The sequence below is a fragment of the Temnothorax curvispinosus genome, unplaced genomic scaffold (assembly GCF_003070985.1).
Source record: "Temnothorax curvispinosus isolate PA1 unplaced genomic scaffold, ASM307098v1 QBEX01006086.1, whole genome shotgun sequence".
NCBI classification, from domain to species: Eukaryota; Metazoa; Arthropoda; class Insecta; order Hymenoptera; family Formicidae; genus Temnothorax; species Temnothorax curvispinosus.
Window position 1 is genome coordinate 42,151 of NW_020215866.1, and position 117,247 is coordinate 159,397.

At 37.7% G+C, this 117,247-nt stretch overlaps 2 protein-coding genes across 3 annotated transcripts; both read right to left on the reverse strand.

Moving 5' to 3' along the window:
* Positions 1-11,886: 11,886 nt before the first annotated feature.
* On the reverse strand, positions 11,887-15,205 carry LOC112455433. The gene is made up of 3 exons (XM_025017335.1): positions 15,052-15,205; positions 12,927-13,046; positions 11,887-12,235 (listed from the first exon to the last, which is right to left on the reverse strand). Exons 1-3 carry the CDS (start codon positions 15,188-15,190, stop codon positions 12,111-12,113), a joined length of 384 nt encoding a protein of 127 aa, XP_024873103.1. The 5' UTR covers positions 15,191-15,205; the 3' UTR covers positions 11,887-12,110.
* Positions 15,206-17,274: 2,069 nt separating this feature from the next.
* Positions 17,275-96,198, reverse strand: LOC112455435 (discoidin domain-containing receptor tyrosine kinase B-like). Of its 2 annotated transcripts, none has more exons than XM_025017338.1 (17): positions 95,727-96,198; positions 57,333-57,467; positions 40,309-40,411; positions 37,898-38,129; positions 35,281-35,428; positions 30,272-30,436; positions 29,773-29,906; positions 28,528-28,735; positions 27,636-27,731; positions 23,678-23,847; positions 23,413-23,587; positions 23,019-23,281; positions 22,634-22,771; positions 21,626-21,933; positions 21,274-21,508; positions 20,673-20,822; positions 17,275-18,706 (listed from the first exon to the last, which is right to left on the reverse strand). In XM_025017338.1, exons 2-17 carry the CDS (start codon positions 57,421-57,423, stop codon positions 18,557-18,559), a joined length of 2,766 nt encoding a protein of 921 aa, XP_024873106.1. In that variant the 5' UTR covers positions 57,424-57,467; positions 95,727-96,198; the 3' UTR covers positions 17,275-18,556. The 2 variants fall into 2 exon arrangements, with proteins under 2 accessions (XP_024873106.1, XP_024873105.1); XM_025017337.1 differs by having other exon boundaries at positions 23,678-23,853; positions 95,727-96,192.
* Positions 96,199-117,247: the final 21,049 nt, after the last annotated feature.

Sequence of the window (117,247 nt, forward strand, 5' to 3'; positions counted from 1 at the left end):
GCCGCGCCGCGCCGCGCCGCGCCGGTTTCAACCCCCTCCGATCGTGCATTTTGACCGTTTGTGTAAGATATAGCGATTGTTATCCGATACGTTTATCATTTCTATATGTGTCTTCTGCAAATAGAAGTTTTTGTCGTTTTATATCGACTTTTAAATCCATTTTTAAATCATCTACGATTTGTTATTAATCTTGCAACAAAATTCTATGTATAACGTTAAGCTAGTAATTATTTTACATTGCTAAACTTTACCGAATAATCTATATTTATTTATATATTTATAGATAATAATATTCATTAATATATTTATAGATAATAAATATATTATTAGGTTGGAGAAAAAGTAATCCATTATTTTTTCGCTAGATGCATATGGTTCTAGTGATATATATCATGTGATGTATTAATCGCATAGGTTAGGTTATTCTATAACTGTTTTGTGATTGGTCGATTCAGTTGTGAGTTATAGCGCGTAAAAGATGGACGTCAACAAAGAGATAATTCGGTATATTTTACAATTTTGCTTCGATAAAGGCGAAAATGCAAGCCAGGCGGCTGAAATTGTGAATGGTGTTTATGGTCCCGATACTGTCACAGCCAATTGCGCGCAATTTTGGTTTCGTCGATTCCGTTCCGGTAATTTCGATGTTAAAGATACACCTCGCACAGGTAGGGACCAGGGCTTCTATGAGAGAGGCATCATGAAATTACCTTTGAAATGGCAACAAATTGTAGAACAAAACGGTGCATATTGACCCAAATCAAACAATCCTAAACTATGTTAAATAAAACCTTGAAATAAACGAAAAAATAATGGATTACTTTTTCCACAACCTATATTATTTGTTATATTCATAGATAATAAATATATATATATATATATATATATATATATATATATAAAATGTAATAATATTAATGTATTTATAAGATTGAAATTTTGATAAATGTTACGTTAGCGTTCATTAAAAATTGGTGAATTTGGTTAAGCGTCAATTAGAATCTAGCTATTATCAAGCTGCTAGATATTTATACTTACGATTACGTAAATACCAAAACAAGAATAGGCAGATTCGATAAATCTCTTGACCACATACTGACCTTTGCAAACGACATCCACTCACATCAGCCGTTAAAGTAATATTGCCAATAATTTTTCTTTAGGTGATCAGAATTATGCTTGCCCTAAGGGCGATGGTATAGTTCGATTTATTGAATACACAATATAAAGATGATATCATGTAACTTTAGGAATAGAAAAAATCGCGCTTGATAGATATCTCTTTACTAAAATAAAAGTTACGAAATTTAGTACGAGAAATGCTGAAATTTAGAACAGCGGTGCTGTTTACGCGAAAACCGTTCCCAACGGTTATTTGTATAAGAGTCGTTTTGGGGAACAATTCGGCGCACCTGTGCGTCGACATTGTCGTCGAATAACCGAAACATTTTCAACGTCGATCGGGGAATTTCGTCTTCGTAAAACTACAATCGATACCTTGTCCATACGATTGGCCATCGGCCATCGAGAATAATGGAGCAGTTGGCGAGAGCCGATATAAGGGGAACCAAGCGCGGCTCGGGAACCTCGGTCTCTGTCGTATTCGAGGTGCCCCGGGGCCAAAACGGCCACGGCCGACAACATCGTTCCAGAATGCCTCGGGCACTTCCAAACCCACCGGACGATGTTGCTCGCATACGTAAACGCCAACTTCGTCAGGGACAAAGTGACGCTCGTATATATGTATGTTGATCCGGCCAACGGGGCGCGACGGGAGAAGAGCGACTTTGCCCATTTCGAGACTCATTTTAACGTTCGTTGCCTGGGTCGCGTTCGCGGCTGGTCCCCGCCGTTGGCCTTAGGCGATATGCCCGCCGGCCGATTACGGGACGTTCCAAATCTTCTTGGACGACGGTTCCTCGCTTTTGGAAAACGCGCAGCGCGAACGCGTGTCTAAATATTTTGTTTTTCCCTTGTGTAGTATAATTTCATATAATTGTGTGCATATGTTATATAGTTATCTATACATCATATTATATAAAAAGCAGAAGATTTATTAAATTGAATTAAATTTTAATAACAATTTTGTTGATGAATTTAGATTTAGAATTTTCTCTGAAAATGTCGAAGCAGAAATGTCAAAGCAAAAATGTCAAGTTTTCTTTAAGTGATAATGTCAGGTAAAAATTTATTTATGTGTATTTCAGTAAACAATAATGAAATATTAAGCAGTGTTAGTATTTTTGATTTACTGACTTTGCTGAATATTCGAATGGAAAAGGAACAACACAAGTGACACCCCAACAAGATCTTTATACTATGATTGATAACATTACGTTTCATCACGCCTGAATGTGAGAAGACAGATGTAGACGCTCAATTCACAAAGTAAGCACTGCCTAAACATGACGGATAGATAGATCGATCGATCTTCTAAAGTAACATATTCCGAAATGGATTTCAGCATGACAGGCAAAAGTAATCATTCATATAATGTAGCGTTTAACAATCATTCTTTGTCTCAGCTTGTGTAACCCATAGTTGGTTCATATCATTAGCTCATTTTTAATTAATTCTTACAGTTTAATTAATTCTTACACATATCTTTCGCCGACACTATCTTTCGTGTAGAGCAAAGTTTTATTGTCATATAACGCGATAAGGCCTTTCACGCTACGGCAAATTATAATTCCTGAAAAAGAAATCGGGATCCGGAAACACGCGCGGCAGGGATCCGTTTCATGGCGAGCATTGCGTCGCAATTAATTAGCCGGTCACCGGTAAGCAGCGCTTTCGTCTCGACTCGTTTAGCGGATACGTAATTTGAGGCAGAAGAGATATCCTAACGGCGAGATGGGAAGTGAACAAGACGAAGGAAGGAAGGAAGGAGGTTGCGGAGGAGGACGAGAGAAGGAGGCAGCGAGGGGGAGGTCGGGACAAGAGAAGGAGGACGGGCATAATGGTGGTCACATGCCCGCGGGCGCCTCGCGGAGCAGAAGAGTAAGAAAGAGGTGGGAGGAGAGGCTTGCGCGCTCCGGTCCAGAGAGAGAGGAAAATAATGCGATGTTTTTGTATCATACGATATACAGACTCTCTGCCGGCATGGCGGACCGGTATACGCCCGGAGCATCCAGCGGGATGTAACGAGAAGAGTCCGAGTATTGCCCGTGGGTTCACATATTTTAGGGTGAAGCCTTCTCCCTCCCTTTCTCTTTCGCTCTCTCCCATCGCCCTGCTCTTCTTCGCCCTCTGGTTTGAACCTACGTGTCTCTGAAACGGGTCGTGCCGTGCCGAAGGCGAGAGCTTCGCGCTCCTCCACCTATCCGTCCAGCTCTTATTCACTTCCCTCCCTCGCTTTCTCCCCCTCTCTTTCCTCCCTCCGACCTGGCTTGCTTTTCGTTGTCTCCCACATCTTTTATTCTCCCGTATAGACGACGGTTTTTTACAAATCGCTAAGCAGATTCTGCGTATAAAGCACGCATTTTAGAATCAGAAGGTTCTCCTTATCACGGATTCTATGGTAAACTGTATCGAATCTGCCTTAGTACAAAAAAAGAGAAGAATCCGTTTCTTTACTAATGTTTTTAAGTTTTAATATTTAATTATCTTGATACATAATGAGTTTTTGAATTCTGTATAATTGAGATAAAGTTAATTGAGAAGTAAGATTTTTGGTCTATTTCTTTAAGATTTAACTCAAGGGAAATATAATTTTTGAAGATGAGAAAAACCTCGCAATTGATACTGGTTACAAGCGAGGGGACTTTTGGGATCGATAATTTAAAAACGTCGATAACTCCGGTTCTCACTCGAATCAATTTCCGTAAACCTCTTACGCGTGACCTGCCAATCAGTCCGGGATCCAAGTGGATTTCTCTCTCTTTCCCTTTTGTCCTCGCAGGCCATGCATCGTTCTGCATGCGCAAAGTACACGTACACGACCGGCCGAAGTGGGGGAGGTAGCTTGAGCGGTCTTTCTCTCCGATGGTTACGTGACCTCTGGTGGGTGTATGTTTAACCTTTTCGATGGCAGTCGGCAGAGAGGAGAGTTTAGCCGGCGGCCCCTCTCCCCCCTCCCTATCCTTCCCCGCGACCCTCCCCGAGTCGACGATCACCCACGCAAGCGAATGTAAATTACCGGAGGCTGTGAATCATTTTTAGAAGATCCCAGACGACCCCTGCGGTCTTTCTCTCCTTCGACATAGCTCACCTTTCATCTCCCCTTCTACCTCCGGCCGCCGCTCTCTTTCTCTTACCCTTTCCTTTCTTCCGCTATCCACCTTCTCCGCTCGTTCATCCGCTCTTCCCGTCTTCCCCCCTCCCGGTCTCGTTCTACTTTCCTCTCTTTCCTCCTTCACTTCGGATCTTCCATCCCGCTGTCGCGCCGCTCGTCCTCGTTTATCCTGCGCAAACTTACGTAAGGTAGAGAACGCTCCCTGAGAAAGGCGCAGGCAACTCGCCTAGATGGCCGTGGGATGTGCTCCGGGCCTCGACTCCCACCTAGGCGCGATCGGACTCCTCCAACAATGCCTATTAAGCATCTCCAGCGGGCCTTTCTGCCTCTACGAGAACCGTGGAACACGCGGGGCCTGCGCGGGGAAAGGCTGAAATGTTCTCGGTCGAACGCGACCTTGCCATCGAATGCGCTTATCATTTGTGTTAATAGCGCGTATTTGTGAGACTTAATGCAGATCTGAAATATTGTCTCAATGTTGTTTTATTTGCGTATGTAACTTCATGAAAGTTGCTCTTGATTTACACGAGAATATACATATTACTTATCTGATTACATAATTTATCTGACCGAATTATTTTATGGGTACCCAATTTCACTGTTATCAGTAAATTTTATAGCGGAAACTAAAGCATTGAATGTTCAACGAGGCATAATTGGCCGCTCTCCTCAGGGAATTATTTTATAGAATTAACTAACAGCACATTATAGTACGTTTTTAGCAAATCACTGAATTTCCATTGATCTTGTAATGAGAATGTTATTTCAATGTTATTTCCTGTGTGCAGGTTGTACCTATTATAAAATTAAAAATAATGTCTGGCAAATGCGTAATTGTTTTATTACTGAACGCTTTTAATTACTAATTTTAGCTACAATTGATGAAATTAAATTTTTGTTGAATAGATTTAAATTAGCAATTTAAGGACGAGAATTTATGAAAGAAACAGAATAGATATCACGGAGAGAATTTTTAGTTATATTTTACCTTTAAATTCACTACAAACTTAGGATAACTTGGCAACCAAGGAATTTTTGAAATATATACAAAAGACATTTTAGGTACAAACAACGTGATAAAAATTACCAAGCAGATTGGTAATTTTTGAAAAATTATTGAAATTTCTTGGATATATTTTAGTAAAATTAATCAAACACACTTTATATTTTAATGTAATAGATATTAATATTTTACATTATGGTAGATATTAATCAGAATAGCTCGCATAAAATTCTTTGTAATACATGTTGTCTCTACAACTGCCATGATTTCAGGGTAAATTTTAAGAGAAAATTCTCTCCGTGTGTATTGACATTTGAAGACGTGTGAAAAGTTCATCACAACAGCAGTATTTTAATTTTCATTTGCGTGCTCTTTTTTCATCATTCTTGGATGTTTAATTCTTATACTAGCGTAAAGATTTCAATACAGCACCGATGAAATTTTTCGTAAAAATATTTGACGTTATTTGAAAGACCGTGTAGGGGGGGGAAACGATGTTTATACGCGCGCGCGACTACAATTTAATAAAGAAATATTCTTTACGAGTGTGGAAATTATAGTGTATTAATACAACGTTGCTTTATCGTCACCGTGGGCTATATTTCAATTCATTCAGACGGCTTTAACGAGGAGGCTTAACCGCAATTAATCTCAGGCTCTCGTCTAATAATTCTCCTATAACCACTCCATTAAGTGCCACCATGCTGACCCACCGCTGACTCCCTCACCGTGGCGGTTTTATGCCCGCTAACACTTTTGCGCACCTTTCGCAAATAAGATTTACATGCGAGCGTCAAAGTTCTGCTTTTCCCTGGGTGCGTAGCATTCCGCGCAGTAAAAGTCAGCGCGCGCTCTTCGCGTACGGTAATCAAGCGAGTTCAAGCCTGAAAAGTGTTCGGTAATCTAAGCAACTCGCGCTGCCCGCGAGCGTCGCGGTGAGCAAAGCCTTTCGACGCTGGTTTATTTTTTTCCTAATTTATCCCGAGCCGGTGATGTCGATGGTTCGTACTATTATCGCGTTCGTATATATTGCCGAAAATATGCTATTATAAGCAATGAAAGGTAATCACGGCAGGTTCATAAAGGCAAAAAGATTGCGGGCGTTGAGTGACGCATATTACCTACCGCTTTCGATTAAGTAACGTACGAATTAATCTTACTTATAGTGTTCAAATTGTGCATGGAGAAAGATCAAATTTTCTCCGGTAATGGAAATTGTGGAAAGAAATGAAATACATTCTACCTTATAAAGCCGATGATTTTCTTCAGCGAGAGATAAAGAACGAGGGCGCGCGCTTATAGATTTAAATTAGAATTAAATTAATATTACATCTTAATTTTGTTCTTACGACCGTATCAGTTGCGGCGTATCTCGATATTATTTATATCGACGTAAAGTATCGAGAAGTGCACCCATGCGCCGTTCGTATATATCGTCGGACCGTTTTGCTTTCCTCTTTCGTCCGTTCGGTGTTCGCTCGTAGGCAACGAGTCCCGCGGCGACTCGTGAGGATCGTGAAGATCGAGCGAGACGGCGATACACGAAGAAGGTGCTGGTCCATGTTGGCTCGCGGGGGCGTTCGACCGCTTCGAAGCACACGTCCGCGCGCACGGTCGCACACGACGGAGGAGAGACACACCGCCGAGTATCGGGCGAAGGAGAAAGAAAAAGAGAAAGAGAGAGAGAGGGGGGTCGAGGGAGAGAGGAGGGGAAACGGGAGAAGAGATGGAACGAAGGTGAGTACATACATGGTACACCGCGGAGATATACGAAGCAACGGAACGTCGAAGGTGAGAAAGAGTGAGAAGGAGAGCGCTGGAAGTATTGCTGAAAAAGATGAATAGATCACTTTTCCTCCACTCCTCACCCGTTTCTATCATAGTTTCTCTTTGTAACTTTCTCTACCTTTCTCTCTCTCTCCCCTCTCTTCTTTATCTCTCTCTTTATTTCTCTTCCCCTTGTTTTATTCTCGTTTCTCTTTCCCTCCGTTCGTTTGCCTCTCACTGCAATTAGGGAGTTGCCCCGGGTATTTTCGTATTCATCGCAATGCAACCAACGCTGACATGCACCGCCGGGGCGGCGGCGGCGGCGGCGGCGGCAAAGGTGCGCAATGGGTTATTTTCCATACATTGTTTCGCGAAAATGTGGCGCTCGAATTCCGCTGAAGGGCTGAACGCAGGCAGTGCGTTATTACCGGCCAGTTATAATCGGGATGTGATCGTTTTACCCTCGCAAGAGACGGGGCTTGAAGAGACTGTCGTAACTAGGCGCATTCATAACATTCTCGTTATGTGAGTCCATAAATGCATAAATAAGTTTGATAATGATATAAGAAGTTTTAATCGATAGATTAGTAGAAGATGCAAAGATTAGTGATATCTATGCCTAATTTTTCTTTAAATCCTCGAGGTTGAATTTGGTCCATTTCCAAAAAATATAAAATTTTTATAATAACCCAATTGTAATAAAGTGTATTTTTCTTTATTACTGTCTCTCGTTACGTTCCTTCCTTTCCTCAACATAATTTAAATTAAAACATAACACAACATTTCGATCATCTTTCATTTTTGGAAGTTTTTTAAATAATTTTAATGGCAAAAATGTGACAATGAAAAAATGTTAAATGTACAAAAAAAAAGAAATTAATAATAATATAAAAATCCTATACCCTGTTTACCCGTTCTTTTACAGAGATAAGATTCTAGAAAATTAAAGCAATCAAGATTTCCTCGATAAGCTGTGGTATTGTTAAATCGAAAAAAAATATTGCAATCTAGATGTTACGAGGATGACGTAGCGTTTCTACTGTTCCTCTTCTATTCTCTAGCGATGATTCTTTTACTTCCGATGAGGCGGCCGACTTTTTCTTCGGCACCCGGGGCGTTGGTGGTGAGACGCCCGCGAAAAATGGACGTGCGCTCAGGTACTTCATTAATATTTCATTTCGTTGCTTATCGTTACCACGGTGCCGCGCCGCGGAGGCCCGCTCCGGGGCATCGTTACTCCCTCCAAGCGAGCGTGCACTAGGAGAGAGCGTCGCAGAGGGAGATGAAGGAGGAGGAGGCTATGTTAGGGAGGCAAGAGCGGGGCGGGCCGGCGGCAAAGAAGGACGCTTTATTGCAATTGGGGTGACATTCTAGAAATTTTACGTCGTGGAAACATGACGGAGACAGCCGCGGAGATTCAGAGAGAAGTAATGACGTGCCGGGAATGCCGAGAGAAACAAAGTGAGGACCGAATAAGGCCACCGAAAACGACGCGTAATAATCCAGCCGTATTTAGATGATGAAATGAAACGGCCATGTCGTTAATAGGCAGGCATCTTGAAAGATTTTATAGGGTAAATAGTGCTTGTATTCGTGTCTTCACGATCTTGCATGCAAATTAAAATAAATATCTGGTAGATTTATAAATCAATTGTTCTAATTATATGTCAAACGTTAACCGACATTTGTTTTCTCTATTCCTAACATAATCGTTTTAAAAGAGAATTTAATTTTCTAGGAATTACATGCATCTCTGTGTATACATGCAGGGTCTGATAATAGGTGTAATACCTATCATGAGTAGGTAGAGCTGATTAAGCTAAATAGAAAAGTTTTATACCTTCTTGAAAATATGACAATAAATAAGAAACAATAATGAGAAATTAATTAATAAAGATCGCGAATTAGCGTGCGTTCGCGCTATTCGACGGGAAGAGACAGTCATAACGTTTACAGTTGCTACGCGCGCGAAGATTTTTAGCGTTACACGTCATTCGTACATAGCCGTTGTTGTTTACAGAGCACTCCTCTTAATACCTCGCCGCATGGTTAGCAACCGTAAACGCTAGGATGTCTCTTCCGAATCGCGCAGACGCACGCTGATTCGCAGATCGTTATTAATTAATTTCTCATTATTTATTGCGAAAATCACGAAACAATATAGGACTTCTCTATTCAGATTAATCCTCTCTATTTACTCACGGCGGGTGTTACACCTATATAGACATCCAGTATATTTTATAGAATAATTTCAATATCAGTAAAAGTTCATGTAACTAGTGAACGGAAAGGGCCTCGGAGCGGGCGAGAAAGAGAGAGAAGCTGCCCGAGAGAAGAAAACGAGAAAGAGAAGAAGGAGAGGGAAAGAACGAGCGAGACGGAAGGGCGAAGAATCGCCAGAGGCCAGGACGGAAAGAGGGAGCAGAAAACGAGGGAGAACTACGGTCTGCCTCGGAGTCGCCCGAGGCATCATGGAGCGCATTGTCTCGCTGGATATCTTCGGGGCAACATAGATCCCTCTCTTTCTCTCTTTCCCCTCCCTTCCCCGCCCCTGACTCGCCCTTCGACCACCTCTCTCACTGGGACACGAAGGTGGAGAGGACGAAGCTCGCCGCTATCTCCTCTCGTTTCCGCGCCCGCAGCGGAACGACCGTACCACTACCGTACCACTTCACTGTAGTGGGGTGTAGAGTACCGCGCGTCTACCCCCGGGGGCATCTCCTCGCGCACAACGATAGGGATGAACGCGAAAAGAAGAAAGGGGAAGACGGGCGTCTTTCTTCTTCTCCCACGTCGCGCGATCCCGCGCCTTCACACGCGCCTTCACCCGCGGGCCAACCGAAACGACTCGCGTATACGTATATACATATTTTAATATGTACATGTAGGGGGGCATGCATGCACGTGCATGCATGCAGGCAAGACAAGGCAAGGCAGGAGGTACGTGGGTACCATCACATCGCCGGCATTTGCCTGCATCGCTCGCGGCGGGGCTGCGCCACCACCTTCTCCTCCTCCTCCTCCTCCTCCCCCTTCTTCTTGAACTTCGCATTCTACTTGCTTGATGGCATCATTTATCGCAAGAAAAATAATGAGATTAGGATAATCTACCACCGCGGGCGTTACCGTGCGCTTTGCGAAATTTACTTTCAAAGTTCTTCACCGGTACTTTCCGTTTCGCTCCTTAAAGTACTCGTATGTGTAAGTATGTATGTGTGTATATGTGTATGTGTGCGCGCACACGCGCGGCAGAGATAATATGTTATCGCCGTTTCGTTATCGCAGTCTCGTTGAAGTTGCTGGTGCTTCTCGTATCTTCGGCTCCGAGTAACCCTGAGGGTGTCCTTCGCCGCTGATGCTGCGGGCGGGCGAGTCGTGGAAGGGATGAGCTTCTTCTTGTTCCGCTGCGTAATATTATGCGCTTTTACCCCCGGGCCAGCCGAAACGGCTCTCTTGCGCTTGTACGTGCGTGTACCGCGTCATATTGGCATCTGCCCGTAACGCCCGCGGCGACACAACTCTTGTGCTTTTTCTTTTTCTCCCTTCGCATATTTTTCAATTGCGCTCGTTATAACAGAAATAGAAGGAGAAATTTAAACAAAATTGAGTATGGCGATATTGCGGTTCGATGGAAATGTCAACGACTCTCTCGCGACCTTTTAACGTATTTCATTTTCCAACTTGTCTCCCTCATCGTCGTAATTATCGTGTTATCTACTTCAGTTTTATACCTGCTTTCTCATTTGCCACATACTCTCTAGTACGTTATAGAATGAGCTTTATCGAAAGGACGGAATGCGCAAAGTTATTTTTATTTTCATCTTTGCGCTGAAAGTTTGTACGGTTACATTTTTAGAGATTTGGTCAATTAATATATATATATATATATTTTTATATATCCGTACGATTACGTATAATTCGTCAAATTAAAAATTCTCGTCTCTTACTTTTACAACTCATCTTCGTTCCTTCTGATTTATTATTTTTAAAAATAATTACTGCGAAAGAGAAAATTTAAAAAATATAAAAATGTCAATTATATATTCGCAAATAAAATGAGGCGAACATATTACTTTTGTATACCTATTTTATGTTGCCTCTTCTCTTTTTCTTTCCTACATGATTCTTGATCGTCGAGGGCTAACCAATACCGTTTTGTGTGTGCAGATATATATATATATATATATATATATATATATATATATATATCTATACGTATTATCCTACGTTCTGGCTGGATAGCCCATGGCGAAGCATACCCTTCCCCTCGTACACCTTCTTCTTTCTTCTTTTTTTTTCTCTTACTCCCCTTACTCACTTGTTTCTGTCCTTCTTTTGGCCGCCTCTCTTGTACATGTTGTTCCTTGACCGACCTTTTGTCAACCGTCTCAGCTCGTCTCCGCTCCGGGCAACTTTTCTTTCCGGATAAAACTTCGCGGTATATCCCGCTTACCTTCTCTCCTTTTCTTTGTTTTCTTGCCCTTTTCCCTTCCTGACTTACCTTTCAAATTATGATTGTTCGAGGAATGCAAGAGGAATATTCTACCGAAAATGGCTTTTATATAGTTTTTCTACTAATAACACTATCGATGAAAAGCTTAATTTGAGATTTGGCAATTTATTAAAAAATAATTGTATAAGAGAAGATGACGAAAAATGCAGATATTATTTCATGAATACTGTCTCCCGACATAGCTTGTTTTAATCTATAATTTAACATTATGTACAGTTTTTGGATGAGTTTTCATGCGATAGAGTTTAATTCCTGATTGATTATATGCTGCTGTTGATATATTGATAATCATGATATTATCGAGGGAAATACAGATCTAGCTGGATCAAAATAATTGTGACAATTTATTACTTATAAGAAATTTTTATTTAAACTACATTTAATATATTGTAGTGTTGTATTGGGACATATAAGACAGATATTATTTTGAAATCGATATTAGACGTATTAGAAAATTAAAAATGCTAAACGCTAAACTATTCTTTTGACATTTTGTTGTGTTATAATTAAATTAGGACTTAATAGTTGCAACTAGGGTGAGATTATACATTGGGTAATTATTAATGTTTTAGTTATTTATCTATTAGTTATATCTAAACCAAAACGCAACAGACTTGACCGTCTGTACAGTCATCCGTTTCGTGCTGTAGGGTCGGAGAACACGAGTTCGTGCAGATTCCACCATGGTGACGGCAATGAGTTCTGAATTCCGATTTAACTGTAATGGTAAAGAATTTTTAATTTAAAAAAATTTATTGATTAATGATAAAGAAGAAACGCTCTTTCCGTAACAAGTCAAAGGAATGACTTTTTCATAGGCTTTATTGCTACATAACAGGAAGAAACTTTAATGTTCTTTAATTTAGTCGTTTGTTCTAAAAATCAAGATATTGCTAGAAATTAATGAATGTCACAAGAGTTCTTAAAAAATAATTTTTCGAGATATGAATCTGTGTTTATATGATAAAAGATATCATTTGATAGAAATCAAGTAGAAATGAGAAATCGCGCATACGGTGTTATACATTTCGACGCGTGAAAGTGTTATATAAATTAATTTGTCAGACGTTTTCGAAATTTATAAAGTGAATTCCATGAAAGTATGCTGATCTGCTGACCTATATATCATATGTCGCGAAAATATTTATTAATTAACTAATATATTTATTGCGTTTATTTATGCGAGAGGATTGACAATAATTGTACGTTAATTAATATAATATAAAATATAAATATAAAAGATATTGGTTTTTATATATATAAATATAAAAAATACACGATACTTTGATTTATCAATTTGATCGATGTGCAGAAGTCTCTATGATATGACCTCTGTTTCTTTTTATAATCATATTTTAATTTTGTAAATATAGCGATGTGGTGTAATATTCTATAAAATGCGAACTTACCTACGCTGCAGCACAATGTACCCTGTTGCTGGCATGAAGTATCACTTTTTACCAATTCCTCGCACTTGTCAGGTACAACACAGTTCTCTTGGGGACATATTTCTTGTGCATTGGCATATTCTGAAAACAAATTCGTGATTTTGTTGAAATGCGCCTAAGATTCGAACATTTTCCTTTGCACCGATGATCAAAAATTATGTCAGGTATAAAAGGTGTAACAGGATATTTTGAAAGCAAACATGTATTTTATGTATTATTGCATTATGTGTTAATGCAGTTAAATAGTGTAGTTTTCTTTTATCAAAGGTATTGTAAAAGTAAACATGTATTTTCTGCATTAGTGCAGTCAAATAGTATTTCTGTCATACAAGGTTAAATATTAACTATTTGGATTAGATAACATTTTTGCTGTAGGTATAGAAAAACACACGCGATAGATAAGGATTCAAGGCCTAAAAAAATAAATTTACATAGCACACACACACATCTACACACACCCACCCACCCACCCACACACATACGCACACACACACACACACACACACACACACACAAATTTTAATTTTAATTTATCTCAATACCTATACAAGCATCTAAAAATGCTACGTAATGTATTTATTTCAGAAAAAATAGGTTAACTATCTCTTTTATACGATTAAAAAAACATAATGTTCTAAGAATGAAAGAAATATAACAGCAAAAAGAAATTTATAAAAATAAAGGACAGTAACGAGACATTCGAGTAATTTATATCCGGCAAGATTCCAATAACTCTGGCGCCTTAATTTGACGATGGTTTCTGGTAGTACTTTTAATGCTGAACAAAAAATTATATACGTCTTATAGGGCTAACTGCTCTGGTTTTCCAGATATACAGTGTTAAAGTTAAAAATAAATAATATGAATTTTTAAATAATATTTCAATTGTGTGTATATAAACAGTACACACGTAAGCGAGGGAGGGGCTACCGCACTTCCCCCGAAAGCAGGGGAAAGTGGGGGTGAATCTCGGTTCGCGTAAAAAGTGTATGCGTGAACTTTTCATGCGTGGAAAGTTTATATAAATTTTTAAATAATACTTCAATTGTGTGTGTGTATAAACAGTACACACGTAAGCGAGGGAGGGGCTACCGCACTTCCCCCGAAAGCAGGAGGGAGGTGGGGGTGAACCTCGGTTCGCGTGAAAAGTTGAAAACACGAACCGTGACAATGATAAACCTTGTTTCGCCCTATATTCAAGTCAGAGGAGAGAGGGTAGACCTCAAAATATCTTACGTCGTTTACGTTTTTGTCTCGAGTGGAAAAGGTATGCGTGTTCTTGTGTACATTATTTACCTGTAACATACAGTTTAACACTGTATATCTCGAAAACCAGAATAGTTAGCCCTATAAGACCTATATTATAATTTTTTGTTCAGCATTAAAAGTACTGCCAGAAACCATCGTCAAATTAAGGCGCCAGAGTTATCGGAATCTAACCATTTTATGCATTGATGCAGTCAAATAGTGTAGTTTTCTTTTATAAAAGGTATTGTAAAAGTAAACATGTTTTCTGCATTAGTGCAGTCAAATAGTATTTCTGTCATATACAAAGTTAAATATTAACTATTTAGATTAGATAAAATTTTTGTTGTAGGTATAGAAAAACACACGCGATAGATTTATCTTAATACCTGTACAAGCATTAAAAAATTAATTCTACGTAATGTATTTATCAGAAAAAATAGGTTAATTATCTATTTTATACGATTAAAAAAACATAATGTTCTAAGAATGAAAGAAATATAACAGCAAAAAGAAATTATAAAAATAAAGGACAGTAACGAGACATTTGGGTAATTTAAATATCCATCTAAAGTAATAAAACTTTACATTTTAATTTTGTTACAGTTTAATTTTAATATTAAACAACAGGTTTTGAATTATAATGAAAAAAAAAACTTTATTAGCATTACAATTAAATAATAGTTTTGGAATCAGATAATATAATTTAGAGCGTATGAAATCAATCTTCCTTTTTTTAAATCTCATGTGTATAAAATCTATGACACATTTATATTAGTGTTTCGAAAATATATATTAGTGTGTTATAATTTTTTATTTTATATAAAAGATGATCACTTACCAATGCAGAGCAGGACGGTCGCGAGAGCGACAAATATAAGCGTGCAGGATCTCATTTTTTCGGCGAGTAGAGGTGTCGGAGTAGCGTACGATTCTGACAGCCGGCGATTCAATGGTCTCACGTTCCCGGCTGCCACCATTATATGAACGCAGGCGATAGGTGTTACGAACACACATACATACACGTTTGGGTAAATGGCACGCACACACGGCCGGAAAGACCCGTTGTAACGCGAGCTCACTTCATTTAGTTTTGTTATCTGTCTTTATCATTACGTGATGTCAGATAACGCTGATTCAAGCCTCTACAATTCGTCATTCAATAGATAATCACATATTCTTAGGATAGGTGGAGCTGTAACGAGGCTTTGAGAGACTGACTCGTATCGCCATTTATTAATTTGTTGACATTTTCACGAGTCTAATGACATATTTGGCTTTGAGAGATTTGAATTCATTTCTCGTGCGCTTATTGCATTTACTCCATTCGAAATATGTGGTACCAGCATCGCAATCCTTTAACACGTTTTTGCAATATATTGATAAGTCGACTGGAGATAACAAACGAAAGTTTGTTAAGTCAATTGTGTCATAGGGGAAAGAGTTCGTTGTAGTGCACAAAACGGTATTTGCTATATAATTATGCAATATTGAACTTTAAACTAAAGCTTACATTTTCTCTTTCTTTAATCTTACTGCCGAATTTTTAATTTAACGACGTAGTATTATTCAACTTAATTAAATACATTTTAAGAAAAAAATGCAGCCATTTAGATATAAATTCATATTTGTGTCTCATATTTAACGCTAAAAATGCCCATTACATATATCTAATAAATATAAATAATTTTTTTTCTTATATTAATTGTAAATGCAAGGAAGCTACTTTTTTATAGATGTTGTTTGCTTGATATACCAAGATTAAAATCACGATGGTTGATTATATCTTTAACACGTTAAACAAATATTTTTTGTAATATTAATCCGCGGATTTGCGGAACATCACATAACAGATTTATCAATCTCATTTATCAATCTTCTACGGGTCTCATTATCTAGTATCATCAAATGACACCAGAGATTATATATCAGAATTTTACTCGTGGAAATTTTTGCACGTATTATGTGCAAAATTATAAAATTTAATTTATAGTAAGTACTATATATAGCGTAATATTTAGTATGTGCATATAATGTACATATCCTGTGCTGCTGCTCTAAATAATAATTTTAAATAATAATTAATTAATTACATCGGCAAATTTACCGTATCTTTATATCGCAAATAAAAATATAAATTAGTTATTTAATAAACAGGTAAAGAGAAGCATCTGTAAAAACAGAGATCAATTTTTGTGTGCAAAATAGGAATATACCAGCTGTATATTACGTTACTGATTACAGAAGATTTTTTAATACACGGACATAATTTCAGAGCAAAAGTATAAAAAAATAATAGTAAATAATCTTTATATAAACGTTTGTCTTATCTATTTTAGAGTTTAGTATATTTTACATTTGTTTTAATTACAAAAAGTACTTAAAATGATCATCTTGAGATTAAATATAAGTCTACAAATAAATTATTATTAACTTTTTTAAAGAAGGTTTTTTATTAGAAAATGTTTATCGTTATTTTCAACAACTTTTTTTCAAGATAGTGGTAGAATATGCTAATAACTATTAATATACATAATTAAGATGTTTCTACAAGTAAGAGAGCCGAAAAGATTTAAACTTCACAATTAAAAAATTAAAACTTAATTAAATCAGGTAATCAAATAAAATAGATTTTTTCATTAGATCTTTCATAAGATGGATCAATTCAGATCAATTTATTATTGAAAAGATTGATTCATTATCAAGCACTCTACAAACGATTTTATCATTCGATTTTATCATCGAGATTGATATCAACCTTGCTCTTTTTAACATAATCGACAAACAATCATAGCGATAAAGATTACCTGGAAACTTATTTAGTCCTTTTAAGTTTGTAAAGTAAGAGATAGGACGTTTGAACGTTTCTATTTTTTTTGTGAAACTAATTTTTATATTCATATTATTATTCGACTTATTAACATATTTAAAAACAGCAACTATATAAAAATATTATTTATATGAATCGAAAATATAGTAAAGATGATTATAGCAGATATTATTTAATTGTAGAAATAAATAAGATTATTTTGTAGTAATAAAATAAATATACATATATATTATTATTTCATTATTCTTTATCTCTTTATTAACATTTTTATTTTGTATTGCTATCGATGCGCTCAAGCGTCCGTAATTTAAAATTCCAACAAACATATGGCGTTTTTTGTTTAACTTTTTATTAATTCCTTCCAAAGCACGATACTCATTGCTGCAGATGTTTTTAGCATCATTTTCTGTTTCTTAAATAAAAACGGTCGAAGATATGTTCACATTACGTCCTTGGAAAGAACATACTTGAGATCTACACCTCTTAACATAGTACAGCTTTAACTTAAACGAACGATGGAATAATAAGTACTTACTACTGATGGGCTTCGAATGTATATACAAGTTGACTAAGCCGAAATTTTTAGGGCGTAGTAAGACGGTAAGCTAATAAAATTATGTCACGCTAATATTTAATCGACTGAATTCCTAACTTCTTTTTAAATTGCGCGATTCTGTTTTTACGAATATTTTTTTTACATTTGAGCCAACTTCATTAATTTTATTTAAGACTCAAAATAAAAATAAATTTATTAGCGCCATTTCCGTATATCGTTTGGCTTGCAGAAGAGTTAAACATAATAATTTAAAGTATGGAGATGAAAGGAAAGAAAAACCAGCCGTCGTGACACTTACTGCCGTAAAAATTTCCCATTTACCTAGCGTTAAAACCTAAATTTGTATGTACAAATGGATAGACTTTATCAGTACTGAGCATAGTAGCGTACATTACACGTTATTAATATTAGAATACTGTACACGATAGCACTTTCGTGAGAATTAAAGATTCGTATTGACTAGAAAATGAAATCTTAATTAAACGTCCAGACAAAAGTGACGCGATTATACACTCGAGTTGAAGAGCGAAATTATCGATCTTGATTATCTGAAGAAAACAAACCTAACACTTATACGTCAATTATACATTTCTCTCCTCGTGCTCGTTTGGCATTCGCTCCGAGACGTCCGTTATCGCCATTGCTCTCGTCTGAAAAACAGATTACTTACGCGCGATATAGAGTCCGCGGGGGATATCATTTCCGATCGCTACTGAGCTTTGCGCTCAGCGTGCAATTTTTCATTTGTCGAGTTTTTCTGCGCAAGGTATAAGGAGACACGAGATCTATGCGCCTCCGATACACGTATGTCTAAAACTAACGATTGTACATTTTCTGGAGAATCTGATTTCGCGCGAGGCGTCATGCCGTCGGCTTCGTTCCTACTCGGAATATTTCCGACAACGTCGTTCACATCCCAGGGGATTCGCGCCATTTCGTATCACAGTTAATCAAGATTATTTATGCACCAGGTCGATAGTCCGCTATTATATTCTTCAGGAACATGTAGATATCCTTGAAGGTTGGTCGCGATGTTTCATCTCTTCTCCAACATGAACACATCATCCGATAGACCTCCTCCGGACACATCATTGGTTTCGGTAGAAATACCTAAAATACAGGTATTTGAAGTTAAACAGCAAATAATAACCAAAAAGTTTCGTCGAATTTTTATTCACGGCTTTTGTGAAGTGCAAATATTTCAATTATATAATTACTTCGTGGAGTTATTTTTAATTAGTATACGACTACATGCAATATGTACGAAGTTGGATTGCGTAAGATTTGACTAACCCGAGAAAAAATGATTAGATATAATTACATATGATTATATAAAATCGACATTAGATATAATTAGATAAAAAAAATGGCCCGATATAATTATATATAATTGTATATAATTATATATAACCACATATAATTATACAACCATATATGGTTATATATAATTGTATGTGGTTATATGTAATTATATACAAATTATATCGGGCCATTTTTTATATCTAATTATATCTAATGTCGATTTTATATATAATCATATGTGATTATATATCTAACATAATAAATATTTTATATATATTAAAAAAGAATTCTGTTAACTTTTCGATTAAGGAATAAATTAAGTGTATATTTTTTTCAAAAGCCAGAATCAAAAGTGAAATGATTTACATATAACTTGGCGCTGCTTGGCGTGAGATACTGCCGTGTCTCTTGATACCATTCTTATACCACTGTTTGTCAAATTTTAAATACGAGAAATAAATCCTATCGGATGCCATCTATCGGATAATCCGAATTTAAGTTTATATATGGTTATATATAATCATATATAATCTACATGGATAAATGCTTAATTCTTATATATATATGTATATATACTTTATATATAAATTATATGAACTTATATATAATCATGTCAAAATGTATGTGAAACTTTATATATATATATAGGATTCGTTTCTCGTATTTAAAATTTGACGGATAGTGGTATAAAAAGAGACACGGCACTGTCTCATGTCAAGCAGTGCCAAGTTGTAATATATGCATGGAATAAATCATTTCACTTTTGATTCTATAGATTTTGAAAAAAATATACATCTTAATTTATCAATGCTTTATTATCGAAGTTAACAGTTCTTTTCCAATATATATGGTTTATTCATATGATCTATTCACTATATACGGTCATATATGATTATATATGATTACATATAATCATATATGATCATATAGAGACAAAATTCATATATAATTGCATTATATATAATCATATATATTTATATATAATTATATATAATTTTTTTTCCCGAGTACGCACACATGACCTGCAGTATTATTTTATAATACTGAATTATATAATATTATGTAACGAATTTTTGAATTTAATATCTATAATATATATAAAAACGATTCAAATAAATTTTTAAATTTAGGATTAAATATCTGCAGCATATATGACGACTTGCGAATCTATATCTATACAGATATAGTGCTATATCTGGTTGTACATAGGACAAGATTAGGCATATTAATATGTCTGGCTATATATGACTTCATATATAGTTGTATATAATGTTATATCTAGTTATATGTAGGGTGCACTACTCATATATCATTATATCTGGCTTCACATACATTTACATACGATTAGATATAGTGCTATATCTGGTTGTATATAGCGCCAGATTAGTCACATTAATATATCTGGCTATATATGACTGCATAGTTGTATATAATACTATATCTAGTTATATGTAGAGTGCACTACTCACATATCATTATATCTGGCTTCACATAAAATTTTATACATTTATATACAAGTAGATATGGTGCTATATCTGGTTGTATGTGGGACCACTGATTGCACATGTGGCCATGTATAATCAGATATGACCCCATATAAAAACATATATAATTATATATATACCAGATATAATTATATATGATTATATCTAATCATTTTTTCCCGGGTAATTTGTAATATATTAACATTCTATCATCAAGCAAAATTTAATGATAAATCGATGGACTCGGAAATGATTAATTGATGAATAAAGTGATCAAATAAGATGCTTACTTGTAGCTCCGCTCCGTAATACATATGCTCGGCATTCTGAATAACTTGATCATTTGACAGATGCTGAAAGGGCTTTTCCCTAGCCAGACTCATTACCTCCCAGAGTGTCACGGCAAAAGACCATATGCTACTCGAACATGTGTACCTATCCTAAAATTAAAATATTGTTGCTGTTTACTCTCGACACGCTATTAAGATTTATCACGTATATAAATATATACATTTATTTCACAAAGTACGATTTTAATTTTATAGCAACAGATTCTTTAAAATTGAATCCGAAATCAACTTTTTTTTTAATGAAAATGATGAGCCTCGAATAATATTTGTTTCATAAATAATAATAGAAGAAATAGATTTCACGGTTTTATATGTGAAAATTTGCTTTATTTGATTTTTAGTTTAAACTTTGTATGTGCGTTACAAAAATATTGGAAACCGGGATTAAATGGTAATTTTTTTCAATTTTCGTAAATTGATCAAAAAATCTATAATTAAAATTAAGGATCTAAATTATGCTATAGAATATTGCGGCATGATTTTGATAAAAAAAACTATAGAGACACTTGAAAAAAAAACATAAAATTTTAAATATATTTACCAATAAAATGCTTTCCCACGGTAACCATCTAATCGGCGCGGGTGGTCTACCTCCTATATCGCTGTAATCTTTCTTGTAAAGATCGCTGCACATGGCTATATCGGTCACTTTCACGGTGTAAGAACGACCTACCAGACAATTCCTAGCCGCCAAGTCCTTGTGCACCAAATTCTTCGATTCAAGGAATCTCATTCCCGATGCTATCTGTGTCCCCATATACAGTAGACAACTTTGACTAAAAACAGTCAAACAGATTATTTTATATACGAGAAATTTTTGTAAAGCAAGCAATGCAGATGATATCTAAGCTTAGTTAATTGTCAGATAAAGATCATTTCAAAGAAGATTTTACCTAAGAGCTTTTAGATTGCAGTTTGGCCTGAGCGTTCCCGTGAGCGGTACACTATATTGAAGATAATGAGCGAGATCACCGAGTTCCGTGTACTCGATGATCGTCCACGGCACTGGCTCGACAGTGCAGACCCCTAAGACACGTGCCACATTCGGGTCGGATAGACACGATAGAAATTGCACTTCCCTCATCTGGTCTACTGCGTTGTTAGTTCGAATGTCGCTGGTACACAGGGGTACGCGAGCAACAACTAATCTGGGAGCGCCAGATATGATCTCGTCTAGACCAACAGCTTCGCATATTATAGCCTGCAAATCATACAATACTTTTAGTATACATATGTCTAACGTGTGATAGGTATCGCGAAATCATTTAGTGATTTTTTTATCTTTTCCATTGGAATAATTCTTTATCTCAATGCCTATGTTTTTCAAGTCGATATTTTGTTCAAGTCAAGTTTAAAGTTTGGCGATAGTAAATAATTGTCCTTATCAGTTCAAAAACATTCAAGAGATACGGATAAAAATATGTCGACAATGTTATTTATACATGTTCGAGAAATTGCGCAGTATTGCTAGAAAGAAAAGCAAATATATATATCAGGATACATACATGTCGTTTAGATAAATATGTATATTACATTTCGTCACCGCCCGCAGCTACCATTAAGTGCAAGCGAAACGGTCACAACGCGCATCCGTCACAAGCTGCGGGCATATTTATACATGTCGTATCTCAAGTGCATAATTAATTAAGACCATACTTTTCCATGGGTTTTCTCTCAGTTTTTCTTTAATATTTAAATTCCTTTTTATTACGATATACGATACGTGTGAAGAAGATGCATATTTTGTGCCTTTTGTGGCAATGGATGTCCACATACATAAGAAAGTAGGAACGTTTATTGAATAGCTTCTATTGTTTTTTGAATTGTTTCTTTTTGCATAACTTCAGTTGAATTTTTACACATTACTTATATAACAAACGTTTTCGTAAGAGATATCGTACCTCTCCTATAGTTCTGGAGCCAAGTTTCTCTGTCGTTCGTAGGCACTGACGTGGTATATTGGTTGGCTCTATTTCCTTGCACTTGTACGGCTTGTTCATGCTGGGTGCGATGTTCCAACTGACGACAGGTGCTGGTATCTGTAATTGAGTAATTTTTTTTAAAACTTTTCGTGATTCTTTCCTATCTTCCTCTCGCTCTCAAAACAAGTTCTTTGCAACAAGATAGAGGAGTCGACGTAAATTGCGCTTTCATATCGAAAAATTAAAGTTTGAAATAGCGGCAAGTTTGATTTCCCGTCCCGTGATGTACTTTTCCTTTGCCCTCGCGCGCGGCGCAATCAGTCAAATGCACCGTTAAATTGTACGATATACAACTAATATGTACCTTGTGCTTCTCCTTTGGCGCTGTATGCCAGCGTTTCGAGTGAACCTGATCGACGTCCCTTTGGTGATTGGGCGTAACCGCGATATTGAGTTTCCTAGTTGGACTGCTATAACTTTGAAGGGTTCTGTAATGTTGGGAGTGACGAGCCGGCGAGTTAGTCGGCGACGAGGAACAGCTGGATGGACCGACCGCGGATTCCGGTCTTGCGTCTAGCCGTACATTCTCTTCCGAAACTTCTATGTTCTTGAAATCTTTCGGGGTCTCTGAAAAACAGCACCGTTGTTGTTCATTCTCCATTTTTCCCGATAACAACGGCCATTTTTAGCATGGCAGCGCGTTATTATTAATTGCGATTAGTATGCAGACAATTAGCATGACGCTAATGCTTACTCACCGGAATTGGCTACAATCGCATACGTGGATTTGTATTGGGGACTGACGAGCGGCGAATTAAATTGCTCCATCGTAAGTGACTCGTGCATACTGACGTCTTCCGGCATGTCAGGTGAAACGTGATTGGCAGTTTCCGCTGTCAGCATCCCACCGGGTGTTAGATTTAACAGAAGACCCTATAATAAATCGTAAAACTTCAGTTTATTTCAATTCATCTCAAGTTATAGTTATTTCTAAATCTCGAATAAAACGTGATTTTTCTCTACCTTCATATTTATGGCAAAACCAAATGGATTTTTTAACACCGTCGGGGAACTCTGTAGTTTTTGTCGTCGATTTAAAAATAGGATGATGAAGAAGACCAGCAGGAGCAGCAGTATAATGGCAGTGAGGACACCTATCAGTACCTCCAGATATTCTTGGCCATCTCCTGGTGCTGTAACTATACAAATTTATAGGGATACACGGAATACGTGACATCATTACTACATCGAACAACGTGACAAGATATATATTTTTTAATACACATTTTATCTATTTTCAAAGTCTAAGGACTATATTTTTCTCTCTAAACTAATGACTAGAATTTAAAAACTTTTTACGGAAAATATTTTATTTTTCATAAAAGAAGCTAAATTCCCTTTCTTTACAACCGTTATTATTAATTTACATCGCAAAAGCGGTGCTTATCCTTTGTCGTACACTGTCCGTGCCAAGTGTCTCGAAGCCACGGCAGGACGACTGCGCGGATTTTTTTGCAATGGAAAAAAATAAGTTTGTCGAAAGTAGTGATCAAAATTGTTCGACGATTTTTCTACGATCAAGTGCAGAATAGGCCAATAAAGATAAAAAAAAACCGTAACGATCGAATGACTGTTAAAATGCCAATTTTGCACTTAATTTAAGAAAGAATCGCTGTACGAGTGCCAATGTGAATGAGGAAATCTGGATTTCAAATGACGTTTCCTCGGTCGTACAACGTATAGAAAAAGAAAATTGCCCCAAAAGAAGTGCAGAAACGCTTTTAATTCCCACTTTTATGCTCACGCGTACCTCCTTCGCTCGTGCTCCCATTTTCCTCGTTTCTTACTCCTTTCGCGGTTTTATCCTTTGTTTTTGAGAGAACAACGGATAACGGTATTAAGAGAGAAAACTGTGTGCCATGAAAACTGTGAATCCAGCATTATGCACATGTATAGCGTTTAAGTCTGTTAGTATCGTCTACTTTTTTTCTTACAATTTTTGGTTTTGCTTTTTCAACGTGACGCATTGTTTGCCTACATATCTACGGCCTATTATATTTTTTCGATCGAGTAATGACAGACAGCAACTATTGTTGCTTACCGTTACTTTATTTGCAACCGCACATCGAACCGGATTTCATATTTAGCGGATTTCATATCGCCCGTATTGGATGATAGGATTTTCGAGCGCTATTTTGGTGCGATGCTATTGCATCCGAATCGATTATTTTCGTCCGGCTCTGATATTTTTTTTATTTATCTTGTTTAATTTCGTATTCCTTCATTTATTGTGTTTAAGCCATTCACACGGAGATGGGTAGGTTGAAATTTTAAAGAAGCTACTTTTAACAAAACTATTTCAAAAATGTTTTTAGTCTGTCACTAAAATGAAGCGGAAGAATATCTGCTCTTTGATATATGTCTCTTGTGTATTTCTTTTATCATAAAAATTTTCAGAGTAGTACATTTAAAATTATCCCCTTTTTGATCTCACGAGCGAAACATTATCATAATATTCGTTTTAATATTCATGCACTGTTAATACTTGCGAGGTACAAATGTAAACGGATGATATTTTAAGTGCGACAATAAACAAGAAGGTTTTTACATAGTTTTTAAACAATTTTATATAATATATGCGTCTATCTATGTATATCTTCTTTTATTTCCTCAAATGAATAATTACATTTGCCTCTTTATTTGCAGCTGACTATAGAGAAAATATCTGAAAATTGCGAGAGAAAGATAAAGAATAAAGTTCGGCATTTGCACAGTCTATCAGAGATATGTAATTACGGAGTCGACTGCTTTCTCTGTCCGGGCTTCTCTCTCTTGGCTGCCTTATTTCGCTCGTGCCTTTTATTATGACTCTAATCCTCTCGCTTCCGCTCTGTCGAATCAAATATTGACTAATCCGCATAATCGATCGCGCGAATATCGACACTTGAATTATGAAAGCGCTGTGCTTTCTTTAGTTTTCCCCACTCGTAAACTAAAAAATTGCGTGCAAGAACTATATAATATTAGGTACCAGTACGACCGACGGCCGCCGTTCTTTTGAATTCAGACCACCGTAAAGCGGACGCTCGGTTTACATGTTGTTTTTAGTTACTCTGTTTTTTACCCTTTGTCGCCCTTCCCTCGCGTCGTGGCCGTCTTTTTTAGCGCGCGCGTGCTGCATTTGCGCGGTCGGGCGATTTCGCGGCTGCTTTATTTGAGGACCCATTCGCGTTTCCTTTATTTATAATGGAGAACCGGGAAAGTGCTCAGTCTATTTTTTTCGACTGGGGTAGGAGGATAGGATTCGCGGGCGGCGGGGTATATCAGAGAGCCGTAATTATGCCGTAGTAGTCGAGTATTCTTCCCAACATCCTCCCGCGTCCTCATTTATCTGCTGCACTTCCTGTTATCTGTATCTTCCTTGCTCTCCCCCCCTCCCCCGGTCTCTCTGTGTTATAAGTTTTTATCACTTTTTATTCTCATTTCTCGTCCTCCTTTCGTAACGTAATTTACCTCTCCGTATTCACGCTCCTCTATCTATTCCGGCGACAAATTATGTTCTATTTATTTCTTGTTCCAACGGTGACGCCGCGTGCGCTTTTATCATACGTTTTGGGGCATATCGCGTGAAGGGAAAAAAGACCTAAAGTATTTATGTTCGTGGTTAGTATCGGAAAACTGTGGTTTAGATTAAAACTGCTATGTATAGAAACACGGGTGTTTCCACAAAAAATACTTCAATATACAACGTAGAGTTTGCCGTCTACACATAATATGGTTGTCGATATTCCTTACTCTTCCATTTACTCTTCTTTGCGCCGCGGCTTTTAATTTTTCATCCGGATAGGCAATTTCTTTTGATTATACTCAATGATTCAAGTGGAAAATGCATATTTTTAATTTGTTTTGCGGCCTGGAAAATGCAGCGTAGGATTTGTTGTTGGCACAAACTATGAGATATACGTAATTATGTTAGAGTCGACCTTACTTTTCTCCTCCTGTTTTCTTTTCTTCTTACCTCAAATGCGCTGCCTCTTAACCCGACTAATTGTTTACGTTACGAGAAAGTTGCTACGTGAATTATAAAGTGCAACCGCATCTCTTTCTCTGCTATGCCGGACAATGACTTTTCCTAATCGCATCTTCTTCTTGGCAAAGAATAACGGTCCCATTTCGCCAACAAAGTTAGTTGAATAAATGTCGCGCATTTTCAAAGTGGACTGAATACGTACGTTACGGAAAATTTAAAGATTACGCTATTTTAAATATTATATCTACATCAAAATATAGTGTATCAATAAGTAAAGATTCAAACCAACATCAGACAGATTAAAACATATTATCGAGAATATAAGAAAATACTTATTTAAAATAATAATGTTATTACAAAATCAAACATATTTTCTTATAAAATGAAATTCTTTACGGTATAAAATGTTCAATTAAGCTGTTATTGAATAATTAAATTTATTTAATGAGCAAAAACTTATCTCCATTATTGACTTTTTAATCGTTAATTAAGATTTAAATTTTCAAATGTAATTATAAGTTGAATGTAATTATGAGTTGATAAAAAAGAAACGTATAATATAATATTGCTAATAAATGTTAAAATGGAAGCAACGGGGCGAATAGAAGAAACGATCATTGCTTTTACTTGTAATTATTCATACAATAATGTGTCCAATAATTAGAGATGGAATCAACTTTATCAACTGGCTGGTTTAAAGTTGGAATTAAGTGATGTCTAAAATAAGCGCTTGTGTCCGAGTAAAGTATTATTACGTAACTAGGTGAGAGATGCTCAGAACTGCTGAGCAAATAAAACGTAAAATATTAAATGTAATATGAAGTACTCTTATGAATCTGGAGATGTCCTACTTACAGACATGGTACAGAGAAATGAAAATTTTCTAGTAGCCGATGCTTAATTAGAACGAGATTGATACGAATTAAATGCCACTCTCGGCAAGTTACTTACTCGTTTGTAAGTTGAGATCCACTTCGGGGTTGACTGGAATCTCCCGGTTGCTGAACTCGGACACCGCTTCTTCCGTAGTGTTTTCGTAGGGATTTGCTGAAAGCGGAAAATAGCTGTAGCTAACTCGAATCCACATGGACAATTTCCAAGATTTATGAGTGAGATGTTTTTATACGCGAATTATTAAAAGGACAAAAGCTATTATAATATTTACTGTTTATATTTTGAAATCAGTTGTAGATATTAAAATCATATTTCATGAAATAGAAAAAGAGAACATTGTTATATATATGCACGCAAATATAAGCGTTTTCACATAATTTCTGCGACAGCAATTAAAAGTGAGGAATAGTAAAAAATTTTATGCCGGTTATTACCGCATGTTTCTGCAGCTGAAGAATATTACATACTTCGTGCGCACATTTGCATAAAGATTTAAATGAAATTATCGTATGCGTTCGATATCGTTAACTCAAACGGCCATTAGTGCGATAAAATTAAAGAAATGTGGTCGTAGATATTTGAGACAAAGACGTGATGGTTATTAAGAGATAATTAAAGCCGGCGGACGCATGCGGAGCAGAGGGAGATAATTCATTGGATAATTATATAACTTCGTTCATTACAATATTTCTTGAAGCATTACGATCCGCGAATTACAGTGAAGTATGCGCTCATCTATATTTGCGCAAAAGTTTTCCTTGTCGTTTAGGTCAGTATTTAGGTCAGGGCAATATGCAAGATGTCCAAAGAAACCCGCGGGAAATCTAAAAGAAACGCGACAACATGTTTTTTCGTGGAATAACATCGAAAAGGGTATAAATGTAAGAAACCAAATGCGAAAAGAAAAGATCCATCTCCGCTGGTGGAAAATGAGATACGGGAAGCTCACTTGCGTCGAATGTCACTTCGCCAATTATGATCCATCGTGCGGCGAAGTACAAATGCAATTTGAGAAGTCTTCCGTGCCGTCCGTGTAGACCGATCGAAACGTTCCGGGCGTTTTCCAGCACGACATCCGGTATATAGGAATAAGGCAAGAACTCGTCTTCATAGGTCTCGCCATCGATGCTGAACCATATCTCCGCCTTTGAAAATACCTATTGTGCAAATCAAACTCGCATTGAAATATATGTTCCGGTCGAAGCTTAAAGTGAGCAAGAAAGATCCAATTTATTGTTTGTTAAATGTTCAAGTTATTTAGAAACAAAAATTAACGCGAGATATATTTTAAAGGGACTAAATTTTAAATAAAATACAACGCTATGAAAGAACAATAACAACTGTCGTATAATAAATATTAACATTATTCTGCTTCTAAATCTAAAATGCACAATAAGAGAAATAGAATAAATTTTATGTGCTATTTCCGTATAAAGGAGGACAATGTCTGTCATATTACAAAAAAATGGAGACTCGCGATGTGCTTAAGTTTATTTTTATTGTGCAGTTACATTCGTTTTTATTGTGTGGTCAATGCACTTTGATACATAGGCAAAAACTCTTTTGTGTTATAAACTGTATGAGGGCATTGACATCAAAGAAATGTACATACATGATGATAACTATCGCCATATAATCAGCAAATCGTTAATCATGTCACTTATGATACATTTTGCGGACTGATATCTACAAATGACATCTGTAATATAGAAGAGACAATATTTCTTGTCATGGATATTCCGTTTCATCTTCGTTTTATCTTCTATGTGATTGGCAGTTCATAATAATATGCAGCGCAATTATTTCGTTTTGACATACAGTTTGACCAAAAACAGTAATTATTTTTTAAATCTTGTTAACGGTATTGCTTTCAGTACAATTGATAGAATGTGTCTTGATAAATGTTACAAATTTTGATCATGTCTCGAAAATGTTTCATCTGTTCGTACCATGCGTCACGCTCGCGATGCATAGTTCACGATTAGAAATTAAACAAAAAGATACGCAGGCAGCTCTCGAATCAAAATATGTTTAGATATTTCTCATGTCAATCAACAAAAATGTGCATTGTTATGAAATAAATGTTATTGATAATCGTGATTAAATGTTTAATTTCTTCTGCTTTGCACAAAGGAAGGATTTATGAAAGTACGTGAGTGGAAAATACGGTGCGCAAAGTTGAGTTGAAGATTACCTGAACGTCCCGTGAGAAATAATTGTTGGTATAGATGTGTACCGCTTCGAAGACCATTATAGCTTCAAACTCGAAGATGAGCTCCACGAAGTTCTCTTGGAAAGTGTCACGAAGCCAGGCAACCCAACCCGTGCCTGCAGCCAACGGAGAAGGAACTTTCATACAAAACGCAATGAATTGCACTACTTTGCCGCGGTTCTCTATCGCAGCGCAAACAAATATATTATAATTGTTACGAAAGTTTATACGTAATTTCAGAGGTTTATTTTTTGTCGAAGGTAGAATGTGGAAGGATAAAGTTTCCGAAGAAATTTATAATCGCGAAAGACACTCTTTTTATTTCAATATCTCGCGATATTATTGTTACGAAACACGATCATATATAACGAAGTGAGAACGATATTGTTACGAAACACGATTGCCTGACAATATTTTACTAGCAAAAATTACTAAAAGATCTTAAATGTTTCGCTCCCGCACGTGTTCACCCACCGATTACCTTTTCCATTTCCCATGTCCAGTCTGTAATTATCCGCGCCGACCTCGCCATCGATTAGACAACCTAAACCATCGGTCAGCAAGTTGTCCTGCTTTTTACCGTCGTACGAGATGTCACTAAACTCCGGTAGAGAAGCATCTGGTATAGTGTAGCTCATGACACCGCCTGAAACAGACGAAAGTTTTCGCGTGACGAAACTACTACTACTACTACTACTAGTATTGTGTAACAGTAGTTTTCTTTTAAAACACACTCGTCTCACAAACTTCTACGTTACACCTGACTTTGTAGTACTATTAGCTCTGTTTTGTCTCTAGTTGACACTTCTTTTCTTTTCTCTTATTTTTAAATAATTGCGTTGCTCTCAGATTTTCAAGTAAAAGTGTATAAAGTATAAAGGTAGTTTGTTGTAACAAACGAAAGGTTTTACTGAAATAGGAAATATCTCGGTGAAAAATAATTTCCGAAAATTTTTACGATGTCGCGTACTGCATCTTCAATCATGTATTTTTTTTCTCATACAGACGTATCATTATTCATTATTATTATAACGGTTGAGAGTAAAAATTATTTCGTGAGTTTTCATATTATCTCGCCGAAATTTACCGTGTATTTCGCAAACTGCAGCACTTTGCTCCAGTTCCTCGGATACACTTCGAAAATGAAGTGGCGTTGCTTAATAACATGCCGTGAAGGGCGGTGGCGGAGAAGGCGCTTAGTTAAAATTAATCAATTAAAATTAATTAAAACGACTTGGTCGGTGGCGGGCGGACGGCGCGGCGTCCGCAAGGGACGGACGGCTGGATTTTCGTATAGCGAGGAAATTAATAACGGACCGCAAAAATGGCGCGGTGCGCCCACTTTGCCATGTCGTGTTCAAAATCGCTTAACTACTCTTAATATTTCACGGTATATACGGTCCGCGCGGCCGGCCGTCGTTGTCACGCGATGTGGTCAAGCCAGTTTTGGTCAATGTACCTTTGCCTGATTCCGTGTCACGTGGATGACGCCGAGGTAATAATTTTACTTAGAACAACGTAACGCCTCGTCGCCACGCGGTTGTTCTCTGCAACTGGCATCTACCACACACCGCACACAGGAATTGTACGATCGTACATAGTATCAAAATAAGGGAGGCCGACCCCATTCTCGAATAAATGGTCGTCCCTTTAATCAAGATATTTGAGCGCGTTCCCAAGAAAAATAGAGAAAAATACGTAAGTTAGGCGTGATAAGATTTTAGCGCACACGGCTCGCTATAAAGTATATTGCGTTCGTTAAAGAAAACATGCAATTGGGATATGTAGATACGTTCGGAATTGTACGTGATGGTGCCGTGCAAAACAACGTTCGCAATAAGGGAATAAATGGCGAGTCAAATTAATCCGCAATTGAAGCAACCAAGTCACCTCGACTGGCGTGCCACTCTTTACGTGTTCGAGAATCGTTCGTGTAAACTGGTGAACATTTCAGCGATGTGTCGCTGATATTCCTGCCATTTTTTGAAGGTACGCATTAAAGGACGTCGTATTTCAGCACGCGTCAGAAACATTGCTCTTACAGGGACTCTACTCTGTAATCTGGCAATCCGCTAATCTAATCTACACTGGCAATCTCCTTCCCGTCTGCGGCTTGAAATTATTGCGAATTTTCATTGGAATTGTTAGAGCAATTTCCCAGCAGAGAGAGAGAGTGCAATTCTTAACAAGTCTCGCGTTAATATAACTTTTCGCAGGCACGTATGAAGAAATATTAACGATTAGATATATATAGACTCTATTATTATAGCAGAGTGACTTTTATCTGTTGTACAGGTCAAAATATATAATTAATTTCTTATATTATATTTAGTATACACGATGTCTTATAACTTCTGACCTTAATTTTAATGATAAATCTTTTTATAAATAGCGACAATATCAAGGAAAATCGTTTTTATTTAAGTGTTTACTTTACATTTCCATTTTTAACATTATTTATCTTTATAACAAGATCTCAAATAAATTAAAGAATAAAAATTCGATCAATTCGCGTCTCCTTTGAAATTAGTGAAAACTCTCTTTTTCTCAATCTGCAATTTAAGTTACGATCGCAAGCGTGTGATATGTTGTACAACGCTAAATTCGCCGGTATAATTCTTCATGGGATACAGATCGCTCGAACAACCATGGGTAACGTCGCGGTTTAATAAATGATACGTTGGTTCCACCGCGCTCTATCAACTGAGGCTTAGCACACTTGTATTCTGTCAGACCGCGAATGTCAATACCACGAGGACAATGTCGTGGATTCTGTATCGCGTTGACCGAGTAGGCCGTGTTGCCCGCGATCCGGGGGTAATCGTTCGTGTTCACCGGCTCGGGGCAGGGCATCAACGTTGTTTTAACCCGCTGCCGTGCACGACCGCCATAAATCCGGCATACCCGCCCAGTCGGGCTCGATCTCACACGCTCCGAATACTTCTTATAACGCGAAAGCTCTCATGTCGCCGTTTTACCGACTCCGCGCCGCAACGCTAGCCGTACATACGTCATCGCCCGAACATGTGCGGCCTCGTTGTTGTCGGACATTAGCGACCCAGAAAAATAATTCATGCAAATATTTCTTTCCTAGTCACAAAAGTTGATATTAAAGATGCAGACTTTGTCAGGATTATAGAAGTCTTCGGCTCCTGTAGTAGCTGTTTAATTGTCATCAATTGTTAATTATATATATATGCTATTTTAAGCGATATAATTTACTCCGATAAACTTCTAAAGTTTAATATTAATCAATCAAAACGTTAATACATATGAGTTTTCGTGCTTAACGCTGAGCGTTTTCTTAATCATGATTAACTTGCTTTTCACATTTCGTACAGCAAAAATAACAATTTATACTTTACTTTAATAATGAAGGAGAAAACTGCTTTTTCTTTTAAAGTTTTTATGTGCTTTCCGTTTTACTTTGCTTTGTGTAATGTTACTGCTTGAGTTGATTGCACGGTTTCTTTTTCACGAAAAACACATGTCCTGACGATGCTTAGCTGTATTTCTGTTGTCAGCATTTAGCGAGAAATTCTTCATCGGACCTCTCTCTGGGTTTTATTATTATTTCAAGATAATATAGAAAAACATAATAAAAAGATACATATTCATATGTAGATAATCGATTAAACAAATATTAAGAATACATTGAACATATCTAAATATCGAGATTAAAAACTGTTTACTTAAATAGAGAATAAATTTTTTTTTTTTTTGCTAAATATATTATAATCCGGTTAGTGAACGAATGCTTATTAGTACATATTGTTATCGTTTAATCTTTACAATCCTGCTCCTAACGCTTTGTTAGAATTTATATAAAATTATGTCTTGAGTTTAGGGGCCCGGTAAAGTAACCTAGACGAGAAAAGAAACTGTATGCAAATTTATGTAAATAGCATTGTGATGTAGCGCACAGCATGTTTGTTATACATAACGCACGCACCTGTATATAAATTATGAGAATGGTTTCGTATGCGTCACGAATACTTAACATTCGTTACTTTGTTAGATCAAAACTGGCGACGCGGAAAGAAAATAAATTGAAATGTTAGCATACTTAAGATTGTTATCACATTTCAAGTGAAAACTGAAGATATCAGAGAAACTTGGGATAATATATACAAAGATATTAGAAAAAATCAAGAGAATTACGAGATTATTCTTGTATCTTTTTTTGATATGGTATTTATCATTTCAATCTTGAAACTACATAATAAAAATAATTATTTTATAGATAATTAATATCATTAATTATAATTAAGTATCAATGAAAATAGTAATAAAGATAATATATAGTTCTTTTTATTCATAATCGTTCTCTTTTTTGTTTATTCTCAACTTTCTTGAGGAGGTGTTTATGCATTGATAATAACACTCGAGAAAATCGAGAGAAGTCGGGGAAAATTTCAAATTTTCTCGACGAGACTGTTATTGCCTCAGCGTATATATACTGCACGAGCGCTAACAGTGTGCATTGATTATATAAGGGACATTAAGTACTGGAACTAGGTTGAAAACAAATGTACGAAGCCGACCTATGGAATGAGATCGTCCGTATAACGCTGTTACGAACGTTAATGGGATCTAGCACTGTAGTTAGAGTCAACGGCACCCTGCTTTCGCGTAGCCGTCTCAACAGCGTCTCGGCAAATTGAATGAAATTGCAATTTGGAAATTAATCGTCAGGTGTCCACTCGAGCAACATTGTCGTGTCATCCTCGCGTAGCCATGTGCAACGCCATTGCATATATGGTCTCGATCTCGAATACATATTCGCGATTTTGAATGTTTCCTAATTAAATTGATGCGCCATATAAGCATGATGTTGAAACAAGAAATGTATTTATGGATTATTTAATGTCATTTTCGTTTTGTTCGTCGTGCTTATTGATTTGTTAGCGACGCATATACTCATATTTTAGTACTCACGAGTTAGTAATAATATTCGATGCGAATAATGTCAGTTATGTCATTTTCAATGATAATTTGATTACATAATATCCAAATGAGTTTGTGTGAATAGCAATCGGTATACGCAAAAATTTACCTGACGGGAGATGATGGCTAATGAAAACGTTTGCTTATCCGCGTAAGAGAATTTTCGATGAACATATTATTGACAACTGTCATCATCGCGCCAATTGTCTCTAAAATTACTCAGTTTATTTTATGGAAGATATATTATAAAACATGTTTATTTAAATAATATAAGTAAAATTGTAGGTATATATATGTATATAACTATTTATTTTATCTATATATACTTTCAAAATCTAAGATTCAATTAAAATTATGATATTAAAAACTAAAGAAACAAGTGATTTTTTGTGCAACGATAAATTGTAGAAAAGTAAATTAAATTTTTTTCACGCGAAGTTTTATTTCTGAGAAAATCAAATTTAAAAATTGGAATATTAATAATAAGTTGTTTAATTTTAAAAGTGTAAAATAGTTTGAATTGTAGACCTTCCTCATACTTACTCGTGTCTCGGCATCCTTTGAGTTCGATGCGAAGGCAAACCGTACGTCTGTGCTCCGAGTGTGGTAAAATCCGGATTTGACTGGCGAAGATAGGTGGAATCAAATTGTGCGATACAACGGTGGAGGTGTCGCTATTCCCGGCTAAAACCTACGGATTAGTGTCGTGCATATTAATAAAATAGAAGACTGAAGAAATGAAAGAGCGACTTTTCACGTGTCAATTAACGTGAGGCTCGATATTTGACTAACGACATTGACTTAAAACAAGGAAGTTTTTTTTTATTTAATATTGAATGACGAGAAAGATGGATTTTTTTTTCAAGTAACTGTAAGTTCAATAATATGACTATTATTGCGAGAACCATACAGCATTAATGCGATTTAATGGTAATGGGCATTCCGCCCGGAAATTTCCCAGTACTTATTATAGACATCTCAATTTTGAAATCAGTTAATATAATACTGGCGAATGTATGCGTGCTTAAATGTGCGGCGCCATTAATTTTCCCTTGATGGAAATATCTGAATATCCGTCTGGTATCGATGACAGTCACGTTATCTCGGCGATAATACATCGCGTTAAATACGAACTTTTCAACAAAATTCCGTTTCGGTATAAAATTTCCGGTTGAATTGACATTAACGTATAACGAGACGTTCGTGTATTTCCGCGGAAGTCAATTATATGCAAAACTTATTTGCGGTACTATACGCTTCAGCTCATTTCATCTTAATTTAGTCTCATTTATCGTGCCATATGAGCATGCGATTAAACGATAAGAGATTATTCGACGTAAATATAACACAACGACTATATCATTACATTAGCCGCCGCTTTATTTTACATATTATGATCAGTCGCATTGATACTACCGCGGTGAATTATTAATAAGGGAGGATTTACCGTTTTATATAATGAAGTAAATGTTGCGCGATGTAGAGTGTACAAGCGTTAAAATATGAGAGAATACAAAAGTTATTTACGTTTGTCATGTAGTTACACATATAATTATTATCATTTATCTCATCATTTGTTTCACAATCAATATCAACTAGATTGTGAAAATAATCTAGTTAAAATTGCTGCGTATGAGGGGGATAATCAAAAATATAATACATTTACGCAGACGTTATGTCGATCGTGATATAAACAGAGATTATGTGATAGAAATAATTTTACGGTAGAGGTGCGTAATGTCGAAGGCAGCGATGCGTGGTTCAATACGCGACATTCGCGAGAAAAGGACGGGTCCGATAGAGATGGGAAAAGGGAGAAATTGAAAACGTCTAGCTCTCGAAAAGGGGAAGTTGCACTTTTAGCGACGCTTAACCATACGTTACGGTACGAAGACATAACGTGCAATTCCAGCACGAGAGTAGATCGCTTATCGATTGCCGCTTTCTCACTTCCCTGTTTCACGACTGGATCCCGCGAACGGTAGGAGGAGGGTTGCGCCAAATCGAACTCAAAGTTGAGAATATTTTCCGATCAACCGTGAAACAGAAGGATTTTGATATTACAGTAAAAAGATATGTTTCATTTAAACTGTATACTTTATTGTTTGAGAGATAGTTGCTGAATGATTATTGGTTTCCTGGTAATAAAGTATGTAAAAGAATATCCAGTTATTTTCTACTGCGTTACACAAACAAAAGTTAAATTACATATTAATTAAATTATTAATTAAATTACAGCTTTATGAGTATTTATAATAGAATTTTGAGATAAATTGTAAAAATTGAATATTTACTTTCTCATTTTTTTTAAATTTATACATATATTTTAATATATTTATACATATACTTATGCACAATTGCTGGCTTAACAATCATATAGCGCGTCATAGTGAGGGACTTATTATCTTTTGTTTTCTCTCATTATTTGAATTTTCTAAATTGTTCGTTACTCTTTATGCCCATTTTACGAGAAACTTTAACTCGTGATAAAATTTTCCTACGGATAATTGACACGGGAAAAGTTCCATCAATTAGGCATCGTTAAGCGAGTGCCAAGTTCTAACTGTAACTATACTAACAAGCGACTTCGAGCCCTGCGTTTCAATGGAAATAAAATTTCAATTTGACACCATGGCGCGTGATTCCGATCGGTTTTGTAGTTTTGTTCTACGTATCGTTTACGTACATTTGTTTGAGTTTGTTCCAATTGAGACACGGTGTAAACTCTCGATAGCTTGCGTACAACACTTCTACAATCGAACGTTTGTTGTAATCAAACTCCGCAATTGCTCTCTTCTATGCAATACACTATTCAAAGCATAGTTTTCGCATGTACTAATTGATATAAAAATAGACATTATGACCGTATTTTATAGAAATTATTTCATTGTAGAATGAGTAAGAATGCTTTTTCAATAATTAAAAAATTATTTATTGAAAAAGTTATTAATGAAAATATGTTACTTCTATCCATTTTTTTTAATATAAAGACTTTTCTTTTATATTAATTAATATTTACATTGATTAATGGAAAATATCGAACCTGTCCAATACAAATTAATCGAAGAGGCAATGAAAGGGAGCGTTGAACTTGGCAAATTGCGCTGACCCCTTTCCTGCTACAGATATCATCGACATGACCGTGCCTGTCCTGTCTTACCTCTTTGTTGTCCCAACGCTTATATCGGCGCCATCGAGTGAAGCCGGGACGTCGATACTCTACAGTGTAATCCTCGACATATTCCTGACCGCGGCCGTGATCGTAACGGCCCTGTGTCTGCACACCAGTAACAACGTGAGCGCTCTGTAGGTCAACTTGAAGCCACTCGCGAACCCCTTTCTCTATTTGGCTTTTTGGACACCAAGCACCGCCGGCGGTCTCCTTGCGAAGTCTATTTAAAATATATCATTAATGTGCTTAAAAAAGTAATCTCTTTCAGCTGAAAGTTATAATATAATTTCATAAGAATGTGGTTTTTCTAAAGACTTTATATCTTTTAAAATTTATATTTTTCAACATACAAGGGTTATTCTTTTTTCATTGTAATAAATTGAATCTTGTACTGTGCAATTAATACGATTTATTGACTGTTACGGTAACAGATTAAGTAGAATAATTTATGTTTCGAAATTTAACATAGTCCGGATGAAGAAAGATAAATTATTCGCAAGAGAGAGATATTTGTGAGACGACAATTTCGTAAAATTGTGGCGCATAATTTACGACCGCTAAAAGTGCGCGAAATTACTGAATCGTACGCGGTACTTTGCAAACGAAGAATGCATAAGAGAGTCGTTAGACTTTTCATTTCGAAAATGCCGCGGAATTATCGTTTTACCGAGTCTTCCCGAGCATAAAAAAGTCTGCCAATTATATTGTACAATTCAGTTACTATCCTTTCAACTAAGAAGAACAATTCACGAGACCATTTCTAGGTTTTAAGAACTTCCACCTTTTTAAAAGTGTACTTAAACAGTGAATCCGTGATTTACTCGCGCTTCTACTTCTCCGAGCCGTTCTGGTTCCGCGCTCACGTTTTCTCTTCCTCCGTCGATTATTTACGTTTGTGTTAAATGGCGTTAATGAAAGTCTTACTACCTCAATCGCTTCTGGTCGAGTGGCATCTCGTACTTAATAACAAAGTTAACTTCACGTCCGTAGATCGACAAGAGATTCTCGCTTTTTCCGGCCACCTGACGATTGATTTCCGGGACGGCGTTCGTGCCGCGTTAATCCGTTTACCATTTTACAGTTTTTACATAACTTCAATACAAATCCCATTGTTTCCATTGTTAAAGGAAAAAGTTTCGTGTAGCCGCGGCTGATAGAAATTTCATATTATTAAGTAAATTGCGCTCTTATGGAAACTTTGTATGCGTGAGAAGTGTCAACTAAGTACGAACAAAGCTCTCTATTAATATTGTGGAGCCGCAAACGTGTAGAATGTGGCGCTTTCTCGTGCTATTATGTGTAACATTGAACTATTTTTCGTCTCGTTAAAGATTATATTCAAAGATTTGGTGTTGCGAAACTTTAGCCAGACGATGAATATACATTGAATCTATGGATAATTGAATTTATAGTATAATCTTATTATACGCGATCTCTCCATCTATTCATGAACAATATACAGAGATTATACAATAACTGCTTTTGTGTATATGTTGTTGTATATACAAGCTATTCTTAGACCGACGAATTGACGTATTTAAACCTTCAGGCGGATAGTCATTTATCAGGCGCGTCTGACGGCTGATCAATGATCACCTTTACCACTGTTTTAATTATCCGCTGCTGAAATGTAATCTGGTGAAAGGATCCATTTCTCAATTTACATATTGTGCATATTTTGTTTAATTATGATAACAATACAGCTCAACTTGCGCAATAAATATTGCAATACATTTTTATTTTACTTTAATGGAAAAAAATCAATCTGCGAAATGGGGCCAAATATTTATTATGTATAGCAAATAAAAAATTTAATTTCCACTTTTTTTAATTTACCCGTTTTCATCGATTGAATGAGCCGATTAAATAAATAAAATTGACATACAATGCATTTTATTGTATGTTATACGCGGACATCAAGTAAGTTTATTTAGAAAGTATCGCTTTCAAACAGCGATTGCTTCGCAGAGATGTATCTTCTATAAAACTTGATTGCTATTTCTCGTAATCGGATTGCGCATTTGATAGTCACAAGCGTATTAGGCGTGTAACTTCAAGGAAATTAGATTTGAATAAGTTAAAATCCGGGTGCGCGTTAAATCAATATCGTCACTGCTCGGAAAAAGCAAACTTTTGCGATAGATAGATAGATAGATTGAATAGGATCGTTGAGTTATAAACAGAACGCGCGCGACAGCTACGTAAAATATAGGAGGGGATTAGACGCGAGGGGGGACGAAAAATGACGCATGGCATATCCATAGCGGATGATGTCAGTGTGTTAAACTCGCGGCCTGATAAACGATTGGACCTACCCTTCTCCAAGTACATTAAAAAATCGTGGAATATCCTTTAACGTTGCGGAAAGCGGTGTGGGGTCGTAAAAGTAATGTGCTCACCGGCCATTTCGCGGCCCGACGTTCGTCACATACGACGAGGACGCAGTGATAGCTGAATCCGGTATGTCACCCGATTCCATCCCCAAGGACTGGTTGCATGATTCTGGAACATGACCGACACTTTAATAGATGAGCTAATAATTTCGTGATATAATCTTCATTATTAAATTAATTCTGCAGTGATACTCGATTACTTTTATTCACGTTTTTGGAAATTAATTAATTAATTAGTTTGGAATTTATCTTGAATTTTCAAAACCGAGTAGATTGGCAATTATTGTTCGCGCTAACATTAAATATTCATTATAACAATTTTATAACTATAAAGCTATTTGAAACGCGATAACGTTTGTTTATGGATACATAGATCTGTCGAGGCTTTTCTGAGGCGCTCCATAAAGACAACGACGCATTGCACGATATGCAATGCCTTTTAAAGACAGTGGAGTAAAAGAAACAATAGCGCGTGATATCGCGCACTATTGCGCCGGTAGGGAGAACTCTTTAAAGTTGGAGTGTATCCGCAGGAATCACGAACGTAAACAGCAATTACGACGTCGTCGTCGCAATCGTTGTTCGCGAAGTTGGGGGATAAGTGGCAAATGGCTCGAAGCCTCGAGGCGCATCGCCGCCGGGGTATTATCCAATCACTATACTTATTAGTCTTTCAGCGATCTCATTCACGTTTCAATTCGCGTTACGTTTACTGTCATTCGGTTGTAATCTTTCCATTAAAGTTTTCGTTAGGCAACAAAAAGCTGCGGCGCGCGCGAACGAAGCTCCGTCCGACGTTGGAAAACTTCATACTGCCGCGCGAGGATCAATTGCCCTGAATAAATTTGTTCTACGAGATCGAGCGGCGATCCATCTATCTCGCGATTTTATTTGCAATTAAGAAAAGATCAATCCTGTATATACATATATACAGTAGCGACGTTTATGTTTTACCGTACAGATTAAATCCATCCAGTTTTTCAGATCTTTTTCCCCCGAAATCGAAAGAAAAGATTACATCACTTCTATTTATATTATGTATCAGTTACAATTAGGATTACACTTGTTACGTCCTTATACGTTTCCGATACAACGAGTGCCAGGAAACATTACAGCCGTGCGATTTATTTTCGGACCATATACAGTGGCACATATACAGTGGCATTTATGCGGAATAACGAATAGTTCGAGGGGAGGCGAGGAAAACGCGCGGAAACGTATCTTCTGGTTCTCAAATCAGCGAACAGGAAGAATCGTTCGCGTACGAGCCTGTTCTTATTGATCTCAAGCAGCGTACAATCGAACGTGAGCGCGCGTATGGTCGATTAAATCTTTTCGCATGCCTGTCAGCTTCGCGGTTTATGTTGGCTCGGCGAACCCTCTTAGAGAAACTCCCCAAGAAGTAAACGATCGGGCTAAGCCGGCCGGGAGAGCGGAAAGAAATTTCTTCTCACGAAGGTAAAATCAGGAACTCGGGCAATAAACATTGCGATTGTCGCGTTATTGTCGTGGCTCGCTCGAAAGCAGGTTCTGGGTGGCTTCAGAGAGTCGTGCCTCTATCAAAATCTACTGTACGTCGTTACAGCGAAATCCACTAAAAACTTCATAGATCTTTCAACAGCGTGGGGTCGAAAATTCGTGGGTAAGAGAGCTTTGCGGTGTTAGGAAAGCGAGGACATCAGCCGGGAGTGACAAAGGATCGCTATGAGATACGTTTTCACGAGGATTTAACCGACTAGTTTGCGAAGTCAGACGACGCTATTTACAGCGGAAGTATTTTAATAACGTCAGCCGTCATGTGGTTGACTTCATTCTTACCTGTCGCAATTGCTTTTTTAAGCAATGAAAAGTACATAGTCAATGTAATCAATGAGACGGATAAAGCGCATCGTGCAGAGTCCTTTTTATGTACGAGGTGTAAAAATGATTATCGATTTACTCGGTCAGCATAACTCCAAGAGAAATGACATACACAGATTAAATTGAAAAATTAAATTAAATTCAAGAAGTTTAAAAAGTGTGCATGATAATTTCGTACCTGATATAGCTTTACACTTTTAAGTTTTTATGGTGCTCGGATTATTGCGTTACGGTAGCAACAAGGGGCATTTTGTAACCGCTCCGCGGATACTGATGGACACTCGGCGTACCTGCGAGACGCATAGAAATCGCATGGACATTTTAACTTGGAAACGTATTCATAGAATTCTCACGCTCCATCTTTCCCTTCAGTTTGCGCAAATATTCTTCCGCTTCGCGCTTTGTTCCAATCCACAAATAGAGCAGATAAGAGAAAAGAAACACATGTCAAACGTTCGATAGAAAACAGTGGGAGCCGACGCACCAGTCATAAACGACGTGGAATAACGCAAATCCCGAGAGAAGCGTTGCCGCCATTTGTCGTTTATATCGTTTTCGCGCTAGCTACGAAATAGAATAAAGCAACGAAAGGATAATTTTGCAAATATAAAGAAATCGCGATGAAAATGACACGATGAGTTACAACAAAAGTGTATAAAAAGATTAGTTAAATTATGCTCAACGTTAATATGTGTAACTCGATTTTTTGTGCCTGAAATATTTAGAGTGTCGAGTGATCCTATAAAACTGATCGATAGTCGAGGAAACACGATTTCCAGCAATTAATTCGTTCGTTAAACCGCCTACACCTTTCAAATATAATCTCCCGGAATATCATTCTCTGTTTTCTATAATTCAACCTCATACTTGTCTGAATGCTCATGCGCTTCTCTCGGACCAGTAAGTAACAACCTTCGCGCCCATTGTCCCGGGTGGAGGAGAATCCTCTGACGCGAGGTCGGTGGTATACGAGGCGTTTCGTGGATTCATTGCGACGCATTCCACGTCGAACTATTCGTCTTGCCAGGTGGCGTGCAATTTGGCGAACCCGGGGACACGACAGCCGGAAATCCGGACACCTCGGCCACAGTCAGTGCCACGAAGACACCTTCAGGACTGGCGGGTGCGAGTCTCGGCGCCTCCATAGTCTCGCAACGTTAGATCCGCATACGATGTATTGAGGCAGTTTAAACTATCGTAATATATACAATTGCGTTCAAATACGCATTATTCATTTTACGAAGAATTTTTTATTTTATCGCAAACTCTCGCAACATTTTCGACAAATTTTATTTTATCGCAAACTCTCGCAACTATATTTCTCGTTAACACGTTTTTCCTTTGTTCCTATTGTTTCCACGTGGGGCGCAACAACGATGCTTTTTCGTAATTCGTAGAAAAATGGATTATTTTGTCTTATTTTTTAATTTTATCGTCAGTTTGTACAGCGATTACGCGAAACAGCAGATTTTCGAAAATCACGTCTCGTGCAAGTCGATTGTTTTACCAGGTGAACGCACTCGTCGAGCTAATTCCATACGCGTGCGCACGTTAACGTTTCACACGAATATTGTAAAGCTCCCTGCGAGGTGTTCACCGCGTCACCTGGTCCACTTTGTCCCCCTGTTACTATCGAATGAAAATCCGGCTTGGAAACTTTTCTGTCGCGATGCTCTCTGCACAATCGGCTTTCTCCATTCTTCGGGTACCTATATACGTTTGTCCGCACGGATGAACGGCGTACGGTGACCGACGAGTCTCGTTTTTGCACTGCGATTCCTCCTGTTTGTCCTCGTTTGAAATAAGGATTCCGGATTGGAGGGGTCGATGCTACCTGTTCGAACTCAACTACGCTAGGGTGAAATATTTTTTTTCTCTCTCTGTCTCTCTCTCTCTCTCTCTCTCTCTCTCTCTCTTCCCCCTGCCCCTCCATCTTCTCTTGTTTGTTTCTGCCTGGTTCTCGATTCGTTCGGACCGATGGGAGAACGTCAGGTGTTCCGCCTATAATCCTTGGAACTAAGCACGAATGGAACTGCAGGGATAGTTGATCCTACTCGATAGCACGGCCATGTTTCTCTGAATCGCACTTGACCTGCCTCCTATTTTTCAGAGTTATCGATTTCTATTTATAATAACGATTGAAGGGAGCGGCGTTATTTAAAGATTTAGCGCGCGAAGGATTTGCCGAACAATTTTTTTAAAGATTTTACCGCTTTGACATATATATATATATATATATATATATATATCGATTTGCTAAACATCGCGAACGATAGAACGGTTACGCTCGATGGCAACGTTCCTATTCTGTTTGCAGGCAAAATTCAGGCTTATTACAAGATAATTGGTAGTCGCTTCATCGGCTCGTTATCGCATAGTCCGAGGCGCAATTCGAAAATCGTGTTAGCGGTGGTACGTCGATGGACTGGACGATTATTCGTCCATTATCATCGCGTACATGCTCTCGTCCCGGTGTCTGGATTACAATACCAAATGATAGCCATCAGAAATGCACGACAGAACTTCGCAACAGCCCTTGGTCGCCCGTCCCGCGTGGTAGGGGGATCGGATTTACGTGCCGTGAGATACGTAGATCGCCATATCTGCGAGTGTGTTTGCGGCGACGTTAACACGAAACACGTTCACGTTTCCGTTTTCCACCCGTCGTACCCTCACCGTCGACCAATTCGACGGGAAGACAGGCACTGCGTGGCACTGCGAGAAGGGGTGGCCCGTTCGTACGAGAGTTTTCAAAGACGAAAACGCATATACGTATGTAAATATAATAATACATAAATCCGCGTTTTATGTACGTGCGCGCACATATACCCCTTGGGCTCTCACCGATGTCGCGGGACGACGCCATTCGAAAAACCATCACGCTACTAGGCTATATTTTACCTCGTAAATGGATGTGTCTGGCCGAACGTGAATTTCTTACCTGATATCAACTGCCGATCCGCGGGGATATCGATGAATAGGATGGGGAAACGCGACGTATATTCGTACAGTTCGCGGATATGCAAGCATCCGGTTCGTCAGGATTTTTATTATACCACGTACGTGGCTCTACGTTTTTCACGTATGAAATATCACATGTCTCCCGTTACACACAGGCAGCGTTCTGTGCAGTTTTGCGGAATTTGCCTTTATTACCTTCCACCATTTTTATTTATTTCATCGGGTTATCATTGTACAACGCGTACACGCGCGATTTCAGAAGCCAGCGAAGCCAAAGCCGCGAATAATGGTAATTGAGTTAAAATGCGCGAGCTACAATGAAGTGAATAAATAATCGCGTATCTCATGTAATAAAATAACAAGCTAATTAGATATTTTTTTAATGCACACGCTTAATTGATACCATTAAATATTAAATATTTCATATTATTGAAAAATTACTGCGCGGACGTAAGAGCTTGCGATGCTTTTTCGAGACTCGCATATCTTTAATGGCTAACGAATCTTTCATTAAGCTTCAAAGCTATACGCGAAAGCAGTCGCGCACATTTAATATGTCACCGGCGTTAGAGTCGCGCGAAATTGTTCCCGGCCACTTTGTCGGAATATTAAGGCCGGGAGTCTGTATTATACCGGCCACTATACTATAGTGGCTTCTGAGGCGTCCATCGTAACGGCGTGTTTATTGTAATGAGCGAGTCGAAAGAACGTCGTAAAGTTAAAGACCAAACGCGGCGCTTGTGTATTACAGAGAAACTACAATAGAATTCCAGAGGCGGAGTCGTCGTACAGCAATTCCAAACCAGTTTTCAACGGGGCAGTTAAATTTAAACGGGTGACACTAATTTAGGGCCCCGTTATTAACGTTATTCGCAATTAATGTTCATGTTCTTTCACGGAGAACTGGTCCAGATTACGTTGCGCGGCAATACGTTTGCGCTGCAGACGGAGATATACTTTCCGACCGAATGTCACTATGTATCCGAAAAGCCCAGCTTTATTGGGGATTACTCCGAGGAAGCGACAAAAATCGAACGATATTTCACATGTATGAAGATTTTAGATCTTTCTCTGAAGCATGGAAATATAAAATTTTGCACAAGTAATTCGAAAAATTCCATGTACAAAATTCTACATAAAATATAAAATTTTATATAAAAAGTGGAATGAGAAGATTATCATTTGTAACTCTCTGATTTGTTTTTCAAAAATAAACGAATTGTATAAATAAACAAGAATAAATTAAAAAAAAAATGAAAAAAACATTGTGACAGATGATGTCGTTCAATTAAAAAGTGTCTTCGTGCACGAATGAAATAGCTCGCGGTCCTATATATATTAAAAAATGGTATTTTTTTTTAATCTTCGTATACCACACATCATGTATTGACACGTCACCCATAACACAATTTACATATTTTGCCGTGTAGCATCAGCCTTTCTGCGCCCCCCAATCTCACGCACTGTTTCTGGTTGGCAGAGCCCGTATCATATTGCGTCCCGCTCGAACACGGGGAATACGCGAACGCGAGTTTACGTGTTACGTGTTCCGCACATCGTAAATCGTAAAGTTACGAAATGGACGTACGGTCCACTCCCAGAAAATGTTACGCGAAGCTTTCGCCCCGTTTACAGTTTCACGTTGAAAGGTATGCGCGCGGCGCTACGAATTTTTAAGTGCTCCACAAATCTGAATTACAATTTTTTTAAATAAGAAATTTTATGGTATATGTGCTAATATATATATAAAGTTTTATATATATTAGTTGAGATAAAAAATTTAGCCTTGCTTTATGACACGAGATCTGACAGGCGTAATCTTCGATAACGAAAGAGTGGTGTCTCATCGAAGTTTTACAGAATAAATCTCCTTCAATTTACTATCCTGAAGCCGGCGATTTTGTTTAAGCACGCACGCCGTATTTCTCATCTTCTGCCTTCCCTCTTTGTGCGTGATAAGAAAAATAATCTTCGATATAATGGCTCGGCGAAACGGCAAACATCTTTTACAACGGAATCTCAGGCTACCGTAGAACTCCTATCACCAGTATCACCGACACTGTGGGGAAAATTCCTTCGATCCATACGACGGAATTCTATTAGCTAGAGCACATAAAATCTGGAAGAAGGTAAAGCGACTCGCGCTGATTAAAACGGTAAATTTACAAATCATGTAATTGCACTTTACAAATACGCCAGGTATTTACGTTTCGTATTTAATTAATTAATTCAAAATACATTTTATGCACACACGTCGTTTCTTATTAGTAGCTCCATTCCTTCAGAATATGTTTTCCTTTCTCTGCTCGTGTCAAATCTGATGTTTCGATTCTCATTATTCATTACATTTTATTACGTTACTCTCTGTATCGGGAGCAACGAACCTACGGTCTGCGTAGTTTGCGCAGTGAGAAAAGACTCGTGATCGTAGAGTGACAGAATTCCTATCGTGTACTTTAATTAGCGGCAGCGACACCCCGGATGAAATCAGTAGCCAGGAAAATAAGGGGAGAGTATGCTGGGGAGAGAGTTTACGAACTAACAGGTATCAACGTACTGATTACGAAACAGCGAGAGACGGATATATGCGTGGCACGTAAATACCTCCGCGAGAAATAATTTTGGAAAACGCGGAGTTTAATAAAATTGTCGCGTATTAATTAATTGCGTTCTACCAAAGTTCTAAAAGCACTATAACGTTATTTTACAAAACAGATGTCTTCGAATGATGAAATGAGATTTACAAACGTAGTAGAAAGCATGGTAAAAGAGAAAAGAAAACCGAGGAGGGAAAGGAAAATGGAACAAAGAGAGGAATTATCCTCAGGTGGTTGCTTTTATAAGAGACTTAACGTATACGATGGGTCGCGGGATTGACGTGTCTCTTACGAGGTAGTATTGAAAAATGCGATGAGGGGAAATCGATCGACGCGAAGCAAGGAGCACACAAACAGGATATTCCCTCGACTATTACACCGGTATTGTGAAATAAAAAAATATATTTCGCGTGTTTCAGTTATCTTGAAGAAAGTTATCCTAGAGAAAAATTTAAGAAATTCTTAAAAACTATTCTTTAAATATTTGCTTATACAAAAATTAAAAGTTGTTGCAAATTACTTCAATTACGATTGTCAATTTATCAGTGATCCACGTAATAAGACGATATAAAGGGCCAAAGCACATAACATGGCGTAGCGATATACGACGGTCGTAGTCCCCGACCTGACAGATCAGGATACGCCAAAGGTTGTGCGTTACTTACGTCCACGACTACGACTGTCATATGTGCTTTGGCCCAAATACACATTTTTAACTAAATGTTTTTTTTTGTTAAATGTTTTCTTTGTTAAATATTTTTATGATTTATCGTTCCATTTAAATCACTATTGTTGATGCACTCACGATGCAGCTAGTGTATCTCATCTCTACGTAACGCGTTCAAGATAGCATAGATTATGAATATTCCGTAAAGTGAGAAAGAGGAGGCGTTCATGCGCGCGGACGGCCCGAAGCTCGATTGTTGGCGGGGAATGAGAACGGAATGGGATGAGACTTAACGTGCACGACGGGTCGTAGGATTGACGTGTTCCTTATAAACCAGAAGGGTGAAGCGAAGATAGTAACGGAGGAACCAGACGCGAAAGAGGAGAGTGAAGGAGAACATTGCTGGTGAGGGAAGAGGGGAATGGGGAGGGAGAGGGGGAGGAAGGAAAAGGGCGGAAGGATGGTGGATGGGTGGATGGGAAGGATGACGAGTAGAGAGAAGGAAGACGGGGATAAGGTAGGAAGGCACGTCGCGGCGCCTGCACGCCGGTGGAAGCCCGATTGTTCTCCGCAACCGACTGTGTCTCATTACTTCGAATTGGCTAGCCGTAGACAATGCCAGCGGGTAATACGATTATCCGGAAGATGGTTTTCAGCGGCCACCCCTTCATTTCTATCGTCTCCTTTCCTCCGGCCCCCGATGTCCTTTTACGCTCTTACGTTTCAACCCCCGCGCGCCGTCGTATAAACCCTTTTTCCGGGGCATGTTGAGAAAATCGGGTCCGCGGGGGATTGTACAAGACTTGGAAGAAAAGGCTGACGCGAAGGTGACGGCGACTGAAGAGACAATGGATCGCGTACACGCCGTGCGGTGTTCCGTCGTATCTATCTATCACGGAGATAAGAACTGAAAATTAACCGCTTTACCGCGGCTTCAAATCGAAGGACGACGAGATGGTTTCCGAATGTAGGCCGCCGCCGAAACTTTGAATGCGAGGAAAGGGGGGCGAGTGTGCTTTTCGCGACGCAACAAATAAAACAGGTTTTCAAACGTATTCCGCTGAGCTCGGGGATTGCACTTCGCTCGGGTTCGGTCGCCTGAACATTTCACTGCGTTTTTACTTACATCAGCGTATGGCGAACTCGGCTCGGTTCGAGTATATCTCCGCGTATTTCTGGCGTATTCAAGAGGCAATTCGGTTGAACCTACATTCTGCGCCTGGTTTTGAAATTTTGTGGTTAGCGAAGAGTTGAAACGTTTTTCTCGTAAGAATTACAAAGAAAGATATTCCTGAGCTACAGAGGAAAGAGAAATTTTTTTGAGTTTGTAAAATTATTGTTCGTTTAACTTTGCCCTTATTCTAAATGTTGTTATAGCATGTTTTAAAGAGAGATTTTCCATACAACGAAAATAATTTGTCAATTTGAAATTTTCACCGCAGGTATTTTCGTTGGATAATATAAATGGTATTTTTTGATGCATGAAACATGACTTACTGTGGCATAGCGAACACGTTTACTTTTATATATATATATAAAACATCTTTGTTTCATATATGAAACAAAGATGTTTAATATTGCAACGGATTTCAAAGATAAACTCGGTCAAATCTTCTCGTTTTAAAGGATGACTTCAAATTTTTTTTTTTTATTTGCAAGCATGCCACTGTAACTTGGCTTTCATCGTGTCGCTCATTTGAATTCCTTTTTCCAAGTTGCTTCGCCTAGGAAAGAGCTGCTGACAAAGCGTTGGATAAAGATTAGATGAGAAAGACTGGACGGTGAAAAGACAAGCAAAGATGAGTTGAAAAGACAATGAACTACTAGAAGCGTGACGTTTTCTTTCATCTATGCAAAGATAAAAGTCAAAAGGTTGATCTACGAGAAATACCATTTTTTTTCGTTCTCTCACCGATAGGATACTTATCTGTAATGAAATCGATTTTCTATTAGAAAAATGGTATGAGATTAGCCAATTTGCTCGACATAAATAAATAAGATTTTCGAAATTAAAGTGTTTATATAATTCCCAAAATAAAGAAATTTGATAAATGAATTATGACTAATTGATAATATTGATTATAATGTCGAAAGCTTTTTAATTAAGTTTATTCAATATGAAACGTGTATTTTCTATAGTATATGAAATATGAAACACGTTATTTATGTACTTATGTCCAATTTTTTACAATAGAATTCAGAATCACATAATTATGATTAAGTTCTAAATGATAAATATTACATTATATTTTGTTCTACCATAACTCAGTGCAATAAATAGTTTCTTCAAGTATTATCTTATTTTCTAACAAAATGCTAAAATTTTATATAAATCATATTTTAGAAATTTAACGAAAGTTTCAAAGTGACAAAATGAATAAGATGGAATGACTCATAAGATTATAATTTTTATATTTTAAATGTGGTTAACATTTTTTTCTCTTTGTTTGTATTACTTAGCGAGTAGCATATAACAAAAAAATTTCAAGCTATGTGAATTTCTATATCGATATGTTAAATATATTTATATTTATGAATAACTCAATAAGATTGATAGAAAGAAGAATAAAAATTGTAATCAAAATTGTTATGTTTTTATAAAGATAAAATTTTAAAATCTATTAATATAATACGATCTTTTTTTTAAAAAAGGCGAAAATAATAGGTATGTGCTTGTTATTATTTTTCTATTTTTTTGTTTAATTATTAATGTCAACCGTATAAATAAATGTCTTCTTAATGAAATTTATTTGAATTTTACGATATTAGAAATGCATTTCATATTTTTCTTCATTGTTTTCCATCTTTCCCGAAAGGCAAATTATAAGTGCGTTCTAACATTTGAATAATTTTCGAGGCTGTAAGATTTTTGTTAAATCCAGATTGTGATTTTAAATGTGGCATTACGGATTCTCTTTCCAATATGACTCCGGGGGTGGAATAGTTGATTTAGAGGTAAAAAGGAATGGGTACAGGTAACCGCGAATAAAGATGCCGACTAAGGAGACAATGAGCCACATCGTGGGCAAGTTTTATTTTATTTCCGAGAAGATAAGACCCAAAGATATTAACCGACGGAGCGACTTAGACTTGGACAAGACGACGTTTCCACCTCACTGTGGGTTTTCATTCTCGAGGAAAACTGCTCTGCATTTCAAATCCGAGGAAAGCCAGGCTGCTTCTTGTCGCAGATGGTCGATTTAGCTGAGCGACGGTGGGAGAAAAGAGGACGCTCGGACAAACGGTAGTTGAGGAAATGTCTTTACTTTGACTTTGCCATATTATAGAATATATTCTATTGCTTATTGCCTAATTATTATGTAGTTGTGATTTCTATCGAAAAAGCTAGACATAAATATATAAATAACATACGTGTATGTCATCATACTTTAGATATATCAAAAAAGATATTTTATGTTAAATAAACTTAATTGAAACATTGTAATAATTTTAACGTTATAATCAATTTTGTTAATAAAAAATCTGTGTCAAAAGTCGTTTATTTTGAGACTGACACAAGTACTTTCAAAAATTTCAAAAATTTTAATTTAAAATAGATACGTCGCGTTAATCACATCAAATATTACTACTTTGAAGCAAAATGGTTAAATGTTAAATTCAATTATGCGCATGAAGATCAATATCAATGCTCTTTCCGTGCAGCTGATCTCATTTCAAAAATGACACGAGGAATTGACAATGGAAAGGCGATATTACGCGCGAAAAATAGCATGCTCGAGAATTAACCGACGACAACACGATTCCGGATTTAGTCGGGAATGCTTGGAACTCTTCTGCATTTCAAATTGAAAGGCTAGGCGGAAGAATTGTCTAGTGGAAAATGGGAAAAAGGTCGGACGCGATATCGAGCTAAACGGGGTGACGTGAGAAAGCGAGGGTGGCTGCGAGAGAGGGAAAATAGGAATTTTTCTCGAGGCATCAAAGTCACCGCCAAGGTGTTACGAATTTGATCTATCGGCAATGACGTGTTAGGCGACGAAGAAGAATTGGATTTTAATCGAAGTCGAAAGAATGCACGTGGGATAAGAGAATTGTAATACCATCTCTCTCATTATCTCTTAATCTATAATCTTCTTATAATTATCGGATCTCCTCTAATTATTTGACAGTTAAATCATCCTTTGATCAGCCTCCATAATGTAATCGCGCGTGCATGAAAAATAAATGCTCGTGTTGAATATTACACAAATATGATTTCTCTGTTAACAATACCGGATAATGAAATCAATTAAATTTCACAAAGGACAATAATGGTCATAAGCGGCTAATATTAATTCGTGGAATCATTGCATTTGGTTCATATAATAATAAATGGCTTATATAATATTGAAGAAATCATTGACAAGCAATTCTATTCTGTAGTAATTAAACATACGGAACATTTTAGTATTTTAGCAAAAGATATTAATGTTAATAAAGAAAAAAACAATCTAATTAACTTCTTGTGTTTTCGATGCTGCAACACAAGACTTTTCAATAAAAATTCATAATACAATTTTCCAATTTTGAAGATTAAAAACACAAGAGTTAAATTATCAACTTTGAATCCTAAGAGAGAAAACTATAACTCATTATAGTCTCGTTCATGAACTGATAACACTCATTGTGATTGATTTTCTTGCAAGCTAGGTAAATTGTCACTGAACGCTATGTGTCTATATGGATAGGCCATGTAAGTAATGCGAGCGATGCCGAAATCATTACCAAGTCAAATATTGAACTTGGCTAATTTGTTATCGGCGAGAAAGTAGAACGACGTGTAGAAATCTCCTTTGCCGGCAAATTTGCCCTAGTTACCGAAGTTATAACGTTGTTAAACGCTCCTGGTCGACTTATGAGAGCTAGCCCCCGTTGAAGAAAATGTATAGATCATTCTCGAACGGATTCTCGTGCATGAAAATAGACGTTTGGAATAATAAAGGGTTTTTTCGGAAGTGCTTTGGAATGAAGTTTAAACGATCACGCTTGAGATACTGCAGTCGAATATTAAATCGGATACGAACTACGGTCTATAATGGTTTAGAAGAAAATTTGTTAAATCATTAAGCAAGAGCACTTTTTCGATTTTGGTTGCCGCTTTTGTCCTTTACAACGCAAAAGCATGTTCTCACGAGATTATTTTACAAGTTTACGATCGCTTACATATTTATATGAAAAAATTTTTTAATGTATTAAAGAAAACTGTGAAGAGTTTCATTAAAAAGTTTTATTACACTCTTGCATACCTTTGCTAAAATAATCCATTGTGATTTGCATATTCAAATCATGAGTTTGTATCATGAGTATCATAAGTTTCTTCCGTGACAGACCTCGTAACATAAAATATACATTATGACCCAGATGTACTGTTTTTTTATCTATAGATTCTGTGATCAATTTAAAATCAATCTTTCGATATTTAATTTAAATTAATTGAATATTTAATTATTTTATTAATATTTAAATATGTGATATAAATTTTCCAAAATCAATGAATTTCTGTAATGAAGGCATATAAGTATATAAAAACATTAGTAACCAGAAATTGAAACTGTATGGGAAGAATTTCTCGCTTGTTGGACGATTATTTTTGCTAGTAAATTACCGAAGTCTTATGCATTAATAGTTTTCCATTCGCCTATATACATATCTCTCGTAACACTACGCCAACATTGCAAACTTTTATTAGAAGTCATCATGTACCTACTCTAAAGTTAATTTAATAGTATAAGTTTAGTTGCTTCTTCTGACAGATATCCTCTACGTTCATCTCACTGCCCTGTCGGTTATGCCGAGACAGACACATCCCCGAAGTAATAACGCACGTATATCCGTGCATTTTCCGCGGCGCGAAACGGAACGATTTGCTCGCGGATAATGAGAACCTTTGTGCATCTTTAACAGTCATTCGGAGACCGGACACCTTTCAGAGAATCTCGGCTACGACAGTCACGAAACTACCGTTCGTTCAAAGGACGCAAGAACAGAGAGCAGAGGTCCTCGAAACTGTCTCGAGACAGCGACCGACTACACCCGCCTAGCACTTATCGTTGTGTAACTGTTTGCCCAACCACGAAGACAAGACCATTTACCATAACGAGGAAAACGCCGGCGGAACCTAGCACCGGCGAAAGCTCGCAACAATGGTCGCCCGTTTATCCTCCCCTTTACCCTCCAATCTTCCACTATACCTGTATACCTCCTGTCCCCCCTGTGTACTCCCTTTATATCAGCTTACAATCTGCCTTTTATCGGTTTTGAATCTTATTTCTGTTGATACAACGAAAGATTCAGAATAGAATAATATATATTAGTTTAGATTCTAACCAATCACCATTGTGCGATTTTATTTTTTTTGGTAGACGTATCAAGCTATTGAATATAAGTACACGCTTTAAAGTTAGGTAACTATTTTAATAGATCTAAGTGGAAAACATCCTTAAATCATGGTCAGAGCATTTGTGTCAACGGCGTTCTACGTGCTAGGTGTTCCTCGTCGTTTCCTCCGCTTCTACGACTTTTCGTCCATTAAGTCGTCTCTCGAGGAAGTCGTTACCACGAGGAAGGTGTAAGAGTAATGGCGCTGACCTTTTGTAAAATATGACGTAGTACATGTAACGCGATGACGCAAGTGTACATGCATTTTCTGTTTAGTGTGTGATCTAGGATTAGCACTTCAATTCAATTAATGAATGGTTAAAAGATATTAGATGGCTTACGAGGATGTAAAAAAAACTAGAGAAAAGAGAAAAATCTTTAACACCCAAGTGAAAATCAAGGTACCTTTAGATAAATTCGCGTGTCCCATTTTAAATGCATAAATATTTTAGGCACGTACACCATCATATTACAGCAACGTGGAAATAGAGACACAAGCTCTTTTATTGCGGTCTTCGCGGAAACGTCAATAATCTCAGGAACTTCTTAAGCAGCTTGAACGTTCTTTCGGTAACCATAGCGCTTTATATGCCGATAATCGATTGACGAAGCAAGAATTTCGCCGAGTTTTATACCGCAAAAAAGACACGCCGCTCAAGTATCTCAACGCAAATCAACGATCGTCTTTGATAAAAATCATCGGAGCGTTTCGATTCAGATGATGTTGAATATACTCTGGAAAGCTTTTCGATTTAAATTTCTTTTCAATGTCTTCGACGCGTTTAATATTTGCTTCATTGCATGTTCTTTTGGAATTTCTTATTTAAGTAAAAATATCAAATTTATGATTCTAAAGTCAAGAATCATGGCATTCATTTCAACGTTTTTGTTGATAATATTTTGTTGATAATCGGTATACGATTTTCTATGATAATTTATGCATACGATAAACGTTAATCTGATTATAAACAAGATGTGATTTGGGCATTCTACAACGCAGCATAACAAAATGTTTTAAATTCACATTTATAATTTATATCAATAAATACAATGAAAGAATCTGTAAATAAATAATACGGTAAATTAATTATATAGCATACTGATTCATTTAACATTATTCGTAAAAAATATAGGAAATTTAAAAGTGTAATTACTTTCTAGATTCATGTTAAAGAATGTAATAATTAGCTTCGTATAATTATAGTGCATTATATAGTCCTTAGAATTTTAATATATCCTTTACATTTTTAACACATTGAATTTCTTCTCATTATATGTGATTTTGTAGAATATTGCAAATATTCAGTATACACGAAGCAATGTATACGCGAAGCAATCGATACACGCTCTCTGACCAATTTGCACAAGCAGCAAGGCGGCCTCGGTTCGGGGTAATGAGGGAATTGTTTTCCGAAGGTGGCGCGCGCCTCTTAGCGCAAAATTGCTCCGCTCCCTTCGCCGGCGACCCGGTGGAAGGAATGGAGGAATCGAAGGAGAGAGGGTCGACGCAAGGAGACTTCCGCGGGATGCAATTTATCCTGTCGCATTAGATTCAAAATAATTGATCCCCCGGGCGGATGGAGAATAGCGAGTCATTACTTCAGAGTGATAGCACCCCCATCGTAGTGCAGGCCCGAGGAAAATAAAAACTCGGAAATCACCTGCTCCCGATGAAAAATTTGACAGCCGAGAGAAGGAACGAGCTAAGGAGATGGGGAGAGTGCCGCGGGTGCGGTATGAGGCAAGGTAAGGATAGCATCTCCGTAGAATGGGCTTTCCGCAGCTGCAACAGTCCGGAATTCGCTGGGAAACACATCGTTTGACTTCTCGCGCAGCTGACTGCACGAGACTTTCTTTGTTATTGCCTGTCACCTCGCCCGCAAGAACTACGCGGTTATTCTAGTTCGAAGAATGCTCTATCAACGGCTCTATCACAGTTAAAAATACTATTTTTAATTAATACTTGCTACATCGTAAACATTATGCCATATAAAACGCGAATGCTTAAAGTATTCGAGTATATATCACTGACAATTTTATTTCGAAAACAGCACTGTGTAATGTCAGTGTCCTTCTATAGAAAACAGCATGCATATACTTACAAGGAAAGGGTCCAAAATGTCCTCCTCCGAAACTATAAGAAATAGAAAAAAAAATGTTTAAACAAAAGTTACATGGTTTGAAGAGTACTTTAAAACAATCACAAAAATGTTTAGTGGTGGGGGTATTTGCAAAAATGGAAAAAAATTTTGTTACTGTTTTAAAGTACTCTTCGAACCATTTAACGTTTGTTTAGAAAAAAATTTTTTATCTCTTATATTTTTGAAAATATTTGTTCCGAAAGAGAAAACTTGATTTTTTTAAAGGGGTGTTTCACCCCTTAAACATACATTATTTTCATCTAGAACACATATTAAAAGCTCATAAAAATCGGTGGAGAACACTTCGGACTCTTTCCTTGTTAGGTTGTTCAAATTTTGGAATACTAAATTTTATAGTTTCATGCATTTTATACTTGCAATCGTTAAATTGTGCATTTAATCATTGCTATTGCGAGTTGGACTTACGTATATCGAGTGAATGGACATGCGTGACCGGTCCAAACAGTATCAGCAACGTACAGAACCTAGCGATTATCGATAAATAATCGGTCTTCATGTTCTCCGTTGAGTGATGACTTCATCAGAGCATTCGACAAATAGCTGTAAACATAATTATAAAATATTTGTATTAAGGCGTGTATATTTCTTTTGATCTTTAATACTTGCTTAGCTAACACTTGTCATTGCATAGCAACATTTGTCAAAACTAGTTTTCCAAAAGAGAGAGAGAAAGAGAGAGAAAGAGAAAGGAAGGAGGAAGAGAGAGAACTCTAGTTTGATTTCGCCAATTTCCGGAATCAATATTTAAAGCGGAGAAGACGGACTTGGCTCCTCGCGCAAGGACGTGCTACGGAAGTCCACGTGATATTGCCTGCCTTCCAATTTGCTGCCATTGTTTTCGATCCGGATAAAACCTTCGATCGCTATACGGTCACGTTTCTGCACGAAGCACCCGGGAGATTTTAAAGCTGCCTCTCGAAATATTTTCCGTCCCAGCGCCTGAGGTGGAGGGTCAAGTAAAAAGGAACTTAATCGACTTAAGAGTAAAACTACACGCGTCTACGTATTCCTTTTTCTTGGCACAATCCTGGACGACCAGTCAGCCCTCGGTGGTTTTCGCGGTACGTGCGTCGCCTAGAGAAAACATGGAGAGACCTACTCGAAATCGAGTCCCCGCTCAATTAGCCCAACCTTGCGTCCGCGTGTCCTTCTCGATGGAAGACGGAAAGAAAGCGTGATAAGAGGGAATAAAAAAAAATGAACTTATTATGTTTTGAGAGAAAATGTTAGGGATACTAAAGAATAAGTCTGTATATTATCAAAATAATTTAGTTGCTAGAAAATTTTTTTAGCTAACTAGAAAGCAATATTAAAAAAAAAAATAAAAACAGAAATATCACTTTTGCGTTCATTCAACTTTGAGGAAATTTAATAAGCGTTTGCTAATGATGTTAAGGATCACATTAAATTAGGTATTACATGTCAGATATAAGGAATTTCAGAGAAATAGATTCTATTATATTAGATCTATTTTATTCTATTATATACATATACATATATATTAGATTATTCTATAATCTTCTTAGAAAATATATCTGTTGTTAGAAAAGAATAGTGAACAATGTTTTAAAATTCATGCAGGTATTCCAAGGTAGCCCGATTCGTCGCGAGAATAAGGAGAGTAACGTATTGCTATAGGAGCTAGACAAAGAGTAATTAACTGCACGAAGAGTAATTGATCGCAGATAGAAGGTTCGAAACTAAGTTGCTAGACACTATCCAGCTTCCACGGCACTGTCTGCATTTATATCGTAGCTGGGCCGTGAATGTCCACGCGAAAGGCATTTCGCATCAATCGACATTAATTAATTGCTTTCGCTCGGGAGCGACGTTACGCTGTCACGCGATTTAATATCTCTCGCGGGATAACTCAACTGGCAATTTACCCATAATAAATACCTCGAATTTTTTGGTCTAGCGAACCGACATCGGGAGACGCGACACGACCCGATTCACACACGTGTTCCAGTTAGTTACCGTCATTCACCATCCGAATCTGTGTACGTCGACTTTTCTACATATCGATGCTACATTTAACGAGCGGAAATGAATAAAAACTCGAACGACGTTAGCTCGAGAGGAAGAATAAAAGTTAATCCCGGAATAAAAACAGATACAGTGTTATGTGTAGGAAATTTCTGTGGCTAAAATCGATCCGCTTATACTGAAGTTGATGTAGTCACGAAGAGGATTTTGTTTGCGAGTGTGTAGGCAAACTTGTACAAATCGCGGATGTATAATCGCAACTCGTTGTATTTATGTATTTACAGATATTTATTTATGTATTTCACTATTAGAGAAGCGGATATTAATGATAACACGCGAGATGAAGAATCGACGAGGTAATAAATATTAATATATAACAATTTTGCGCCATGTTTTCCCACGAAAATTGTCATGACGGTTACGTTATCAAAAATAGCATTTTGATAATTATTGCGTTTCTGCATTTTGTTAAATTATAATTCCAGCGGACTGTGTAACGCAAAATTTGAATTTGTATAATTTTCTGAAATTTGATTCACAAAAGCATTCTGTTAACTTTTCTCTCGCAAAACATCCTTTGTTTATGGATAATTTGCAATACTTGTAGCAAATACGATTAAATTCGTTTCGCATCACGGTTCAATACCGCCGTAAGCGAAGATTTTGCCGCTTGTGTATAATTTCGCGACCGATTTATCGCGTTTTGATAGATTGTAAACGCAATGTGACGCCACGGTTATAGCTGTGCACCTATGTGTTTCTTGGCGTACCAGGGACATGTAGCATTGCTATCGACATAGCGTTAATTAGTGCACACTTGCGACCTGATGTTACCGAAATACCATTAACGACCCTCGCACGGAGTGCGCGCGACGCGCTATCGCCTATTTAGATCGCGTTTTCTGCTTGCCGCAAATAATTAGCAAACGGCTGGCCCTATGACTGTACGCCGCTATAGCGATTTGGACATTGGAGGCGCAAATTAGGATGGCGTCTAACTGGACGCGTTTGCCGATAATTTAATTGATTATTGACGTATGCGTATACACATACACACGTGTGCAACCATATCGATCTGTCGTAGAGAGATGCTATTTGCTCTCTTACGCTCTAAGACGTATTGCGAAGCAGCTGCTTTGTTAGAGAATTTCGATCAAAGCCGCATATGCACGCATCTGTCAATAGCAGAGGCCTGATAATTAAATCGGTGCCAATTTATATATGTAATGAGTCGCACAGCGTGCCGGACTAATAAACATATATCTCTCGAAAATCGTGATCTCGTATATATTAATATATCGTGGAAGCGCCGCTAATTATTTCATAACGGTTGCAATTTACGTTCAATGCGGAAACAATTGTTATCATTATTTTGTTATCATTATATTGAGCGGATATACTTAATAAAATGCGAGAGAATATTTATTATACATCCTAGAAATATATCAAGAAGGTATAGAAATAAAACTCTCTGTCCTTATTTTCTGATTGTGAGAGTTTCACGCTTCCTCATACCATCTATTAAAGTATTTAAAAACTTAATGACTGAAGTGATATTCGCATCACTTCTGTACGCATAATGTAGCTGTAATGTTATGTTCAGCCGTATATTATTACGTTTAGTTTATTGCGGCATAATTAGCCGCATAATGATCGTCTAATCTACACATAGGCAATTAGCAACCTAATGCTAATTTACGTTTCGACGTGGTACCATAACTGCATTTATACCTGCGAGTGATTAGCCAATTTTAAATTAGCCCCGCGCTTGATGTTTGCTAATACGCACCTCATTCCTATTGGTTGTACACCATTATACGCGTCTACATGTATAATATATACGTTCAAAGGGATCTCTGGCAACGGCAACATCGATCGCGTCATATGACGGCTGTGCCTCGTTATCTTGCACGTAATATGTCGATACCTTGTGATACACTTAATTGAAGACATTTTGGCTCATTAGCTATGCTGGTTGGACGTCCCGGATATCATGATTAAACATTGCCATGCCATCCATTGCGACGAATCATTACACGCGATACCTCGGTAAATGCCAGATTGCTTAGTGAAAGAAAGAGAAAGGAGGAGAGAGAGAGAGAGAGAAAGGTGGAGAGGGAGAGGGAAATAGATGCACCATCTTTATTTTATAGATAATTAATTTATAATAATAATATATGATTATTGATTTTAATTATATCTTCGTCGTTTATTCTTTATTAGAATTAGATTATGTAAACATCTCTTTCCTTTTTCAGATAATTTTCTATCAAATTTCTTAGCATTATGTAGAAGGTGCTAATTAATAGTGATAATTAGTAAAAGATTTAAGGCTGTGTTATAAAATTGTTGAACTGATGTCGCAGCAAAACAGTTTAGTCGTTAGAAAATGACAAGGAGAGCCTCGTAAAATTTTTCAAGACTCAGAAGTACTTTCCAAGGACTTTCCCGTAATGACAAGAACTCTAGGAGGACAAGAATTTCTTCCTGCTGCCGTTGCAAAATACATTCGAGATTTTATGGTCCTCGATAGCTGGAGTCAGTGAAACTTGCGGATCGTACGAATGTTCGAAAATCCCGAAAGACGAGTTGAAGTGAACGTTTTAAACATTTAGGAATATCAATTTGCGTATAGTTGATCACGACTATATTAATTATTGTTAAATGTACCGTTAGCTAAATTACATATGTAATTACATATTCATGGACGTTTAAATACTTTTCTATATATATATTATTTCTGGTACAAATATATAATATAATATAATCCGGCATAAGCCCCTGGATTAAATAATCATTCATTGATAAATGATAAACGCTTCTGACGAGAAAGTTCAGTAAAACATGATACTAACAATAAGTCATCGTTATAACTCGGTTGCCTACAAAATAACGAATCGCTTGTCTTAATACTGATATGAGTTTGTGCGGTAGAAAATTGTAGCGAGAATAAATTACTTAACTTGAGTTAGCCACACCAGCGCTACCTAAGGTTACCATAATTCCCATAAGAACCCCATTTAGACTTTCAGTGCTCGTTTATTCTAATGCTGCGGTATACGGAAGCCCTCCCCCCTGTCCTCCATGCAATGTCTCGATGTACACTTACGATCTTCAGCTTATTATGCTTTCGCGCAATAAGCTAAGAAATTCCGCTTTGCAAATTTGGGCGGACAAAAATCGAAAATCTCAAATGCATTGATAAAATTATGTAAAAATCGAATAAATTTCCTAATCATCATAAATTTTTCAGTTAGAGAAAATTAGAGACAGTTAAAGATAGTTAATCGCGTTTGTTTGAAATCTATTTTTATCTCTCTGCGCGAATAGAAATAAGCAGCGTAAAAGGATATCACTCGGGGTATAGTTTTGTAAAAGCTATCAGTTGTGTAAAGAAACTCTTGACGCTAGCTTCCGTAAAAGGATACTCGAATGGACTCGATCGGGAGAATAACGGAAGGTGTTTCCCGCGTGTGGGAAATGGCGAGCTGGCGTACGTGCCGTGTTGCGGAGGAAATAGTAAGAATATTTTCTCCCGATATTATCGAAAGCGCGTACCATCCACCGCGCGGAATCGCGCGATCGGAACGATCGCGGAGGTGCGCAATACCCACATGTATCTCTGCATATATTGGAGGGAAACGAGTTGAATCTCGTGGTTGTCCGCAATAGACGCAGTCCCAAAGGAGGCTTTGTCCTGAATGGCCGGACGGAACAGCCGCCTACCTCGGTGGACCTATCGCTGACTATTATCGCATACCCTGCGGTTTTAAGCTATCGCGGCGTGTAAGAGTGCCAAGAGAACTTTTGGCCCTCCCTGATGATATTGCCCACCAACTCTACGCCATATATACTATATGTATATCCGAAACCACCCTGACATCGCAGGATCTTCTATCCACCGTGCCACCATGTCCTGCGGCCTTCCATCGTCTACACGGTCTCGGCCGAGATAACGCCAGGCCTGTTTGTACAAGGCGTTAAGCATTTACCAATGTATGGGGCGCGGACGTATTCCAAAGACTAGCACGATGTAATATTTCACACAGCTCACCGCGCTCACGGTTTAACCCTGGACTACATCCGACTAAGGCACACACACTCCAAGGCCAGTTTCGGAGATTCTGTGTATTCGCGCGCAAGATTAATCTTCGCATATCTCAGCACAAGTTAATACATGATACTAAAATATCTAATAAGTAGTCCGGGAGACTTGACCATAGTTGTATTATATAAATACAACAATATAATATAATACAGCAACTTAACAATTGCACGCTTGGCGCAAAATTTGAACGAGATATTTGAAGTGGTTCAACTCTCCTCTATGGTCAAGTCTCCCGGACTCCCCCTATATACCTAATAAGATATTCCGGGAAATGGTTGCATCTATCGATTTATTGCAAAATGTCCATATGTTATGTGATCACTTTTTTCGAGTAAATTTCAGATTCAACAACGTTAAACCATGTAAAACAGCTTTGAAAAAAATTGTCTGGCTGGACATTTATTCGAGACTCATATTGCACAATAGTCTTCATTAGTCTGAGTGCTTCGTTATTTCATGTGATGTCGATAGAGTATTGGCACAATAGATGATCTGAATAACATCGATTTAATGCAAACCAGCTTTTTCAGAAAAAAGATACTATTATCCGCAAATGTTTGCAATATCATCGCAGTAACTTTTTTTTCGAACGTCATAGATCTATCGTAAAGTAACGTAGGTAAAAAAATTTTGAACAAATACTCATTCTTTTTGTAATTATATATTACTGATTGCGTGCAGCTTCGAATCCACGTGTCACGATATCGGTGTCCTTTCGGGTCCGCGTATCTATTTTCTGCTGCATGACACAAGCTCCGCGCGCTCGTTGTATATCGCGATCATGCTGTACGATATTGTTAAACGATATGTCCGATATGTATCTTCCGGCGGCGAGACATCGCTTATATGGAACAAAGCTATCTGTCTGTCAAGCCCATTTATTTTGTCTCGCGTACAATCGGGGGGAAAATGTTTTCTTATTTCAATGTTATATTCCTCGGAAGATTTTCAACAGGAGGAAAACACAAATGTACGTAAGCACGGCCGCGGCGTTCTACGTTACTTTTGCGGTGTTCGTTTAGCTGGCGCCAGGTATTACGTTCCGAAAGAATAATGGTGTACAAGCTCCAGCGATTTTTGCAATATTCGACGCTGTATATTCCTTGGCGTAATGCATATTTATATCGCGGTATGAATCACACGGTTTACATCGGGCACTTTTCCACGATTCGCATTAACTCTCTTACATCCCTTTTTGGCATAGCCGTGTGCCACTCACGCATGCAAATTTTGCATGCGAATTCACGCGGCAGTCGGAATGTTAAGGCTATTTTAAGCGATTTATTGTTGGCCACGAAATTTTTGATAGACTGTTCCATGTAATGTATCGCGTAACATACAGTAAGAGGAGCATTTGCAATTTCTAAATTGTTGTAAAAAATAAAAAATTTCTGCAGCTTTGTAAATAAATGCCGCGTCAAATATATACGACAGACTAACACCACACAGAATTGCAAATATAGTTATCAAAAATTCAAAATTTTAGTTACGTATGTAGAATTTAGTTACGTATGTAGTATCGCTTTTTATAACTTATACGCATAATTAAAATATCCAATTTTTCATAGTTTATATTTACAACTTTATTAGTCTGCTTTATTTTTATAATATTACCATCTCATCGTACCGATATCGATTAAAATTAACCAACATTTTACGTAAGAAAATATAAAAAAGCCATATTTTCATAATAAATGTCAGTTAATTAATAATTGCAAAACTGCAAATAAAGATACCATTGATGTCATTACGATTATTATTAATGTATTAAATTGTTGTTTAGAAATGCGATGTAACAGTATAAGAAAATCTCAGAAATCTATACAATGTAACATATACTGGAATACTTATTACGATATCTACCGCCAAACAATTCGTTTCGTTAATATCATTTATGTCAATATCGGTTTGTATCGGTGCCGTTTAAAAATTTGACAATTTGAATGTGAATTACATCGTATAATGTTGCGTCGATGCGATATCAGTCCGTCCCTTGCCGGTGGTTGCACCAATATATTGTGAATCAAGTTTTATGCTTCAGTGAACTGACGAGGGGTGATCGTCATTTTCTGGTAGATTAATAACGGATGAGAAGCGAGACGTCCTGCATGCACGTCGCGTACGGTCCTTTGCATCGACACGGCAAACCCGACGACGTCGGAGTATTATCGCGTACTGTTGATGCATCCCCGCATGCCCGGTGTTGAAAAGTATCGATAAACGATATCCTCGACAAGTTCCGTTGTTTCCGCTTCAACTATTGCAGCGCAAGGTGCAGCATGCGTTATTATCCGGCGCAGCGGCGAGCGACGGACGGCGAGCGGCGCGGCGGGGCGCGCTTGTCCGAACACGATCGGATTTTCCTCCGGGAAAAAAAGATATCATATTCCCAACAGAATTGGACCTCCGCCTTCGCCGTCGTCGTCTCTCGCCGCGCTGCCATGCGTCCGCCAATGCGCAATGAATCATCCGTCGCGTGGCCATATATAGGTACATCGCGCGCCATCGGGTAATTAATTATTCTGCAGAAAGAGTGCGAACGGTAATCCCGGTGTGCTTATAAATATTTCAGCGGAGAAGTTTGTGCATGCCGGTTTGTACGCCCGCGCGTCGAATCCCCCGGAACATTGCATTATCGTATATTGCACGTACCATTCGAGCGTTATCTGCGTAAAGCGGAAGCGCGCGAATAAAATGACTTTCTGCAAAGGAATAAGGCATAATGGACGCGGAACTTCATCGTGAATTCAATGCGCGAAATTTATTTAATTCGATTTCCGCGTACGCGCCCGCGGACACGAACGAAATTGCGGGCGCGGGGCGCATCTGCCCCGTTCAGATATTCAAGACGCCTTTCGCGTCATCGCGCTACATTTTTTTCGGACGCGCCCGACGCGCGATCGAATTGTGCGACGCTATATATAGTCGCGCTACGATTTCATGAAGAAACTTCGCGAGAGAACGAACGTGATAACATAATTAAATTAGAGAAATCGTGTCACGCGCGAAAGGAATTCTCGCGTATGCCCGTTATTACGACACGTATACACGCGCGTTTATTGTTGCGCGACCACTGAACTAACACGCGTCCCAAATGGCTAGTGTATCGTTAAACGATACCCTCGATGCGTCAGTCTGCTCTCGTTCCGTACTTGGAGCAACTCGCTCGTACCTATATACGTTAACATATAATAAGCCGTCTGACAATACGTCATGGAATGCTTCTTGCCATTCTCGTCGTCAGTCGTCGTGTCCTTATATCGCCAACTCAAATCGTCCTCGATTCGCGGCATTCACCCTGACGTGGCCTTAAACGTGGCTCGTACCGCCGCGCACATACAACGGCGTTTCTGCATTAAGCCGCGGTTACGAGAACTTTTTAATTGCTCGAGTTTCCGCGATTCTCTTTTAAGAGCTCGTAAAAGATTTAATATTACAGTTTAATCGACGCGTCGGCGCATCGAAACTTTTCGCGGCGCATTCGCGCGGACGAAAACGAAATCGCGAGGATGGCATCGCCGTGGCATTGTCGTCGTCGCCGCTCGCACGTCACGTCTACGATACGTTCAATGCTTTCTCGCGCCGGTAACGTCGCTGCCACCAGCAGCAGAAACGACGGCATCGTTACATTGTTCAGTTAACCTCGCGTCATTTCAAGGGATACAATTTTCCTCCTCCTGTACGAAGTATGTCATTGCGATAAGAGCGCGTAATACGTTCCTCCACCACCACCACCACCACCACAGCACCATCGTCGTCGTCGTCCGCGTCTGTACATCGTACGTTGTTCTTCCGCGATGTCGGATATACGCCATCCCTTTATGGACCACAAAGCGCGGCTCACGTTCTCGGCGAGATCTTGTTTTCTTGCTGGTGGGCACCGCCGTGACTGTCAACGAATTTTCCGCGGCCGGAAGGTATCTAATAAATCTCTGACGGAGACGAGAGTTCCTCGTCACGGACGAGTCTGCCATGCGGAAGGAGCTTTTGGGGATTTTGCGGCGACAATATTACTTTAAAACCATCGGGCGCGGGGATCTTCTCTGAGATGGCTACGTGTTGCTAATGAAAACTGCTTGTTTAATTAGCGCGTTTAAAGCAGAATGATTTTTTGCAGCCAAACGCACGTCGAAATAACCGCGTCTACTTTCGAGAGAATCGCCAAGAGAAGAACAGCAATTATGGAAATTAATAAAAGACATAAACGAACGTGATAATATAAATATGATAATATAAATTAAAATACGTGTAAATAAAATCAATTCAGCGCGTACGACGTAAATTGTCGACTAAAAATATATATATGCAACAGTTGGTTTCTTTATTATGGAATAATTAATTGTTTTACATTGATACGTCAGTCAGATGTGTGCGAAAGCTTAATTTCAGAAACTTCTCGTTATTTTAATAAAACGTAAATATAGTTTATTTATTAAAGTCAGAAATATATCAGAAAACATTTTTATCTCGCGTACTTAACTTCTTTCTTTAACCCTTTTACGTTTTCACTCTCTTTTGCCCTCTTTCACATATATGATACCTATCTATTCTCCTGATGTTTAATATTACATCTTAAGAACATCAAAATATATTGTTAACGTTACGGGATTATCTACACGTTCACACGTTTTCCCTCGCGTATTAATTTTCTTTAACCTTCGCCTTCTTTCACGTATAAAATATTCATCCTTTCCGATGGTTAATAAATTATTAAAGCCACGCGATAATCTTCTCACACCGTTAGACGAAAGAATGAGACGGTGCCTGTTTATGTATGCGTGTACTACCTTTTCCAGTAGAAGGCAGAATCGAACGGCGGCGGCTTATCAGCGACGCCGATACGTCTGACCGCCGCGCCGCGCCGCGCCGTATATCCGACCGGCGCGTAGTCGGAAGCGGCGTGCATATGTTATCGTTCGGCCACTCGTGTACCAGCGGCACCTCTGGCCGTTCGATCCCGAGTTATGATAAAGTGCGAGAAACGCGCGCGACACGTTTCGCCCACCTTGCCCGTTGCGTTTTGTCCACTTTGCTCCCCGTCGCTCCCCTAACCCACCGTGCTTTATCGCAATCGTCGGCGACCCTGGTCGTGTTAGAGCCGATCATTAAGAGATACCGGCTGCGCGTGAAAGCAACTTATGAATTTGCGAAAGAGAACCATCAGGACCGCCAGTAGATAGATATTGCCAGATTAGTAATATCACATTGCCCTCTCGAGCAACGAAAAGCAACGCGCTATCACAAATCTGGTTTTCATTTTTGTTGAATATATATATCACAAAGAGATTTATATATCAATTATTAAAAGGATATTATCTATAATTACTATCGCTATAATAGGTGCTTGGGGAGTGCGTGAAAAATATGAATCGTTGCCAGCAGCCTGCGTAATCGAGAGATATTCGTGCGTATAATACATATGGGAAACAAAATTTAAAAAAAAATGACGCGAGATATTCCGTGCGTTGCGTTTCGTGTCATTGCGCTGTTAGACGGCAGTGCTGCCGGAAGCAACCTGTAATTTACTACAGTTACATTTAATCATTAATGTGGCGTATACGCTGAAGATGTACGAATCGGATAACACAATAACGTCGATGTGCATAAATAGTTGTAGCGAAGTTATAATATGTCATATCACTCGTAGACGATATCGACACTGCGCAATTTACCTTTATCTTATACAAAGCGTTTTCACACCAAAATAATATTCAAAGAACTACTCTGCAAACTTGTTTAGTTGCAATGGCATGGTTTAAAAGAAGGGACAATATTCATCGTCTTGACGAATTTTCTTCCTTATATCGTACATATATGTGCACACATACATGTGTAAATAACTTTTAAATGTTTAATTAATCAATGTCGCTAAGAAACAATTATGAGCACCTCCTTAAGATCGCCATTAAGTAAGAGAAAAATTAAAGAAAAGAAGAAAACTTGAAGAAAGGAATCTTACACACTACGTAAATTATTCATATACTACAGCAATTTATGCATACATTCTCTCCCAACATTATCAGATAATAGCAGTACTTTCTTTTGCGGCCAAGTCAAGTGTGAGCAAACGTCTTTTCACTGACAATGAGACGCTCTTGAAAGCTATTTCGTACCTCGTAACATCAATGAACGTCGTTGTATCTTGGCGCATCGTTAGCGTCTAACGTTGTCGAAAGTGGCGCATAAGTTATCATCCAAACAAGACGTTCGACCAGCTGTACTTTGCCCCGAACGAGCGAATTTTCCTCGGTACGAGCGACCATTACGATAAGATATGAAAAATGTGCTTGGTACATTTGGCCACCATCTCGTTGCGCTCTCTTTTACGCCTGTTTAACTTAAATGATAGTTCTTTCGCTCCTCTCGTAGGTTCTCGCGCTTTGTAAAAACATTGTTCTTTGTCTCCTTGCATTCAAGACGCTTTTTTCCATCGCGAAAAATTATCGTTCTTCTTTTCTGCGCATCGACCAAACAAAAGCACGCGCTGTAAACGCGAAGCCCGAGGATCGCCAGTTAGCTTTCTCCCTCGTTTTCAAAATTATGATTCCGATAGGACGCGTTTAGAATATTATGTTTTGGTCTCGAAATCTTTGCCATGAGAACGATGATTAATTTGTATGTTGCATGATTATATGGCATCTCGAAATACACGCCAACCGAGATTTTCAATTTATTATTTTAATAGATTACCCCAGAGATCCTTATGAAAGAGAAGGCGAAATATTCAATCTATGAAAAATCGTTTTGTTTGACCCGCTTTGGTTTCTTTCCCGTTTTCCTCTTCGTATCGTGTTCTACGATATCATGTAACGAAGTAATCGATAAAAATGACGTTGACATCATTTCTTCGAATTTCTATCTTTATTTAAATTGATATCTACAGAATTTTAACGAATATATTCTTTTATAATTATTTGAACTACTTAATATAGAATCTAATGTTAACAGTATAGAGAATATGTTCTCTATATCTTATATCCATTATAGTAAGTAGAATTACTATAATAAAAGTATGTGCATACATATCGTATGAAGAAATTGAATCCTTAATTTTTCTTAAGCCACCGCGTCTCCGACTTCTTTAGATTTAGGTCGAAGTGTATGGATTTCATGCTTTAATCGCTATAATTAGCGCTTTACATCTCCTGCTACCGTTTAGAACGCCGTTTTGCCGCGGTTATGACGCGGTTACGAAACGCCTGCGCTATCATCGGAGAATTTCAGTGGCAGGTTGATTAGATGCAGGATCTAAGCTCGGAAATGAGGAAGAAGATTACGGTAAACGACGGCAGTGGTATTAATTGAGGTATAAGGAATTAACACGAATAATGTTGCCGGCATAAAATTGAGTACGGTCTAAGCATGAACGTGCTTCCTAACGCGTCTTGCGAGAGATAATTTGGGGTTGATTAAAGTTGACGTTGTACCACTTTTGCTCGGGCATACTCTACTTCATGCGATGGTGCACGTAAATTTTTAAAAGGGCAAGAGTTTCTATTCGTCTTTCTTTTAAATTTCACGTTAATAAATTTACCACTTACATTTTTCCCCTGGTCAACTGCTCTTACCTACTTTTATCCAATCTTTTTCCGAAGCTTTCATTTCATCGCTATCTGTCCGTGCTGGCAAATATTTATTTCTTCAAACCGTTCATAAGTCAACACATTAACGCGAGCGCATTGTGCGCACGTCTCACGTAGCGAGATTTTCACAAAAACGGCGACCATTTCCGCGCGATTTTTCTTTATAGAAGGTTGGATGTGTGTGTGTGTGTGTGTGTGTGTGTGTGGGCGAGAAAGAATTAAGTTCCACTGGGGTGTTTGAAGTATTCTCACGCCGAAACGAATAAACTCGTTGCAACTCTACAAAAGTGAGGAGCGTGAAATACGCTCGTTGTTATTTTTATCTATAAAACTGTTGCCGCGTGCTCAAGAGAGCCGCGCCGCGCGCCGGCGCCGTGAGTAGATATGAGAATGAAACGCGCAATGCGAATAAGACGAAGTAAGGAAATTCTAACCGACTATATTTTTACGATCTTTCAAATTGCTGTTGATTGCCGTAAACAATTGGCGTTAGAAATCGCGTTAAATTCAAGTTACAAAAAGCACTGTAACGTTTTGTCTCGTTGTATTACTTTCGTCCCACATCGCCGAGGTCCCATCTTTCTTTATTGAATTCTTTTTGAAAATAGGTCGGGCGGACGGAGAGGTATCTGTTCCAATTTAACGGCACCGGGAACAAAAACAGCATACCACTTTCCGGTGTATCTCCTTTTTCTTCCGCCTGTGTCCATTTCGTCACTTGAAGCATGCAATATGTTCGCACGGGACATACATACATATACGTGTAAGTGCATTTCCACTTTGAAAAAAGCGCGACGCAGGTGGCAGCGCGTGCTACACGACGGGGTAACAGGGGGAGGGAGGGAATAGGGAGAACGTAACACAAAAAAAGAGGGATAAAGAAACGGGAACGCGATTCCCCGCAATGTATTTCAGTCAGAAGCGGCTTTTGAAATTCTGACGCTTCGTCAGTTCTCTTTGGATGCATTCGCAGGAGTGGCATTATCGTCGCTGTAGTTACGAGTACATCGCGCACGCTTTTTTTCCCCCCGAGTTGCAGCTGCAGTTTCGGCTTCTGACATTTCATCGCAGCAAGTGGGCGTCGCGTATATGGCTCTAGCTCTTTTTTAAGGACCACTCGGTGCTAAAAGTCCAATATTCCTCTTTCTCTTTCTCCGTTTCCCTTTTCCTTCTCTCTTTCTCTCTCTCTCTCTTTCCATATCGTTTTATTTCTCTGTTCTCTGATGCTTTTTCCTCTCCATCAACGTTACTCACATTTCCACATTCTACCTTCAAGAACTTTTCGTTGAAACTCTCGTGGTTGCACAGACGCACTTAGCAGTTATGGATATCGTGATTTTAAATATTGTATTTCAAAAGCTACCTCAACTATCTTTTCAACTATTTTCTAGAAATTTAGATTATTTTTGCTATGTTCTGTGCGAATTCCAGCGAATTTGGTATATAAGGGTCTAAGCGAGACTGTGCAAGAAAACGTATAATTTAGTTTTTCGTTTCAAGACAATCAGTAGTCAGTCACGTATTACGTATTAAGTTCGAACTATTCGACGTGTGTGACTAAAAAATTATAATCATATGAAACCGAACGGAATATTCATCTAACTAATCGTAAAAAAGCATCCTGTTATTACATCGAATAATGATAAATGTCCCGAGCTATTTCGCAAAATGAGCGACTATTTGGCAAATGCTTCTGTGACAACGCGTCGTTCTCTTTTTTTGCCTTCACAGATGAGTTGCACGGAAAAGGTAGAGAGAAATGCATATCGAATGGGGGATGCATAATCATCGATAACTATGACGACGACGACGATGGTGACGACGACAGTGACGACGACGATGAGGACGAATACAGCGACGGCGGTAGGGAGTGACGAGCCACGTCGATTGAACATTGTTTACATTCGATCGAGCAAATCGGTTCGGCGCCGCTTCTTGTTTCTCGGTTCCACGCGTGAACGCGTAAGTGCGGGTGCTCACATCGTTACATTATATCCACCACGTAGAGGAACATGAACGAAAGAGGGATGGAGCGATCGACGCTTGCACGGTCAACGTTCTCCGCGTTGATCGGCGCAGCAGTGGCAGTAGCGGAGAGGAAACTCCGCTTTGCCGAGCGCAAGGGACAGCAAAGCGTGAGCATAACCGAGAATGTTGCGACTCCGATATAGTTACCTATAATAAATTCCATTTAAACTCGAATTTAAATCGCTTGCCGTTACAAAAAATCACTTAAAGGCAATTAAGTGATTAAAGAAATATCGTAAATCGCATTGCTTTTATGATTAAAATACAAATTTGCGATATATGTATATTCAATATTACTCACAAATTGAGGTCACTTTTAAAGGTTTGTCTACGGTAAATAAGATATCTTCAACAGAGTTACAAAAAAAGGACCAAACATTTATATTCTTTTGATATGTACAAGATTGAATTTGATAATATACGAATAAAGTGGAAATATAGTAAGTTAGCATGGTTGAATGAATATTTCGCTATGTGCCGCTCTATTAATTCCGTATCTTGAGAGGCGAAGAGCGCAGCTGCGACCGCGATACTCTGTAACACTATCAATTCTGTGGCGTGGGAGGTTGAAATGTTTACGTACGATCGGACTGCCATTTGTTACACGATAAAGTATCAGCCACAACCCCAAACTGCGAGGAAACTTCGGTAAGCGGTCGAAGGACCACTAAATATTCCCGCTGAAAATCGACCGATATTTTCTACGTTCAGTCATATCGTTGCGGCATGCTCGACGATTAATATACGGATGAACAAACTTACGAAATTAGTAAATAAACAAGATACGGTGAAAAATGTGTCGCAACGAATAAAAATACGCGCATAGTATTCTCTCACTTTAGATTAGAAGATATTTGAGAAAAAGGTTTGAATTATTAAAGACGTAAAAACTGGACGAAACATTTATATGTTAATACGAAGTGTTTAAGCTCAACGCGTTTCACGATGTTGTAATAAGTAATAAGTGTAAATTTGCTCTAGCGTAATGAAATCTTTTAATGCCGGTGTTTTGCTTGCGTGCGATGGCATTTTATATATATGTCCATATGTGTTTTCCTTAGAAAGGAAAAGTCGTTTATCTGCCACGTATGTCAAATCCAGCGTAGCACTAAAGTAGGTGCTTGAATGTTAATGTCGTTTATCACGTTTTTATGATGCGCTGTTACTGCGTTTCAGATGATTAGTTTTATCGTTGATACATGGCGTATACCAGGAAATAAATTTCCCAACTCTACAAAGTAGGAATATTTTTTTGTCTTAAGAACGACACGCAGCGCTTTAGGCTATTTACGTCATTTACGAAATTGTTTGAGAGTAAAATATCGTAGTTGCGTTATCTTTTTAATTTTATATTATCCAAAACTTATTATGAACGTATAATAAAGTAACATATTAATGTCGATTGTAGCAACAAAGCAATAGAAATTTCAAAGATTAGAGAGCTTATTACTTGTTTTACATATATTGTAATAATATATTGTACAAAAAGATTTTATAAACTGTTTTTAGATCAACGATGCATACATTATTATTATTATTACACTAGAATTTATATTAATAAATTTACGCTAAATTAAATTATTAAAATATGTTAAAAGAGATTAATATTTTATAATTTTGCATTTAATAATTGTTACGTAAATGTGAAAGCTTTGTAAAAAACGTTTTGTTGAAATATTACGGATAAAACTCTTCAAAACAAGCATGGATATAATAAGCATTGGATATAACTGCAGGTATTATTTTATTTTTTTTGCAATTTTATGTTAAATATGCTTTCTCGGTATTTTATGAAAGATCTGAATATGAAAATAACAGAGCGATGATGTACAAATTATGCAATGACGTTACAAATCACGATGGTGTTTCTCATGCTTGATCGAAATAACCGATAGCGTAATAACATACAAATATAAGAGATTCTATTTTCGTAACAAATAAAATGTGAAGTCGACTGGAAACAGTCGTATCAAGGGAGCTGAAAGCAAACCCACAATTGTGGTGTTGTGAGACTGGCGGAGGGTGAAATAGAGCAGGAGGAGCTTTTTTCCGGTGTCCCACTTCTCACACGGCAATACAAATACAGTGATCGAGTCCGTGAGGGTTGCCAGGATCAAAGGTTCCTCCGTCCGACCTCAAGCTTCCTCCCTTTCGACTCGCTCCTGGCCGCGGTTCTTGGCGGTTAAACCCGATGGTGGGGTGGCAGTGGTCTGCCGCTGCCAATGGTGGTGTAGCTACCACCACCACCACCCCACCACGTTAGTACTAAATTATGTAGCATAATGGTGAAACGAAGAGGGAAACGCCAGGAGCTGCGGAAAACGACGAAGAAAGCGAAAGAACGAGGGGCACAGAGGCGCTTCTCTCCGCTCCATTCGTCAATGTCGTGAACCGCGCTTCTTTTCAGAATATCACAATAATGGTTGAAGTGATCCCCTTAATTCAGTGCTATTTATTTTTATTCGCACGGTTTTTTTTCCCGCTCAAATTTCTCACGTTCAATTATGTTGTTCTTTCAGTTTGCGAGGAATAGAAGTCCAAATGTTTTGGAGGCAATTAATAGCTCTTTAAATCAATGGCTTTTAATATTGCCATGATTGCGCGCGCGTTTGTTTCTTGTATATATGTATGTGTTAATATTCTTTTCCTTATGTCATTCGTAAATTGTTTTAGATCAAAATTTGCTACGTATGTATCAATTACGATTTTATAAAAGCAAATATATATCTCTTATGTTATGGACATTAATAAGGATCAGCTTTTGGCGTCGCCAACCTCGCGACTTTATTTTATGATAGGAAAGTAGGAAAGAAAAGTTACGAAGAGGTGCGAAAGAGATACCAACGAATGCAAGAATTTCTATTCTTGCGTCATTCATCAATGTCAGGAATCGTGCCCTTTCGTAAAGCACTGCTTTGATAGTGTAAATGGTGTCGCGTATACGATCCTATTTACTTCCATCTACGCATTTTCCACCCCACATTTTATCCACGTCATGTTACAAGTCCTCGCGCGATTAATTTTTTTTACCGTTACGCGGAATTGAAGCTCCAATTGCGCAGAGAGAAAAAATGATTGTCTTTCATATTCGCGTTGCTTTCACTTTATATTTTACATTTCACAAATTATATTTCTATTTCGTTTTATTCTATTATAAGCATATAATCTTAATTATTACTTGATTTTTATTGCGTAGAAATATTAAATATTTATTCAAAGAATTTTTTTTGTACTAGCTAGAAAAAGTACAATGGCGCGATAAGGACAAGACAAGATGTAGAAGATCACAGCGGCTAGAATAGTATTTCGGTATCGCAACGTTTATTTCTTTTTAGATTTTCATCGGGTTCACGAGTTTTGCGTGCGTAATTAGCGCGATTGCCATCAGTTGAAATTCGTGTCTCGACGGGAGGATTCGTGTTGCGATGCCTCGATGTGCATGATATGCTCATTGTCAGATAAAACACCGGGTTCAGTCGAGGGGTCAACTAACCCGATTAAGCGAGGATATTCGAAACTTATACGCGAACATAAAAAGTTATTAAGATAATTTTGCATCGACTGAACACAACTGTTCAGCCGAATAGACAGCCGAGAACGGCCGAGCGGATAGAATGTGCATGCAACAATTTATATCAGATTCCCTCATTACAATGCGCAAACTTGAATTAAACAAAAATATGTCAGTGTAATGATAACAACAATTAATCTCACTCGAAGTTTCGCAAGGAATTTTGCTAGTTATTCCGAGCATTCATGACCGAGTGGTCATTTTCTCATTATGCCAACGGAAACGTGCATGAAATTTGGGAATCTCCGATATATATAGATATTTCAAACCGTGATTAATTACGGGAATGAAATTCGGATGGAAGATGTGGCAGGCAGGAGAAGTATCCGCGGCGTCAGAGAGAAAGAGAGATAAAATATATATATAGCGTATTAAGACAAACTACATTTAAAATATATATGTGCTCTTCTAACTCATACAAGAGAATGTGTTTCATGCTTAAACAATGCCGTACATTATTTCATTCAACGTGATTTCTCGCTCGTGCAATTTATAATGCTTTTATACTAAAATCAGATATGAGAAAAGTTTAGTTACATTTTCTAAAACAAAAGTATATAGGATGAAAAATGAATAATATAAATAGTTACGTAGAAAAAATGAAATTATATGCGATGTGAATTAGACTCGGTTTCATCAAAGCTACAAATGTCTGATAAAAAGTTATGTAATTTACGTGGCTTTCTTAGTGCGCAAGTGGCTTCATGAATTATTCGACGTGGCAAACCGAAATATCCGCGATATTATCATATCGCGTTTTTTTTTTTGCTATATCGGGTTTATTTTACATTGATATTTATAAAAAAGAGTACATACAAATTGACCTTTTTACAGATGTCCAAACAGTTTTAAAAGGAATTGCAGCTGCCCTCGTTTCTCGAAATGTTGGAGATTCATTAATTTTCCTACAGTATTTTGGAAAGTCATGCAATCTAGAAAAGTATATAAAAGTTACTTCTTTTAAAAAAGCTGATTAACTTAATGTGCTTTAAAAAGGAATTAAAAAGGAATGCTTCTATACTATTCACACATCTTACATTCGCATGCGTCACACATTCTTACATGCTTTACATGGATATTTGAATTTTGTTAGAAGCCATTTTTTACGATATAGAAATATTTTATAGAACATTCTATTGTAGAATGTTATAAAAAGTAATTAATTAATAATATAATCAAAGAAAATAACATAATCTTCATTAAATATAGTAAGATCATATACGTTGTACTATTTATTATAGTATTTAGCCAGCCTTGACTCCATTTTACAATGTTACGCGGCAATTCATTGTTCCTGTCCGCTTCTAACCGCGTTTAACCGTCACTTGTCACTTTTTGCGCCACTTCTACTCTGCTTTTCCCACGTAATTAATTAGGGAAGTAATATCAGTAAGTATGAGCCGCGGAGTTGTTTGCACCGGTTACACAAGCGCAATCGGCGAAAATCCTCACGGGAGTAGCGGAACTACATTGCTGAGTTTGCGAGAAAAATTTTCTTCGGTTTCGGTTTACATTTGAGTGCGCGTAAAGGTAACAGCTTTTTCTCCTTTCCCCCTTTTTTTTATAAACTTTTTTTCTTTTTTTTTTATAAATAATGGATACGATCAATACTACAATCTTCTTTTGTACATTATCGGACGTTTAACGCTAGATTTTCGATGTAGCCCGTTTTCTTAAATTGACCGTCCCGTCCTTATTACAAAACTGACCTATAACTTCAGAGGCAAAAACCGCAGATTATACCGAGGCCATTAATTTTTCCCCGCTCTCCCCGATGTTTTTCTCTCCCTCCTCCTCTGCATCGTACAATTCCCCGTTCCAGCCTGGTATAATTAATTTCGGGAATTACTTTGCTAATCGCTAGCATAAACTGTAATAGCGCGTGTCAGTGGCACGACTGTAATCAACGGAAATATTTATCTCCGGAACCCTGCGCTTCAATTTAAATTAAAAAAATAAGTAATTAGTAAAATGTTTGATTAACTGTATACTATGTGTTATTAACTGTATCACAAATTTCATATAATTAATTCTATATATGACACAAATAGAATATATCTAAGAAATTATGTATAAATATTACAAATTTTGCATATAACCTCTAGTATTCTTGTTTCACTATATAATAGTAGTTTCTATTCGTAGATTCTTTGTATGAAATCAATTGCATGAAAGAAATCTTGTTTTGAGAAATAGCAATGAACATATATATGCATGGAAGAAGCATGGCAATAACATCAAATATTTCAATATCGTAATTGAAATAATACTCCAATTTGACCAACGTTGGTATCAAATATAAGTAATTAGTATTAAATGTAGTAGTAAATGCAAATGTATCAATTGATAATCACCGTTTTGGGGTGTATGGTAATGTCCGTCTCAAAAGATAACGTTCTCAGAATGATGATCAGCGTTGCGTTACCTAGGCACCTTTGCATCCTACGATATCACGATTGAGAGAGAAATACGAGGAGAGATAAGTATTTTCGTGCATTTTTCTAGCAGTATCGCTCTGAAAGTACCGGCTGCCGCGTCTGAAAGTATTTTCCTCCATGGTAGTAATGAACATTACGTCTTTTCAGACGTCATTATGGATCTACGAGATTAAAACCCGAGAAAGAAAGGCCGGTATATACGCCGGTGTTGAGGCGGAAGGGTCTGCATGGTTCGGCGCTCGCCAGTGCCATTAGTTCACGTCAGAAGCCGCGTAATTCGTACAAAGTATCCCGTTATGACTATTTACTTTTCCCCACGCACTTTTCCAGCGTTTCCACATCCGTGCGCGGATGATTAATCTCGCGGGAGTTATGCACCTCTAAATATGGATCTCAATTTGTGCCCGTCACTTACAGAGGCTTAATCGTTCGAAATTTAGTCAGATAGATGATCAGCGGCAATATCGAGAAAGAATTAAAAAAAAATCTCCGCAAGAGCAAAATCAAAACTATCACATATATATATATATTTGTATATTACAAATTATATCTCAATTTGTGAATTTTTAATGTAATTAAAACGTGATTCTCTACTGTATTGTTACGTTATATATCTACTGTATAATTATTATTATGCATTGTACATTTGAAAATAAAATTTAAAATAATATTACATAATTTGTAATTTTAAAATGCAATTTAGTGTAAAACTGATGAAAATATGCCTGGTTAAATATTTTTGTTTGATAAAAAAAATATACATGGAATGTGTTCATTATATTGTTTTGCCTACATGTAATTAATTCAATGTGTTACGCGGCCACAAGTACACAGGCGTGTTTCTTTATATCTTGAAAGTAATTATTGCACGGTAACGTTATATTATATGTAATTATAAATGTGCACATTATTATAAAAAGTACGAGTAAAATTCAACAAAATGTGTTTTGGATTTATACTAGGAGAAGATTCCATTCCTCGCGTATGTCATTTATTCATACTATTATTTTATATATGGTAGTAATATTGCAGTATTTTGTCGTTATACGAGAATATGAAGATATTTATGTTTCCGAGAAACTCATGGAAATGGAGGAAACCTCGATCGATCGTTATCACGCCCGGCAGAGACCCGAGTTTGTCGAAAGACGATCGGCGAACAAATTTCGCGGTGACTAGCGTGGTTCAAATCGAGTTTAAAGTTTCGACGAGTAGTCCCACGGATGTTAAGTACGTCTAACTGGCGCTTAACTCCCGGAAGGCGCGACGGCTCTTCCTTCCGTCAGATTAGAGCTGCTATGAAACATCGAATTAGTATCCCGTCAGTTTCCGCGTTACATACTTCGCATATGATAAATACTTCGTATATGTTTCCTTCGTATGTATATGTTTGTTGCTATAGGTGATATTTTTGTCATGAGTTTCCTACATTTTGTATAAGAATGTTTCGAGCTCATTACACGCTCGCCGCTTATATTTATTAAAATTTTAATTGAATCGTAAAGTTCTGGCAATCACAAATTTATGTGACAAGAAAAAACAAAAAGTTTTTTGTTTTATTAGCCACTGTGTAATTGTAAGTAGATCTTTTTATAACATTTAATGTCTACGTATACATCGTATACATGTAATTTTGTTTTTTTATTCAGTTTGATAAAATAAGAAAATTCATTGGCACGCTATTTATTTTTTAATAGATTCTTTATGCGGAGTACGATTACTTAACGTAGATAGACGGAAACATCTCTGTAATATTTTATTTCGTGTACGTCCAAACATATATGCATACATCCGGGTCTAAAGTGATTTTTATCTGCAAGACGGTCGAGCGAGAATATTTGCTAGGAGAATATCAAACATAAAGTTTTGAAAAACCATCGCTGTTTCGTCGATACATCAAATTTATGTAGTTGGCATTTTAAATTATCGTAGATTTTATCGATTTCCAGTTTAAAACTCTTGTAAATGTGGAAAATAAATACATTTTCCATTCTAGAAACTATATAAATAATATCTATAAGATTAATGATTAATAGCATCATCGATATTAAAACGTGGTCATGCATTTCTTTTAATTTCTGATTAAAAGTTTAAATTAAGCTACAATTTAATGGTCGTAGATAATTAATATATGAAATTTTTGCATCAATTTGTTTACGAAAACAGGAGCTATGTTTATCATGACTTAAATCTATTCAAACGCGTTTGTAAATTTCAAATAAGTTATCTTTTTAATCATGACCTACTTACGTCACTGATCACAAATAAGAAAATTATAGAAAAAAACGTAATATAAAAAAGGGCTGATATGAGAGAAAATGACGACTGAAAAGATCCTACACATTAAATATAAAATTTTATTTGGATGATCAAAGGCTGAGTCAATCATTTCAAATTAAAAATAATAATAAGTAGGGGAGACAAGGACAAAAGTAACGCGGGATGAATGTAACAAACGCGATTAAAAAATAATATTCATGGACGAATCTATCCGCTGTTATATAATGTCTTTTAAACTCCTCCCTCACCTCAGTAGCGCTCGAAGCTCTGTCATGAGAAGTTGTGTGTCTATTGTGTCGATGCCATAAAAATACGGTCAAAGTAGAGGTTTAGCAACGTCCGTTTAAAATAATTAAAAATGTCCATAACTATTTGAAAAAAAGTTTTTTAAGAACTAAAACATTTTGGTACATTGATTATATGTTCATTTTTTTTTATTTTACCTTATTGTTAAACTTAATCTTCAGCTCTGTTTCAACCAGCCCTAATAGGAGTAGGGACAATCGTTATAACAAATCTCGATCTTTGTAAAATTTGTTTTTTTTTCTACGTCATTATAAAATGTGGATAAATTTTATCTATACCATAATGTAAGTGTAAAATTTGTTTTTTCTACGTAATTATAAAATGTGGATAAATTTTATCTATACTATAATGTAAGTAAAGAATGTATTTACCTTATGAAAGAGAAAAAGTTTATATATAAACAAGCAAATCGAAGATATCAACACAAATGAGAAAAATGTTACGTTTGTCTCTGGTCTCCTCTAACTTGTCGATATATATATTTCTCAGAAAAGAAATCAGATCAGAAATTATTCCAAATATATACATATTTTGAAGAAATATATATATATTTCTTACTTATTTATAACACATTTCTAATATACGGTCAAAAGTATTGCATTGCTTATGGAAAGGGAAATCGTTACTTTAATGAAGAAAAACGTACATAAATGTTATCAAATTTTATTGAACTGTTATTAAACTTATAAAACTGTTATTTTATGCTTTGATAGTATACTTTGCGAAAAAAACAAAGATTTTAATGATTTGATTGCATTGTTTCAAATTGTCATCAACGATAATTATTTAAAGTCAGTTAAATCATTAAGATCTTTGATTTTTTCTCAAAGTATTCCTATCAAAGCATAAAATAACAGTATACTAAAATAAAATTTTATAACATTTGTGTACGTCTTTCTTCATTAAAGTTAACGACTTCCCTTTCTATATATAGTGATGCAATATTTTTGGACCGGTACTGTATATGTATCTTATCTAATACATTATATATACATATATATTTTTTCTAACTTATTTCTTATGTATAAAAGTTGAAAATAAAAGATTTATAAAACTGCGTGCTATACATTTTAAAGTATGATCGATTTCGTTTCAAGATTCATGGTAAGATTTGCGTCTTAATCTTTTCCATCGTATCGCATTTGTGCGATATCGTTCGCTACGTAATACCACATCAGGATAATCGAGATGCGAGATATAAGTTTCCTTTTCTTTATTTTCCCCTTTTTTTACTTTTCGCTTGAGAACATTCAAGGAAATTTATATATCACCACCCTAACACTACGGGCGGTAGTTCGTGTCGAGCGGTTAGTCGGGGGGAACTTCGTTACTGCATATTATTACATTTTCTCGGGCGGATACTAGCAGTACATCGAATTTAAAGTTTGGAGAACTTCTCCAAATGCTAAATTCGCCTAAAGCGCCGCTTGAACTCCTGTAAGAGGCGCGACGTACGCCTCCTCGTCATCGTCCATGTCGGATTAGCAACGTTGCGAGACACCGAATTACCTTCACGTTACTTTTCGCAGCAGGCAACTCACAGTAGTGGTGCGCACTACGGGTATAATACACGCGTATAAATATCTACGGATTGGCGCCTCATTGTCCGTTGTGATCAGAGGCGCACAACGAACCTGTGCTTTCCAGTCAATTAGGCCGCCCGGCTATTTTTCTAAAAAAGTTTATCGGGCGAATGCCCCTTTGATCGCGCGAAGCAGGATTTTGTTCTTGCCTTGATGAAATATCGCCAGTAACGCAAGGAAAGTTCGCGCAGAGGACACAATTTATAAAATTTGTTTCATATACATAATGACATTTAAAAGAACGCATTTTCAGATTATTGTTTCGTTTTTCTACGATGCAAGCGGAAAGCAGGTGGCTTTTAAAACGACTTTATTTTGAAAAAAATCTGCCCAGAATTCTTGAAACGTGAAACTGCAAATATTTTCTACGGCAACATTTATATCGCTTGACGCGTATGGTACTCTCGGAAAAATTGTTGTTCTGCAGACTGGATAAGCTGTTCCATATTTGTACGATTTTGAACTCGTCTCATCGATCGGTGTCAGCGGTTTATGATAAAGCTGGTTAATATGCTTCAATTTAAAATTTATTCAAGTTATTTGTATCATCCAAAACAGATTTTTCAATATCCTATACTTTTAAAAGCTAGTACGTACGCTAAGTATTTTTCTGCACTTTTTTTAAAATTATGTTATCTGAAATTATGTTATCTCGAAATGACAACCGAAAAGTACAGACGTTTTTTTCTCTTTTTGTATAATGTCCGTATCGCAGCTTATTTTATTTGCTTTCGGTTACATCTAAATATGTACCCGAATGGAAAGTACTAACATACGTACAAAATAGCTAACACCTTTTTGTAACGAACGTATATAACACTTCCCCATCGTAAAATTTTTACGTTGTCGACGTATCGCGCTATCGTAATGCATAACAGATAGAATTATCTCATAATACATGATATCTAATAATATTTGTATATTTTGATTGTCATGAGTGAGTATTAGAGTGCACCTCGTATACCGGCGTACAAAATCCGACGTTCATGCCGAGGAATTTCATTCACCATTCGGTTTTTACGTTTTCCTTTATCAGATTGTTTCCGATTGCCAGTCCGCGATCGATCGTATCCGACTATCGTGATTCTTTGGCCTCAGCGGATGGATATTGGCGCCGATAAGGCCGCTGCAGATTTCGTGCCGCGGCGTGATTGCCCGAGGATGATATCGGATCCATCTTCTTTGGGCGTGAAGAACTCGGAAGAGCAACCGAAGAGCTGGCTTTTGCCCCGTATATGGAACGTTTCGCGTGAGATTTTACGAAGATTCCGCTCCAGAAACGTCTCGGAGATCATATAACGTCGAAGACGATTTATTTTGCAGTGAGAAAGGGTCACGTATTACGCCCAGTATTTTCCCACCTCGCGATTTATTGAGCTACTAATTAGCTAACATCTATGCAATTAGCGAGTTTTATGCGCAAACTGTCCAAATATTGTCCCTCTCTATGATGTGACAAACAATTTGAATTATTATCAAAGCCTGCAAACGGCACTTCCAAATATTTCGTATCGCTATATTTACTGACGCAGTTGACTTAGTATTAGCGGTAAATAGATTACTTTTATTGCATTTGCTGTGGTACTGGTCTGTATTTGCCAAGCAATCGGTGTATGTTCTTTATTCTTACCGCAACTATTTGAGAGAGCTCTTATAACAAGATTTAGATCTAAAAGAAAATTCTCATCAATATAAAAATTTACGTGACTTGAGAAAACTTTTCCTTTGCAAGCATATTTATACGTCAAAAAATGTCCATGCTACATACTAAATAATCTAAGTTCTACTTTGAAATAAAAGATATCGAAAAACTTCAATAACACTCAATAACTGGAAATTTACAGTTTCTACAAATTTTATACCAATGATGTTAATAGCAATAAACTTTTTCGCACAAGTCAAGTTAAATTAACATAGAAAGGAGTATAATAAAAACTTAATTAGATCAGTAAAAAATAATATTCCCTTTTTGTTTTATGTATCACCGTTACTTCTTTTGGTCGTACTTTATACGTGTTGCAAGACAAAGTTTAATTGAAATAAAAACAAGAAAAAAGTCTGCGTACAATTTGTAAAATACACATTTACTTTACTTTCTCTCCGTTCGTTTTTGGAGTTCGGTTACGTATCAGGTATTTCATCTCTACGCCGACAAAACAGTTATTTTGCATGCAGTCATAACTAAAATTAAATCGGCTTTGGCGTTTAGTTAATGCAGAGATTCACGCTCACCGATTTTCGCGGCTGCGTGTGCGTTTTTGCCGGCGTAGCGTATTCTAGATTGCTAATAAAATTAAGTTCTGCCGACCAATACTTTCGCGTCAGCCGTGAAATATTTCCTTGCGCCGAGTTTCCAGCGGGGGATGGGAAAAAGGGGCATTAGCGTTGCGCGATTCACCGATATGATTCAAGCATTTTTCAGCACGAGGAATATCGAGTTAAATTTAATGCAATTTCACGTTACATTATTCCGATAATCTTATCGCGCGTCATTGCCCATTAAACTTATGAGGAAGGCTTTTATCCTTTGCTCGTCCACGTCGCGCCGACTAATTAATTTATTACATTAGCCGGCAGAACTGAGAATTATTTATATAAGATCGTTACGCGTATAAATATATGCTATCGATCGCATCGTTATTATTACGAGAATTGTTATTACATAATACGCAGACTCTTCGAATCACTTATTTTAAGTTTTTACTCATTTTTACTCATAATTTTTCTCGAGAATATTAAAAAAAAAGTGCAACTTTATTTTGTTTTGATATGTCCGCCGATTAAAAATATTAGAATTCAATTCGATCGAATAAAAATGTAGATGTTATTACATAGTTCCGAATAAAATCGTATTACGAATATTTAATAAATGCTGATAAATGGTTTTGCTTTTTAAATCGGAAACTGTTTTATTATGTATAAATTAAAATTTCTTCATTTGTATGCGTGCGTGTGCACGGCATAAGTGAAATGATATATTTTTACATTTATTTATTTTGTACATTTTTGCTTTTACAGATTTACATTTTTTAAGACCTGTGTATAATTCAATTTAATTTAAAAATTTTATAAAACATTGGGAAAATGCTCAAAAAGATGACATTTTAATTAATACGGATACACATTTCGTAAAATAATATTATCATTATGCATAAGATAACCATAATTTGCCAGCACTGAACTGTTATTTTTGATTGCACAAATCACTGTACTCAGTATCACTTGCCTTGAGAGACTCTGAATTTACATATCATTCTGCACATATCTGCAAGCAGTTGTAAGGTCAAAAATAAGGAAGCGTTGGCCATTAGCCGGATCAGACTGACGTGCATTCGATGAACATCATAGAAGGGAATGATCCTCCTTTATGTATAATTGAAAGCAGACGGTCAGGCGGTGATGGATTAAACGCTCGCAAGGGATTTGACTCATTAGGTATTTTATTCTGAAGATATCGTGTTGAATGTCCTCATTAACGTTTTCTCTTAAATTATTTCATGAAAATTCATGTTAACCAAATAGTAAACATTAAATAGAGTAGTAATTTTAATAAGTAATTTTTAGTTTGAGTGCTCGGTGGCCGATATATGACAATATGTATTATTATCACATTATAACTCTCATTAAAAACATTCATGAGAGTTGACTTCTTTAAATCAATAAAATCGATCAATCAAACAATTTTAGTAAAAGATAACAAATATTTTTTTATTATAATTAATGTAAAAATTACAATTATAGAGAGAAAGATTGAAAGAATATTGACTGTTTAACGTCGCACACTATTTTACCGCTGAACTTTTTAATTAGTAACAAAATCAACATTTAAACTCTAGCCGCGTTCGGTAGGAATATCTAGTGATTGCTCTTTTAATTGTTATGTAATGTAAGAACCTTAACGTATAATGGACGCTTGGATATCGTGAGCGGTCTAACGATCGGGATGAGTCGACAAAGGGAGAACTTTAGTACTCTTGAGCGAGCTTCGAAGTCAGGTTTTAAGCTATTATTAAGAGATGCGTATTACCGACGACCGAATGGTATTTGACCACTCGAAAATATTTGGCGCGATGGTCATGGTTGGGGTTGGAGTTTCGTTAAACAATAGATGTTATTGTGAAAATAGTTGAAATGCGATCATTTTCACGAATGTCCTAAAATAATGAATTGTTTCGAAAGGCGGTTATTTAAAGTTTTAAAGCACTATAGAATTCAAATACCGATTTTAACAACAGCTCGAAAATTGAATTCTCCGCATCGTTTTTAAAATAAACAACTCCGTATATAAACACCGTCCGCTTGATCCAAATTTGGCTATTGAAAATGATCGCGACCGATACCGCGTATTTTTCTGCATTATAAACAACTCCGACGCGAACATTTTTTGTTTTAAATTTCGCAAACCCCTGATTCGCGCGTGGTTAAGGAGGTTGAAGCGATCCAGTTGAGTCAATTGACGGTTTAGAAAAAAGTTTTTTATTAGGTCATTAAAAAATCTGTATTAGGTATCATTTTATTCTCCATACGCTGCTATTGCATAAAACGTATAGTAAAAGTATCATATTATGCATCTTTATATTTTAATTAGCTAAAAACGAAACACTTTTTTGCCAATGCCAACTTGAAAACTTGTAGTATTGCTAATTATTTCAATATAAAAATGGCATGAATATATGTTTTGCCGTTGATAGAATGAAATAATGATTCTTACTGGTAGCTCCCTTGACAATTATATAAGCTATCGATTTTTTAATAACTTTCCGTCGATTATATTAAATACGATTGAAACTTGGCAACGTTTCACTTTTATGGGGTTGGTAGCAGTACTCGCCTCTGTATTGAACCACGTGGAGCCACGTAACGGCAGTTGCTAAACGTAAACATGCCGGTGAATTTTCTGTCATTCTGGGGCTGCGTTCGGGAAGCGTGCTATTAGCGCTATTGCATCATTCTATCTTTATCGCTCATCAGGTGTAAAACAAGGATAAAATAAGCAAATAGCACTAATAGCGTCTTCTCGAACGCACCTTGGATAAGGTTAGGTGCCCGCGTTTTGGCTATACCCAAATCCTGTCGGTGGCTGGATTCGGGGAGCGCGCTATTAGCGCTATTTGCTTGTTCTATCCTTGTTTTACACCTGATGAGCGATAAAGACAGAATGATGCAATAGCGCTAATAGCGCGCTCTTCGAATGCAGCCGGTATGTGCACGTTTTTGGTTCTCTTCCGTGCTGTGTCTACTATTTTGTGGTAATGTCAACGATTTTAGGGTTCTCTTTTATGTTATGTTCACAATTTTTTGGTTTTCTTCCGTTAGATTCATGATTTTTTGGTTTTATTTCCAAAGAGAATAAAAAAATCGTGGACATAGCACGGAAGAGAACCACAAAAATGTGCACATACCGACAGGATTCGGGTACAGCCGAAACGCGGGCGACGCTGCGTTGCCACATCTACCTACTCGCGAACTATCAACTGCTATTTCAGTCTAATTTCGATCGCTTTAACTTGTAATATATTTGTTATTAGATGGTGAATACGTGTTTTCTTGCGTTCTAAATGTTCGCATTAATTTACTGTACGCGTAGGCACGTTTTTTGAGCGTTTATATAGACTAGATATTAAAGAAAATTGGGATCAATCATCGCCGTCAACGCTTTCTCCATCTAACCCCATGTAAAACGACGCATTTTTGGAAATTAATATCTCAGCTTCTGGATGGTCAATAAATCTGAAATAATTCTCACACATGCGGTAGATCCTATACTATCATATATATTTTTTACAAACTAAAATCTAGAGTTGACCAAACTGCTTCAACCTCCTTAACGTGCGCGCGAGTTCGCAGATCGTTTTGCGGTTACAGAGAGTGCCATTCCGTTTTCCGACATAAGTGGATACCAAGGATATCGTTGAACGACTTTAACGAGGCAGACGATCGCTGACCTGAAGTACGGAAGTTCGACATACTCGAGCGAGCCTGAAGCCTGTCTTAAGCCGCTATTACTCGATTCACCCTATACCTACACGGAGCTCCCAAAGTCCACTTACGTAGAAAGTGGAGCACGAGTTGATTCCATGCAATATTCCGTCCAGAACCCGGTCTTGTCATGTGTGTGTGTGTCGCGATATTCAGCGATTGACCGTTCAAACTGTCACGATTATGATGTCGCATCGTGACACTCGGCTTTTATTTCGCGCGCAACGGCGAGATTGCGTTCGAAACAGTCTGTGATTCGCTATAACGAGCAGTGATAAGTAATAATGCGCCGAATGAATGCATTGAACGTACGTTATATGGGAAAATGATGTAGATAAGAGACCTCTGGGCTAATTTCGCAGATCGTTTTACTGGAACATCGCGTTGATCTACGCGAGACCCGAATGATAGTCCGGTATCGTGGAACGGCTTTAACGAGGCAGACAGGTGCTTCTAGTTCGCAAGCTGGGAAGTTTAACAACCTTGGAGCGGGCTTCTAGCGGATCTTAAACCCTTATTACGGTACACGTACATCGGTAAGACAGCTTTCGAAAGTCTGACCTCTCGAACAAAGGCTTTATCTGTCGAGCACAGAGCAAGTTGGACGTAGATCCATCCAGTTTGCCATAATCTTACTGGCCAAACTCACCTTTGCGCCACCGTGCTATATTCACTCACAAAATTACTCTCGTTTTCTTATTATTATCTATCATCGCGCTTAAGACGGTAATAAAATCTTTAAGAATTGAACTTTTCTACATATAAACGTAACATTCTCACAAAAATAATGTGACAGAAAAAGCTGAGCAATTAATAAATTGAAACGATTGTACATGACACATTCGCTTTTGACTAATCTGCAGCGTAAATAAGCGAACAAGCACGGAAAAAGGATCGCACACGATATCTCTTCATTAACATTGTGATTTTTTTCTTCTAAAAATCGCTCAATTGTAACAATGACTGAATTATTAAATACGCAAATCTCGCATGCAACATCGCATGATAGTATTTAAAAGGCGCTGGCGTATAATGGATTTGCCGGTGCGGCAAATGGGTAAGAGGAGTTTATTAACTTTCAGCCGTCTAATCTTCTCGCACTGAACTTCTGATGAGAACTATAACGATGAATAGACCGTGGAAAATGAAAACCAACGAGGGGGGCGGCCGTACGTGTCGCGAATAATGGAAAAACTCGACTGCTTGTTGCCTCGAAGTGGACTAATGACGCGCGAGTCGGACTAATCATCGTCGAGCCATTGTGATCGATGGATAAGGAAGTAATATATATGGACGGAAATCGAGAATCAACATAGTTATTAACTACGATGGAACAAAACATTTCCTATTAATTATTCGCATAGGGGATGTTCCGCTATTAAAAACTTATATAATTATCTTAATTCATTTGAGAAACACACCGTAATATGGAATATACTAAATATAACGGGTATTAAATTTAGCTTTTACGATTTATATTACTTGCAAGGGATACTCCCGCGGTGTTATCTCTGCATTTTAAAAGTGCTTATATTTTTTAATAGTACTTATCCTGAAGATCACTATGGTATATGTCATTCGAAATGTAACCTTAAATCATAAATCGATATTCAAAATGGAATTCCGAGATGAGTTCATAAAAACCTACACAGCAGACCCTCAATATTATATAACTCTTTATTTTGTTAACCTCTCGATTTTGTTAACTAATTTCAAATGTAGTATTTATCAGTACTATAGTTTTATACTATAGTTTTGTTTGCAGAGTGAAAGTGAAGTCCAGAAGGGAATATCCATCATAAACCTAATGTTAAAAAATTTTGGTAATTTTTTAATTAGGTTCCTCTCTAGAGCTATATTAATATCATAGTATTATGCCCCTTTTAGGTATATACATACATATACGAAAAAATTGATGAGGTATAATAAGCAAAAGCACTCGAATCGCATTAGGTCTATGGAAAAATTATTTATTATCTTTATGTCCTTTATGATCTATGTGAGAGCTAATGGCATATACAATACTATTGTAATCCTCAGGATGAGTACTATTAAAAAATATATAAGCACTTAACAAAATACAGAGGTAATACTGTGAAAGTATCTCTTGTTAGGTAAAATCGCATTGCAATACATGTGATAGATCATATTTCTTTAATTACGAAATTTAAATTTATATTTAAACAGTTTTTTACGGCAATCAATGATTGAATATAGTTTTGCATGTGACTGTTTTTAGAACAATGTCTGAAATTTGAAGAATAATATATTTTTTACTAATCGTATTTATTAATAATTTAAACTTTGATTTGTTTTAATGAATTAATACAACGATAACTAGCATTGTGCTATTAATAGAAATAATTCGTTCATATAATAAAAGATGCCGACTTCTGCACAATAAAAATAGTAATTATCTCATCGTCGATGTGTTAAGTGGCGGTATTAGTAATTAGGGAATAGAACCAGGTTTGCGTTCCGCATATTATATCGGCGGTCACAATATCTGGATATTTACGCTCAAGCGAAATGAACTACGTCAGTTATCGCAGTAGTTAGGGATCGTGTTTGCCAGACCGGCGGGGGTCCACTAGTCACGGTCGGATAGTATTTGTTCACGTAGTTATTTACACAATCGTGAGGCTCATGTGGACGTTTCTTGTTAATTGTTGTTTTAGCGAAAATAAAAGATGCGCAATGCAATTATGCGCGAATAAAATGACATCCAGTCGATATTACACGCCGCAGCTTTGACGAATTTTGCAACGTTGTAATTATCGATTGCAGCCGGCGAACGAGATGCCGACATCGCGTCTTGAATTTTATTTACGGAGCAATAAATTTTGCACGCCATCAGCAATGATCGGCGGGCATTACGAATCGATAGGTGCAACAGATGACGTTATTTCGCCAAAACCAAACTGGCACGTGCACAAATTTGTTCTATGTCTACGTGTAACACTTTGAGGAAATAATTACGTGACACGCCGACAATAAACTATCATGTCGCGTTGTAACCAGTTAAATGGCGATTAGTTGACAATATCGCTCTTTATCGTTAATGGCACTTAGGAAAATGTAACAATCTTGATTGGTCTGCAAGTATACTCATTTACGGACATTTTTGCACTTGCAAAGTAATTACAGAAAGAAGAAATTAAATAGCACACGAAATATCATCGTGCGTAATAATAAAACTGTCACTGTATTTGTTGACAATTTTTTGCTGTTACAATCTCTAATTTTCCAATTTTTCCAAATTTTCGAATCAACGTGCAGCAATATCCGGATAATCAACAACACACGTTTACATACATCAATAAAACATACAATGCACAGGACATATGTATTTCACGTTGTGTAATTGCCGAATTGCATTTTTTCACAGGTAAAATGATATCTATGCATATCCGCGAGCAAGAGGAAATGTTTCTCATGTAAAAAACAAATTTTGTATGCTTTCTCATATGCGAGACGTATTTATGCAGGAGAATATGAATAAACGTGTAGCACACGACCCAGTTTTTTTTAAAGCAATTCTGCTGTGTGGGGCATTATGTTATCGTTGTATCTTCGTATAACGCATTCTAACAGTCACGTTTAAAAACCCGGTAAAAAACTGCGCAATCAGTCGTGTTGGTAGATGACAAAATATGATGCGATCCATATATATCCAAAAAGGGAAATAATAATAATAACAATCAATCATTAGACCGTGAGACCGTATATAACGTTGCTTGATACAAAAAAATTCTATAAATTTCGTAATATTTATTATTACCGTCACACGCGCCACAGCCCTTTCAATGGAACTGCTTCCCTGACTTTCTGACTTGCTAAAATAGAAACCGCCATCCAATTCGCAACTGTACATGACAATAAATTGCATTCGAAACAGGCTCGGAACTTTGTGCATTCCGTGGCGTGACATTGGCATTAAACGCCATCGAAGTGTATACCGCCGCCGCTCGCATATGTGTAACCTCGTGCACGAGAGAGTTACGCAGGCAACCTATAGGACGCCGTGACACGGATTGAAACGTTATTTGCCGCGGTGAGGCGATGCCCTCGTAACACCGCTTTAAAGTCGTGCTCGCGGCTAAAGTAAATTTCGCGTGTCCCAAGAGCGGCACCAACTACGACTGGATGTTCAGCAATGAGTAAGCGATGCGTGAAGCTACGCCGTACAGGGCGTCGCGCCCGGGAGCAACCCCTATTTGTATTACCGTACCGCACCGCCATAGTGCATACCGCATACTAAGGCTAGACATATGTACAGTCACGAATGTACAAATGTCGCAATCTAATATCGCGTTCAAGTCTACGTGTTTCGGAAGTGCCTTTTATTCTTTGCGACGCGAATGTGACATCTTGATCACTCGCGCGCGTCTTGGTTCGCGCTCGCGCGTATCGTCGAAACGAATTATACGAATTATTCGTATATATGTACACGTATCTACGTGGACGCGCGTGTAATAATTTACCAGATTTGAATACTTTTGTCCGCCGCTAGACCATCGTGTCGGCTAAATTTGCAACTGTAGTTTCGCGGCTATCCGTTTGTAGTCTTCTTCGCGACAATCGAGTAAACGTTTTAAACAATTTATGTGAGAACTCCCTATATGCGGAATGGACGATACAATGAAAGCCCGCGGCTTTTAATCGTAACTGCTGGCTTAACCATCCGGCGAATTCGTCGACATATCCGACACTGAAACCGTTTTCATGTAATCCTCGAAACTCCATACTCCCCCTCCGCTTATTCTATATGCACGTCCGATTACTTCCCATCGTCCTGGCGCCAGTTATTTATCGCTTACATTCATTCATTCTACATATTTTCTCTTTTCTTGAATAAATCGACGCATCTTAAAATCGATAAAATGCTTTTCGAATCCTCAATCTGTATTCCGTGACGCTAATAAAATCGTACCATTTTTCCTTTTCTTTTTTCTTGTTGAAGCTGGTACGAAATTCGATTCGGTTATTACTACCGGTTCAAATGCGGAAACGATCCCGCTGGGAATGAAAGAAGCTTCATAAGAGAGCTAATTATGTGCGTAATTAATACGTGCGATGTTGAATATTAAATGAATACTAACACATATACCCGGTTGGATTTATGAGAATCATAACAGATTCGCAACAGTTGGCAATTTTAATCATCCCTTTACGTCATATATTATAGGGATTTTTTCCAGGTCATAAACAAACTTTAATTTAGAATTTCAAGATTTGCAACAAATTATTCTTAAATTAAATATTAGTCAAATTTAAATTATTCTGTTATTAATTGGGGTTTCGCTATTCTGTGTTTATATTAATAAATTTTCGTTTATATCAATGTACAGTATAATAAAACAAAATACAAAATTTTCTCCATATGGCATATGCCACTTTTCACATATTTGATAATTAACTTAAAGCTAATCTTTTTAAAGAAAAGATTTCTTTTAGAAGAAAATAGACGTTAATAGTTTTTGAGTTGTGAACGATTGAGAATTGTGACTTTTTGAAAAGTAAACTTTCAGACAAATATAGTTTACTTACTCTTTGTCAAATTTTAATTGAATTTTATTTAGACGGACTTGTATTTTAAGGTTGTTTGACAAAGACATTTTGTAACATTTCTCGGTATTTTTGTTAAAAAGTCATCTTAAGTCGATCAACAACTTCATACGTAAAAAGTACAGACTCGTCATGTACAGGATGATCTTATATAACTTGTTTGTCTGGGAGAAATTTTTTAAGTGCTTGTCAGGTCAGTGCAGAGTCACGCCGCGTATCTGCATTGTAATACGTTTACCCAGACGATTAGCGCACCCTCATCGAAACACAGCCGATAGGCGAACGACGCGTGCTTCGGTAACGGACTGCTCCGTTGGATCCTTACATGCGAAATCCAGAATAGCGATCAATGAGCGGCACGCTCTGCGAGGTTCTGGCTCGAAGCGGGACTGGCACCGAGAAGGGGGAGGGAAAACAGGCGGCTGAAGGTTGGCCGCGGCATTCAACGGGGCTAACTCTATCCTGGCAAATTACATTTCCATCCCGCTACGTGATAGGTGCAGCAAACATGCCCGTCAACGTCCGACCGAGTTTCTCGCTGATTAGTTACACTCGACGTGGATTATATTTCCGAAGCAATTAATTAACAAAGTTCCGGCGAGTCGCGTATGTCCGTATCGCACTCGTACGACCGTATCGTACTCGTGGACCCGTGGTATGGAGATCACGGGCAAAGGAAAGAGAATGTCGGCTTATACAGAGTGGGGAGGGAAGGGAGAGAAGAGAGGAATGAAATTTCTTGCGGTGGAACGTGCGAGAGAAACCACCATGGGTAAACTTGTTGGAATATTACGGTTCGCCCTAATGGAAACTGTCACTGAAACGGTAAAACTGACCGGGCTGACCAATCACGCATTCGCCTACTTGCGACGGATAATGCAACAATTTGCCTTTTATTGGTAATTGTTATATGCTTTATGCTAATCTGCGCAAGTAAAGCTACGGTATTTGCTACGGCAAAGCATATTCGTCTTTTGCAAGTTTCTTACAATTTTCTTTTCAAATTATGGAGTTTATTTTATTTAGAGAGAAATATATCTGGAAACGAAAACGCTGAGAGTATAGTAATCAGCGTACAATTCTCAGAGCGTACAATTCTAAATAGCGAAAATATTGTATCCTAAGTAAAAGAAATTCGCAGATAATTCATAACGTTTATACGGCAAAATATAAAATTGAACTTTGATAGAAGTGATACGTTTGACATAAGATACTACTCCGGTATCGAGATATTCTATCTGGTGGCGATACCGGTTGCCCTTGATCACTGTTTTACATTTGTAATTAGTTCTATTATAACTTGTACGTTTCAAATACGCATTACGCGTCTCTCGAAACTTGGAAAGACTTTCATCGACTTTTTACTCACCGAATCAGCAGTTCTGCTGACGTAAAAGTACAGCCCGTCCTGAGTCGTTATCCTTCGCGACGCTGCACATCCGATCGCCTCAAGATCGCTCCGATAGCGCGCAACGGTGACGCATCTGGCGATGGAAGATCGTCACCGACACGACATCGGCTCTCATCTTTTATCTCACCTTTATCTCACGTTTTTTCCCCTCGCGAAAACCGTCCTTAACCGGTGCACCGGAAATCTATCTTACGCTGAACAATCCTCGCTCTTTCTCCCGACGTATAACTCAAGAACTCGCACGATACAACATGCGACGAGCAGAAGGGGGCGGGAGAGAGCGAGAGCGAGAGAGAGAGGGACAAGGAAGGAACGATGTTACACGCGCGGTTGCCAGTCGCAGACTGAACTCGCGATCCGCGAGTAGCATCGATTTCGGTGGAGGGGGCAGGACTAGGGCGAGGAGGGGGGGAGCACCGTGGAACGTAGTAGGGACGGACGCTTGGCGTCAGACAGGTGAATCGAAGGACGAGGAGTGCGACGAGAGGTATAGTCAGGCTGTACGCGCATCGCGCCAAGCCGAGGCGGGCTGACTTGACGCTTGTATCGTCTAGCCGGCCGGTGACTACTGCGAGTGGTAAGCGTCAGGATAAGCTTTGCCGAGGCGGCTGCCGCGCGGCCGCGTCGGAGCAAAAAGGGTTAATACCCCGCGTAAGCGATTCGGTCGGGTGGCTGACCAGGCACGCACGGTAGCTACTAACGCGGGGTACGCTCCGATACTCCGATACGATTTCCGACGAAAATGCCCATTGCTTTCTATCGATTCTTTCACGCCTTGCCATTGACGCTTCTGGTTTTCCTGTGCCAGATAACGACCAACGATAAGCCGTTGCATTCCGCTATCTGCGTTCCGTATTCTTCGCAAAATTGTATTTCTCGCGTCTCGATTACCTGACGCGATTACTGCAGAATTTTCGAGACACTTTCGAATTTACTTGCGAGATGTGTTACTTTTTCTTTTTATTGTTTCTTATGTTATGCGATTAGCTGACGTCAAACAATTTGCCTTACGTATCGGAGAGGAATATGTGTATGCAAATTAGTATTGATCTTTTCTGCTACGTGTTAAAATGCACAAGAATTTGTCGATTCTGTGTAATAATATTTTTTGTTTCATTATTCAGTTATTGTAATAAGTTTCGGTTTATGTTGACATTTGTTATGAAATATTGAAAAACTGTGACTGACAATAAAATGTTGTTATACACTATAGGGGATATTTAAAATTTATTTGAAATACACGATATTTTACACCGGTAATAGTACTAAGCATCGCCGCGGTATCGAATCGAGTCAATTATTTCGATTTATATCAGAACGTTAAAATTTTATGCAAAATGTTTACTACTGCAAAATATATTTGTAACAGTTTGTACTTATAATCTAATTTCATTTTATTTCAAATGCGTTCTAAAAAAGTATATACCGTAATCGATTGATCCCAAATATGCGTAGCGCTGAATGGTCCACTAATGCCAGAGTTCGTTCGTTACGATTGTCGATCGATGCATGGTGACGATAATCGTCTATCAAGGACGAATTCAATGCTGGACGTGGCTAACAACGGTAAACACAAGCCGTGTGTAGATTTACTAATGTTGCTGCGGGGATGTCGAAATTATGATTTTGTATTACAGTGGCCCTTTCTTCTCCAAAGGTCCTTTGCGACGTTCGCTTAAAGCTTTCTTTTTTAAATTTAATCTTCTATATAACTTTTTAACTCCCATATATATTAAAGATTTATCCCCTAAAATCTGGAATCATTTCTTTGTACAGCTCGGTTCATAATAATGCTTATTTTACTTATAAATTTTTAAAAGGGCAACTTTATACATATACTCTGGCTTATACGACTTGATTTTGCATTCCATCCATCTCTTTCCCCTTTTTCGGGGGGGTTGTTGGTATTGGGTATGTTATCCGCTTGATTCCCAATCGTTATGAAGAAGAATATATCGACAGGATTGCGCACGCTGCAGTTTCATCTGCCGATTGCCGATCCGCTAACATTGGCCGTATCCATGCGAGACGCCAAAATAACCTTGCAATAACCCAAACGCGCGCTCTGCGTTCGTTTTGCGTTACGGCACGCCGATTAAAATGGATGTAGATATATGCGAGAACGATACTGCAATGCTTTGTTCGCGATCGTGTTTACCATACGCTTTATTTTCGCCGGCTTTCAACGCTGTGCGCGTTCAATCGCAATGCCGTTATACCAGCGATCCCGTTTCTCAGACAAGCCCCTCACACGCGAATATTCTTACTCGATTAATTAGATTTTACTAGTAATATCGCACCACGCGCGCGGGCATGCAAGTATACAATGTAATCAGGGGGGTGAATGAATAAGCAGAAAGTAAAGAATTACTTTGTCACACCTCTCGTAAGATTTAACTCGGCTTTGTGAGGACCGTCGTTTTTAATTACGTATTTTACTGAAAGGAGTAAAAGTAGCGACTCACGGTTTTCTTCAATTAATACGTATTCTTCAGTCAATAATGCATCAGAATAACAAGTCGAATCGCATTATTATTACGCTGGGCTATCGATTTTCATACGATTCGAGTTAATTTTGTTCTCTCATTTATAACGCTCAAGATTTCTCGAATTATACACAGACGAAATCACGAAACAATATTATGACTAATGAGTCTTTTTCATTTTCTTGTCTTAAATCTTTTATATTGACATTATCGTTATGTATAGCACCGTAAAAAAAATATATAGCGTACTTTTCATTAATTAAGATTATATAAGCTAGGTGGAGAGTATTTGTCCTTCAAATACATTCTTTTTGCTTTCTCTCTCTTGTCTCAGGGGTTAATGATAAATCGTTCATAAACACGCGATTTCCAGCAATGGCTAGACGCTGATATGAGCTGTATGTATGCGTGACATAAAGCGCGCAGATACGTTCAGATAACTTTTATTCGCCGGCCAATTGAATTATTTAGAGTGTCTCCGTTCGTAATCAACGGACAAAAATAAATAAATTTGTTCAAGTTTTAAACGATACCGTGTCTTTATTATATATCATTTAAGCTATCTATAACACCTATAAATTATTTACCGAACCAATTGCTTCCGAAAGTTTTAAACGGTGAATTTTCTATCCTGATAAGAAAAATATTCAATTGCTAAGTAAGCGCTACATTATCATGCATTATTTATCAGTTGAAACGACCGCGACGTCCATCGACTCGTAGTAGTAATTTGGCTCCACCATCAAAACCAACAAACGAAGGGCACGGCCCTAAATCGTGCTAGCAATATGGGTGCACCGTATAATCGCCCTATAATTCCGAGGTCGATACACGACGGAAAGAGACGGGACGCACTGACATCAGCCGGTCAATTACGTATAATGCGAAGAAAATTGTACGTAATGCCGCGGGGTCGTACAAGCCGCCGGCTAAATGCTTTACGACGCAATTGGATCTCGTCGCTAAACACGAGAATATTAAAACGTCAAAAAATCGTAGCAAAATCTATATTCTTTTTTGGTCGGTTATAAAAGATTTAAAAATTAAATAACTAAAAACACAGAGAAGAGCAGCGATGTTAAAAATAACGCATAAATAATTGCATAACAATCTGATAAGTCGATTATGTCATCTTGTAGTAGCTGCTATTATAAACTTTTTTAATTAAATGCAGCGCATTGTGTTAATAATATTTTTAATTTACTTGTGTGAGATATACATAAATGTTATAAACCCGTGTTATATAACTACACGGAGAAAATTTTATAGTAAATATTACTATGGTGTCGCACTAGCTGCGGACCATCGAGGAATTTCAAGTTAAAATACTATAATTATTGTTTTAAAAACGATAAAATAACGTAATTTTTACCATAAACATAGTAATTTAACTTAAAATTCCTCGATGGTCCGCAGCTAGTGCGACACCATAGTAATATTTACTATAAAATTTTCTCCGTGTAGTAATTAGTAGCTATGGTAATATATTTATGTCGTATAACGACAAGATGACATGGCAAATTATTTCATTGATGTAACGAAATGTTCGTAAATGATGAGGTAGTCATTATCGATATTAGATGATGCCGTCAGTAACAAAGGGCTGATATTGGTTTATGATCTGACATTGAAAATTAGCAGGAAAGTCGATTAATTTCAAAATATTATGCAAATTCTTGTCACCGGCATGCGATGGGTGTACAGAGTGTAGCCCTTTATCGATCTAAAGTGGCGCAATAATGAGCCTCTACATAATCCACGGCAATTATTTTTTAATTGATAATGCAAAATTAATCAGGACGTCGGGGTGACTTCGACATATCGCGTAAATCCTCTTAATAAATTGCGTGATAATTAATTCAAGCGGCAGATACAGGCAAGCGGTTGGTATCAAAGCTTTTAATACCATTCGTAATATGAAGTGGTGAAACATTCCTGAATTGTTAATGAGATTAACATATAAATTGTTGAAATATTTCGTTGCCCTCATGATTTGTTCCCTATTTTGTTTGCCGTTCGGATGAGATGTGCACACATCGGGAGTGTGTCCTCGCAAATAATTTCTCATCCGATAGCAAAGCGGCTCATCTTACCTATCGTTGGCTTATTTACTACGAGAATGTGACACTATACTTCGTCATTAAGAGTATAGGCAGTCGTTAAGCCTTGTTATGGCGTCGCGTTGCTAGTATCCGGTAAAATATTAATTATATTAATAATGCGTGATAGAAACTTGACAAAAACTACTTATACGATCGACGAATGAATGTATTTTCGCAACATAAAGCGATTCCGAAATTGCGTATTGTAATATTTTTCGCCATTGGAGCTAAACTGGAGCAACGATATTTGGTCTTTTTTTAATCCTGTCGAACAAATTTAATTTGTTTCCTTAACCCCTAGCGGATTCGAGCGCGATGCTAAACAATTTTCTCTTTTATCCGGGATCCTCGTTCCTGTCAGGCGTAGGAATGACGTGAGCTGATGAGTTACCGGTGCTCGCACAAGCTCTTGGATTTCCGCGAAATTTACCTTTCTTGAAAAACAGTCGTAGTAACGTCGCATTTTTTACCATTTATTTCGAAAGATAGTCGAAGGTGTGCTGATTTAGATAAATAGAGAACACTTCACACGGTCCAGCCCATAAAGAATGGGATAAGGATAAGGAAATCCCTGGCAATGAGTGTATCATGTATTTACAAAGAAGCCGAAGGAAATAGAGAGGGTAAGATCGGTCGTAAGGCAGGAGGGGTTTACGTGCTGGTGTGAGGACGATGGACGATAGTCCGTCGCACCATGTGCTAACTTAACTGAAGGGATTACAGGCTTAGTTAATGGATGCCTCTCGTACGGTCCGAAGTAACCACTGTGTTAGCCTATGCCGAGGTACGAGCTGCCCCTTAGCGCTCGATGGATTTCCAGAATCTTTCGTAATAAATGCCGGGTTATGTGACTAGGGTCGCTGAAGCTCTTGGGCTGTTTATGGCTTTCGGAATTAACGGCTTTTGGCTAATATCGATTTTAGATTAGTTCCTATGGACAAGCCAACATTTTCGGCGCTAGTAATTTTCGTCATTGTTTGTTGGAAAAATCGTATTGCGATAGAACACAAAGCAATATGTCTGAGTGTAATTGGCAAAGCCAATAGGAAGTTTTTTTGTAAAAGTTACATTGATATTAATATTCGCGAAATATAATAAAAATATAATAAAAATATTACACCGTCCTCTTACACATTTATAACAGCAGATTACAATCAGATATCAAATAATAGAATTGAATGTCTACAAAAATTCATCTTTCTTTCAATTCTGTCAATAATAATTAAATTTAAAAAAACTCCTGCTTTTTTAAAATAGATGCTGGGATACTTTTAGAACTTAAATGCAAAAGTGCCGCGTCCTTCGTTCTACTTAGAAGAAAAAAATACTCGTTCCATTCCTCTGATAAATCATATAAGACTGATACTAAATTCTACGTAAGTTTTTGCAGAATCCCGTGCGCGTTAGGCTTGATCTAGACGACCGAGAAAGTCGACGAATAATGCGCGCTCGCGTTATTTATCGCCAGCAGGTATGGTTGGTGAAAAGTTGCCGTGATATCTCGGCGAAGAGGCAAAGTAGAAGAGGCCCTCGGCACCCACAAATCTGCAGAAAGATATTGGCAGTTTGACTGGACTTGTTCTATTCTTCCTTTTTTTTTTTATCGCGGTTTAATTCTTGATCAGCTACTCGTGTCAGATACATTTTCTCCTTGTTACTTTCTCGCGGAATTATCCTCGCAGTTCCCATGACGCATAATGTACAAATGTACAAAAAGCGAAATTTCTATTTCAATTTTTATTAAACTTGTTTAATCCGAACATTTTTCGGGCCGTCAAAAATTGAATACGAAGTTGAAAATCCAATATTAAAAATAACGAGTTTAATATGACGTACTAGAACATAGAAAAGTTCTCGTATTTGCATAAAAATTGCTTACCGCGAGTTTATCCACGCTAGCAAAAGCTTTAATAAGGCTGGCTGTGTCGTTGAATGGGATATGCATATCACGTACTGTATGCAGTGAATTACAGAGAAATATAAACCGGGAGGTACACGGTGGAAGTTCTACGATCTAAGAGATACAGAATATGATTCTGCGCGCTAGGATTCACTGAATGTTTTGCGCGAAAAGATCTCAGCTTGTTGAGACGGTCGATCGCGCGATCCGTATATTACTTCAATTTCAGATTGAAATTAAAGTGCGCTAGAATCGTACGATCGTATACGATCGATTCATTATTTCGCACCAACATGCGCTTTTCTCTCCCGGCTTACATTTGCGTTCCGAACGGGCGCAGTTTCCATGCAAAACCGCGTTTACGTCGCGAAGTGCTCTCGAAATTGATACGTCCATCCAGCCGTGGAAGCGTAACCTACTGTAATGTACACATTTTCTGGCATCCGATCACCTATATATCCCGAGTTACGCAGATCAATTTTTATCATTAGTATCCGGAGCGCTCTTATAAATGTTTCATCGTCGCTCGCGCAACGGTAATAGCCACGCCGCGTTGTTGCTGCCGACCTGATGCGCGCGAATTCTTGATTTTCACTCGTATCCTCGCTGGGGATAGCTCGGCAGAAACTGACCGTGGCAGTAGGTAGCGCGCCAATGAAATCCCGCGGGTTCAATTTTTTTCCCCGACCTCGTTTCTGTTCGATCTCTCTTTCCCAACGAGCGATTCTTCCGCATTTTACATTCTGCCGTCCACGTTGGCCGCCAACACAATACGCACGCACGACCGACCGCAAAATTGCAAATGCATCGCCATTCTCTGTATACGGCTTCCCCTTTTTCCCTCCACTTCTCTCTCTCTCCCTCTCTCTCTCTCTCTCTCTTACTCTACTCTTTTTTGTTTTACGCGCGTCTCTTTATCGGGAATCATAACTTTTTCAGCCAGTCGATAAACTGCGCGTAACCATGCGTGTACGCAACATCGTTTGTCGCATCGCAGGTGCAGCGATACCGCAGGTGCTACAGGCGCGACAAATCTCCGGAAAACGGCAGTCACCGTGATTAACTCGTAACAAGCCAAGAGAAAGGATACATTAATAATTGAATCTGCAAGCGTAGGTAGTGCTATATAGAGTCCCGGCGATAGAGTTGTCGTCGGTGCAAACTTCTCATCAAGCAGGCGGGGTAATTAAAACGCTCGAATATTAAAATGATGACCTTAATTACGGAAACACACCATATACGTTGTTGTGAATGCCACTCTGGAAAACGTCGTTTCTACAGGTTTCGCGTTAACCCAATCATAAGAATTATCGCGCGTAATCACGTATATTTAAATGTTCCCGATTATTTATTCACGATATTTATCGAGACAAGACTAATATATGATCAGCGTTAATTTTATCGATATGGAAACGAGCGGCACAATCAATAGCACTAATGTGCAATCTGTAATATTACCATTTGTTTGTAAAAACGTTGTCATTGGTCCGAAAATGATGTTAATTTCAGAGAAAATAATTCTGTTTGATTATTATTGGTCATATCAAAGCGAAATTGACTTCGTCAACTGACGACGCGTGTATTGTCAGAGCATATATCAAATACTTCGATCGTCGGCGCTGTTAGGCCATGGGAAATATTTTCGCGGTGAGCAGACGATTGCGTGTCCATGCGTTGGTTGCACGCGAAGAATTTTGCGGCTACTTCGTAGCCATGAACCGCATCGATGACGTACGGGTCGTATATTTGACGTATACCGCCGACATCGGTCGATCGATCGATCGCTTTATTATTTTATATGTCACGTCTACCGATATCATTGAGGTGTCGCAGCTGCGCGTATTTGACAGGTAATAATGATTTCGACCATCAATAAGAGCAGAGGGATATATAACTTGCGATCCGATGAATCTTTCGAAGTCAATTCTTTCCGGCGCGATATGACGTTCTAATTATCAAATAAAGAAACGGCGACAAGATGATATTCTCTGTTATTTAAATCGTTATTTAAAGCTACAAGTAATTAACTACTACTCAATATTTCTATTGCTATTGATTGCTGCCCGTTTTCTTCCTGAAATTTAGATAAATATGAAATTAAAGAAGAACAGGTTTGTGCGATATAACTGAATAAAATGTATCAATAGCATTAAACAAAAAGGCTTTTCTAACACGGATACAAATATTCATTTTTGTTAATTTATATGCGTGCTATTTACAAATATGACAATAAAGAAGTTCCACGTCATATTTTTTTAGAAATTGATATTTTAGTTTGTAAAAAGTGACCAATATTAAATCCGGTTCCTTTTTTTAATGTGCTTATTTCATACAAATAAATGGCATTTGTAAATTAGTCTAGTGTACATTGCTTTATTACCATTAATGTATGTGGTATTTATACTTTACCTCTATTATTTCTATTAAAAAAATTATTTGCTTATATTTTATTATTTTTTTATTATTTTGTTATTAGATTGAAGTTTCTTTCATTTTAGATGCTTTTGGGAATTTTTTACTTTTACTTTCTACCATGTACGAATTGGTTAAAAACATCCTATTTTATTCATGTTATCGAAAAAGTTTAACTTTGTTGACTAGTGTAGTTTTATGGTAAATTCGCGTATTTATAAATACTTACAAACAGATAATTAGCTTATTAGAGTATATAGATATACTTATATACTCAAAAGCTTGGTTGAATAAGATCGCCGCCCAAGCGATTATCTAACACTATATTTCTTTATCTAATTAGATTATTCAATCTAATATTTCTTTAATAAGATATTATAATAAGAAGCGGGATGTCACTGACATCGGGCTATCGATCAAAACTCGTTACCTTACGCGAGAGAGGGAGGGAGGGAGGGAGGGCCGTAAAGGCACTGGCCGTCTCACACCGAGGAAATAATAATTCATCGTTTGATGCGCGATCGCGGGTGAAGCATCGACGCTTCGATGAATTAATAATAAACACGGTGCATCCGCATAGGATGTTGCTTTGCTAGGCGTGCCGATGCTCGTCGCAACTACGCTATTCCGGCCTGGCCGATCGATGATATTAACGGTTAAATGGAAAATGCACGCCCAGGTGAAACAGCAGTTACATTTGGGTCAGTCGCGGACAGATCGTGATAATGTTATTATATTTAATAAAAGAGATCGAGATGTGAAATTCCTAATTTTTACTTGGATTTTAACGTCATAATCTGCAATGGAAATAAAGTTAAGAGTTTCAAAATAGCCAGAGATATGTACATGTGCGACGTCAGACGTTTTTCATTTTTAATAATATATAATAGACGTTGAATTCTGCTGATAAAATTGACAATGTTTAAGCGTCAAGAACAATATTAGATGTTGAACGTGAGCTGATAATAATCGAATTAAACATATAGCGCGGTTATTTATTAATTCCTTGATTATATTTGAATTATGAACGAGTTGTGGCTACAAATTATTGCTATATGCGATCAAAGTTAATTCACGCTTTAAACGATAATAAGAGAAGGGATGAATTTATACTGAATTTTCATAATGAGTTTGATTAATGTCAGCAGTACGTATATATTAAGCGCTCCGAGGTTTATAATAAAACAATTTAACGCGCGTATCCATATCTAAAAAAAAGTATATATATACAAAGCGTTTGATTTGGCCGGCAACACGTCACAAAACCAGCAAAAAATATTCTTCCTAGTTGAGGCTATTTTAAGTTGACATTAAGACCCACGCATTTTTGCGTCTTTTGTCTCATTATATTAAATATAGTGATATCCACGTGCGAGACAAGTATATTACGAATCGTTGAACATTGCAAAAGCGAGCAAAATATATATCGAACAAATAATACTAGACTGCACATGAGATATTGGATAAAAATACTGTCGTAATTCCGATAAAATTCTCCATTTTCACTGACAGTTTCCTTGCCGCCGAGTTTCTCCTTAAATCTTCATTTCTATAAATCCATTCTCTCGTTCTTAGAGGCACAATGGTGCTGTCTTGAGAGAGAGATTCGTATTAATGATCTTCCCTTTTCAAAACTGGTTGCCTTAATTTACTGACTAGATCGTGGAAAGGCGGACAAAATAATTCATGCCAATGATAATTCTTTATAATCACATTTTAACTTATCTCGAAGTGTTGGATTTTTTATTTATTTAAAAGATCTATGGAAAGCGAGAAAATTCTTATTTAAGATATTTTGTACCTATACTTTTTAACATAGAAAATATTGCAAACTAGTATGTCTTCCTTAATAATAATAATTAATATGATATTAGTAAAATAAAACAAATATTATGCGTGTTTCTAATATTGCGCACAGCAACGATTATTCTCTCCGTAACGTTACTTTTTTAAGCTTAGGGAGAATCGTTTATCTCATATTTTGTATCGCAGTCGATCGCGCGTAGCGCTCAGCTTATAATGCTCGGCGAACGGAGCACCTCGAAATTTACTTCTGCGTACTTACACGTTCACGTTTGTCGCGTTTCGCTGAGCAGCTGATCGATCACACGCCCGACATCCGGTAGAACGTGTCTTTTGTGCCCTGCCCCTTCGAAGGATCTGGCGCCTTCGAATCCTCTCCGCGCCAGGCACAAAAGTGTCTGATAGGCTCCTCCAGGCTTCGCCATGCCTACAGGTGTAAAACCCGTAAGCAGGGCTCACCGAATCAAGATCCTGCTTAAGATTTACGAGGGTCCTCGTTTCTTCTCTCCGTCTTCTTCTGTGGTTCCCACCTTCGTCGTTTTTCTTCTTCGCATCCTGGTTTCTCTTTCGGAGAGGAGAGTTTAAAACACGCAGAATTTTCTGCACGATCATGCAAATTAATACGGCAAATAGGTAATTCCACTTCATCGTTCGGAATAAATCTACGAATGCGACAACACACCGAGAATGGTAAACCCTGCGCCACTCACCTCGTTTTACGGACGTGCTCGAAATGTCATGGTCGGAAAGTGACCTATATCATCTCTTTGTATTTGCCATAGTTTCAAGAGCTCGTTTACGGCTCTTCCGTCTTTTAGAAATAATAACGGGTTAACCGTTAACTCTTTGCCCGCCAAATTTATATATTCAAGTAGCAATTAGGGAAGTAATCGCCCGAATTATAGCGGAATTCGAGGGATGATAAAGGAGGTCAGATGGGCTGTGTGGGATATTTAAAATGAGGGAAACATGACGTACAGCCTTATTATAGTTATAACGTATAGGAATTAATTAATACCCAAATATGCCCTAAATCTTTTACTTTGTAACTATATTTTTATTGAAATTTTAAACCACTCTTTTGTAACGGATATAGTTAATGAAATTTCGTCGAGCTATAGTCTGCTTTTTTTATTGATTTAATAAACACAAATATTAAGCCATTTTGCGTGCAAATTGATTGTAAAGCTTTTTGTTTAAACAGAACAAAATACACGATCATACCATTGCTGTTACCATTGGACACTTGCTCTCGGTTGATCGAAGGATTTCACGTACCCCGCACTCGATCCACTCGAAATTATGGTGGCGCGTTCATCGTGTAATCCGCGTACATCGTTATGCGATTACGTAAATTCATGCTTTTGAAACATGACAAACGATCGGACCACGTGACGGAATATATTCCGCACGTTGCAAGTGTACAATTCAATTTTTATTCCCAAACGAATCCCGTTAGCCGGGTATTTCGATGAGACAACCACGATATACGATTCGGCTCGGACATAATTTATGGCTTTCGCACGTTATCGCTATACCGTCTAGCTCGAGAATAATACCATCTTTACAGTTATCGATGTCTCGAGGTGGTGGCTCAAACTTCGATTTCGTCCCGGCGATGTTCCTCGCGATCCGTTGTCGGCCCCCTCTTTGATAAAGGTCGGAGTTGAATGATTATTCACCATATGCTGTTTAAAATCACGGCGAAACAATATTTTATAATGCATTTATATTACGTAAATGTCGTAAATTATAGATTATCTACTTTTTTTTCAGAAAACCGTTTTATTTTCTGCATCACTTTTTATATAGCAACAAAATATGAATATTTCTCTTAAAAAAAAATTGAAATTTATTTTATCGTCTAATGGCATAAAATATTTAATTACGTTCCTTTTATTTTACCAATATTTCTTTCCGCGATATTCATTTTTAATGTAACTTAATTGAAATGCGGCAAAATCGTCATAGATTACATCCAGTGTATTAGTATGTGATTTTTTAAAACCTCCTCTGATGAGAGGATTAGGGATATGAGATATTTCAGCAACATGTTGTTTCAGATTGCATCTAAATCCAAATTGATGGTTGTGAAAATTGTATATTTATACGTGTATCGCGGGCGAAAATGGTCTGTAATCGACATTGTTTACCTAAGTGTCTATCAGGGTTCTTCCTCGCTACCCAGAGATAATATATCGCGCAAATTTATGCACGATCACGCTACGTCATGAGCAAAGTACTCTATAATTTGTCATGATACTATCATAAAATATACGATATCCTATATAATAGCAATTATTGTAACTTGTCATTCGCCGATGATGGAGCGCGATGAAGTACGGAGATTATCCAAATCACGCGAGTTGATAAACTGGATTGATCGTAATTAAATTTACGGCTTATTGTTCAAGAATATAACCGAAAGTGATACGCGATTATGACATAATTTAAGATTTCGGGGTGCTTTCTAATAAATAAAAATCTTTCCCACGCGTCTCTTGACTCTTACTCTTCATCGTGATGTGTGTGCGATCGCAGTTTTTGATGTATCTCTGTTTTTTTCAATTTTCGACGGATTTGAAAGGTTGAACGCATCAGACTCCAATCACCACGTGGATGGTAACGAGGGCCGCTATATGGCAGTTTATCGGCATCAGTGATCCGTAATTATAATTAAACGTTAATCACGTAAAACCAGAGCCAGTATGCCGCTGAATTCGATTGCCTCGTATTAGAGGATGAGGGACGGAAGGTAGGGGCCGGCCGGCCGGCCGGGTTCAATGCTGGAATACAGAAAACGATTGCCCTGCCGAACATTAATAATATAACTCAACATTGCCCATTGTATCCCTATGATCGAAGTCTCACTTAATTATCACTGATTTATCTCGCTTTGACAGTTCATAATGTAGTTTGCATGACTGATTATAATGCTTGATTAAATTTCGCTTATTATACATATAATCATAATAAATAGTTTTTAATAATTTATATATGCAAAAACTATAGTATGTGACATTTTAGCATTACTTACTAAAGGTAAGAAGGAAGTGCAATTATAAATTTATAACTTTAGAATTATATAAATTTATTAAATTATATCTCTCTCTCTCCTTGTTTCTTCTTATATATAATGTAGAATTATCTGGTCTTATTATAATAAGATATTCATGCAATATTGAATCACTCGACTATATATATGGTATTCATATGAGAGAAATTTGAGCGCCCCATAGGAAACCATTTTGCACACATTACGCAAAATAATAATTGTGATTATAATTAGCAGGTAATATGTTGCCGCAGTTAATTATAATTGCGAATCGAATCGTTAATTGAAGGTATCGGGTGTAGGGCGCGCGCAAAAGCACGGAAGTAATTAAATTCGACGGATGCACGGAAAGGAAGACGAACGGCCGCGGGTAGAGAAAACATCTGTCGTTGGCTGACATTAAGTACGTACGTTCGACATCGTCCCGTTTCCAGGATTCTACGGATCCCTGGTCGTTAGAATCGAGCATCCGTCCTGTACGGGAGAAATTATGCACGGGTTCCCGAAGACGCCGCCATATATTATTCAGGATTCTGTTCGTGGGAGTTCAACGACGGCACCGCACGAATTCATTTCACCCTTTGCTCGTCCTCCCTCGGACGGGCTTTTTAAACGTTCTCTTTTCAATCCTAGACGATAAATTAAATATTACTTTCATATTTGTGGTTACCAGCTGCGCCCGTAAAGCTATACATATCATTCCTATCCTTTTCATGAATGCCCGGAAAAATGTAAAAGCCACCATAAGCTACACATAGTGCCGCGAGTCTTTCAAAAATTCCACGGGGACGGTCGTTGACTCAGTTTTAAATCATTTTCTTCGAACATAGTTGCAGATTTGTGCGACGCTCGTTCGAGTTTGGAAATTTTATACTTAACCCTCAGTTACCTTACGTTTTCACTACCCTTTGTTACCTCACCAGGGTCTGAGAGACCCTGTCGTCTTCTCCAGCTTGTATCTTTAAGACAAATGCATCAATTTGACGTCTTTTTTTTTTAATCGATACATCTTTTAAAGATCTACAAAACTGTGTAAGTTAGATTATTCCAAATTAAAAAATGTAAATGTTATTAAAAAAAAAGAAAACTTGTTTTTCTAAAGAAGCGAAAAAATTTGCTTTTTTTTCAAATTGACGTAGTACTGACTAAAAAAAGATACAAGGGTTTTATAATACATAATTCGAAGGCGCGAGTTTTAAAAACGTGCAAGGTCTCTCAGACCTTGGTGAGGTAACTGAGGGTTAAAATTTACTCAATTAAAAAAATAAGTTCTAACTTTATAATATATTTCATATTCATAAAGCTACAAGTTCTTATCCTACTGAGTTGACAAAAATATTGACAAAAATAGAATCAGCAGATCTGAATGATAAAAAAATTGAATTAAAAGTCGCTGTGCACGCGGTCACATGCAAAGAGCAAGATCGGGCAATTTATGAATTATCAATAACTGAGGAAACCGACATGTGTCTATCTCACCGCAAACAGTAATAATCATTTAATTGGATTACATTATCCGCGACACTGTGACCACAATATTCCACCACTGTGCTAGATACGTGCACACACATACGAGTAACCGTCGGAGAGAGTCCGGACTGCAGTGGATTCATCTGATGCAATAATCCCGAATGACGTACTTTCGCGAGTGCCTCAGAGTAAACCGATTACCACGTCGTCGGTCCGTCCATAGAAGGGAGGAAGCGAAGGACCGGGCGAATCGAATAAAGTTATTCACGCGAGCACGGGTGAGGGCACTGGCCAGGAATCACCCGCCATCCCATTCCATCCCAGAGATATACGTACGTGGACACGTGGTATGCATCTGCCTTTATTACTAGGAAGTCTTTCCTTCGTGTATCGCGTCCGGATCGTGGACTCCATTCTTGGAAAATGCATCGACGGAAGTGATAAAAAAAAATTGCGAGCAAATATCACGTAGCGATCAATAATACGCGAGAAATCGAGAAACTCTGAAAGGAATCGATCGAATCTAACAAAGTCACTCGGACGAGAGATTACCATAGAATGATGATCCATTTCACCGTCAAGGACGATAGCGTGCGCGTACACGAGTACAAGTGTTACGCAACTTCGTTCGCGTCGTTAATTTATCAGAAAAGAGTACCCGACATTGCGGAACGATATAATTCCACGAAGGGTTATTCAGTAGTTAACAAATGGAGGGGTTACGCGGAGACAATGAAATGTCTGGAAAATGCGCAAGGGCGAGGTGACTAAAGTTATTCACGCGTAAGGGCGCCGGGAGCAGCGACCAGGAATTGCCCGCCATTCCATTTCAGAGTGGATGCCTAGATGGGCGCGCGAACATCTAGAGTGTACCGGAAATATCCTTCCATAGCGTTAAACCTTGCAGGGCTGAGACGCCCCGGACCGGCAATTTTACATCGAGTCTTAATTACACGTTATCAAGCGATCCTCTTTATGCGCGACCATCGCGTCGGACCGCCTCTTCATTCTGTTGCACCGTTTGTCCTTTCTAATCCAATTACAAATCTTCGTAAAAGATATCTTTATAAAGAATTTTGCTTACGTCAGTGAACAAAAATAGTATAGCTTGCAGCGATAATTTGACATCGTTATTGCTTATTGGATTCTAATTTGGTCAATGTATACTTCGAAGCACTCTCTTTCCTATAGATAGATTATATTTCTAGTAAACAATATCATATTACGAGAAACAGGGAATCGATAAAACTGTATATTTGAAGATTTATTTCGGGAAAATACTTAGGCCGGTCATAGTCGAATCTTACATTTAAAACCGTCTTAAATACGATCTTAAAATGTTATGAACCAATCACAGACCAATCACAGAACCAATCACAGCATCTCAAGACGTTTACTTAAGACAGTCTTAAAATAAGATCCGACTATGAATACCGCCCTTATTCAATTATTTTGCTTAATATCTTTCACTTACATTATTTACAAAACTATCATATTTTCATACGCACGAAGATGATATTTCATATTTATAATTTTAGTTAAGACTTTCTTAAAATCTTATCGTTTCTCAACTACCGTTCCCCGAGTTTTCTACACACCCTATGCACGTAGCACATAGCACATGCTCTCGTACAGAAGTGAACGCGCAACAACCGTTCCGTGGTTCTCGGTCAGGACAGGCATGCAGACGATGCGTCGCGGCTCAGGAGCGGTGTCCTGAGTGCCCGCACGTCACCCAATTCGGATTCCTATATATTCCAGGGCCGAGTCAGTTGTCCCTCGCGATACTCGTTTCTACCGTCCAATAAAATGGAAATGTCCCCGCTGCTGACACGCGAAGCCTAGGTGAGGGGAAGTAAGGTATTCGGGGGAGGAAGCACGGATCGCTTTTATTGTCCTGCTGCAGTAAGCAGCATGCTGGCGTCACGCGTAACGTATATGGAAACACGCGTCAGCGTGTGGAGCGCACTCCTTTCGATGGGACGCGTCGAGTGCTTTTCATGGGGCCCGTGTCTCGTCTCGCGTACAATACTTTTGTATCGAACAAATGGGGAATGACGGTCCGGGGAGAGGAGGGAGGAGGGGGGAAGAGGAAGAGCACCGTCGCATACGTGAAACAATGTTATTGCATGCACGTCGAGGAACCGAGAGACTGTAACGAATCTCGAGCCAATTTTGCGAGATGGTGAATGTTGCAAGAACGAGTTAATATGAGACTATGGTGGAATGCCGAAAATATCTCGCCTCTCGGTGTGTAAATAGACGACAATTTGAGTGACAGAACACAATATCGCGAATAACAGAATGTAGCGTGTATTTCTAAAGTTATCTTCGCAGTCGAATCCCCCTTTCTGGAGGATGAGCAACAGTGGATGACAATAGCAACAGCTTAATTGAATTACATCGACCGCAACATCGCGGCGCGCCAGAAGGGACGCATTCAGCTTTTGGTGACTGCTACTGCGTCTCATTTGCTGTAATTGTCGAATCAAGCTATATATACCGGATCAATAAGATATTAGAATTTTGAAATGACTTCAATGTGTTTTCCGTGTACAAACCGGCATGCATTATAGGCATTAATTCACAAGAGGATTTATTATAATTTTGCACGAATTTATAAGATTCCTTTGGATATACGTTGCATATTTTTGCGTAAAAAAGATAACGTTATATCTTTATCGTCCAAATAAACAACAAAATGTGTACGTTTGGCAAAATTCGCGCAAAACGAGTACGACACGAGAATCTGCACCTGTTTGATCACGGACTGCGCCTACCCTAAAGGGAGCAGTAAGTGGGATTAAAGGATGATATAGAGGGTTATCCATCCTATGTGTGCATGACACCGCCGCTTCTTTACACACACATACAGCTGTCACTTTTTTGATAAATTGAAATTGAAAGATATCCATATCTTACTTGGTAAATGTTGAACAATCAGTCAAAAGAAGAAGGGAAAAATTTTTTTCTAAAGATAGGGTAGCATCACGAGTTGGGTGAAAGTAGCAACACACGATATTTTCTATTGTATACATTAGATTGATTAGATAAACCATATACTCGATATAATAAAACAATAAATTCTTCTTTTGTTAAAAAAAATATTATAAAATCTTTTTTTTTTCTTTAAAATACACAGTGTTGTACACATTTCTAAAAAAATATATAAGATAATAATATTTTAAACTTAATAACGATCTTAATTGACGGTATCACAGATCGCAGAAATGTAAAACGAACAATATATTATATCGGTAGCTCGTAAAAGACTTGTATTGTCCGGGTAAATGCGGAAAGAGATAAGCAGCGTTCGGTGCGACGCGAGAAGAAAGACGTATATGAAGTTAGCCTATCAGAGGGAAGAGTTGGATATAAAACGTGAGCTATACCGGCGCGGCGTTGGGAAGTAGTGGGTTATCTGGTACATGTCCATCCAGCAACCAAACAGATCCATACCGTCGACTAGTCAGCACGCGAACAGACATACGTCACTTTCCAGCCTTCCAGAGCCGAGATATGTTCGTTGGTCGCGCAACGAAAGCGTGTCTTCGCATACCAATGAGAGTGCCGTGTACGTAAGGACGAGAGGCACGCCGGCGTATATATTCGCGTTTGCGTTTGCCCGGATGAGGGGGACGATTTTACGAGTAAAACGAGGTAAATCGAATTGTGTACTCACAGTTCGAGAAACTATCGATTTTCGCGCGCGCGCCCGCGCCCGCGCCGCCGGAAAATATGGGTCACACGTGCGAACGCTAGCCTCGCGTGAAAATTTGTTTCCGGGATGTTTGCCGGGATTGTGAAAGCCGTCGCGCGGCGCGACGCGAGCGTGAAAGCGTGAGGAAAGTCGATTTCGGAGGGGGGTTGAGCGTGGATGCACTTTCGAATACTCGTCTGACTTTATGAATAACAGAGGGCAGAAATGCCGCCAGAACTTTCCGTGTCGGCGCCGTGTACACATGGGTGTACGTATATGCTTTCCCGGATAGCCCGGTTATTGGCTAGCCTCCAGAAAACCTTATTGTACGTTCTTCTATTACACCGCGGTAGATAGCAATAATTTACTTTGTATGTCGCACATGTACCTCCCCTCGGTCTTTACGAGATTCCTCGCCTGTGTGCTCTCGTGCTTCGATTTCGCATGTAGAAACTTGTTGTGCTGTCGCGGTGTGTAAGTAAACGGCTACTTTTCTGTGTCAGGGATGATGAAAAACGTTTAGAGCGACTTAGGAAAGCGTGCGATATTTCGCCTTTTTATTCGCCAGTTTTATGTTTTTACGAAACGCTTCGATAAAATTGGTACTCGAGTGAAATATTCCGAGGGTTCTTCTGTTATAAATCCGCACGGAAATATATGCGGAATTTTGGGAGGGGAAGAGTGTTTAGAATCGCATATTTTACTGGCAGATCGAAGTGTGAGCACTTGCGTCTTGGCTTCTTTCCAGGGAATATTATAACACGAGCCTGTTCTTTACAGCGCGGAAAAGCAAATTAGAATGCATTTTAGCGTTACTTGGTATATAAATCGTGCTCTTGATATAAATTATACTCTTCATATTGTAGGAGTAAATAGTACAGTTGTTGGCCACTCTACAATGATTGGCCACATCTTAAAAAATTAAAAATTATAAAGAAATACTATTAAAATGTTTTTAATTATAAATACACTTAAAAAAAAAAAAAAACAATTTTAAACATTTTAATAGTATTTCTTTATAATCTTTAATTTTTTTAGGTTGTGATCAATTATTCTAGAGTGGCCAACAACTGTACTGCTTACCCCTATTTTGTTTCTGCTGTAACGTATTAAAACGTATCCACAAAAGCAAAAATCAGAAATCCTAGTTAAACTACTTTTTAGTTTTTCCCCATCATATAACTAATGAAAATAAAAAGCTTCTAGCTTCCGCGGAATCATCAAAACACATTAAACCGTATTAACTTCGAGCTAGATGGACGGACAGGATAATATATGCTCCACATCGAGCGGAACCACCCTTGATGCGCGAACGAAAGCGCGGCGGTATGTAATAGAACGAAAGCACGGCGGTCTCTATAGAAAATCTATAGTCTGAAGATAATGTACGCGTGTATATATGTATATATATATATATATATATATTATATATAGCAGAGTGTTGCATAATATGGAAATATAGTCGGGCAGGAAGATTGCCGCCAGATGAGCATCGGTTCTCTACTCATTCGTAAATACGGGATAGAATTACAGACATATACAAGCGAGCTTAGTAGAGCAGATGAGACGGCAGTACATACCGAGTGCCTTCGGGTTACAGCCGTTACAGGCGAATAAATGAGCGTCATTAAGCTGCGCTGTTTTAAAGGACGGTGACTCGTTTGCACCGCGCGCTGCGCCGCGCCGGCGCGCTGCCGCGCCGAAGCGCATCTCGCATTCAAGCTCAAGAATACGCAGACTTTTCCACGTTTGTTCTTTGACTATTGCTCTGCTAATTGCGATTATAAATCATGCTGTTTTACGTTATGCTATAAATAAGTATAACTATACAAATATGATTACGGAGGGATTATTTATAATTACCATATTATCAAAATATATTGTTCATACATCTATGTTTAACTTGCCATTTTTTAATAAAATGTTATTTCGCGAATGTAATTTATGAAGGAGATACATTCTGATTTAATTAAAAAATGCTGCGTTTGCTTTCTTCTTAAGCACGTATTTGATTTGTTAATTTACGATACTTTTCGACAAGTTAAAGCTCAGTCGGTTATAATAACATGCGCGATATTACTGGTTTTTTTATTTGACAAAGAAAAACTTACAATATATCATCAACGCTTAATAGCAAATAATTAAAATTTATTTATTCGGAAATAATTTATTGTTGGTGTTTAACAGGTGTTATCTAAAATAAAGATTTGCGAAGTTCTAATCTCATTTTAGAAACTGGAAACCTTGTAAATGTAATTACATGCAAAATGTTAAAGTAGTTGAATAGTGGCGAAGGTTTGCTCATCGTTACTAATGAACGGCTAAAATAATGCTACTTACTTAGAGCTAATTTAGCGATAATAATATGCGTGTGCGTGTGCACGAAAGGAGTTCCGCTGAAAAGGGGTATTCCAAATTGAATTTAGTTACCGCGGCTAGAACCGGTATCGTATAATACCGCTTTAGTTACAGAACGTTGTTGCCAAGAAAGAGAGAGGAGAGAGGAGAGAGAGAGAGAGAGAGAGAGAGAGAGAGAGAGAGAGAGAGAGAG

Coding starts and splice junctions, on each gene's coding strand:
- LOC112455433 (XM_025017335.1), bottom strand. CDS start 15,190: ATGGTGGCAGCCGGGAACGTGAGACCATTGAATCGCCGGCTGTCAGAA. Junction 13,047..15,051: donor GACCGTCCTGCTCTGCATTG/GTAAGTGATCAT, acceptor ATTTGTTTTCAG/AATATGCCAATGCACAAGAA. Junction 12,236..12,926: donor TACATTGTGCTGCAGCGTAG/GTAAGTTCGCAT, acceptor TTACCATTACAG/TTAAATCGGAATTCAGAACT.
- LOC112455435 (XM_025017337.1), bottom strand. CDS start 57,423: ATGAAGACCGATTATTTATCGATAATCGCTAGGTTCTGTACGTTGCTG. Junction 23,854..27,635: donor GGATCTCAACTTACAAACGA/GTAAGTAACTTG, acceptor AAATTTGTATAG/TTACAGCACCAGGAGATGGC. Junction 20,823..21,273: donor CGTGGGAAAGCATTTTATTG/GTAAATATATTT, acceptor TTTTAATTTTAG/GATAGGTACACATGTTCGAG.